Consider the following 142,905-nt stretch of genomic DNA (forward strand, 5'->3'; position numbering starts at 1 on the left):
TATCGCATTTAGGGATAGTAGCAGCGTTTAAACAGGTTTAGAATTTACAAGTGTACTAGTGTAAATGTGGAGGCGGTTGGCTATATAAGTATAGTTATAGCTTATATGTAACGGTAATTAAAGTAATCTCACCACTACGGGTAGGGAGGGCGGCCGACCCGCACTGGCTACACCCTTATGTAGTGGCGAATTCTAAAAGAGGTAAGTTGGTTCACTAGAGGTATAGGTTAGGGCAGGCCCCGCTTACTAAGACATTATACAGCTGTAGGTGTGAGAGCTATAAGCCAGCTTGGCGGCCGCTGTAAATAGATTATAATGTGATGATTATATAGCTGTTTTGCACTAGCTAGAACGGGTAATCGCTCCCAATTGGAGGTACCGACCGGGGTTGCGACCCTACGCGATAGCAGACACGAGGCTAATAATAACTTCCTAGCATTGTAATAAGGTTCTTAGGCTTAGGTAGTACCGTTATAAGTATTACGGAGTTGTTAGAGCCTCACGGTAGTGCTATAGGGAAGGAACTCTGTTTTGTTAAAGAATAAGACTCTCTGCGTATTAGGCGCGAAGGCGACAATACGTAAGGTAATTTTTAGATAGAAGGAGTTCTAAATGTTTAAAAGTAGCCACAGCACACGACTAATATAGAATTATAGTAAATATCTACGTGTGCGCATAGTTATAGTCGCTTAATATCAAAGTACCCCTTATATTTTACGGCACGGTGGGTTTTACGCGACCTAGGGATAGACGTTATCCCTTTACCTGGTAAAATGTGTCCTACGGTTATTAATAAGAGCCGACTAATAGGATCTGTAGTATCGAGGCTCCGTAATCAAATCTACGAGGTAAAAAGTCGTCAATTTTAGTATATAATTGCTATTTATACTTAATCTTTAGAGCTGAGTCGCTTAGTATAAGGAAGCCAACAGCTGTCCTTCCTACAGAATGGTATACGGCAAACAGAACAGCCGTATAGAGTTCTTAGAGCTCTACAAGGCCTTCTCTAATCCCCACCATTGCGAGATTTACGAGTTGTATTTAGTAAGAGATCTAAGAGAGGCTTCCTGCGTCCTCTATATTATATTTAAGTCTTCCTACTAGCTTTAATATAAGCAAAGTAGTACTTCTGCTTGCGCCGCGTAAACAGCTTTATTAACCCGAGGTATAAGTGGTCTATACTTTTAGGTTAGGTATTTAAATTTTCAAACTCCCGCCAAGCTAGCTTTTAATTAGTTTAAAAGTTGGCTTTTAATTGGTTAGAAAAAAACTTACGGGTAGTAGGTTGTAGCAGAATCCATATAACAAACTTTAAAACATTAAGCTTTACAGACACTCTGCATAAAAGCTCCGTACGAAGCTCTAAGAAAGCTCTACTAAAAGCTCTACTAAAAGCTCTACCTAAAGCTCTACTAAAAGCTCTGCCAAAGGCTCTGCTAAAGGCTTTACAGCACTTCTACCTACCTAGTGTACTGGCCATGCAGTAAATGGAGCACGCCGTGCGCAGGGGTCTAAGGGGGTCTCCCCTTTAAAGCTTTGCTCGAAGCTCTGCTTAAAGCTTTACTTAAAGCCCTATACGGAGCTCTAAAGCTCTACTAACACGCAGCACTAATATACTAGGAAGGCTCTGCAATCGGCCATATAACCGCCCATACGGTTAATCGCCGTATAATTGTCTCTACAAACGGCTCTACAAACGGCTCTATAAACGTCTATACGATCGCCCGTACAAACGTTTATATAATTAATTAATTAAACATCTATACGATCGATTAATTAAACACCTATACAATCAATTAGACGCCCATATAAACCTCTCTACAAGCGTCTACAAACGTCTCTACAAACGTCTCTATAAATATCTCTATAAACGTCTACAATCGCCTATACAATCGTCCGTATAAACGTCTATATAATTATCTCTACAAACGTCTATACGAACGCCTACACGAACACCTATACAAAGCCCCGCTCAAAGCTCTACAAAGCTCTATACGAACCTTTATACAAAGCTCTATAAAAGCTCTACTAAAAGCTCTACTAAAAGCTCTACTAAGGCCTCTACTAAAGCCTCTATAAGAGCTCTGCCCGCGCAGTAAATAGAGCACGTAGTGCGCAGGGGGGGTCTAAGGGGGTTTCCCCCTTAAGCTTAAAGCTCTACTTAAAGCTTAATACGGAGCTCTAAAGCTCTACTAACACGCAGCACTAATATAATAGGAAGGCTCTATAATTGTCTATACGAACGGCTCTATAAACGGCTCTATAAACGTCTGTATAATTACCCGTATAAACGCCTATACAATTAATCAATCAATTAAACACCTATATAATCGATTAATTAAACGCCCATACAAACGACCAATTAAACGTCTATGCAATTGCCTATACAATCATCTCTACAAACATCTCTATAGTTAATCGCCCGTGCGAACGCCTGTATATAGCTCTGCATAAGGCTCTATATAAAGCTCTACTAAAGCTCTATACAAAGCTCTACCGAAGCTCTACTAAAGCTCTACTAAAGCTCTATACGAAGCTCTACCAAAGCTCTATATAAAGCTCTACCGAAGCTCTATAAAAGCTCTACAAAAGCTCTATAAAAGCTCTATATAAAGCTCTATATAAAGCTCTATAAAAGCTCTACTAAACGCTCTACTAAAGCCTCTACAAGAACTCTGCCTATACGGTAAATAAAGCATATAGTGCGCAGGGGGGGTCCAAGGGGGTCTCCCCCTTAAGCTCAAAGCTTTACTTAAAACTCTACTTAAAGCTTAATACAGAGCTCTAAAGCTCTACTAATATGCAGCACTAATATACTAGGAAGGCTCTATAATTGTCTACACAAACGGCTCTATAAACGGCTCCACAAACGTCTATATAATCGCCTATACAAACGCCCATATAATTAGTCGATTAATCGATTAATTGCCTATATAAACGCCTATACAATCAATTAATCAATTAACTAAACGCCCGTATAAACGTCTCTATAAACGGCTCTATAAATAGCTCTATACACAGCTTTATGCATAACTCTACAAACGTCCATATAATTAATTAATCAATTAATTGCCCATATAAACGCCCGTATAAACGATTAATTAAATGCCTATACAATTGCCTATATAATCGTCTCTGCAAATATCTCTACAATTAATCGCCAGAACAAACGGCTGCACGTCTATATATCTATAAGTGGCTTTATATAAGGCTCTATATAAAGCTCCGCACGAGGCTCTACTAGGGCTCTATATAAGACTCTACCAAAGCTCTATACGAGGCTCTACTAGGGCTCTATATAAGGCTCTACCAGGGCTCTATATAAGGCTCTACTAGGGCTCTATACAAGGCTCTATTAGGGCTCTATACGAGGCTCTACTAAAGCTCTATATAAGGCTCTACCAAAGCTCTACACAAGGCTCTACTAAAGCTCTATATAAGGCTCTACTAAAGCTCTATATAAGGCTCTACCAAAGCTCTATATAAGGCTCTACTAAAGCTCTATATAAGGCTCTACTAAAGCTCTATATAAGGCTCTACCAAAGCTCTATATAAGGCTCTATTAAAGCTCTATATAAGGCTCTACCTAAAGCTTACCCCCTACTATAAAGCACGGCGGAGGTATAGGATTTATAAAACAAATCTATACCTACTAGTATATGTTAATTAAGCTCTATATAATAAGGCTCTAAATTAAAGCTTTAGGTTAATTAATCGGCTTATTAATTATAAACTCGGGTTAAAATTTTCGTTAAGGGGTACTAACGATCCGCATGTTAAGCTTATAACCCTTTACAGGGTATCACAAAATATCACTTATAGAGTATCGCAATGGCCTTTTCTAAGTATATACTTGCTAGCGAGTTAACTGCTTAAAGAGGGCCTACTAGAGGTCCTTCCGGAACTACTTATACATATTATAATAGGAGGAAGATTTAGGGTGCTATGGTCGTCAAAATTCGCGATATATAAGGACTTAAAGTAGGGCAACGGCCACGGCTGCGGGGATGGTTATTTTGCTTTCTAAGTCAGTAGAATTAAATACTAAGTCGGTAGAACAAAGTCTATATCATTAAAAGTACAATTAGAAGGCATGGTTAAGTAATATATATTAATTAAATGTATATAGGTAATATTTTATAGTTAACTATCTACTACGGCTAGAACATCGGCTTTAGTATAGCTTCCCCTGGCTATATAGACCTCAGAATGGTTACTAAACGTACAACCTTATAACTAACTCTCGCAGCTAATAGAAACCCTTCTTAACTCTCTCTAGCTCTAGTAGATATGCGCCTATATATTTATTAAGACACCATAGTTCCTTTCTATATAGCTTGTCGAAACTTAATATAAAAAAGTATAACTAGAAAGACAGATTATAATTAGTTAGGGTAGTTAAGAAGTGAATCCAATAATTCTCTAAGCTAGAATGTAGTTTAGCTAATTCTATTAATTCTATTTATTTTAGCAGTTATAAAAGGAATTTAACTAACTTAGCTAGATTATTACTAAGGTCTAAGGACCGCAAATATAAATAGTATAGGTTTATAAACTCTCTAAATAGAATGGTATCTCGTAACGTATACTATAAAGGGGTATCAAGTTTAAGGTATTTGGCCGTCCGGAAAAGCTTTATTAAAAAATATAATTGTAATCCGTTATACAATAACTTTGGGTTACTAAATACCGCTACTATAGGTTTTAGGCGTAATTAGACCTCAAAACTAACGTCTATACCTTTTAAAAGTGCCCTATAGAAAGCAATATACTTTTGCACCCTATCTTTAAAATCCTCGGTTTTCCGTTCCGGAGGATATACCGAGGAAATAGCAATACCTGCGACCTCTACATTGCGTTCCGCCGCTCGTATTGCCGTAAGTATCCTTCTAAAGATCTGGCTAATATAATTAAGGGTATTCCTGGCCATTATATAGTAAACCAACAGCGCGCCGTTCTCCCGTAAAAGTCGATTAAATCTATATAGCAAGTAGGTTCCTTGCTAAACGCTATCGCCAAAATTAAGTAGCCTAATAGTGATTTCTTAGCAATCCAGGTTTTTAATAGTAGTTGCCAGCATTTCTACATCTAAATTGGTTTCCTAGATTTTAGCCTAGTTCTCCTAGAATAATATAATCTAAGGAAGTATAGTTTAATTAACACGAGCTAGATCCTTAGGGACCTAGTAGACCTAAATTTATAGATCTTTTTTAGTTACCTAGTTACGGGAGAAGATATAAGTTAATCTAATAGATGTCCTATATACGCTTATTAACAGTTCTATCGCGTATTTAAGGTCTAGCTTATCTATAATAATTGACAGGCTTCCTTTATATATAAAGGTATCTATAAAGGTCTTACGGGAGACGCGCTTAAATACTTTATAGGTCCTGCGGATATTCTATAAGTAGAAGCTAGTAGTAATAAATAACTATATAAGATCTAAGAGCTCTTCTAGAATACTAAGTATACTACTTATAGCTACTAGTATAAATAAAGACTAAAGGCGGGAACGGTCTGTAGAGGGAGGCGTAGGGAAGATAACAGCGCTAATATAAATAGGCTCGCCAAACTAAACAGGATTAAATGGCTTTAGAGAAATAGCGGAGAGAGTAAAAGAGATAGAGAGAGAGAGTAAGAAAGACAGAGAGAGAATAAGGGAGACGGAGAGAGAGTAAGGAAGATAAAGAGAGAGAGTAAGGGAGACGGAGAGAGAGTTAGAGGGAGACGGAGAAATAGGCGGATGGAAGGTAGGGGGAGAGGATCTACGTCTACCTAATTAATAAAGAGGAGCGCTAAGCCTAATAAGCGCCTATATATCTACTCTAGGGCAAGCCTTAGTCCATCCTAGAGCTCTATATTAGCTCTAGTCTAAAAAGATCGCTAATAGCTTCCGCCCTAATACTAGGGTTATTCTTAGTCGGCGGAGCTTATAACGCTTATATATAGCGTAGGCTATATCTAATATATAAGGGAGATATAAAAGCTTTCTAGTAATATAGAAATATAATGCGTTTACTAGGAGCACTTAGCCTACGTATACTAGAAGCTACTATTTTTTAGGGACTCTTCCCCTACTAGGTTTTACTGTTAACTAGGGTTAGTATACTCTAAGCCTAGTTATTAAAGTATAACGCTACGCCGCTCCAAACCAATAAAGATAAAAAAGAAAGGACACTAATAACCTTAAGTACGCCTTATTATGGGTCCTTAGATACATCTAGGACGGTTTAACTAGTTCTATAGCGTCCTTAAGTTTATTCCTTAGCGCCCCTCTTCTACAGCACGCCTTTTCTTTAGCCTTTTAAATATGGCCTATTTAGTTTCTTTAGTTATAGAAGTATCTAGAGTATTGTCTTATAGATCTAACTAACTATTATATTCCCTAAGTAGAGATATAGAATTAGCATTATATTTTAAGAGATAATAGCTTTTTAACTCCTATAAAAGTCTAAAACCCTCTAGAAACTATAGTTCTAATTACTGCAAAATTTTAAAATCTAAATTAGGGGGTAACTTATTAACAACTAAGCAGAGCCTTTTAAAGTAAGTTAGTATCTATATATTATAGACATTCTTAGTAAATTTATACGCTATCTATTTTTCTTTTCTATTTAATTCCGTAAAGTCAAACATGCGGATTAGGTGGCGGTAAAAGGTAGTCTTAGGCCCATTAATTATAGGGTAGTAGCCGTATATTCTTACGGTTTAGTAATTATATAAGATTAAAAAGGCGAGAATTTCTTAGTAAAGCTTTTTTTTGCGCTTTATAAGTCGGAAGAGCTTAATAATACCTCTTACTATAAGAGTTATACTATGGGCATTTTGCCAGTCCGCAATATTAAGTGCTGTGGTACTATACTTAACTTTATACGTTAAGAACGGGAAGTACTAGTAGTATATAGCTATAAAGAAGGAGTTATCTATAAGCTCGCTAATAAAAGGCTAAAGCTTACTAAGCCGATTATTTATAAACGCTTCTTGCCTAAATTCTATAATATAATTAGGCTATAGGCGAGTTTAAGTAATAAAGATTAAATTGTTCCAGCCTTTATTAACGCTTTTAACTAAGTACTAAAGAGAGGTAGCGCCGTATATAGTAAGGGTTTCTATAAAAGGAATAACTAATTAAGTAATATCTTAGATAACTTTAGCCTTATTCCTATTTTATATTTTCCAATAGGCTAATTTAAAGAGATTATTATAAAATAATATATCCTAAGGAACCGCTTGCTCTTTCTTAAGTAATTTTTAACAAAATGCCTTGCTTAGATCTATAATACCTAGGTTGGATTTATCTATATAGCTCCCTTTAGTTATAAGTAGAGTTTTATAACGCGCGTCTTAGTAAGGGGCGCTTTTAACTTCCCTAGGCTTTTAATTACTAGGTATAGTAGAGCTAGGCATAATAAAGCCAGCTTCTAATTATTTCTGGTAAAGGGAAGATAATAACAATTTCTTTCTCGCAAGTAGATATTTTATATTATTATGCTTCTTAAAGTATTCTTTAGGCCAAGTTCCTTCCTTCCTCTAATAATTAATTAGATTAATCTACGTGTCGCTAATAATGCTTACTACTTCTTAGCTAATTATACCCTTAATAGTAGTATCTGTAAGAGATATTCGCGGTCGCTTTATAAAGGGTTTAGCCGGAATATAATTAACTAGGTCTTTGACTTCTCGCCGCCGCTTTCAGTCTTTTAATTATAGAGGTATTTGCCTATCCTTAGATAGGCTCCTTTCTTAGAGTTATAGTATCTTTTAGATACGTACGCTTTAATAGAAAGGCTACTACGCTCCTTTTTTCCTAATACCTTAAGGCTGCTTTCCTATTAATAGTTAGCGAGATATAACTAAATATAAAGGATATATACCTCGGTCTTTTAGCACTAAAACCTTCCGCTTATACTTCTAAGCTAGTAGCTATACTTAATCGCGGGCCATACTAATTAGAAGGAGGGGGTAAGATATATATTTATATTGTTGTTGCACTTAAAGTAAGTATAACATTAATAAGGAAGAATGCGACTAAAGCTCTAAACGCTTAGGTATATACACTATATAACTCTATCCGTATAGGCTAAGCTAGTTAGTAAGATCTCTAAGTTATAGCTAAGAGGATATTAGTAAAGTTTATATGTCTATTAATCTTAAAATCCTAGTTAAAGCGCAGATAGTACGCACCGGCATTACTATAGGGATATTTCTAGGTAATAGAAAAATTACTTTAGTTTTTATGGCTTGGGTTATATATATATAAGCTTCCTTAGTAATTCCTTACTACTTAGTTTCCTATAAGGTACTTAGCCACCTAACTAGTAAAGGCGGCAGGATCCTAACTGTTATTCTAGATATACTAACTACTAACCGCTATAGACTAAACAAGTTAATAATGGTACGATGCCTATGGGAATTATATTACTTAGTTATACTAAAGTAACCTAGCTCCTAGATTCCCAAATTCTTCTATATAAAATTGCACCTCTTAGTAAGCCTATAGAGAGAGTACTATTTAACTATCTAATCTACTCCTAAGTCTATTTAAACTAAAAAGTCTAAAAATAGTTCCCTTAAAGGGCGCCTACCGTCTAGTACACAAAGGTAATACTTTTATAACTAATAACGGTACGGCATAGGTTAAGTTTAAGACTGTTAAGTAGACCCTCTAGAATTTGGCATTATTATATAAGGCATGGTTTTTATAAAGGCAAACCAATCTAGTATAAAGCTGGCGTAGTAGCCCTATTTACTTACTAGCTAATTAAGGATTCATTTAAATATAGTTTAAAGCTTTAGGCTGAGAATTAATATAAAAAATCCCGGTAAGAAGAACGCCTATAACACTATAGATGATTTAGTAAAGTTATAACCTATTATATAAAGTTATTTTTCTATACTAACTCCTTTATAGAATTCTTTATAAATTCTAATAGGAATGGCTATATATATATTAATTCCCTCTAATAGTCTAGTGCCTGCGGAATTATATTACTTATATTAAAACCAGTAAGCTTCTTTATCCTATGGATTTCTAATCCTTTTATATAAAATTATAACTCTCTCTTAGTATATAGAGATTAGCACTATCTAATCTAGTCCCTATATTCTCTACCTAATAGTACTTATATAATTCTATACCACTCGCTTAACTTAAAGGAGGGCCTATTACTATTTAATCTAACCTCTTTATCCTCTATTAACCGTGTTTATATTAATCTACTTACTTAATCTAACTTCCGGAAACTAGAACTGTCCAATCTAGCCCTTATATTAAAGCTCCCGTATATTCTAGGGCACCTTTAGTCTAGTATATCTTAATTATAGAACCTAGCTAGATGTTTTACGTGCTAAGGAGGCCCTCCACTATTAGGCGGCCGGTTTTTAAAGAGATTGATTTTATATAGCTGTCTAGTTATAACCTTATACATTATAGCGCTAAAGTATATAGATTAAGTAGCCGGTGTCGTTAGCGCTAGATGCACTTTTTATAAGTTTTATAGCAGCTATCTAGCTAGCCGGATTGCTAAAGGTTAGGCGGCATACTCTTACCATAGGAGTTTTTAATCTTTAAGCCTAAAACCTGCCCTTATAGTATTAGATAAATCCATACTTCTATATAAGGGCGATATAAAATAGCTAGTATTATTTAATCTAAGCCTTTACTCCTTTTTTAAGTCTATTTCCGTATTAATCTTTTAAGAATATATAAGTTAGTAAAAGCTTACGCGACCTAATTTAAGCCCTTTTATCCGCTATACTGTTTCCGTATAACTCTGGTCTTTTTAGTTAATCTATAAATTCTACCTAATCTAGGCCCCTTATGCTCTACCAAACCGTAGGTTAGCTTAATCCTCTTAACTTTATAAAGGCTAGCACCATTTAATAACACCTAGATGCTCTTTACTTTATAGAATCCTACCCCACTTACTTAGGTTAAGGAGTGCCGCCACTATATAATCTAGTTAGATTCCTATAGTTTTATCCAGTATACTTATATAAAGTTACCTAAGTAGATAAACTTTCGGAGACTAGAGCTGTCTAATCTTACCTTAACATTTATAATTAAAGCCACGTCTATATAAGCTGGCTTCGCTCGGTTAGACCTATATAAGGACATTACTAAACTATTCCCCTTAGCTTTACGCGGGTAGTTTAGCCTAAAAGAGCTATAATTTATTAAATCCGACCCTAGCGTTATCCGCCATTAGTACTCGCATAAATTTACCCCACTTAATTAACTTCTAGATACCAAACTTGTCTAATCTAGCCTATCTGTAAACGCTTACGCCGTTAGTATAACCCCTTTATTCTACATTAGGCCGTCTCTATATAATACTATTCCCCTTACTATAGCTCCCTTGCGCTCTTTAAAGCTATACCTACCTTAAATTTACGCCGCTTTGCTAACCAGTTAAGGTTAGCACTATCTTATCTATATCGGCCATACCCACCCTACTCGCCTAGACGGTAAGGATCCACTAATATAACCCCTCTACTCTAGATTAGGCCGTGTCCGCATAATAATTTACGCAACTTAGGCTAAACCTAGCTAACACTATCTAATCTAGTTTGCTCTTTGCTAAGCTATACCCCTATAAGCCCGCGCCACGTAGTCTAACTAAGGAGTATTTAAGTTTATACTAGGTAAAGTGGGTTTATTAAATCTCCTCTTTAACCTATACCCTAGTCCGCTACTAAAGCATTTAAAGGCCCTACTTAAACTAATTGTTCTAGCTATTTATATTATAGGTTTATTTAAGAGTATATATAAATCCTTCGGCTAATTACCTTACGGTTTTACAGTTATAAGCGGTATATATAAAGGGGGAAACTATATAGTTATTAGCCAAAAGTTAATATAGAAATATTACTTAAAACACTTAGAAGAACAAAACAATATTTAATAAAAAACATTTTGTATAATATAGCTATTTTAATTAATCTTAATAATAATAATTGCGGTATAACAACCTAAGATCTAAAGCTGGACATAAGTTAAGCTAAAGTCGTTAGTTGTTAGGATAAGGGGTAAGTATAAATATGTTAGCGATGGGTTTTAAGGGGTAGCTGAGTCCGCAGTAGTCTTAGCCGAAATTTTAGTTTAAAGTAATATTAGGCATCTTTAGCCGATTCCCAAATTTAGGCCCTAAGGGCCCAGAACTAGGCACCCCTTGCGTACTTAGGGCGTGCTTAGGGCTGCTTACCCTCGGCTCAGGTTAAAGCGGCGGCTGCTTAAGTCTAAAGACGGAAATAGACCTTAGTGAGGGGAGTTTTCGTTAAAGACTATAGAGGTAGTAAGGAACTTTAATTCGGGTTAATAACATGTGTATAAGGACCAAAATGCTCGCACTCCCTTTAGTATCTAAGGAAACTCTAGACGTTGAGCAAGTTTGGTCCTGGGATGGCTAACAGTATTTGCGCCTCCATTTCGATGCCTTGAGGCGCCTAGAAGCAGCAGGCCAAAACCCTATCGCCCAGACTAGACTACTGCTTAGTTGGCAATAAATATTGGGTTGTCAGGGAGGCGAGTCAATACCCAAAGATGTAGATCGTACATGTTCATGTATGAATAACCTGCGGCTTGGGCCAAAGAGAGCAAGGTGCGTATTTAGGCGGTTGAAGGGCTCGAAAGAAGTTCAAGTTTCAGCAGCGTTAGAGGTTGTAATATTATCCAAGAAGCGAAGGAGCTATGATTAATAGACTCAAAATACCTCCGCGCTAAAAGAAGTTGGATTGAAGCTATCCCTGCCTGGATTGATGATAGTTTTGTCTTTGACCAAACGGAAGAGCAGTATCATCATTTTCAGAATTCAAGCCAACTGTCTTTGCATTGAGGAAAACACTTCTGGCCATGAAGGGCCGTAGAACTTCATAGCTATGCTAAGCTTTAACTTTCCTCAGCGCTGGGGTCGTGGAGAGCTCCCAAGGCTTCATGCGAGAGACAAATCTACGAATAACCAACTTCGCTAACTGCGACTGAGTAACCTAGTTCGCAGAAGACGGCTCCGCTAATCCTCATTGTCGCCTCTTCAGCGTTGGGGTTGCCCCAGATTAATTCTAACTATTTACTAATCTACTTGGATTAAAGGATTTCACTTCGGGATACGGAATGGGTGCGCTTCCGTATTGAAAACATAATCATCCAGGCTGATAAAGTCGGGCTCGCTGAAGACCAGATAGAAATATTTAAGCGTTTCGGCCATCCAAAAGCTCTGTAGTACACCATCAGTGCTGGTTTTCAAGTCATTGAGAACATATGCTTACCTCCATCGAATCCGCCTTGGGCGGCATCCCATCCGTCACTGAAATATCAATAAGCGCAGCGTTCGCTAAATCTGTCTGCGTATACTTCTGAATCGCCGTAAACATATCCCACGCTGCTGCCTGCCATTGCTGTTGCCCAGTAATCCTATAAAGAATGAAAACGCTTTCAATTGCCTCGGGACGGAGAATGTATCGTCGGTCGTTGATTTCCGTAAATCCTTCTGGAAGTCTCGCGGCAGCAATGTTTTTCAGGGGGTCCTCCTCGTTCTCCATCTTGGCTTTCCTCACCACCTCAGCCTTCCACTTCTTTTCATCCCACTCACATCCCGTACGGTTCGGGCAGGCGTACATGTGCGAGACTTCGGGCATGATGCCGAACGGCAGTGCTTTGTAAGACCAAACGCATGCGTCGGCAAGCTTCCGGCCAATTTCGACATGCTCCTTGATTTCAAACATACGCCCGCCGAGAGCAAACATACCTCCAGTGAAGCAAACAAGATGTTGCCACTCCGGGATCAGCATTGCCTGTGAGCCCTCCGTCCGGACGAAACCGGACATCAAAATATCGGCATTGTCAGGCGTCATTGGGCGGTACAAGGTATGTTCGATTGCGGTCTTCATAGCCACCTCGTATAGTTTCTTGTAGACAGGATTAAGACCGCCGAGTAGAGCGTATGTTTTCGGGAAGTACTCATAGAGTGAGTCTGACATAGCGCCCAAAGTAAATCCACTATCTCTGGTAAAATCCGCCTTCTTTGCGTTGACGACGATGGGCCACATACCGGGCAGGTGTGTTTTATTTTGCTGCTTTTCGAAGACCTCAGTTATACGGGTGATGGCATCGTACCATTTAGGGTCGTTAGTAATTTGTGAGAGACGGGTAAATTCCATCGTGAGAGAGCCGATTTCTGCAACGAGTACAACCTCGTCCGCAACCTGTGCGTACCCATTGCCTGCCTGGTGGAAATCCCATCGAGTGATTGGCATCCGGTTCGGGGTGTCAAAGGCGACGTAAAGCATCTCGCCGACTTGCTTGGCCTTCTTTATTAGTGCGTTCTCCCCACTCAACTCATAGGCAGATAGTAAGCCTCCAAGATGCCTAATGTTCGTCTCGAAGATATTGACGGTTTCGATGCTAGAGGCGCCAAAGTTGACCTTCTCCACAGCTGCAACAGCTTTCTTAAACTCCTCCTTCATGCCCATTATCCATAGTGTATCAAGAGCATCTATCAGAGTAGCCGCCCAACCACCAAATCCATTCTTGAATCCTCCACTGATGGGTTCTACCTCATCTTGCATCCATGCATGCTCTGTGTACGCCTTCCAGGATCTTTCGAAGGCTTTCTTAACCTCCGTTCGCCGTGTTTCCCGTAGTGATTTCTCAATATCTTTCTCTTTGGTAAAATCAAATTGGATCTTGGGTAAAGGAAGCGGCTTGCCCGTTGGCAGCGGAGTCAAAGAAGTGAGGGGATTTCGGATGGGGACTTTTGTCCAATCGTAATATTTCAGCTTTGGAACTGGAGGTTTTTCTCCTTTGTCGCCATGATTGTTGTCCTTCTCGTCTCCCTGGATGCCTTCGGGGTTGTATGGAAAGCTTAGCTGGTAGAGGAGGTACAGGAAACAAGCGGCTATGACCGTGTATACGCCGTAGCGTTTTAATAAAGCCATTACTAAACAATAAAACCCCTTAAGCGTGTGGAAGAGATCTGAAGGAGTTGCGGAAGAGCTTCAGATGGACACGGTGGAGCTGTGAACCTTGAGTATTGAGGGCCACGGTGTAGAAAGGAGGATCAGCTCGCCGAGCCGCCATTCAGCGACCGAGCAGCTCATACTATCCCATATTGAGATTTTACGAGGAATGCTTCGCGTGCCAAGCTACAATTTCGTCTTGATCCCGCGAGATTCAGAAGACATAGCTGAAAAGCTGGCACGGCTGGCCGTTTTTATTTTCCCTTTGCCTTCGACGAGCGTTAAAGTTCCCCCGCGTCAAAACACCCGCGTCATTGTAGATGTCCCAGATAAGATTATTTTTAAAGTTAAAACAACTCCACAGGCCCATCTCAGCCTATACCCATTTTCCAACCAATTCTCTATTATAAATTCCCCGCTTCTTTCTTTTGTAGCAGTATAGTGCCTAAACTTAATATACTATCTCTGTGGCTGAGACTCATCTTGTCCGTACCAAGTTACTGCTTACTCGCCTCCTGCACATCCTTCATCGCACCAATAGGGCCTGAAACTGGCCTATGTGAAGGATATAGCCTGCTTCTTGGTCGTGTTTGGTTCTATTCCCAGTGAAATTTTAACGTCAGCAGAGTTGCTTGCTCAGCCAAGTAGCAGGCTTCCTATCGCTTGCCTGAGTGTGAAACTGCTGAGACTTTAACGGATGGCACCCCATGCTTCGGGGGAAATGCTACCACTGATCCTGATGTCTTGTCAATCTTCTTAGTTCGTCTCTGCCGTTTTCTTACGTCTCTTACTCGCCTTCCTCAACAATCTGATTTTCATCTTTCCGTTCATTTCCCTTTTCCATAGAATCATTCAAGATGGCTATTTCAGTGTTGAATTATTCATTATCAAGTCGTTTACGATTTATCTACTCTTTGCTTTATCTGTCAACCTTCGTCCTCCACTCAGCGGCTGTATGTTACTATCCGGACAAGGAAACCGTAGCACCGCAAGACACGCCATGCTCGGACAGTACCAGCCAATCAACATGTTGCGGGCAAAGCTACGCGTGTCTTTCGAATCATATATGCATGGCGACAGGCGATGAACTCGAAAAAGCTAACGGTACCAAATACATCCGAGGAAGCTGTACAGACCAGAGCTAGAGAAGTTCAGAGTGCCCGTAGTTTTGTGTTGACCCGAACGTCGATGATCTCACCGGGGTAATGGTATTGGGAAATGCTTGGGCACAACGCAGGACATGTACTACTGTATCGGTACTGGCAATACCGACAACAACTGCTCTGCAAGTCAAAACCCGTTAATCTTTCAGGGTATATTAAATCTTGTACTTGATAAAAGTTATATACTGACTTATGCAGGGCAGCCTTCTGCTCTTACCACTATCGGCGTTACCGCTACTTCTTCCGCTGCGACAAAGTTCGCAACAATTACTACCACCATCCCCAGCCACAATATCGGCATCGGCATCGGCATCCCAGACAGCAGCCACAACTCAGAGCACTACCACTGATCATGCTACAGCTATTGCTGCTGGGGTTGCAGCTCCTCTTGGAGTTATCGCTCTTGGCCTCGGTGCATTTCTCTATTATCGGTACGGCCGAAAGCAAAGTAACAGCAAGTTAGCCCCGAGCGAATATCAAGCAGTTCCACCGCCGACCTACCATGACGAGACTGTCAAATATGCCCAATACACCCCAGAATCTGGACCTGCAAGGAGGCAGCCACATTATGAAGCCCCAACTTCAGAGATTCAGGAAGCTCCCGTTCACAACGCTCTAGTGGAATTACCAAATGATTCGGTGTCTTACGAACTCGGTGTTAATTCGCCAACACGAGAAGGCAGTAGACCTCCTAGGCATACACAGTAGTGCTTGGTGTGATTTAAGTAGCTCTTGGAATCAGTATAAGGGCGGGATTACCCTCTCGAACCAAGTACACAGATCCCTCAACTCTACTCCCCCCATCGCATGTCCCATTCCTTCATACTCTTTCACCTCCATCTTACCCTCTTTCACTCCAACTTCCTTCAGCTTCTCCTGGCAGGTCCAGAAATGCCGCTTCGGGATTAGCATGTCTCTAGTCCTCTCACGAGGAATATATCCACATTGTCTTCGACGCTCTCCGGCAACCCGACCGCTCTTCTCAGCTGGGGTATTCTATCTGCGAGAGGGAGGTACCCGGATAACCAACTAGTCCAGCTAACTTCCCAGCGTACCTTGAGATTAGCCCGGTGAGAAGGGTCATAGCACAGCCTTGCGAGAATCCGCCAAGGAAAATGCGAATTTCGGGGATACCTTGGGATACTAGATCGTCAATTAAAGTGATGATGTAGGCGATACTGAATTTCATGTCGTCCTCGTCCTCTGGGTTGTTAGGCTCAGGGCAAGAGGAGGGGAACGGTGAAAGTGGCGTGGGAGTATCCTAGGCTGTTTTCATAGCATTGCGGTGCTCGAGTGTATTGGGAAAGATCCATTTTATATATGGAAGTTTCTTGGCTAACTGATATTGTCTTGCGATGTCTGAACGGATGGAATGTGGGAAACTTGGAGAATAAATATAAGAGAAGAGACAAACCTTCCAAGCCAGCTGCATCGTCCCCTAGACCATGAAGGAAGATTAAGACGGCGGAGTGAACGGGATCCGAGCGTGAATGTGGCTGGTATCCCTTCCCACGCTGGCGTCCACAGCTTGGCGCCAAGCCTACAAGCATTAGTATCGCCAACCTCTCAGTCGAACGAGAGCCTGTGATTGGCCAAATCCTTATCGATATGCGTGGGCGTAAACCTGGGAAGGGATAATAATGGGTGTTTTCTTCAGTTGCAAGCAATTTCAAACCGGTGTAGGCTTTCGGTAGTGATTGATTAAGTAGGTTTAATGGCTTATGAGAGATGCATCAGATGTATTCTTGTCGAATATACACATTTGTCGCAATGCACCGCCACGGAGCAACGGAACGGTCCCGCTCTCACCCGTAACCTTCAACTAAAGCTCAAGAAAAATCCGCACTCATCTCTCACATCCCCCAAACAATGCCACAAATCGAAATCCTCCCAAACACCGGCGCTGCGCCCGCCCCCGGCTGGGCTTATGTGCCCGACACAGGCTACGACCCGTCAAAAGTCGCCATCAACCCGAAAGATCGTAAACGCGTTGCGGCACGGCCTGGTGGTGTACCCAGCGGCAACGAGCTCTCTGCGAGGCAGCAGACCGCAATCCAGAGAAGACTAGCAGAGTTAGAGAAAGACAATAACTCTAGGGAGGCTATTACAATACCAGGAAAAGGTGAGCTATTTCCTAGAACAGCTAAGAGGCCAGAGAAAGCGGGCAGCTAACGGAGCATTGCTACAGCTAAGTCAGGTGGTGCCAAAACCCCCGCGACGAAGAAAATCCTTACATCCCAAAAGAACATCGGACATTGGCTAGCAGATGAAGAAGCATTGCTCCAACAAGCTCAATCTCAAGTCTCCACCTTCCGTACCACTGTAGCCCGAACACCAGCCGCAAAAGTCGCCAAAACACCGGCTTCCAAGGCAAAGCGTTCTTTGGCCGCCACTCCATCCACACCTACGCAAGCGGCCACGCCAAATCCAGCCACTGTTGATACGCCCATCGTCGCTACACCTACAATAGCAACTATTACTCCGTCTACAACAGATGACTCTCTGTTCGACATCTCGACCACTGTTCCTCCACCACCAAGTGAAGACATCATTGCTGCTCTTCTAGCCGCTCCGCCTCTCTCTTATGCGGCTGCTCGTGTCGGCCCACCATCTGTAAATGCCCCACCACAGCGGCATTTTTGTGACACCTGCGGATATTGGGGACGGATAAGGTGCTTGAAGTGTGGAGCCAGGGTCTGTGGGCTAGAGTGTAAAGATGCGCACGAGCAGACTAGGTGTACGAGGTTTTGAGCAAAACAATATTACAAAATTAGAGGGGAAATGTTATCTCGGCGGTCTTTAGAATCGACCAATCGAATCAACCACCTGCTATCACATTGAGCGTTTCGGCGTTAGTTGTTATGGTTGCATGATACCCAGGGACTCAGGGGCGTAGGTACTTTTTATGTATACGAGATGACTTCAGAGCAGTCAGGAACCCAATTTCCTCTTCCGTATTCCCATTGGCGATAATCCTCAGGTAGGCATATGTTTAGTAGATGTTTCTTTGCTTCTCTTCTAACAGTCTTTGCTTTTAGCATATTCTCGAGCTTGGGACTGGAAAAGGCACTTGGGCAATGTATGAAGTTCTTTACTCTCTATGATACATCATTTATTTCACTCGTGAATGTAATTACACCAAGTTCGTTACTTTTCCTATCGATTCATTTCGCTCTTACCCGGTAATTATTCACAATTAGTTATGTCCGGTGAGCGCATTTTAAAATACCTTAGTGACATATCTTAGGCAAGTATTGTGTAACAATAATTATACGGACGACACTCGAATCCATTGAATTTACCAGTTATCCAACTCATTTTAAAAAATCCTTTTTACGTACTGTGATTCATTGCGACTTCCAAGTTATCATCTCAATAGGCAAGATCCTCCTCAAGTAGGCTCTCACTTAATTTCCATAGCCCCTCCGCCTCCTTCGGGTCAACTGCGTACGGCTTTATCTCGTCATCCGGAGCTAAATGACCGTCAAGGAGATAGGCGCCATTGTAATCTGAAATGGTCAGTGTGTATCTACTAGCATATCGATACTTTTGAGAGGCATACCAGCGATCCTAGGATCAAATGCACCAACAACATGCGTCGCTGTGCCTTCGTCGATTTGCTTTATTACAAGCCCTTCCCTTTCTCCCTCTTTATTACCTAATTCCTTATCCAAGTCCCCTGGTTGCAGTTCGCGTCAGCACTCTCCTCAAAACTCGCGATATCCGCGTACAAATGAAAACCTACTTACTTAAGTTCTTGAAGTCCTCCTCGGCCAATAACTGCCCCAGGTTTGTAAAGATAACACCCGGATGCACGCTATATGCCCGCAGCCTCTTCTCCCCCAGCTTTTCCGCCAAACTAACTGCAAACAGCATGTTCGCTGTCTTGCTCTGGCCATACGCGCGCCACTTTTCGTACGTCTTGCCGCCCTGGAAACCGTAATCGTCCCAACGGATCGGACTCAGACGGTGCCCATCGCTAGTCACACTAACAACACGCGGCGCGGGCGAGGTGAGCAGTTTTGGCATAATGAGGTTCGTGAAGAGAAAGTGGCCGATATGATTGGCGCCGAACTGCATTTCCAGGCCGTCGGCGGTAGTACCGTAGGGGGTGGCCATGACGCCGGCACTATTGACGAGGACGTCGATGTTTTCTGCGTATGCCAGGACTTCCTTTGCCGCCTGTCGTATTTGGGCTTGAGATGCGAGATCCAGCTTCAGTAGCCTAGTTGCGACCTGGGGTGATGCAGGGTCCGCAGTGATGGCTGCGACAACAGCTTGCAGTTTTGAGAAATCCCGGCTAGCGAGGATGATGAGCTTGGGCGAGTGCTTCGCAACGGTGCTGACGAAGAAGGCGCCTAAGCTACCAGGAGAAACGCCGGTGATTAGGACGACTTTGCCCTCAATTTCGGAAGAGAGGTCACCGCGACCTACGTGGCAGTTGTGGAGGCGGTGTATGGTGTTGCCATTATTGATTATGCTCAATTCTTATAGAGTAGCGCAATTAGTTCAGGCTTGGATATACTGATCAAGCTGCATGCAATCAAGACCAAAACCCCGAAGTCTTCTTATATTCCGGCTCCGGTTTTGATTTTGTCAGGGACGCCTGAGCCGACACCACCGGAGTGGTGCTGGAGCGCTTTTAAGAACAACTCCGCAATATTTATATCCCCCAAGAAGATATCACATTTGGGTATATGGTGGAGTAGGGCAAAAAACTCGCGTGCGGAGACAAATGTGGTAAGCCAGGACAGAAGTTAGATAAACCCGATTATCTCCGGAAGATCTACAATGACCGTTAACCCTTTTGAATCATGATCTCTCTACTCCTTTTCCCTCGAATTTGCTCCGGGATTAGTAAACCCAAAACCAGTCTCTCATTCCTGCACAGATCGAAAGTAATTTGAGGATCGGTTATCCAGAAGTGGATGAAGTAATTCGTCCATGTAACCATTTCGAATACCCCTATAGGTAGGCGTCTCAAATTGATTACAGCCTCCACGATGATGAACAACCTTGATGCAGAATACAACAACACAATCGCAAACTGAGATAGCAAAACAAATTTCCACAGAATATCCCTGGCACCCCAATTCTTACACCAAAACCGAAGCGACCACGGAGTCGGCATATCCCTCTCAAGGTAATAGAAATAGTCCTTAACGCCATAACCAGAATTGGTCCGCTAGTTGCAATGAACAATGATGCAGTATACCAAAGGTCTGATTCAATAGGGGACGGAAGGATATCGGACACGGAAGCATGAACTCCTCCATAAACTGCACCTAAGCCTACGAAAACAGCAAAAATCCCGTTTTGTTCCTCCCTGTTAGTTGCCTGGAGATTGGGCGGTGCCTTAAGTACAAGAGAAAACCCTTTGTTTCGTCCTCGAGGCGTTCTACATCATACAGAGGCCTCGAGTGTTTAGTTGCAAAAGGCAAATCTCTGAGAAGCTTAGGAAATTGTTTGAGTGCTCGAGAAGCAGTCGCTAGCGCTCTACATCCTGCTAGGCTAGTGGCATGGTACGAGGTTGCTGACCTGGTTCCGTCTTGGGGCCGAAATTAGGGCCAAAGTCCGCGGAGAGTAACTCTTGGCAGTAACTTTACTGTCCGAATCTTTTGATCGGCAGCGGCTCAGCAGGCGGTAAAGGAAACCAAGACACTACTTAGGGCCTGTTTTAGCCTTCCCGTTATCTATTTTTACTTTTTCTTAGGCTTTACGTGTCCCCTACGCATCACTTTCTACGCGTCTCCCTTTATAAGAGTGGCACGGGCAAGGAACGGGCAGAGACGCGAGCAGAGGTGCGTGCAGAGGCACAAGCAGGGGCACAAGTAGAGCCACAAGTAGAGCCACAAGCAGAGCCACAAGTAGAGCCACAAGCAGAGCCACAAGCAGAGTTACGAGTAGAGCCCGAGCAGAACCACAAGCAGAGCCATGAGCAGAGCCACGAGCAAAGGGAGGAGCAGAGGGAGAAGCAAAGGGAGAAGTAAAGGGGGCGGCCTAAATAGGAAGGTGGGGAAGTGGGAGGTGTCTAAATGAACAGTGCTCAGTTAATCTACAAGGGTAAATTAAGGTTAAGCTTTGATATTCCCTTTCTAGACACCCCTTTCTACCTCTACGCCTCGCACCTCTATACCTCTACGAAGGCCGACCGTTTTAAAAACCGTCCATCTGCTAAAACGCAGGGAATGCCAAAATCTCTACCTTTTGGAATTCGTATGCAATTTCAACCCAACACCCAAAATTCTTAATTAAAGTATTATGCGATAGAGAAGAAGCAGATTGGTTATTCTATATTGCGATAGTCAAATTCAAGGCGCAATTGCTATTTATTTGTTATCGTGGGCCTAGAATACGCAAAATACTTACTTCGATTTTCAAAACCGGCGGCCTTCGTACACTTTTCTACGTCTTTTCTTGTGGCCCTGCTCGTGGCTCTGCTTGTGGCTCGTGCGTCTACTCATTCGTGTCTCTGCCCGTGTTTCTGACCGTGTCTCCTTGCGTCTTCTTATGCGTCTCCTTGCACGTCTTATAGGGGGTTAAGTAGAGAGGTGTAGAGACATAGACGCAGACACAAAGATGTAAAAGACGCGGAGATATAAAGGCGTAGAGGCATAGAGGCGTAGAGGTGTAGAGGCGTAAAGGCGTAGAGGCGTAGAGGCGCAAAGGCGTAGAGGCGTAGAGGCGTAGAGGCGTAAAGGCGTAGAGGCGTACAGGCGTAGAGGCGTAAAGGAGGCGCAGAGGCGCCTCTGAGGGTATGCCGTGCTAAATTAAGCTACGACTCTAGTAAATAAGCTCTAAGCGACTAATTTTGCGCCGGCAGAATGAAACTTGGCAGAAGATTCGGACAGTAAAGTTACTGCCAAGAGTTACTGTCCAGATCCTGTCCGTCCGATAAGAATGTCCTGTTCATGACTTTCGTCAAACCGAGCGCACAGAATTGATGATTCATGTCCAAGTAGCGGGGGCAATACTAACCTTTGGGTTTCCAGATTCCAGATTCGAATTGACCGGTCCCTGCCGCCGCTAATTAGATTTTGTCCTGAGAACCGAACCATGTAGACCGTAGATGTATGAGACTCTTCCACGTGTTCTGGATGAGGGGAATAGAAGTTCTTGAAGCGACCAGCATTCCAGTCGTCTTCCATGTCTCGAATACACTCGGTAGTTTAGTGATCCATGTTGTTCTAACACTTTCGAATTGGTTGAGTGAGTAAGTGTTGACTTCAGCGGCTTATAAACTTCTTGATAGCAATTTTGATAATATGCTATGAGGCGGAATTCTGCACTTAGGCAGCAATGAAATGGTAGCAATGTGTCCAACTGCGGAGGAAGAAAGTCAGCAGAGGATCTCGATTGGGGAACAAAGTCAGCCCGGGAGATCCATTGGCCGAGGTATGCTGGGCTATGTACTTCGAATTTTGATGGTGTGTTTCTAGGTAGCGGAGAGAAGGTTTTTCTTGATATCGTATCATTTTCAAAGGAGAAAGAATATTTACGTCTTAAGATACATAACAGATCAATAAGCACCACCAGTCTTACCACTTAGATTGTCTCGATCAGCTAGTCGAAGAAGAAAGGCAACATGAATTAAATGGAACTGGATAACTAATTAATATTATGAGCCTAAACACTAGCTTAAACATGCAATACCAATAACCTAAAACGATACTCGTGCGTAAGCTTTAAAATGCAATGCAGAATCCCCGAAAATGCCGCCATCCGTCTATAAAATGTACATCGGTAGCTCTTCACCTGGCCTTATGGGGTTCCCGAACTAATAAACCCTAAAGTAAGGTCCCTCGCCTTCGCCATCCCAGTTGATCTCATCAACATCACCAACACCCACCAACTCTCCACCGAGTGTCATGCCCGCCGGGCATGGGAAACCCTGGCCAACGACCGGGAACCCAGCCACGTATGAAGCCACACCAGGCTTGATAGCCTGTAGACGGCCGACATGCTGGTCCCTCATGTTTCCATTTGGCCAGGTAGCGGTGCTGTGGTCGGCCGGGGCGAGGGAAGTGTAGACGTCAATTTGAGCTGTGCCATACGGATAGTCCGGGTTGCAATGTAGGCAGTTGTTGAGTGCGAAGTTAAACTCGCAGGTCTTGCCCGCAGTGTTGTTTGGGAAAGTGAAGGTAACGAGAGTCGTGATGTCGCTGTCAACGCCGTTCTTGTGGATACGACCTGTTGGGACGTTGTAGGCAATTGCACCGGTGGAAACGGTGTATTGCGAGAGTGTGTCTGGACGAATCATTGGGTCCGGAGTTGGGGTGGCAGAAGTGAGGGTGAGAAGGGCCGCAAGGGGGGCAATAGTGAACTTCATTTTGAAGATGTGTTCGAGATTGGAGGGCGATTGAGTGGTGACGTTACTAGTTCTTAGGGTAAAATTGATGTTAAGATAAACCACTTAAACAAGTATTTAAAATGGATGTGAAGAAGAGGAAGTGAATGTAGTGCTGATGATGGGCTTCTCTTACTATCTATCCCTTTTATATACCTCTTTGAATTCAGCTTCAGAGCCTCTGCATCACAAGCCCACCGCAGGCCTCAAGAACAACTGCGGTGTCTCAAAATTCACAAGTGCGCAGCATACAGCGCGATGTTACATAGCAAATCACTGCGGCCATGAGCTGAGGCATTACAGATACCAGGAAATAAGGTCAACATGACCAGGTTAAGCTAGCAGTATTCGTATACGCAGTAGGGCTGAATAAAAACTTGTCTTGGCAACTAGGGCTGAAATGCCACGATCCGGGAGCGTGCACGGAATTTCTGTTGATTGGTTCGGTGATAAATGCCAATATAACGCATTTAGATGCAGTGGAGGCCGTGCTACTCGGAGAAAGGGTTTCACGGAGGCGCAGTGTTACCCTGGATATTGCCGTCTTGGATTTCTTGGCGTGACTGGTTTGGCTATATTGATTAAGTGTTCCTGAAATATATCGCTGTAAATAAACTAATCTCAATTCGTAGAAGTATTCAGCCCTTGAAGAGTGGCTGGCTACCTCCTGCTTGGGGCTGCTAGAGAAACACTCATAAACGTGGCGCTCGTCTTTTTGTCTTGGGTTTTCAGCCTCTGCTTGGCAGTTATACCAGTCCGGTCGGTGACCGGAGTAGTTTGAATAATGTTGTCGAATTCATCATCAAGTCCATGATCTGACTCAGACTCATCCTCAGGGTCCACTGTGACTTGTGCTGGCTTGGTCTGTATTATCTTCTCAGGTGGCTTCTTGTCACTAGAGCCTAACGGCGTAGGATTAGCGAAAGGCTTAGAGAGAAGAACACGCCTTCGTAGTTCTGCCATCTCTTCTTCGTCGTCAGAAGACTCTGGTAAGGCATACGGGTCACGCTCTTCATATTCTGCGCCTTCGTCCTCGATGTCTTCTTCGTTTTCATTGCCCTGGTTTTTGCCTTTGCCACAGCTTTCTCCTCCATCTTCACCTTCACCTTCATCTTCATCTTCATCGTCATCGATTGGCCGTCTATTCATATTGCCACCCTTCCATGCATCTTCCTCGGTGCCTGCATCACGGTCCGCCCTGCTTTCAGAGTATTCCCGTTCAATTTTCTCTAGCCAAACTTCTTCAGTCTTTTTAATTTCCTCTTCCGAACTGCAGGCAGCATAGCGTTTTAGAAGGGCTCCGTTGATTTCCAGAAATGCATCCCCATACGAGAAGGATGATAGTACTTGCTCAGCCCACTCAGTATGTCCACATATATAAAAACAGGCAGCCAGCGCTTCCACACAGTTTAGTCGCCAGGGTCGTCCGTAATTTGTAGGGTTTGCGGCGATAAGGTAGGGCACTGATATAAAATTAGAAACTATCGTGAGCACCGGAAAGTAGTGGAACATACACAATCTTTCACACTTCCCACCAATCCTCTTGAATGGTACTTCATCAACTCGATTCCATGAACATTCAACCACTGCAGCACCATACTGCTCCAGTAGTTCTTTATCCGCCCCTGACAGAATATTTTTAGCTTTCGGGCTATATAGATATAAGTAATCTGCATTTGGAAGGATCAGATCCTTCTTACGAAATAACCACACCAGCAAACTTCTGTCCAACATGAAGCTCTCGCATCAAACCCAATCTCATTAGCTTCTTGCCTGAGCATCGTCTCGCATCACAGTGACCTAGATCCCAGCAGGCAGCTTTGAAAGTAGGTTTGGAGTTGGTGGCACCTTCACCAGTGTCATCGCAGGGTGGTCCTCGGAGGCGCGGTGTGTTAGAGTACTTCTTGCCACGGGAGGAGAAATTGTCTTTCTTATGTCGAACCATATCGCAGTGATGGGTTTTGTGCACGTAGATCGTATAGACAACTGATTGTAGTAAAGTCTTGAGAAGTTCATTGCCAAGCACAAACTTATCTAATCACCACATGATTATCTTTAGCCGCTTCACCAAGTTTAATTAACTTTATAACGTAACTTATTGACGGAGACTTTTCAGTTAATAAAATTGCTGCTAAATATTATGAAAAACGCTGGAGCATATGGCAATTCCAACTTGTGGCGTTGAAGGATGCGTGCTCTCGCGGAAATATTACTGGGATTTGGCCACTGTCCAACTCATCAGGCACATAGCGTAATGTCCCACGAAAGGGTCTGATTTATGAGATAACACGTAACACTATTACGAGGTGTGAGGAGTACAAAGTAAGTTCATTACCCATAATAGTATATATGGACTCACGTGTTTGAGCGATTTCAGATAACAGCCGCATATTTGCAGTGAGTTTCGTGGTCCATATACTACTTTGCGGCTGAGAGTTCTGGTGCGAAATATTCCAAGGGGATAGGTTGAATGCCGCTCCTGTCAATTAGTGCTGAGATGGCACAATTGAGACGGGATTCGCAAAGCAGTGTCCATTCAATGTCAAAAGCCTTAGGTGGGTGGAAACCAGTCCCAAAACCGGTGACGAACCTGACAGACGGAGATTCGAAGATTGAGTAAGTCAAGCAAATCACACTTTTGGGAGCTGCGCGGAGAATTACAGAAAGTAACATGACTCAGTATCATCGCTGTGCCCGCTATTGCAGCTTCTGCGGAGATAACATGGCGATTCCCAGATGACCATGGTGGCCAGCCTTGGAGGAGCTTGTATCATTCTGTTATCGGGGCACGGGTTTATCTATACTCCCATCCAGCTCACGACCTGCGGCGGCAGTATGGCGTTGAATATTATGCACAGTGTCTCCTGCAATATCTGGAAAATCTGCCTGATTTAGGCCAGCGGCCATTGCATTTTGCAGCTCATAGTACTGGTGGAATTGTTTTGAAAAAGGCTCTTACGGACGCAATGAGCGGAGCTACATTAGATGAAGTATCAGATCGTGTGGTGAGATGCTGTTTCAGCGTTGCCTTTTGGGGCGTTCCCCGTGAGTGAGAAAGGTTTAGCTGCATTTCTAATGGCCCAAAGACTGACTGAGGATAGACTATGGCAGCACTGTTCTGTCCGAACCGGCACATAAGGAAAGTGTCATGCACATTCTAGGACTATCCCGCCCAATGACTGAACTCCTTCGACTGGAATTCAGTTCTCTCAACCTCGACCAGTTGGAGCGGTTCAGTGAAGAGTTTGCAACTCTTGCAATAGGTTTAAAGAAAATCTGGACCTTTGTGGAGACTCGAGAGACCTCCTTGGCCGTTGTAGCTAGTGGACAGGAGACTAAACTGGAGATGGCTGTAAGTGGACAATATATTTCTGTGTCACCTGCTGACTACAAAGGTTGTCGATCGCCGGTCTGCCACTCTCAGTACATCTAACTTAGAGTTTGGCAGTGAAGAAGTCGCGGAGGTTTCTTCCAATCATGCCGAACTTCCACGTTTCGGAAATAGGTCTAATGCCTTAACTTTCTTAAAGTATCTAGATGATCTCAGATCTCTAATTGACGGACTATTTAGTCAAGAGCAGAAGGATATTGCATTAATAGAGCGACAGGTGCTTGCGGATGTTCACCTCTTCTACGACTCTAGCACCAAGGAGGAGAAATCAAGCATCAAGGTGTGGTCCGAAACGCCAGAGTTGCAAGAGCTTTTGGATAAGGGTCCAGCGGCTTGCTTGAAGCGAAGACTGCCGAGCGTTCGAGATCGTCGCGAGCCCAAAGAGGAGATAGGGAAGGATGGGAAGTTGGTGGAGGAGGAAATCAGCACTCTAGTCCCAACCATTGTGATCACCTCTGAAGATGAAGATCAAGAAAATGAAGCAGAGACTCAAGAGCAGAACACAAGTGAAATAAGCAGGAAACGTATGGTAGAACTCAGTGACCGTAACTCGACGTCAATCCAGGAGAATGACATGCTACCGCACGACACTTCTAACATGAGTGAGAGTTTTAGCCACTCTCATAAACCAATCGATGTACGCCCAGACCACCGAGAGGAGAAACAAGTACGATCGCTCCAAAAGAATACTGTAGCACATTCTGTACAATTTGCCTTGGATAGCGAACAGGATGTTTACGACGATTTTCAATTACGTTACGGAGAAGGCCCAACGTCAATGGCCGACTTTTTCGCCCCAGCGATACTTCGCTATACTACCAACAACAACCCGAGCTCTGAGTCCATTGCAATAGTGCAAAAAGATGGCCAACGGTCTAAACCCATTGGTTTTAACGATACTGAGAAAGAGCGATTCACTCGTGGCGAGCAAGGTACATTCAAACTTCCGGACTTATCTCGCTCCCTCTTCCGATGGATACACCTTCCAGCGAACAACATGCTGTGGATTCCTTCATTGTTTCAAGTAATCGCAAAAGAGCAAAGGCAACCATCACTTTACAAAGCTTTACTACACAAACGAGTATGGAATTCGAAAAAGAATGTCGCACGGCATGGAGCCCCCCACGGCCGATTTATGCAGCCCGGTTGTCAGGCATTCTTCGAACAGGTGATGGAGTCATCTGGGCTTGACGCCACAGCAAACATCACGAGCCCCGTTGATGATGTTCAAATTTATGTCTATGTGAGTATATATCCACTTCAACTTAGCTGGGAAATGTTGAGGCAGTTTAGTACACCAAGACTACCTGACCCCGTTTGTCAAAGCCTTTTCTAGGCATACGCCTCTCTATACGGCTCTTGGCAATCGCAATACACGAGATTCCAGGTCGTTTAATTGCTGCCGGCCAGTTTCATAGCTATGCCCTTGTGGATGACTTTAAGCTATTTAGCAAAGCTTACCAAACATCGCAGTGGAGCCTTAGGGAACCCTCTGCTTAAATAAAGTCATAAAAACTCTCTTGTATATCTAACTTGAACTCCCCAATACCTTAACTCGAACAAGTATGCTGTGGCAACAACTAAACATATGGCACCCGCACCATCCCTATTTGTTCCAACTTCACTGTGTTCTTTTTGTTTCGCTCTTAGGCCTAATATCCAACTAATCCTGTATGAGCAGTTCCCCTACCTTCACTGGGACACCTTTGGTAGTCTTATGGCCCGAAGCCGCCTCATCGCGAAACGCCTCAGCCAGAAAAGCTCGTATCCGGTTGATCCAAGCATTAAGAACGACTCCCTTGAGCACAAGCTTCTTTGGTTCTATCTCAACAATTCCGCAGACCTTCCCCTCCACCATCGGCGATCATTGGATCAATACGGTTATCCTCACCTAGTAAATACACGAGCACGCGACGAAGATCAGGTCTTATACAAGCGTAGCAAATTTACAGGCATTACCTGGATGAACGACAGAGCAACGACCAAGGCCTGGAAGAAAAGTCATCTGGCAGAGCTAATGGAACGAGAAAGATTGCGAGTACACGGCTTTAAATCGAAACAAAAACGTCCTATCGGAGCTCTTGCAGATCTTTGGAGCAACGATAATGATAGCAAGGTGCTTATAATCGATCAACTCTGGTGCTGGGTTGTTGATCACGGTATGCCGAATTCTTAGCCTACCACTTCTTCGCTATTCCCCGCGGAATCCAAGTGCAAGTTTAGTGTAAATACAGCTGATGCATTTGGGCTTGACCCTAGGTACTGTGATTACGTGTTTTCCACCACAGAATTCTGAAGTCCGTGATGGCCGACCTACTCAGGGAGACCTTCGGAATACTATATATAATGATGTTAATGGTCAGTCGAACCATTATATCACGGAATGTTCTTCCTTTAATAGCTTTCAGGCGACCCAAGATTTGCAACGCAGTGTAGAGACTCTTTGGACTTGGCCGCTCTTGCCATATTTCATGCTGTCACAGTCTTGCTAGAGAAGTGCACATATAAGGACTTGCAAGTATTCGATGTTTTCTCTGAGTACATCAGCCTGCTTGTGGGTGCACCGGAGCTCTCTGTAGTGATGCCTAAGATACTAAGTGCTGTCAGACTGAGCACCAAACGAGATCATTTAAAGTTTTCAGAGATAGTCAACTACGGCAAGACACAGGCGAAGATCAGGAATCTATTCGTGAGACTCTTCGGAATCTTCACAATAGAGACGATCTTACTGCTCTACTAGAGCTTCGCGATATAGAAGATGAACTGAGGACTCTGGACAAAGTCTTTTCGGAGCAGGTCACCGTCATTGACCAGATGCTTTCAGCTTACAAAAAGATTGACCAATACAATGAGCAAAAGTTATCCTCTCGGGTAAGTCCGGAAGAATACAGAAGGCAGAGGGACTCAGTACTTCATCTCAATAGCATCTCCTGGCTCCATAATGCTAGGGCGCGGGTTGAGAAATACCAATCCCAAACTGAGAATATGCGGAACAGCTGCATTTCAGTGCAGGAATCTGTAGGTTCATGATTTACACTCGGGCCACGTCTGCGCTTATAAATTGCAAGTATAAACTCCTCCTTGACATGAAGCAGAAGCAGGCAAACGTCGCCGAAGCTAGCTTATCCCGCTTGTCCGCAGAGGTTGCGTCGGAACAGAACCGTGCTATCATGATCTTCACCATCTTCACCATCATTTTTGTAAGTTAATCGTTTTCTTTGCATTGACCGTGTCTAATAATAATCAAAGTTGCCACTTTCATTCTTTACCTCCTTCTTCGGCATGAATGTCAGCGACTGGAGCGGGCAAGAGACATACCTAAGCCTGCACACCATTATGCTAATTGCTGGTCTCATTTCCGCTGCTGTCATTGTCATCGCTTTACTCTTAGCGTTCAGTAGGTCCCTTCGTAACAAGGTGACGATAGCACTGAGACAAGGGTTGAAGCGATGGCCGACAAAGATCTTGAGGTTCCTTTTCAAGCCTATAGCGCGATGTATCCCCCAAACCGCTGATGTAGCTTCCATTACTACCTATCGAGACTTGGAACACGGGATCGGGCCGCGCTCTAGCCGACTGTCAGAGGACTGGAGATCTCCTGTGGCTGGCGTGGAGGTCCATCAGTTTGGTTCGAATGGTAGGCCGAAGTCTAATCTGGACTAAAGAGGTGCTGCAAATAGCCTTGACTTAATTATGGTAAATTCTTCAAGAGGCCTTTGCTTCTTCAGGAAAACCATTCAGCATAGGTCCTCTGAAACTGTTTAACCGCACCCCAAAATCTCGCATACGTAGTAATAATTGAATAAATCCGAGGACGATATTTGTCTAAGCATGCTATTCAATACCATATTTTCAACTAATTAAGTTGACCTCATGACAGCGGATATTCTAAGTGAGACTGCTCGAAGGGAGTTCAGGATTTAACGGATCCTAATGTCGTAAGTGAAATATGTACGCTCCGGATTTGGCTAGCTTCGCTTTGCCCAGCCTTCATCTAGTAAGGAGCTTATTTCGGGCCGGTCAGGTTTTGCTACAAGTATCCTTTGTTTAATTCAGTCCTGCAGCGTCAGCATGTCTTCTACAACATGACCCCTTTACCAAGCCTTAATCACCTATAACAATTCCTTCGACTCTTGGAGGTAACGCCATCAATTCCTTCGCAATGGAAGCTCATGAGCGGACTGTGTCTGAAATATCGAAACGGGTCAAATCATTCCATGAGCGACAACAACCTTTCGGAGTATCCCTTAACCCGTCAGGACCGAAGTGAGGAAGGTCCGTGCACGAACATTGCGTATTGTTTGGCGCGAGGCCTTGATCTAATTGATCCAATTGGCTAGCCCTTATCGATAACCGTACGACCCATTTTGACGGGTTAAGGGATACTAAGGAGTTCTGGAACATCTATGATCGACCAAAGTATGACGCATTAAGGACAAAATATCATGCGGAAACACTTCCAAGCGTCTATCAGAAAGTCAGGTCTAAAGATGAATTCCAGAGGAATGACGCTACGAAGGGATTTTTCAGTGCCATCATTGGAAAGACTTCGCTATTATCAACCAAGTCATAAATATGTAATCGTTAGAACTTTGGGAACCTATGCTTAGGCATAACTTGAGCATCAGTAATTTGAACACGCTGTGTTCTTGCAATTATATGTCAGAATTCTTAAAAGTCATGGAAAATTATCCTTGCTCAAGGAATTAGAAATTTTGATTCGCCGATATTAACCTTCAGAGCCGCCTTGACAATGCCAACGAAAATGTTGCCTAGCGAGACGCGAGCCCTGCAGCCTTGAAACTAGAGACCCCCACTCTCACCTTCGCAACTCATAACTGTATACCACCTTTCACTTCACGCTAAAATTCTAGTAGACTGACTACTTCCGGCCTTAACCTTTATCATAATTCCAATTTTATTTCGGCGCCCAACCGCCCACCCTGGAGGCAGCATCTGCGCGAATGGCCACCAGAGACCGCTTTAGCGGTTTCGGTGAGCCACCTACAACTCCCCTGCAGCGCTACATATGTATGTCGATCCATACGTTTGCAGGCCTTGATACATCCTTGGATAATACTTATTCTGATCTAACTGTATAGTAAACGCGTGCGACCCCCAAAATTTCGAGCCAAACCTTGCGTTGAACTTGGAGATATCGGACCTAATCAACGCTAAAAAAGGAAACGCGTAAGGCCCTCCTTGCACGTATACAACAGAGCTTTTGGGTTCTAATATAACTGCCAGTCCTCGAGAAGCTGCGGTTGCGATTGTGCACTATATTAACCACCGGAACCCAAACGTATCCCTCTTAGCGCTTAATGTGAGGCTGCATAATTTCGAGACTCTCGACTGTCGCTTACACTCTACCAGCTCCTCGACATTTGTGTTAAGAACTGCGGCTATCCATTCCACCTTCAAATAAGCACCAAAGAATTTCTCAATGAGCTTGTTCGACGATTTCCGGAACGGCCGCCAGTCAACCCAACCCGAGTACAGAATAAGATCCTCGAATTAATAGAAGAATGGCGGCAAACAATATGTCAGACTTCACGGCACAAAGAGGATCTAGGGTTCATCAGGGATATGCACAGGTTACTAAGCTTTAAGGGCTATGTATTTCCGGAGATCCGAAGGGAAGACGCAGCTGTCCTTAATCCAAGTGACGTATGTGAGATTATTTTGGGTGATCTATGGCAAAGCACTAGCTGACTCTACACCAGAACCTGAGGTCTGCGGAGGAAATGGAGGAAGAAGAGAGAGCCGCACAATCAGCAAAATTACAGGAACTCATTCGGCGTGGCGGGCCCCAGGACCTTCAGGAAGCCAACAAGCTGATGAAAGTAATGGCAGGTTATGACACAAGGAATAAGACCGATTATCGGGCAAAGGCTGCTGAGGAGGTGGGCAAAATACAGCAAAAGGCTAAGATATTAGAAGAAATGCTGCAGGGATATAAACAAGGTGACAAAATAAAAGAGGGCGATGTCTTCGAGGTAAGTCAACCTCTTATGAAATCAACGGAGTGAGATAAAATCCCCGCTGACTGCATGGGCAGGAACTTGCAAATGCGCTCGCGAGCGCACAACCTAAGATACAGAAGATGTGCGAAGAAGAATCAGATGATCACGAAGCTGTCGCAAAGTTATTTGAAATCAACGACAGTATACATCGAACAATAGAGAGGTACAAATTGATTAAAAAAGGAGATATCGAAGGTGCATCTAAGATTCCGAAGGGGACATTGGGGACTAGCGGCGCAGGAGTGTCAAAAGGACCTGACAATGAACTGTCATTGATCGACTTTGGGGGACCCGAGGATTCAGAAATGCCGGGCCAAAGTAACCCACCCGAGGCACCGCAGGACGCTCCCAAAGGTAATGCTTTAGAAGATGACCTTCTAGGGCTATCTTTAGGGGGCGAAACTTACGGACAGACTGGTGGCATATCACTAGGAATGTCGAACGGCGCCAGTGAGCTTTCTAGATTAATATTTGAATTCCAACAACTAATGTATATTAATATAGATTTCCCTAGCCCTTCGTCCGGGATGTCAAGTCCTCCACCTCAAAATCCGCAATCTACTGTTCCCAAACCAAACTATGACCCCTTCGGATCCATTAGTAGCTCACAACCTCCCCTGCAGCAATCCGTGGCACCTCCATCTTCTTTCTTCCCCCAAACTCAGCCACAGCAGACTCAACCATTACGTTCGCCCATACACCCATTTGCCGTGCTCTCTTCACCTGCGCCACGACAAGCGTCACCTTTCCAATTTCAACAGTCCGTCAAACCAGCCACTCCCCCTCCATCCTCTAGCGCACTGCTTAGCCTCGGCAGCTCTTCAAATCTTGGGCAATCATCTACTCATTCACGACCAATTAGCAATACAGCCGCTTCTAATGACGACGATGAGTGGACATTTGCCTCGGCCATCCCAGACCAGTCTAAGGACATTACAGTCAGCAACACTAGCGTTAATGTCACTTTCAATGTGTCCCGCGAGTCCGACGATGCCATCCTAATCAAATCGCGCATCTCCAACAATACCTCTCAGCCAGTGACAGATCTAACTTTCCAAGTGGCTGTGTCTAAGGTGAGCTTCTTTATGAAAAGTCCTAATGTGGTAGTGCTTTTCTCGTCTAGGTATAGACTCTAACTATGTCAGGGCTATTCTCTCCGCCTCGAACCCCAATCTAGTGTTTCCCTCGCTCCGAATCAAGCAAATGGTATCACGCAAGTCATCCGGTTGCATAGTGTACAACGTGGGTACGGCAGCTCTGTCAAGATGCGCTGGAAGGCTGCGTACTTAGTTGGTGGGGCGAGGAAAGAGGAGCATGGAGAAATTCTATCACTAGGGATTGCTTAGTGCTCGGCTAGGAGTGGGTTATTTGGATATAATTTATCAAAGGAAAATGGACATTTTTCTTCTTTGATTGCAGCATTTGAAGCATGGCGGGTAGTTGAGCTTGCTACAAGCAAATTTGGAAGGAGATGGGATTTATTGTGGCCTGGTTAGATGGCTTATACTATTTCGTAAGAATGAGGAGCTGACAACCTCTTGCAGTGCTGAGGAAAATAAATGTCAAATGTCTTTACCTATAATGTCCGCACCGTATATTCGACCAAAACCGTGAACGTCCGTCCATGGACCGCCACAAATACTGCAAAGGTTTAGTCGACGGTGGTATTGCCCGACCAGGCAGAGATTCAACGAGAGCCAATGAATAAAGGACATTACGTGCCAACGCGACTGACCTTTATATTTGGTACAGTGAGGGAGCTCAAGATACATCCTATATTTTAGTAACTTTGTATTTGTTCGGCCTAGATAGGCTAGACCTGTTACAGCCAATACTACCTCTACTCTCCACCCTAAGAGACCTTTTACACAGTCTACACGGTATCCAGCTACAGCAGGGGTACACATACGGGGTAAACGCTCTCCATGCTAACATGCCTGTAGAATAACATAACCCGGGCATTTTGTAAAGGGCTCGCTTATTTTGGAAATATACGCGTGTTGTCCTATTTGTGGTACCCCTTTTTATTCTGCAACCTTTCCTCCTGATACGGCCAGAACAGTACATTTTGCTCCTGCCCAGTTGAAGCGTGGTCGGAAATGACACGATCTGGCCATAAAATGATGACTCTATGAATCTCTTGATTTCTCCGCGCGCGAGATACGGCTTGTTAATCTTCTACCGTGAAAGGAGAGCGAAAGTATATATTGCCGGTTTGAACATGTCTCTCTAGATAAGAAACCAGATTTTGAAGCATTGTCGCATTCTTGGGGCCCTTCAGTTGAACTACGCCCCATGCTGCTCAATGATCACTCTCATCTGGCCACAGATGATATCGAGAAAACTGTTTTCATAACACCCCACAACCATGGATATGGCTGGGNAAGGAGACCGAGAGAGATTTCACATGCCTTGGCGTCGCTGGAATCATTTCAGTACCCCCGGAACCGTGCAATAATAACTATGATTTTATAGTATTAAGCCTTATCCATAAACTATCTGAGAACGCACATCTTGCGAGTATCTCATCTTTTCTCCTTGGAGGTGCTGATTATGTAGAGGCAGACAGCACCAGCAAAACCATACAAGCCCTTCAATTGCTTATGGTCCGGAAATGGTGGACTCGAAGCGGACTGTGCAAGAGTGCATACTACCCTCTAAAGCCGTCACTTTGTATGGACCTGCGATTATACCTTGGACAACGTTTGCTAATGCAACGAAAAATTACGATTGTCATGCATATTTTTGCAGAGATTGTAAAGATGGAGTTGGGCTCCCCAATTCAGCCCGAAAAGCGCTCACCTGCTTTTCTCGTCTCCGACCTCCAGAGATTCTGAGTTTGGTGTCGCTCCAAAGACATTAAAAAATGGGTATTACTTTTCTCCTAAGTCAGTTCCGCGAAAGGGGAGCCACTGACTGCCGTGATAAGGTCTACTGGATTTTGGGGCTCCCAATTGAATGGCCCCACCCCGAACCTTTCTTTACCAGACTACCATTTATTCGACTGATATGTACAAGAAACTTGTGGTTCACTCTATTAAAGTACCCAGAAGTCTGGATATCCTTGCAGACGCCATCTACAGAGGACTGGGGGATTCTATGAAGTTCTCCTGGAGGCCTGACTGGAGCAGAGCTGTCCCTCCGTATATGTCGATTCAGGTTGGATTTAGCCTATTACCCTATCCTTGTTCCTATTCTGGTTGTATTACTACCCCCTGTTTCAGTTACATACCCCCCCTTCCTCGTGTATATATAGTTTCTTTTTCTTCGTAGTTTGAAGAAATAGAGTCCTCATTATCTCTCGTCAGGGTCACAGACTTCGATATTCTACATCCAGGTCTAAATTAACCGACATTCAGTATCATACCGCTGATGCTTTCCCATTAGATGTGAGAGGCTACCAAGTGGATACTGTAGCTTGGAAATCAACACTAATGCCCTTTTTGGAAGAAGATGACGCTTCGTGGGATGGTCTTTCGGGTTCGGCAGCTGTAGATGGCGGTACAGGCGGATATTCGCCCTATTGACACAATTTTCTTCAAAGGAGCATTCTAGCGAACCCTGTGTAGAGACACCATATACAATCCTTTCATGACCGTTTTACCAATGGGTGGCAAATTTGAACGTGCAGAAATTTATCATGCCCATAAAGGGTTCATTAATTGGTGCAAGGAGAAGGCACCCGAACTACTAGATTGCGAAGGCATCTCTCGAATCGAAAGCGACTTCGATTCCTACGAGAACAACCTAAAGTCAGAAGTAATGCAGTTTGACTAAGCCATACACATGGCAACGACAATGAGATGCCTCTTCGGCACGAAAGAAGGGCGCATTGGACTCGGACCGCCAACAACATTGGAGGGCGACTGCATGTTCATTTGGATGGTGGGAAGGCCCCGTTCATCCTGCGAAGGTTCAGTAAAAAGCTGATCAACCGTTCGGTGGAGGAGTATTTTGAGTTGGTTGGCAATTCTTACGTCCACAGCATTATGGATAGTGATATTTTCGAGCTGTGGAGATCGGGATATGTCTACTTAATGTAAAATTATTCCTGAGTGCAATTACAGAGTAAATTGTTGGCTGAGAGACACGGGAGAATGAAGTTAACTATCATACTTTCAATTTCTATGATCAATACATTGTAATATGCTTAGGATTCCACGAGATATAGGGCAATTTATTATAAGACTTTACTATGAATGTTTATTCACCGTGTAATAGATTAAGGTCGATGTTTAATCGAGAGAGGGATAAGCTGTTTTGGTGGAGTCCGAAACTGAACTAACAGACAAAAACGGATTAGTGCTCCGCTAACCGCACACACGATTTCGCGACTTTGAAAGTCCGCAACAGCCTCAACGACAGAAAAGCCACCCCGATTCTTAACGCAGAGATTCAGTCGCCATGGCCAGTATGTATCATCTTTTGTAATAGCATCTTCTTGATACTAATTTCATTGTGCATTACAGAATCAAAAAACTCGTCTCAGCACAATCAGGCCAAGAAGGCTCACAAGAACGGGTGCGCATCTTCACACAACCCTATCCTTACCTATCTGGCTGTACCTTCCCTGGATCACGGAGCGGAGGCCCATGCAGCGATTGTACAAAGAAATTGTAACTAACTAGATATGCGCAACTGTAGCATCAAGAAGCCAAAGACGCACCGATATCCTTCCCTCAAAGGCACAGACCCTAAGTTCCGAAGAAACCACAGGCATGCGCTGCACGGAACGATGAGAGCATTGGTTTGTTATATCTAATTATAATTAAAAGAGGAACTAGGGCAGATTAAGAACTTGGCTAACGTTTGTGGTGCTACAGAAGGAGGTCAAGGAGGGCAAGCGCGATTCGGCATGAGAGGCTTCAATGACAAGTGGGAAGGCTTGCGGTTTTCATGATGATACGTTTGGCTGGCGTCACTGGCATACACACATCTACTACAGCTTTTAGCTGAAATCAGGAAGCATATTCCCCGCAACTGGTACGGTCTCCAGCACTAAGCACGTGAGGCAAAGTTGCGGACAATCTCATGCCGCTATCCGTCCAAGTAAAACCCTTCTTTAGTTTGTACTACTCCTTAACTTAGGTAATTCTTCTGTTCTCGTTATCCTCCCTTTGTGAAGCTTCAATCAAGAGCAACAACACGGCATTTGTGTGTACAGCACCGCGCTCTCCTATGCACGGTTGCTGAAGGATAAATTCTTCGTGCCAAGATCATTTCCCTCTCATTACCAAACACCCTCCCTGATCCTTTATGAGGTGCGGGTGCATGGAGAGAGGGACACATGTTCAGATTACATCGAATATCTTCTTAATTACTCAAATTTACCTTTAATTATCGGACGTGAACGATAGCATTGACTTTGAGATACTTCGTTACATTATGCTGCAGGAGACAGCAATGTGGGTGAGGATTTAAGTAGGATTGTCATTGGGTTGTGTGGACTTCTTGCGATGACCAGCAGTATGAGGAAGAGAGAACTAATATATCGATATTACCTATGATATAACAAACTGAAGTCTCACAGGTCTCACCTGGACGAAGAATTTCTCACTGCAAAATACCCGAAATGCTGGATACTGCCTATCAAGGCCAAAATTTTTCAGGGAAATGTTATGTCTTCTTGTAGTAGCGGATATTCGAGCTTATGAATACGTAACAAGGGCTCTTCGAGCTTCCTGCCGGTGCCATCATGTTCCAAGCCGGCAAATTCTGCATTCCCCCTGGAAGAACTAGTGCTAGGAAGCACAGAAGAATAGTATCACAGCCCAAAGACGGCAGCCTTCTCGAGACGATTGCTTTGTCCCAGATCCCAAGGGATGATGTTTGCATCAGCGGCAGTACAAGTCTTTCGGGTCCCCGCCTTTTCGATTGCCAGACACGGAGGATATCACTCTACACATGTCGTATGAATATTTCATGCTTGTAGTGTGCCATGTGTCGTAGATGTGTTGGTATATAGTAGCTGAATCGATCAGAGAAAAGATTTATAGAAGAGAAACATGAAAAGTAGGGTGCTATTTTTAGTACAGGTCATGCTCTGCGACAGGATGTCTCGCTTCAACCCGCTTTAGCGTTTTCAATGACGGCGATGTTTAGTTCTTCATAATCCAACCGCTGATCGCATGACTACTGCAATTCTCCTAATGAACGTGGAGATGTTCCATACGCGTAGGGGTGCTTGCATGTGGTGATGTGGTTCTGACCCGTCACGTGCGATAAGAAGTGGCAGCCAAAGAGGAGCCAACGTAACCAACACCATCAGCGTTTCTAAAAGTCTTTCATGCACAAGCGCGGAAACGTCTCGTCGCTCGCTCTCCTCCTACCCCCTCCTACCCCCTCCTACCCCCTCATGAGCCCTTCAGCAGCCTTTGGGAGGTGATACATGAGCATCAGACTTGACGACAGACCGAGAAGATGAACCCGATGCTCCAGTAGCGCTCAGCAGGACCGGTAGAGAGACACAACCTTGTTCTAGATCAGCACACTACGCAGCCTTTGCCAGCCTGAGTCATTTAATCACACCGCATTCTCCTTGCATTCTCCCACCTTAGGTATCTTTGAATAGCTAGACACCTAGCCATATTATTTACACTCTTTGACTACTATACCACATCAGATCCTAAGACTGCCAGCGCGTACCCCCCCAACTACTGACGTCAAGCATTTCAACTTCAAAATGGCCACTCAAGCCCATTGTGCATATTGTTTTGAATGCCTGTCTGCTAGTCTGGAGAAGCGACAACCTCTTAGTCTAAGACAGGTGGAGGTGTTGTGGAAGAAATATAACGACCCTCCAGAGAATGGTGAAGATGACCCTCCAGTAGTCGAAGATGATGATGACGAAGACATGGAAGATGCAACTAAAGCGCATGAGGAAAATTCCGGTAATTCCTACCGCCCGGTCGCGATAAGCCGCTTGCTGGCTCCGAGTCCATCAACCGCAAGCTCTTCTTCCGTTCCTTCAACGAGCTCGACACCTTCCATTCCCAGTGAGACTTCGTCGGCAACCTCGAAATCATCGTCTCGATCCTCGTTCTTCTCCCTAGGTCGTCGGCTGAAGGAAGCGAATGTCCAACGCTCAACAACCGATGACCATCCTCTCTTCGTGACCTGGAATACTGTTAGTAGAAGCGGATCTAGGAGTCTTCGTGGCTGCATAGGCACATTCGAGGCGCAGGATCTTGACGATGGGCTGAGAAGCTACGCCTTGACGTCGTGAGTACCATTGCATGGATGTTTGGGTTACTCTCTCTGAAACTAACAATATATTCCTTTAGTGCCTTTGATGACACCCGCTTCTTACCTATTACGCTGCGCGAATTACCTAGCCTCGAATGCGGTGTCACTCTTCTTACCAACTTCGAGTCTGCTGCGGATCCGATGGACTGGGAGCTCGGGAAGCACGGCCTTAGGATTTCCTTCACGTATCACTCTCGCCGCTATGGGTCTACATACCTCCCGGACGTAGCTCGTGAGCAAGGATGGACGAAAGAGGAGACGGTAATAAGCCTAATGCGGAAAGCAGGTTGGAGCGGCCGCAAGGAGGATTGGAGAAAAGTGGCAGACCTCAATGTCATCAGATATCAAGGTCATCAAATCCGCGTTGAGCACAGAGAGTGGCGAGAATGGCGAGATTGGGTTGATGAACAGGGCCTTAACTAGATTTCCCGTGAGAGGTTATGGTCAACCAACTCTCGACTCCAATTTTCGTATATTTTATGATGCCAACGATAGCCCACGTCTTGATGACGCGGAAATGAATCAATGGCTGTGCAGTCTATGTATCTGGGCTGTAGCATGTCCTTAGCGTCATGAATAAAGACAATATCTCTTCTATATTCGGCCGCCTCGACAATCCTTCTAATCTTCTCAATTACCCTATGTACACTGTTCTAATCATCCACACACTAACGGTTTCAGATTCATGTTCACTGTTAGCCTCTACCGCAGTTCTCACCTCCATTCGACTCGGCGGCTGGATGTCAAAGTCAAGGTTTAACCATTCATGATATCTCGACTATGGAATATGGCACACGCTCTATGAAACCCCAAGCAAAACATACCAGTCTAAAGCCATGACTGGATACTGACAAACGATATCGTGTAAACGGCAATAGTGATCCCCGTAGGAACCACGTTTGAGCATGGAGTATGAGTAGAAGTCTATGATAATGGGTTTCGGAGTTCACTTTGGCGACCGTATTTTGGGCGTGATATTAAACTTGCGAACCTTGATCTTTGACAAAGCCTTCGGATAAACCAATTAAATAGAATATATTAAAGCAGATCGATCAATTTCGTTCTCCTAGGTGGTCACAAACCAAATGGGATTAGCGTGCCCACCATTTCTCCACCTGTTCCAGAACCTTCATGACGCCACCGAATATTATGCATCTGGTACTTCCGAGATATTGCAATCTGAGACAACGTTCTTTAACTACTTAAATAATTATAAAATAGCACAATGGCTTTTTTCGATTTTCTTTAGCCCTTGCATTCATATATCCATAGTAGCCACAGTTGCTTTGTACTCGAACATGTATCCACTAAACCACAACTCCACGGTTCTCATTATCGGCGGTGGGACCTGGGGACGGGGATCTCCAACTGCATTACAATTAGCCAGACGAGGCTACAGCAGAATAAAAGTCCTAGATGCATCCCGTTTTCCTTCGCCAATTGCGGCAGGAAATGATATCAATAAAATTGCGGAGGAGGGTACGTATCGCCACCTAAATATTGTTTGAGATCGCATCTACTATTCCTATTAGTAAATTATCAGCAAACCCACCATCCAAGGATAACTCGGATGAGAATTACATCTGGAACAGCATCCACAAATTCACCATGCACGATTGGGAGTATGACCTGCTCTACGCACCCACAGGCTTCATAATGTCAACCTGTGGGGATGAGGAGTATAAGCAAGTACTGGAATATACGACTGGCCGTGAGTCTCAATTTGTGACTATGAGGAATGCCGAAGATTTTAGAGCTACGATGCCTAAGGGCGTTTCGACAGGCGACTTTCCTCGATGGCGCGGTGTCTTGAAGGATGGAGCGGGTTGGGTCTTTTACCAGAGCGGCTTTGGAAGCAGTGCATGCGGAAGTTGAAAGATTAGGTGTTGAGTTCGTGGCTGGGTTGCCGAAGGAGAACGTCGAAGTGTTGCTCTACTCAGACGACGGATCCACTATCTTGGGTGCGAGGACTGCGGATGGAGTGGAGCACACAGCTGATCGAACAATATTAGCAGCGGGTGTGAACAGCGATTTGCTGTTTGACTTTGAGAGACAGCTTCGACCCACCGCGTAGACGTTAGCTCATATCTCACTAACGGCGGATGAAGCGAAGGTATACAAAGACCTGTCAGTGTTATCCAACGTCGAGCGCGGCTTCTTTATCGAACCAGACGCCTCGAATCACGAGATGAAGATCTGTGATGAGCATCCTGGCTACTGTAACTTCGTGCGCGTCGACGGCGAGCTGCGCTCTGTGCTGTTTGCGTGGCAGCGGATACCACTTAAAGCAGAGCAGCGCATGCAGAGGCTACTGCGTGAAAGCATGCCGGCGTTGGAAAAGGGTGAGGTCAGTCTCGCGCAAATCCGCCGGGATGCCGATACGGTAGATAAACTGTTCTTGATTGATCGGCATCCGAAGTACACAGGGCTTGTGTTGGCAGTTGGAGGGTCGGGAAACGGGTTTATGACGATGCTTGCAGTCGGAATTTTAGTTGCGGATGCGTCGGAGGGGGTTATGGAGAGGAGACTGAGGAAGATGTTGAGGTGGAGGCCCGAGACGGCTGCAGGTAGAGATTGGCGGGATACGCAGGATAGATTTGGAGCTGATAGGAAGGTGATGAATTTTCAAGATGTAAGAGAATGGACACGAATTGGAAAATAATAATAATTCAAGGCTCTGAGGAAATAATGAAATTCAGGAAGAAATGAAGCTCAATAGGGATGTCCTCGCAGATGTGTGCAAGCCCAATACATTGAAGGTTCACTACCCTCAGGGACCCTTGTGTAAAATTCTTCGGAATATTTATTACCATAAGTTCTGCCTGATGTCTCCTATTGAGTGGCAATTCTTTGCACGTACTGGTTTAGGCCTAAAAGTATATCAATTGCTCCAAAGTGGTAATTTAGTGACAGTAGGTGTCAAACGCGTCCATTTGAAATAAGGTCTGTGCGCCCAGTTGTGATGTTTCCATATCTGCTTACAATAGGATATAGAGTAGAATTTTGGCGGAATTCTTTGATAAATGTTAGATTCTGCTGCGGTTATACATTAACTGTAATAAGGGGCCTGGAGTTATTAAGAAGGCATAAAGAAAGACTAATTGGGGGCGAAACAAGTGGTCAGCAACGAATCAGACGACCCACGCCTCGGTGTTTATTTTTCGATGTAAACAGAACTAGCTCGCCAACACCACGACAATTCCACAACTCCGACCTTAAAATTTTTTTTGTAATACGGCGCCAGAATGTCTGCCGCATCTCCACGCAAGTCGACTCGTGCAGCAGCCTCGCGACGAAAAGCTCCTGTCATAGACTCATCCGATGAAGAAGAGAACCAGGTGCCCCAGAATGACGAGAGCGAGGAGGAGTTTACACCAGCACCACAGAAGAGCGCACGAAAAGCGCCCCGACGTAAGACAACAGAAGAGCGTCCGACGCCTCGAACAGCTAGTCGGACTCGGAGGACAAGAACAGGCGATTCAGTTGAACCATCGCAGCTCTTCAGCCCCGATAGCATGGCTCCCGAACCAGTATCGCCGTCAAAATCTCGCTCTCCCACGAAAAGGAAGAGCGTGCGGCCGGCTAGGAAAAGCCGTGTCTCCGTTGCTCCAGACGTCCCAGAGCTCCCTCCACCGCTACCTACGCCGAAACCCTCCGCGTCTCCCGAGCCTTCAAACGTTCCCGGTACACCGATGGCAGATATCACCGACAATGTGATCAACGAACAGACTCATGTGCCGGAGCCGCAGAACGATGTCACAAAGGTGGACGCGCGCAATACGGTGTTGGAAAAGCCTATGGACATAGTGGTTAGGGCGCGCGCAACAGCTGTGCCAACAACACAGGAACCAGCAGCGCCAAAGTCGCGTATAGTCATCACATATCTCATTCTTACAAACTTCAAGAGCTATGCTGGAAGGCAAGAAGTTGGGCCTTTTCACGCATCATTCTCCTCTGTTGTGGGACCAAACGGGTCTGGCAAATCGAATGTCATTGACTCCCTGCTCTTTGTGTTTGGGTTCCGTGCGAGCAAAATGAGGCAAGGAAAGATATCAGCACTCATCCATAACTCTGCAGCATATCCTGACCTCGATCATTGCGAGGTGCAGGTTCATTTCCAAGAAGTAATGGATCTCCCCGGTGGAGATCATCAAGTTGTGCCTGATTCCGCGTTGGTCATTTCGCGGAAAGCGTTTAAGAACAACGCCAGCAAGTACTACATCAACGGCAAGGAATCCAACTTCACTGTCGTCACGACATTGCTTCGCGATCGAGGTGTTGATCTCGACCACAAGCGATTCCTGATTCTACAAGGTGAAGTCGAGTCGATTGCACAGATGAAGCCAAAGGCCGGAAATGAGCATGAAGATGGTCTTCTTGAGTATCTTGAGGATATCATTGGTACTTCTAAATACAAGACGCCAATTGAAGAATCTGCAGCCGAGACCGAAACATTTAATGAAGTGTGTCTCGAGAAGAGCAACAGAGTGCAGCATGTGGAGAAAGAGAAGAATGGACTTGAGGACAAGAAGAATAAAGCTTTGGCATACATTCGAGACGAAAATGAATTGGCTACAAAGCAGTCAGCACTATATCAGGTCTTGATCCAAGAGTGCAACAATAATCTTCAAGTCACTGAAGAATCCGTTGCCCAGATGCAAGCCCAACTCGACGAGGAACTGCGAAAGCACGAAGGAAGCGAGGAGGGTATCAAGAAATTAGAGAAGCAATATAAGAGCGGTACAAAGCAGTACGAGCAGCTTGAGAAACAGACACAGGCTGTCCTCAAGGAAATGGCAAAGCTAGATAAGGAAACTGTCAAGTTCGAAGAGAAGAAAAAATTCTTAACTGGCAAGCAGAAGAAGCTAGAGAAGTCGATGCAGAGCAGTAAGTTTGCCATTTCAGAGTCTGATACCCTCTCGAAGCAGTATGCAGACGATGCCGAGCGTGGTCTTGGTCAAATTTCAGAATTAGAAAAGGAAATGAAGGTCGAAGAGAAGGAACTTGCAGCTGTTCGGGAAAGCCTCAAAGGAAAAACACAGGGCCTTTCCGACCAAATTGCTGCTAAGCAGAAGTCCTTGGAACCATGGAAGGCAAAGGTCAATGAGAAGCAGTCAGCTATTGCCGTTGCTCAGAGCGAACTCGATATTTTACGCGAAAAAGACAACGCTGGCGCCGTCGCAATAGCCGAGGTTGAGGCTAAGATTGCCGGATTGCAGGAGTCCAAGGTTACGAAAACAGCGGAGCTGGAAGAATGTAAATCTCAGAAGCACAAAGTGGAGAAAGAAGCACAGAAAGTCGAGGCTGAAATCGAGGAGGTGGCAAAAAAGGAGCCAGCCATTCAATCAAAGCTCTCTGGCGCGAGACAGAAAGCAGATGAAGCGCGAGCAAGCCTTTCCGCTACTCAAACTCAGGGCAATGTTTTGACTGGTCTGATGCGTCTCAAGGAATCTGGAAGAATTAACGGTTTCCATGGTCGTCTGGGCAATCTTGGGGCTATCGATCAGAAATATGATGTCGCTATTTCCACCGCCTGCCCTTCTCTCGATAATCTTGTAGTTGACTCCGTGGAGGTCGGACAACAGTGTATCGACTATCTCAGGAAAAATAATCTGGGTCGTGCAAATTTTATTCTTCTGGACAGGCTAGCACAGCGAGATCTTTCTCCTATTGAAACTCCGGAAAATGTCCCCCGATTGTTCGATTTAGTTAAACCGAAGCACGATAAGTTCAGGTCCGCCTTTTACAGTGTGCTTCAAAACACTCTGGTTGCCCATGACCTGAAACAGGCAAACCGCATTGCGTACGGCGCAAAAAGATGGCGAGTTGTGACTCTTGATGGACAACTAATTGACAAGTCCGGTACCATGAGCGGAGGTGGCACTCGAGTTGCCAAAGGAGGCATGTCATCTAAGCTCGCAGCCGATGTCTCAAAAGATCAAGTTGCTAAATTGGAAGCGGACAGAGATGCATTGGAGCAAAACTATGCAGAATTACAACAGCAGCAACGCGACTTGGAAAGCTCTCTCCGCAACCTTAAGGATCAAATACCACAACTTGAAACTAAGGCACAGAAGCTGGCTTTAGAGTTTGACAGCTATGACCGAAACATTGCCGACTCTCAGCGCCGCACCAACGAGCTGAATGCTGAGCAACAGACTTCAAAGTCAGACAAAGGTCGGATCTCATCCCTGGAGAAGAGTATTGCCAGTATGGAGAAGGAAGTCTCAAAGCTCCATGCGGAAACATCAGGTGTGGAGGAAGAGATTAAGGCACTGCAAGATAAGATCATGGAAGTTGGTGGTGTGAAGCTCCGTAGTCAGAAAGCCAAAGTCGACGGCTTGAAGGAGCAGATCGACACTCTGACTGAAGGAGTCTCTACTGCAGAGGTCGCGAAAGCTAAAGCGGAGAAACAGAAAGCTAAGCACGAGAAGGCTTGTGCAGAAGCAACGTCAGAACTAGAGAATGCTGCAGTAGAGGCGGAGAAGGTCGAGGAAGATATGAAGACCCAGTCTAGAGATGCTTCAGGATCGAAGCAACAAGCAGAAGAGGCACAAGAGGTAAGCTACAGTTTTTGTCATGATATTTAGGCATTCCCTAACATAGGAATAGGCTCTGGAGGCCAAGAAGGAGGAGCTTCAAGCCTTGAAAGCAGAACTTGATGAAAAGACTGCAGAGCTTAATGAGACTCGGGCTGTAGAAATCGAGATGCGGAACAAACTCGAGGAGAATCAGAAGATCCTAGTTGATTTCCAGAAACGTCTGCGGGTTTGGCAAGATAAGCTAAACAAGCTCTCTGTCCAGAACATAAGGTATTAATCCCGATCTTTTAGTTATATCACTTCTAACATGTAGCAGTGATCTTGGCGAAGAACAGGAAGCTGAAAGCTTACCCACTTATACGAAAGACGAACTTCTCGACATGAACAAGGACACCCTCAAACAAGAAATCGCTGCTCTTGAAGAGAAAAACGAAAACATCAACGTCGACTTGGGTGTCCTAGCTGAGTACCGGAAACGTGTCGAAGAGCACGCTTCACGCAGCCTCGATCTCGCGGAAGCCGTTGCAGCACGCGATGCAGCCAAGAAGCGTTGTGATGACCTCCGCCGACTACGCCTCGAAGGCTTCATGGAGGGTTTCAGCACCATCTCGCTGCGGCTAAAGGAAATGTATCAAATGATTACCATGGGCGGAAATGCCGAACTAGAACTCGTCGACTCATTGGATCCATTCTCGGAAGGCATCCTATTTAGTGTCATGCCACCGAAAAAGAGCTGGAAGAACATCTCGAATTTGAGTGGTGGCGAAAAGACGCTGAGCAGTTTGGCACTGGTCTTTGCGTTACATCACTATAAGCCTACACCGCTATATGTCATGGACGAAATTGATGCGGCATTGGATTTTAGGAATGTAAGTTTCCCAGTTCTATATTGGAAAAACATCCTTGGATATGACAGCTAATATACACTCTGAAGGTTTCAATCGTTGCAAGTTACATCAAAGAGAGGACGAAGAATGCCCAATTCATTGTTATCTCGCTTCGAAACAACATGGTCAGTTGAGCTAGATGGACACCTTGCACTATGATAACGCGGTGACCTAACAGTGTAATAGTTCGAACTTGCTTCTCGACTGGTGGGAGTATACAAGGTCAATCATATGGTAGGATCCACCACTTTTACTATGAAGTTGAAGTTGATATTTAGTGCTGACTTTTCTTGTCCTCTAGACCAAAAGCGTGACGCTGGAGAACAAGGATTACATTGTTGGGCGAGCGTAATTATGCATAATTCCATATGGTTTCGAGGGTCGTGAACATGGCGTTTTGGTTGCGCAGGTTAGCGTTTGACATCGTAGGACTGGGGTTGCAAGGCTGAGACGTTGGTGCTGACAGTGGATACGTTTCTTTATGGGAGGCCTTATTGATGATAAGATGGGATCTTTTTATCTTTTCTTGGTAGGCGGTTTCAGGGGGTTCAGGGATGAGTATTTGAACGTGAGAAGCTTGATATACCAGTTCATGGTTTAGATGAGCCTACACCAGACGAGTCATGATCATTAAATGCCAATGCCTTTCAGGGCCTTTACTGCTTTAGAAGATTAATTCATACTCGAAAATCTCCGTCACGCTCAACAAGGTATCCGACCTTCGGTGTCCCCCCCTGTGTGCGCGCGCAACACAGCAATTTCAGTAATCACTAGTCAAGTGCACCATCCAGCGTAGATACTATGCGCTTGCCAAAAGAGCTTCAAGTCCGCCAGAAGCAAGGTTCTTGCAGCCTTCGCTACAATTACTATATGCAGTTGGTGGCAGTCAAGCGAAATTGGATGCGCGTACCGAATTTTACGCGCATCCAATAACGGGTTAGCCACCCAGACGAGACAGCCACCCATTCGAGACAGTGCACGGACTCTCGCCAAAATCAAATATCAATTTGATATCAAAATCAACCCAAATCTACCCTATTACATAAATACACTATAATCCATTGGTAGTTCCTTCCAAACCTTCTTTGCAAAGGTAATAACTCCTTATAATGCAGCCCTCCTTTCCTTTGCTGTAGCCTCTTCCTATTCCTTTTAAAGCTTTTCCTTATTCTTTTTTTAAGCCTTAGCTATAGATAGAACTCGCGCCTTCCTATATGCAGCTTTTGTCTTACTATAACGCTACTTCTTCTGCTTTTTAAGAAGCTCTTAATTCGTTCGCTTAAGGATTATATTATTAGCTACCGTACTTAAGGTAAACTGCTGAATATTGTATATAACTTTAGAATGAAAGGGTAATGCACCTTATAAAAGCTGCCTAAATATAGCCGTAAGTTTCTCCTCTATGGAAGGAGATATAGGTATATTAAATTAATGGCCGTTCTTGTCCGTAAAGCTTATGTAAGGAGTCGTTCGCTAAGCCGTTAGCTAAATCTTTTATAAAATAACTGAAGGATTAAACGGTAGAAGGCCTATTACCCGCTATGTACTTACTATATTAGTGGGTAATATAGCTTTATATCGTGCAGCTTAGTAATACTTAAGGAACTTAGGCTTAATAATATTAATAGCTCTATAAAAGGTAAAGTCGTAGAGACGCTTTTTATAGGCTTTTACTAAAGGACTAAATATACCAATATTTAGGGGTTAAAGTAGGTGTGTTAAATAAGGTAGTAAATAAAGAGGGATAATGTTATAAACGCTTTAAGTACGATGTTACGACTACTTAGGGAAGAGTTGGAAGAAGCTAGTTAGTTAATTTAGGTACGGTCCAGGATAGAGCCAATAGAGCTATATAATAAGGAATGGTAACTAAGGTCATGTAATATAATCTATATAATCTATATAATCTATATAATCCGTAATAAAGCAAATAGAGTACACGTACATTATATATAAGAAGGATTTCATAGGAGTACGGTTGTGTATTTAAAGGACCACGGTCCCTACCTAAATAGTTCCTTCCTTATAGTAATTATCAGAATATAATTAAAGTTAATCTGTTAGGCAACCACTCTACTAGTTATTATTACGTTATTAACTTTAACTTATATTACCTACATACCTAGCCTATTAACGAGCCTATTGTAGTACCTACTACAAGGTTCCGTTATATAATTACTACCTAGTTACGGTATTAAGTATAGAAAGTTAAACAATATACCACTAAAAGCAGCCACTACGACGCTATCGACGGCGGCAACTACTTTAAGGTTAGGTAACACTAGTATAGCGGACACTAACTTATAGCAACCTATAACAGTTAGATAGTTATAAGAGATAGTTAACTAGTTAATAGAAAACAATATAATATTAGAAAATAAGATTAATAGGATAAGGATAGCAAAGATTAAGCTACTATTAATTAAAAGGTACTTAGGGGAGAAATCTAAACTTAAAGGATTCCTTACGTAAATGCACTTTAAGGTTATACAGGAAGGGGTAAAACATCGGGAAAATATTCGCAGGATGAGATTCAAGTAGACTTTGGTTTTCGCGTTTCGCGTAATTGACATGCAATTTGACCAACTTAACACGCAATTAACTAACTTAATACGCAGTTGACCTACTTAATATACAATTTAACTAACTTAACACGCAGTTAACCTACTTAATATATAATTTAACTAACTTAATATATAGTTAACCTACTTAATATATAATTTAACTAACTTAATATATAGTTAACCTACTTAATATATAATTTAATTAACTTAATACGCAGTTAACCTACTTAATATACAATTTAACTAACTTAATATGCAGTTAACCTACTTAATAACTTTAAAAGCTAACTGCATATCCTTTAACACGCAGTTAACCTACTTAATAACTTTAAAAGCTAACTGTATATTTCTTAACGTGCGATTAAGGTAAAGTTATATACTATATATTTAACTATTATATATAATCTTATATAATCTTATACAATCTCATACAATCTTATAGTCTTATTACTTAGAGGCTCTACATAAGGCTCTATACAAAGCTCTACGTACAGAGGCTCTATACGAAGCTCTGCGTATAGAGGCTCTATACAAAGCTCTACACGAAGCTCTGCGTACAGAGGCTCTGCACGAAGCTCTGCGCATAGAGGCTCTGCACAAAGCTCTGCACGAAGCTCTGCACGAGGCTCTGCGCGAGGGTCTGCGCGAGGGTCTGCGCGAAGCTCTGCGTACAGAGGCTCTGCACGAGGCTCTGCGCGAAGCTCTGCGTACAGAGGCTCTGCACGAGGCTCTGCGAGAAGCTCTGCGTACAGAGGCTCTACACGAGGCTCTGCGCGAAGCTCTACGTACAGAGGCTCTACACGAAGCTCTGCATCGGGTCCCCGCTATATTCCCGATAGCCTCTACACGTGCCTCTACCCTATATAGCCACCTTATTTTTTACCCTTCCTTTCTTCTTTATATCCTCCCTACCTAGGGAGGCACTAGAACGGCAGCTAGTAGAGGACCGTTGCTAGAACTAGACGACCATCGCTAAAACTAGATAACCGTTACTAGAATTAGATAACTATCGCTAGCTAGATAACCGTTGCCAGAACTAGACAACCGTTACTAGAGCTAGACAATTATTACTAAAACTAGACGACCGTCGCTAGCTAGATAACCGTTACTAAAACTAGACAACTATTGCTAGCTAGATAACTATTACTAGAACTAGACGACTATCGCTAGAACTAGACAACCGTTACTAGCTAGGCGACTATTACTAGAACTAGATAACTATTGCTAGAACTAAATAACCGTTACTAGCTAGACGACCATTACTAGAACTAGATAACCGTTGCTAGAGCTAGATAACCATCGCTAGAACTAGACGACTATTACTAAAACTAGATAACTATTGCTAGAACTAGACGACTGTTACTAGAACTAGATAACCGTTACTAGAGCTAGACAACCGTTGCTAGAACTAGATAACTATTGCTAGCTAAATAACCGTTATTAGAACTAGATAACCGTTACTAGAGCTAGACAATTATTGCCAGAACTAGACAATCGTTGCTAGCTAGATAACTATTACTAGAACTAAACGACTATTACTAGAACTAAACGACTGTCGCTAGAACTAGATAACCGTCACTAGCTAGATAACCGTTACTAGAACTAGACAATCGTCGCTAGAACTAGACAACCGTTGCTAAAACTAGACGACCGTTATTAGAACTAGATAACCGTTACTAGAGCTAGACAACTATTACTAGAACTAGATAACTATTACTAGAACTAGATAACCGTCGCTAAAGCTAAATAATAACAATTAGCCAGCTAACACTATAAATAATTTAATTAATTAATTAAATTAAGGTAGTATAGATAGGTAGGTATAAATAGGTAGATGCTAATAGGTAGGTAGATATAGATAGGTAAGTAAATATAGATAGGTAAGTAGATATAAATAGGCAGGTAGATATAAATAGGTAAGTAGATATAGATAGGCAAGTAGATATAAATAGGTAGGTAAATATTAACAGGTGGGTAGATATAAATAGGTAAGTAGATATAAACAAGTAGATATAAATAGGTAGATAGATATAGATAGGTAAGCAGATATAGATAGGTAGGTAAATACTAACGGGTAGATAAATATAGATAGGTAGGTAGATATAGATAGGTAGGTAAATGCAGACAAGTAGATATAGATAGGTAGGCGATATAAATAGGTAGGCGATGTAGGCAGGTAGGTAAGTTCATAGGTAGATAGATAAAAGAGAACTATCGCTATATTATATTAAATTATCTAAAATAATAATATTTATTTTACTAGCCTTATAAATAGCTTTAAAATAGCTTTTATTTATTTAAAATATATTATTAGTATAAAAGAGGTAAATATAATTATAGTTGCTAAATGCGTAGATTGCTGGTAGGTTGCGCGTAGGTTGCGCGCAGGCTGCGCGCAGGCTGTGTGTTAAAAAAATACGACATAGGCTAGTCGGTCGAGTTGCTAAATGCCCTCAACTGCGCGCCAATTGCGTCAACCACCAACCATTGAGGCCATTGAAAGGGTACTATATTTTGCCGATGAACTACCAATACTTATGGATTGAATAGCCTACATAGGACTATTCCTATTAGGAAGAGTACTTAAGTAGTTTAAGCCTTACCTTATAGAAATATAGGTAAATGAAATAACGACCACCAATTAAGACATACGGTTTATATTTTTAAGCTAGGAAGGATTCGCGGAATAACTTATATAAATATTTAGAGACCCAGAGGCAGTAACCACGGTGAAAAGAAAACTCTAAAATATTATATAACGAACCTTAGCAATTAAGTACACAATGTAGTTCTAAACGTTAGTAATATAAGTAGAGTAAAATAATAGGGCGCTTATAGCATAGTATAAGTAAGGACTTAAGGCTAAAGTCTAGAACGTAATTATCCTAATAGAAGATGCGGACACCCTAAGGGAACTAATAGATTAAGTAATTAAGATTAATAATTAGATCTACTAAAGGGAATAGACTAAAAGAAGTTAGGATAGAGTTTTATAATTATATAAGGCGTAGAGTACACATTAACTAAAGCTAAGTTAGAAACTATAGTATGGCGTAGAGCTAATGGACCTAAGTAGTACTAAAGAAGCCTATAAAAAATAGAGTAAGAAACCGTAGAAACCTAAAGGTTAAGGATTTAGTAATTATAGGACTAAAAAGTAGAGGCTAAACTAGGGATCTTAGTAGTAGAAGATGTTTAGGCGGACTTTATAACAAAGTTAATAGTTTAAAGATGGAGCTTATATAAATTACGGAAAACAAGATTACTTTATAAGGGATTATAAATATGGTTAAAGTTACTATATAATAAAGGGAACTAGACTAGTAGTAGAAGACATATATATATAAAGGGATAATAGTATACTATAAGGAACAAAAGAATGTTTAATTAAAAGTTTTACGTTTTATTATAATAACATATACCGGATTTATAAGAACGCTAAGTATAGCGCAAGCTATTAGCTATAAAAGCCACAACCTATAAAATATAGAGGAACCAGCAAACTAGTTCGCAGATCGGATATTAAGGACGATAAATTTAATATAGGTAAAACATTTTATAACAATAAGGTAATAAAGGCAGCTTACTAGAAGTATATAGACCTTAGAGATGTTATATAAGAGGTAGAGGATAATTCTACTATAAAATAAGGAATATTAGTAGGGATTAAGACCCCACTAAACACGATGTCTATCGCTTTATAAGACGTAAGAGAAGTAGGATAGTAAACTACTTTGGCACTTAATAAAGGCAAAAGGCTAAAGGCTTAAGATTCTTAAGACGAGATAAAAGACGACTAAAATTCTTAAGACGAGATAAGGTATACCTAAGGACCTATAATAGACAGAAACCAATAAAGTAGGGTAGTAGCTTAGTTTAAAGATATATAAATAAGCTTAGGACAGAGTTTCCTACGGGTATAAGACTCTTAAGATAAGATAAGTAAGATTTAAGACTCTTAAAATGAGATAAGGACACTAAGTAAGCCTAGTTAGACTAAGGTAGGAGCTAAGCTTAAGTTAGAAGCTAGCTTAGGATTAAGAATTCTATAAGACTAAGACTTTAAGACATAAATAAGGACTATTAACTAGATTAGAGAATCTATAGCATAAATAGTAACTAGACTAAGAGACAGATATATAGACCTAGAGGACTTACTAGGAGAATGTAGTGTTTAGCCTAAAGATCGAAACGTTAATACTAAAATTAAGAAGTAAGAAGACTTTAAGGATCTAAGCGTAAGACGTAAACTAAAAGAAACTATAGAAGAATTTAGGTAATAAATTGTCGTATAGTAAGAACAGAAACTAGATAAGAGATCTAGTATATTGGAACGTATAATGGATAGAGTACTAGTACGAAGAATTACTAATAGGCCTAGAATAGGTATACTAAAAGCTAAGTAGCTTACTAAACTAGAATAAGAAGAAGATCTAAGAATTCTAACTAGGTTTAAGAAACAATATACTAAAGGCTATTATAATATAGTAATAAGAAGATACTTCCTTATGGATAAGCCGTATACACTCTAGCAGCTATACTAAAAGTGGTATAGACAAAGGCATAACGACAAGTAGGAAGATTTCTATATATTGTTAGATGAGAAAGTAATCTAGGACTACCCTATTACGGAAAAGGCTATAAATTATATTAAAGGAGCCTTAATTATAACGTTAAAGGATCTAGAGGAACAATTAGAGGACTAGAAAAGCGGGAGACGCATTTTAGTACCTATAAACNAAGTTATAACGTTTAGATTAGCACGATAAAGGTTTAAACTTAAAGATAAAGACGAGCTAAGAGTTAACCTAAAACACTAAGTATACTATACGTTAGTATAGATTGCATATATAGATAATATATATAATATATATAAAATACCTAAAAATAAGAATTAAAAATACCCTATAAGAATATATTAGCTAATAGAAGAGTAAAGATACTAAGATACTAAGTATATATATAGCTAGCATCTAGTAGAAGTTTAGGAGTTAGGAGACTTAATACTTTAGCTAGAAAGATTCCTTACGGAAGAATGCCTAGATGGATAATAGTAGTAGGAATACCTAAAGAATATATGTCTACAGTATATTAAAGATAAAAAGCGAACTAAGTATTAGCTAAAAGTGGACTAAGTATAAACAGAATTAAGTAGCTAATAGTTAGGAAAAGTAGAGGCCTATAGAACTAAAGAGAACTAGTAATAGAGCCTTAGACCCTTAAAGGAATTTAAGAATAACACTTAAATTTATAAATTAAATAGTAAGATTAATAGTTTAAAGCGCTAATAGATAGTAGAGTAATGAGGAACTATATCTTACTAGCAGCAGTTAAAAGAATAGGATTACTATATAGAAAGAAGGAGCATCTTTACCTATTAGTAACAATTTTAGAAGATCTAATAGCCTATAGAGGAGGTATTATTAATCTTAAAATAGGACCTATTTAGTTAACTATTAAAGGGAGATAAATCGAGATATCTTTTGATATATTACCATTAGGGAATAATAAGGCAGTACTAAGAATGCCTTAGTTATAGGAATATAATCTAAAAATTAATTAGATTATAGGTCAAGTCGATATTAAGAATACTTAACGCCGTAAGATATAATAGTAAGCTAAGTTAGTATAGTACTAAGTAGGGGCAACCTATAAAGAAATGGAAAAAGGACTAAGTTATATACTAAAAAGATACCACAAGTATAGTAAGAAACTATAGTTACTAGAAAGTAAAAAGCTAGCAGATTATACAGCATGTGTAAGAGTATATATATTAGGTCCCGCCGCGCTTGCGACAGGTTCGCAAGCACTCTCAGTCTTTTTGGCCGTATGGCGACGTGGAGGCGGGCCACGTTACAGCATGGGATTATAAAATAGAGTTAGAACTAGAAATAAGTCTAAAGTTCTTTTTAATCTACAAGCTTACTAAAGAAGAAGGTAGAGTATTAAAAGAGTTTATCTAGGAAAACTTATAAAAGGGATATATTAGACTATTATAGTCATCAGCGGGTTATCTAGTACTATTTATATTAAAGAAGAATAGCAAACTAAGGTTATACATTAACTATAAATAGTTAAACAGCATTACTTAAAAGGATAAGTATCCTTTACCCTTAATTAGCGAAATCTAAGATAGAATAGGCAACGCGCAAATCTTTATAAAGATAGATTTAAGATAGGCGTACTATTAGATTAGGATTAAGGAAGGCGATAAATAGAAGGCAGCCTTTAGATTAAAGGAAGGACTATATAAACTATTAGTTATATAATTTGGGCTTATAAATACACTAGCAACGTCCTAGAAGCGTATTAACAATATATTAGGAGAATACTTAAATAAATTTATTATGGCATATCTTAATAATAATATTATCTACTTAATAACTAAGAAAGAGTATAGAGAATATATTAAATAGGTCTTAAAGAGACTATAAGAAGAACAGATACTAGTAGCAATTAAGAAATGCGAGTTCTTTACTAGGAAAACTAATTTTGTTAGATTTATTATTAAACTAGGCCAACTTATTATAGATTTAAGAAAGATTAAGGCTATAGTAAATTAGTAAGAACTAGAGAACGTCACGTAGTTAAGGTCGTTTTTAGGGGTTTATAATTACTATAGAAGGTTTATAGCATAATAGTTAAAGGATATTAAGCCATTTACGCGGTTAATAAAGAAAGAAGAACTATAGGTATAGGGAGAGGAATAGCAAGAATTATTTAAGAAAATTAAGGAACTATTTACCTAAAAGCTAGTTTTTAAGATCTATTAACCAAGACTAGAGACGGTTGTAGAGATAGATGCATTAGACTATATACTAGGGGTATACTTTATATAGAAATATTAAGATAGATAGCACCTAGTAGCATACTATAGTTAAAAGATAACACTACTAGAGTTAAATTATAACATTTATAATAAGGAGTTATTAGGTATAATTACAGCATTAAAAAAATAGAAAGCATTTTTATAAGGTATAGAAAAACTATTTATAGTTAAGATAGATTATAAAAACCTAACGGGGTTCCTAATAACTAAAGAACTTAATTAAAGATAAGTTAAATAGGCAAAGATGCTTACAGAATACCATTTTAAGATTTAGTATACTAAGGGTATAGACAACATATAAGCAGATGCTCTAAGTTAAAAAGCTAAACTATAAAATAATAAAAAGCCATTAGGGGCTTTACTACAAAAAGATATAGATAGATTAATTAGGTATAATTATCTAAAAATTACAGCAACTTAAAAAGATAATAAACTAAAAAAAGTCTATAAGATACTAGAAAGCTTTTAAGTATAGAGAATTCTAAAAGCATAGCTAGAAGATTTATAATTAGATATATACAAAAATTAAAAAGCGAAGTATATCCTAAAAAGTATAGTAGAGCATTTTATAGAAGATTTTTATAAGGAAATAACTTAAGAATATAATAAAGCTATAGGCTTAGTATTAAGACTTTAAGAGAAGTATATTATTAACAGAATCTAGGGCCTAGTATAAAAGATTATAAAGAAATACCTAGATTGCTAAAGAAATAAACTAATAAGGCATAAGCTATATAGAGGGCTACAACCTATTAAGATACTAAAAAGACTATAGGAGGTTATATTATAGGACTTTATTATTAAGTTGTAAAGTTAAGAAACCCTATTACCGGACAAGATTATAACGCAATCTTAATAATAGTAGACAAGCTTACGAAGTAGGGATACTTTATAGCATATATAGAAGAAATATTAGTAGAAGATATCGCTAAAATCTATATTAAGGAAGTATTTGTAAGATATAGAGTACTAAGTAAGATTATATCGGATAAAGATCTAAGATTTATAGCAGTATTTTAGAAGGTATTTTTAGCGGAATAAGGAGTTAGAGCAGTAACTTCTACTATATATTATCCGCAGACAGACGGTTAAATAGAAAAATTAAATTAAACGCTAGAGTAGTATCTAAGGCACTATATTAATTATATACAGAACAATTAGGTATCGCTATTACTAGTTATATAGTTTATATATAATATAACACCTTAAGAAGGAATAGGTATATTACTATTTAAGGCAAATTACGGATATAAGCTAAGAATATTATTATTACTATAATAAGTAAAGAAAATGAGTAGCATAGCTAAAGAAAAAATAAAGACGTTAATAAATCATTATATAGACCTTATAGAATTAGTAAAGAAAGTATAAAAGAGAATAAAAAAGTATTATAACGCTAAGAGATCTAAGGGACTAGATCTTAAGGAGGGAGATAAAGTATAGCTACTATATAAAAATTTTAAGAGTTAATAATTAAGCAAGAAATTAGACTATGTTAGACTAGGACCTTTCAAAATTATATAAAGGATTTTACTAGTTACGTTTAAGTTAAACCTACTAGCTAAGATAAAGATCTACCCTATATAGTATATTATAATACTAGAGCTAGTATATAGAAATATTAAGCTACTAGTTTATAAAGCAGATATATATAGAGGATAGAAAGAAGATAAATAGTAAGTTTTAAGGATTGTTAGTTATAAGGACATTAATAATAAAATATAGTATAAGGTTAAGTAAATAGGCTATACTAAGACTACCTAAAAGCTACTAGAGAATTTAAAGAACGCTATAGGAAAGGTATAGAAGTATTAGAAGAAATTAGGTTAGTATTAGGTGAAACCTAAGCATATAGTTATATAGCTGCGAGGTATAGGCGACCCGCAGGCAACTCGCCTGTAAGGCACGTGCGCTACACGTGCCTATAGAAACCCCTTACCTCGCACCTTAGACTCCTCCTTCTCCCTTAAGGATTCGTCTCTGTCTATATAATATACCCTATTATTCCATTATTGAGCTCCCTATCCATATCCTTACCTTACATTTAAATTCTTACTAATCCCTTTAGGAGGATAGCCGGTTTAATTTTCCTATAATCCATAATGCCTCTAAAGACAAGATCGACCCCTATACTTAACGGCAATACGCCCGCGATATAACGGCAGAACGCCTCAGGATCTAGTGCAGACGAAGCCTCTACACTAGCAACATCTAGGCTACCTTCTAAATCTTAAGATAATTAGATATCTATAAACACTAAAAACCAGTTTAATTTATATACCTAGGCTTAATAGGAGCTTAGTAAGGTTACCAGCGTCCCACCAAATACTACTAACCCGAAGGAGCTAGATAAGCTAGCTAAGAAAATAGCCAACTTATAGAGCATTATTAACTCAACGAAGCCCTCCTATTATTATTATCTCTTAAGCAAAGAATATAAGTTACGTAGTGAGTATATACGCCAAACAAATCTTAACGCCTTAGTTAAGAAGTTACCGCCTAATATTAGTGGCACTACTTAACAGAAGTTTAACCGGTAGATCGCCGCAGTTAAGAACCGATTTAAGGTTAATAACGCTAACTATAACTGCGAGCAACGTACGCGTTAGGCCATTAAAGGTCTTACAAAAGCGAAAATAATTACTTAACTAGTGCATCGCCGGCTAGGCGCTAAAGATAAAGGTCCTTTACTATAGGACAAATTTAAGACTATAGTCTAAGACTAGATTAAGGACCCTATAGTAAAACGCTTTAATAATGCTACTGCGTACTATATGACTATAATAAAGGAGAACCAGAAGTTTAATACCTTCTTAGCCTGTATATATAGCTTAGAGGACCTCTTATTATATACCCCCTTTATTAATCCTAATTAATAGGTAGACTTTTGGTTCTTATATCTCCTAACCTACCTATAAGCAGAGCTCTTCCGCCAGAACTTCGCTGCACGGGTAAGAACTACTAAGAACCTCTTTACTAAAGTCCGCCGTATAGAGTAATTGCTTAATACCATAAAGCTTACGGAAGATCGCGTAGTTAGTAGTAGATCCTTATACTTAAAGCGCGGTTATAGCGTAAGCTCTATAGGGTTAGGTTTAGAAGACAGAACCTAAGGAAGGCGAGGCTTTCCTAAGTAAACTCCTAGGGAGACTACTTAACAGCTAGATGGCCCTAAGGACCCCCTAAACGCCGGCGCTACGCCTATAACTTACTAGAGGAACGTAGGCAGTAACCGCAAAGAATACTAGCGGCAAGCCGTTACAGATAAGTCCTAGCCGTTAGGTAACAGGTGGTAGGTCTATCCGTAACTAGGGTCCTTTAACTAGGGTTCTTTAACCCGCTAGTAACCTACTAGTAGTAACCTATACTAATAACTGTGTATATATATTATATAATAGGCCTATCTATAACCGGGGTCCTTTAACTAGGGTCTATAACCTGCTAGTAACCTACTAGTAGTGACCTATACTAATAATATATACATTACTCTATAAAGACTTAGATAACGTATACCCTAAATACATACCTTATATAGGCGCATTATAACCCAACGTTAAATAGGAAGAAGACTCGGATACCGTATACCCTAAACGTATATTATGCGCAGGTATATCGCAACCCAACGTTAGAGAAAAGAAAGCTTGGATACCGCATACCCCTAAGCGCATACCTTACGCAGGCGCATCGCGACCTAACAACCCTACGAGTCACTAGTTAATTTTATCTGTAGAGCAAAAGGGACGCTTTACGCTCTATGCGTAATCAGCTAACTTAGGGGCGAGTCCCTATCAGTAATAGATACCGCCTATAACCGGGGTCCTTTAACCAGGGTCCTTTAACCCACTAGTGACCTATTAGTAGCGACCTATACTAATAACTTATATCTTAAAGGACAGATCCGTCCGTAACCGGGGTCCTTTAACTGGGGTCTATAACCTGCTGGTAACCTACTGGTAGTAACCTATACCAACGATTTATATATCAGACTTGGATACTGTATACCCCTAAACGCATATCGTGCGCAGGCGTATCGCGACCTAACGTTAGATAGGCAGAAGACTCGGATACCGTATACCCCTAAATGCATACCTTACGTAGGCGCATCGCGACCCGACGTGACTATGTATATGCTACGCATATGCTATGTAAATAACGCAAGGCTAAAGTATAAAGTTGGCGGTGGATTTAATAGGTATACTACCCTACTACTATACGTCTGGCTATATGCGAATAACCTATAACCTACCCANNAAGTATANACGGCGCTANNCCGGTATAGCGTAAGGCTAAAGCGGGGTTAGNGGCGGATTTAATAGGTATATAGCCTTACCGTCTATAAATCTGGCTGCATGCGAATAACCTATAACCTACCTATAAGGTATTAGCGACCTACTTATGCAAGTACACATCTAGAATTTAGCAGAATTTAGCAGAATTTAGTAGAACTTAGCGGAATCTCTATATGCTACGCAGGTATAGTATAAGGCTAAAGTATAGGGTTAGCGGTAGATTTAACGGGTATACTGCCTTACCACTATACGCCTGGCTATATATGAATAACCTATAACTTACTGGCGAAGTATATACCTATCTTTTTATGCGTAAAATCAGGACACTCTTTCCCTTTTTAATTTTTCCTTATTAAGGTTTTTTATGGGGTTTTATCAAGGCCTAAGTACGTAAAGGATCGGGGACGACCCTTTTTAAAGGGGGGGGCATTATTAGGTAAAACCTAAGCATATAGTTATATAGCTACGAGGTACAGGCGACCCGCAGGCGACTCGCCTGTGAGGCACGTGCGCTGCACGTGCCTATAGAAACCCCTTACCTCGCACCTCAGACTCCTCCTTCTCCCTTAAGGATTCGTCTCTGTCTATACAATATACCCTATTATTCCATCATTAAGCTCCCTATCCACATCCTCACCTCATAGTTAAGTAGTATTAATAAAGAGGAATTACTAAAAAATAAGTCACCTAAGGGGGACCTAAGAAAAGCAGTTGCTAAGCTATTTGGATTTATTTCCTTCTTAGTAAAAAAAGAGTCTGTTCTTTTATTACTAAGTTCCTATAAACTCTATTCTATAAGTTTTTACTCCTTAAAATAAACCTTCTTACGCACTTTCTTAAGATAAATTAATTAAGCGGACGCCGTAAGACGAGACTTAAGAGCCCGTTACTAAGCATTAGCAGCCTCCCATTCCGCGTTATAAGAATAGTATAACTCCGCTAAAGCAACAAACAGTTTATTATTTAGCCGTGTAGCAGTAGATTAAATATAAAACCCTAAGACAAATTAATTAGGGAACTAGACGACTATTAAGAGTAATAGGTTATATATATTTAGTATTAAAGATAGAGCGAATATTATAGGATAAATAAATATTTGCCTTAGTACACTCCGAGTAAGAGAACGGTTATTGTAAAAATAGACTTACCAACGTAATATAAACTAACCTCTCTTTTAAGCAGCGAGAATATAGAGACGGTATAATCTTACTAAGAGATAATATCGCAGTAATAGTGTAAGCACGACGAACGGTTAAAGAAGGAGAAATTGCTTTAGGTATAATAAGTAATAATATTAACCAAATTAATTAGACAGATATTACACCTCTAGTAAATAACTTAAAGATATTTAGAATCTTTAAGAATAAAGATAAAGAGGAGGGAGATAGTGTTATAAACGCTTTAAGTATAATGTTATGACTACTTAGGGAAGAGTCGAAAGAAGCTAGTTAGTTAATTTAGGCACGGTCTAGAATAGAGCCGATAGAGCTATATGACGAGGAATAGTAACTAAGGTTATGTGATATAATCTGTATAATCTATATAATCTATAATAGAGTAAATAGAGTACACGTATATTATATATAAGAAGGATTTTATAGAAGTATGGTTGTGTATTTAAAGGACCACGGTCCCTACCTAGATAGTTCCTTCCTTATAGTAATTCTTAGAATATAATTAGAGTTAATCTATTGGGCAACCACTCCACTAGTTGTTATTACGTTGTTAACTTTAACTTATATTACCTACACACCTAGCCTATTAACGAGCCTATTGTAGTACCTACTACAAGGTTCCGTTATAGATAATTTTATAAGTCTTATAATACTTAGCGAACTGTATTAATACGTGGCTTTTGTGTCCGTTAAGAATTAATAAGTAATAGATTCCTTAGAGTTATAGCTTTATATATTAATTAAAGTATTTTAACTAATTAACTATAATGTCCGAATTTATCCACCCTAAATTGCTTACTTAAATTATGGTTTTATAATTAAGTTCGGGTGATATCTAAAATCGTTATACTTGTTTCCCCTAAAATAGAAAGTAAAGAGGTAATTAATATTGGCTTTTTAATATACACTTAATAATAGATACCTAATCGCGATTATCTGGCTCTATAATAAAAGATTAAGCCTCTAATTAAGGAATAAGCACCTTAACCTTATCGCCCACCCCTATTATAATTCCTTTCTTATCTATATTATATTAATCGCTTGGGGGAATCGCGTACTTAGCAATAGTAGCTTTATAGAGGTTAAACCATTCCCTAATAATATTTAGATCCTTAGAATCCTTTCGCTTTTAATTAAGACCTTAGGTAAATTAAGCTTAAAGCTCTAGGTGTCGGGCAAGGAAGTTTTTATACTAGTATTAACTAAGCTCTAAAAGACACTTCTTTATAATAAAGATACTTTTGGCTATAGATTTAAGGTGTTAAATTTAAGGTGGCCAACCCTAAGCTCCTATTGTATTAATCTATTTAATTAAAGAGGACTCCTTAATAACTGAGAGCTTTTGAAGCTTTTGGTGATACTCCTTGCTTAATTGGCGGCCGTTACGACGGTAGTAAACAGAAGAAGGCAACAGGTTGTATATTTTGGCAAGCTTACGGCTAGATAGATTAGGATTGGCTTCTAATAATTGAAGAATAATTTGCATACGATCTTCCTTGCTAAGTGATAGCGATTTGGGGGTGGTAGAGGACATGGTGGAGGTGTAGTAAAGGAGTATATTTTGATGTTTTGATTTTGATTTTGGTAAGAGGTCCGTGCATTGTCTCAGGTGGGTGGCTGTCTCGTCTGGGTGGCTAACCCGTTATCGCTTGACTGCCACCAACTGCATATAGTAATTGTAGCGAAGCCGTATGCTTGGCTGCAGAACTTCCCCCGCAGTGTCGTGATCTTTGTCAAATATCGTGAGATTTCTACCCGTACGATATTGCAAATTTTCATCGGCAATTGCAGAGACAACGTTGTATTCGCGTTTTGAAGGCCAAAATGGAGGCGTAGTCAAGGGGGAGAAGAGGAGGCGTACGTCTTCAATTTGATTCTCCTGGCTAAGGGCTGGTTTACTAACTTTTTTCCACCTATTCGTGCCCACCTGGTCGACGCCGCCAGGTGGATCAAATTAAAGCCCAACAGGTGGATTGTAAGCGCCACTAGCAAGCGCTTGTGCAGGGGTGTAGATCGAACAGGTAAGAGCGGTTCGTTTACTAGAGGTAGTCGCCAAGGTTACTAGTAGGCGAAATAGCGGTGGAGTAGGGTTATGTAAGCCGCACACGGGACGTCTAAAGGCTCTATATAAAACAAGTAGTTAGAGCCTTATAGATATAATTAACCCGTTCTTAATATACGCACCTTTTTTATAGGCGACGACAACGAGCCTATAGAGGCCAGCCCTGTTAACACTGCTGCTAGCGTAGCTCCCCCTGCCCCTAGCTATAGCTATGGCCTAACCGCCACCTTTACTACTACCTCTACTACTACCTCTACACCCAGTATAACGTCTTCTAAAGCTGCCTCTACTACTACCTTACTAATATTAACACCTATAATAAAGCTGCTAAAGAAGTAAGTAAGGGCGAATATAGTAAAGAAGGATCTTATAGCTGCTAGTACTGGTTTTAAGCCACCTACTAAAAAGACTTAGAGAAAGAAGGTAGTAAAGGGCGAGGATCCTAGTAAGAAGCCTTAATTAGTATGGCTTAAGGCGTTAAGTAAGGTGTTTCTAGAGTATATAAAGCTATTAGTTATTTAAGGCAAAGAGACTAATAGAGCTATATTTAAAGCCACTAATTACGCTAACGCTATTACCTATATTAAAGTTAAATCGGGCCAGGACCTTACTCTTAATTAGTTAACAAATAAGTATAATTATTAGAAGGCTATATACCGCGAATAGGAGGCGTATATTAAGGCGTGTTTAGAATAGGGTAAATATAAAGTTACTAGCTTACTATAAACTAATAAAGAAGGCGTTATAAAGGGCTATTTTAATAGCTATATTAAAAGGAGACCTTTTAAAACAAAATAGCCTATTTACTATAAGTAACTAACGGAGCTACTTACTAGTAAAATAGCCCATAGTAATTATACTGGTATAATTAAGGAGGCGCTTAATAAGGATTTGGTTTTGTTAGTTACATAAGGGGATATTACGTAGCTACGGTTCGTAGATAGTATAATAATTGTTATTGTATTCTTCTTGAAGAAAGGGGTAAGGAACTTAAGGTTCCTCACCACGCTAGTGCCGCGGCGGCACATAATGGCAACTTGCCGTACGTAACGGCAACTTGCTATATGTGACGGCAATATGCCTTATATGGTAACCATTTGCCTTTATTCCTAACACTAGCAACTCTTCTTTTATAGTTGCTATCTATATATATATACCGCTTAACTAGCGGAATAAAAATTAATCCTCCTTACTTACTATTGCCATTATAATATAAGTCTCACTATTTCAAAATTTGCCTCTTAGCACGTAGTGCTTTCTTACTTATAAGTTATAGGTAGGTATCTTATTAGTAGGGCCGCTAAGGCGCTAGCGGTAAGTAAGCTAATAGCGATTTTCCATCCCAGGGATAGAAAATCCTAATTGGCTAGTTTAAGTTAGGGTCTACAGAATCTAACTAATTAAATAACTTTAACCGCTAGTCGAAGTTCCTAGACATCTTAAGACCTTACGTAACTAAGAAATTTCTAGGGACTCCCTTTTAACCTAACCTTTAACTTATATATATAGAGTATTTATATTAATAAACGTCTCTAATGCCTTGTTTGGGTTTGCCTTCGTTATTATATCTACCGGGTTATCTTAGCTATTAATCCATTAGATCTTAAAGAGTTCTTAATACTTATAGAATTGCTAAAGTGCTATAATATTAATTATAAGGCGCTTCTCCTTTGTGGTACTAAGCTTAACTAAATACTTATAGAGGGAATATAAGTCGGTGTATATAATTATAGGGATAATAGAAAGTTTAAGTCGATCTATAATTATCTTTAGGGTAGTTCCAATTGTAATTGCTATATTAACTCCGCTAACTATTCTATATATCTCTAACACTAAAATACTTTAGGTAACGCGCTTACTTTTAGTTAAGCTCTAATAAATAAAATTGCCATAGATTATAAAGTTATTCTCTCTAGTAAATTCGTTTGTAATAATAATCTTATATCCCAACTAGGAGCTAAAATCTTTATTATTTATAAATAATCTATTAACAAATATAAAGAGCTTAGCGGTAGGAAGATTAATAGGCATATAGAGTAGTCCCCAATCGAGATGGTTTATTTACTAGAAAAAACGCTTATTTAGGGTAAGAACATCATCCTTAGTTAGTTTCTAGTGTTAAGCCGCAATAAAGAGATTAAATAAAGCCTTAGGTTAATAGATAGAAGCAATATAAGCTTCGCGAGCACGTTGCTCCATATATCCTTACTTTGGAGAATTAATATTAATAACGTCGATCTTTTTATCTTAACCCTTCTAGCGTAAAGCAATAGAATCCTCGTTTAGGGAGAGGATGCATCTATTAAAGAGTAATAGTATTATTAAGTTAAGCTTTTCCTTTAGCTTTGCTATAAGATTTGCCTTTACTAGCTTATCCTCTTTAAGAGCTAAGAATTGGTCGTCTTTTAAGATAATTATATTATTAGTTTATATACCAATAATTCTAAATAGGGTTCCTGTAGTTATAATAAGGAAGCAGGGATTAAATATAGAAGTAGTTATTAAAAGCTTCTCTTTATAGTGCTTGCTGTAGGTAGCCTACTAGTGAGTTCCTGCCTCTGCGATTCTATATAATAGCTTAAGCATAACTATAATTGTATCTTTAGGATACTAGTGGCGAATTTGCTCCGGAAGGTATGCCAGTATTAAGCGCTAAAGGGGCGTCTCTAATTAAGTGTAGGCTTAAGTAATATCTCGCAAATAAACCGCCATTCCGTTCTTTATTAAGGAGGGAGCTAGCGTAACAATAACTTACTAACTAGCTCGTTAAATTATAAGAGATTATATAAGAATTACCTCCTTACTATTATTGTTATGACCTTAGATAATAAGCCTTAATTTCTCGAATAGGGCGTTAGTAGCTTTGCCCTTAATCTTGTTAACTATTCTTAACTTAAAGATGCGAACTCCATCGAACTTAGTAGGGTTATACTTCTCGAATTTAAAGACTCCTCTTACAATAAGACTATCGATCTCCTGCTTATCAGATACTTAAAAAGGAGCTCCTGGAGTTATAATATAACCTTCCTTTTAAAGCTGTTTTGCAAGTTTAAAGTTAGCCTTCTCCTTAGCTGTTATAAAGGCCATTAATAACTTAACTTTATTCTTAATGGTGGTAATAAATTGTTCTTTAAAATTAATAAAATATTGGTAATTTTGTAATCTCTTTAGGCAACCTCTGCCGCGTTATAGTTATAGCGCATCTACTATAATTATATTAGGATCGTAGTCGCCTTCTAGAGTATATTAATCGTAGTTCTCTTCTAGGGCATCTTCTAGGGCATCCTATAAAGGCTCGGAATTGTTATCTTTATAATAAGGCTTAATAATAGTTAAATGGAATTAAGTAGGTCCGTAAGGCATCTAAATAGTATAAGTTTAACTATTAATTATAATGAGTTGGTGTAGGCCTAACTATTCTCCCTTTTTACGCCATACGCGTACCTTAGACTGAAGTAGCAGGTCGAGCGTAGTCGAGGTATTTAGGCTATTTCTTATTCCTAGTGCGTTATTGACCTAGCGTATGGCGTAGAGACGTCGCACCTCCTTTATTGTCTTGCGAATAGCCTTAGCTTATTATATAATAAAGGGAGATGGTAGAGAATCGTTAGTTATTTAAGGGTAGGCGCTAAAGACTAGTAACGTAGGTATGAGTCTATTTAGGCTAGCGGAATTATTAATAGCTTTAACAGCTATTTATAAGGTAAGTTCTTTACTAGCGTCCTTTAGTTCTAAAGAGATAATCTTATATACGCGGCGTAATGGCGTGTAATATTATTCTACTTTTCTAATACTATTATGTGCCTTAATAGGGACTTCCTTAACCTTAATTGCTATTGCCTTTATTTATTATTAAAACTCTATAGATAAGAAGTTCTTTTCTATATTATGGATAATTTAATTAGGGGGTCCTAAATAGATATTAATCTAGTATAATTAAAGGGTCTCTTATACGTTTCTAGCTAATATATCTTTTAAGAAACGCGCGGCTTAAAAGGAGGTTAAGAAGTTAATAACTTAGAGTACTAGTTTGCCGCTAAGATATATAACGTTAATAATAATATAAAAGTTAAAGTTATAGTTATCTTTAAGGGTAAACTTAAATCGGCTAGGGGACTTTTAGTTTATTTAGCAGTAATAGCAATACTTTATAAGATGCTTAATTGCTTTAACCTTAACTTTATAGCCTGCTTACTAAAGAACCCTAAGCAATCGATAAATAGATAGGTGGCTAAAATAATGGTATAGTTGGCGTAATTCCAACTTAGTTAAGTGGCTCTAAGTAATACTTTTTTTTAGTTAATAAAGGAGCAACTAGGGGTGACCCTACTTATATATAACGGGCACCTAATTATCTCCCTAAATAAGTATATTTTTAAGGTTATTAAGCCTAACGCCTAACTTATTTATATCTTTAATATAAAATAGAAACGGAGTATTTATAGGAATAATGTAAAAACTAATATACCCTAAGGGGGTTTAAACCCTAATTGTGCTAAGAGAGATTATAGTACCTTTGCTAAAACGAATTGTATACTGGCCTGCTATTAAATAGTTAATTTAAACAGAGCTATTAAGCTGCTAAAGGGCTTAAACTTAAGGTTCTCCTACTATAGATACTCCTGTGGCTCTAGTATCTAGCATAATACTATAAAAGACGTTCGCCGAGTATCTGTCGTTAAAAGAAAACGCGGAGCTTTTCTTTGGCTTGTTAAAGATATCTAACTTCGTAATAGAATGGAGCGTAGATTAGTTATTAAGGATAGCAACGGTTTATATGCCATTTACCTTACCATACTTAGTAAAGTATTGGTTAGGTAAGTAGTCCTTAATTTCTATATCTATAAGGAGCTGTTTAGTCTCATTAACCTTACCCTTAAGGTCTTTTACGCCTTTATATTAAACCAGAAAGCTTTAGAAGTAGGCCGCAGTAACCTTATAATTTTTAACATTTCTTATACTTTAATGGAACTTATTATATACCTCTTTTCGCTTATTAAGGGAGTGTCTAGTTAACTAGTAATTTAGCTTCTTATAAACGTAGCATTTCTTCTAGTAATTACTTTAAAATAAACCTCCATGAGGACCTCTATAATTACCTTATAGTTAACATTAATTATACCCTCTTCCGTATTCCCTACCACGGCCACTATATATTTAATTAGTCTAGTTATAATCATGTTAGTCGGGAATACTTAGTTAGGTAGGGTTTTTAGTATAGAACTATTAAGATTCTTATGTTTATATTATAGTACCTATAGCAGAGCATAGCTTAGTATATACTTCTTTAAACGTATCTATAGGTTTATATAGCGCTAAGTTGCACTTAGGAATGCTATAGCATGCTAAGATAACCTGGTCTTTTAGGCTATTCTTATTTTAGTAAGTTTTAATAAGGCTATATTAGATTTTTTAAAGTTTATTAAAAAGTAGTTAAAGGCACTTTAAACAAGTCTTTATTGGGTTAGAAGCAATAACTCTTTAGAACATAGTCTCCCGCTATTTAGATATATAAAGTTGGTAATTTTTATTAGTCTTAAAGTGGGCTCTAGTAAGCTAAAGCATTGCATTAAAGTTATAGTTTTTACCCATAATATAATTATAATAGAATATTGCCGCCTGTCCCTTTAATATAACAGAGAAAGCGTAATGGTACTAGTGGCGTTAAATTTTAACCTTATTGCAATAGTTATAAAAGATCTATAGTTTTGCTCCAAGTATATTATATAGTTCTCCTCTAAACTTCTTCTCTTTGTCTAAATATACCTTTATTAGATTTATAACTTCTTATAGTAAAGGCTTACCGGTTAGCTAGAGTAGAGGAGGTAGAGGTGAAGTAACTCTAAGTAGGAGAGTACCTTTAGGTGAGAGAGCAGCTTTAAGTAGGGGGTTAGTATTTTAGGGGTTTTAATATAAATTAAAGTTGCCTTCTAAAGAATATGGGTTATTTTTAGGTTTCCGTAGTTAATATATAATCTCAGCTTCCGTTTATATTAGTTCTTCTATACTAGTAATAACAGCCTAAATATTACTAGTAATTGGGTTACCGTTCTTAGTAATATATACCCTATTCCTATAAAGGAAGTCTTAAAAGTCCTAAACAATATTAACGTTGCTAAGTGCCTAGGTATTAGCAGTCTATCCTATAAAATCCTCCCTAAAATACTCCTATAGTTATAAGTCAGCGTAGTATCTATTTTAGTAGAATATAATATAGTATAGGAGAAAGCCGTTAACTTATTTTGCGGTATAAATTGTTATATTAAAGGCGAATTCGTCCCAATCTTTATTAATGAGTTTTGTGTGCTTAGCTACCCCTAGTAGTAAGGAGTCTTTCTAGTTATTTAAGGTAGGCGTAGCCATGTTTTTAGAGGGAGGGAAGTATTATTAGTATAGGGATTGTCATTTAGTACGCGTTCGTGATATATATTTGTCATTTAGCACGCGTTTGTTATTTAGTACACATTTATAACGTATATTTGCGGTTATAGGGCTTAGGACTAGTTCTAGCCTTAAATCGCGAAGACTTATAAAGCGTATTATTCTGCGTAATGGACGTAAGAATTCATAATTTTAGAAAGGCTTAGGACCAGTTCTGGCCTTTAAATCCTTAGATTTGTGGAAGAGTTCTATTTAAGGTTTAGGACCAGTTCTAACCTTAAAAGACAGCTTTCTCTAGCACAAGTAGCACTGGTATAGTGGCTCGTCTTTTCTTGGTAGAATACCTAGCTATTCTGTGGTATAACAGTGAAGTTAACTACTAATTAGTGTTGGTTACACAAGGGGGTATTACGTAGCTACGGTTCGTAGATAGTATGATAATTATTGTTGTATTCTTCTTAAAGAAAGGGGTAAGGAACTTAAGGTTCTTCACCACGCTAGTGCCGCGGCGGCACGTGATGGCAACTTGCCGCACGTAACGGTAACTTGCCACACGTGACGGCAATATGCCTCATATGGTGACTATTTGCCTTTATTCCCAACAGGTTTAGAACTGGGGTAATATTAATTTAAATTCGTCTAATTATAATGATAAGGATAGTAAGGGCGAGTATAAGGATAGTAAGGATCTAAATACACCGCGCGGCACAGTTAAATGGAGCCTATTTAGTACGCTAATTAATAGCTAAAGCCCTACTCCTATACCGGGTGTATTAACGCCCTTAACGCCCTTAACGCCTTCGCAATCCTCCTTAGTATCCTTATTAATATCATTATCTTCCATAAGCTAATCTCCCTTACCTACGCCTAGCGTAACAGAAAAAAGGGCTTAAAATACTAAGAAAGTAAAGAGGCTAAAGTTAATAAAGCGGTTAACAAAGAACGCGGCTAAGGCTGCTAATTAAAGCCGTCTGTTAAAGACATTAGCGGTAATAGAAGCTTTAAGTAAGAGTATTAGCAAGGTAGCGGCGACATTTAAATTATTAAAGATAACGCTATTAGTAATGCATAGCTCACTAATTAAAAAGGCTGTGGGCAGCTTTATTTATAATTTTAAGTACCTTCCTACTATTAATTAGCAACTTATTCTAAAAGGATTTAAGGTTAAAAGTAGGACCTATATCTTTAATTTGCTTACTGATAAAGCTTAAAAAGGGTATATTAAGCAACTAGTAGTTAATATAAAACGGCAGCAGTTATATATTAAATAATTAAGGTCCTTTAGTAGAGGATTAAAGGTTGGTAGTAAGTTAAAGAATTAATATAACATTAATTTTAGCTCTAGTTCCTAAGAGGTGTAGGTAAAGTAATTAATCTATAGCTAAATAACCTATTACAACTTTTTTAATAGTGGTGTTGTATGTATTTTTAGGTACTTAAATACTATACTAACAGATAAATTACATCTGCTGCTTCGGTCTTTATAAAGATAGGTAATATTACTACTAAAATTAAATATTGTCTTCCTCCAGAACTTCTAGGACTTCTTCTTTAACTATACCTAAGCCTTATAGCTAGAACGTCCTAATACTACTCCCACATTATATCTACTATATCCTCCCGCCGCTGGCTTATTACTTACTTACTAATATTATAAGAAACCGTACAGTTGTCGGTATCTAAATTGTCCTTACTTTTATAACCATACTTATCCTTATACGGATTACAGCTATTTTAGTTTAGAAAGTTATAAACCGCCGTTAACGCCTATATAATCTTTACCTACGTCTTCTAGGTATAGCCTCTATGGCCTTTATTAAATATTAAAAAGCGCGCTTTAAGTATACTAAATATACGCTTAATAACATTCCTTAAGGACATATGGCGTAGGCTAAATAGTTTATACTTATCCTTTAGCCTCTACCTTATACTAGCCTACTCTTTTAAATAATATCTAACCTTTTAATATAGTACTAGAACCAAAGGATTATTAGCTATATATTTAGCGTCTGCTAAATAGTATTTTTCTAGTAGTATATAAAAGCCTTAATCCTTCGCAAAACTAAGTACCCGGCCATCGTATACAGAGCCTTCCCACCCGGGTAAAATATACACGAAGTTTATATCAAAATTGCACGCCACAAGCACGTTCTGCGATATCCAGCCCTTTCTATTTCGCCATGCCAATTGCTTAGCTACTGGCACTAAAATAGGCACATGCAAGCCGTCAAGCGCGCCTATACAGTCACCAAAAAAAGGCCATATTTTATTGTTAGATTTAATCCGTTCGGGTGTATAACTAGGCAGTAGTTTAATGATATCTTTATACAGCTTATATAGAGTATTAAGAACTTTATAAAAAACGCTTATATAGGTAAGTTCTGGTCCTTTATAACTTTAAATATTAACTACCTATAGGCTAATTGTACGAGTTAAATGTTAAAACTCCTACCTAACCATTCTTATACTTAGCCCCCCCCTATATAGCGCTATAAATATTATTAGCTTCTACTCCGCTGATATACATTCCTATAGGCGTAATTTATATTTATTAACTAGCCGATTAAGCAGTAATTTAAACGTCCTTTGGTCCATATAGGTAAGTGTTTTAATCGCCTTAGGAGGACCGTATAATAGCTCTACTATTGTTGCCTTACCGCGCAAAGGATCGAATATCTGCTAGCGCTTGCTATTCGATATAGGAAGGTTTTTCGTACCTTTAATAAGTACGTAAAACAGCGCCAGTAGCGCATAGAGGCCTGCGTACACTGCTTTAGATATATAAGGCTTTATACTTAAGGGTAGTAAAAATCACGTAATCCTTTAAAAAAAACATTACAATTAAGGTCGGATTAATCGAACAGGTTGCCTAGGTCGCCTAGGTGGACATATAGGACCCCCCCTTTTAAACAGAGGGTGCAGGTAGGATTCCACCTATTTAACGGCCCAGGTGGGTAAATTCGCGCAGTCTATACTACTTTTGGCTATGTAATCGCGGGAAGCGCAAGGACGTTGAACAGGCCAGGTGGAATATTAATTTCAGCTGCCAAGACGACTTAACAGGTAGAAATCGAACAGGTGAGGTAAACAAAGCAGCTCCTACCTGTTGGATATTTGATCGACCTGGAAATATTGACCTGTTCGTTCCAGGTGGGTTTTTTAGGCAACGAACAGGTGGGCGCGATCAGGTGAAAAAAAGTTAGTAAACCAGCCCTAACCAAGGCGAATCTTCAGACCAAAAAGGTCCTTGCGTGTAGCCACAGCCGTTCGCTACAATTACTATGTGTAGTTGGTGGCGATTTGGCGAAATTAGATGGCGCGCAGCGAATTTGAATGCCGCCACAAAGTTTACCTCAGCAAGCTCAGACCATAGAATCAATTAGCGGACATACGTATATCCGTAAGCGGATATCGCTAACCTTTTTTGTCAAAAAGTTGATTGTATGGTCTGAGAGACTTTCGCAAGGTTTCTTAGGCGATTCGACTTGTTTTGTATGTAGAGCAGTCACCTTCTTTAACGAAATTGATCTACACCTCTACAACAGCTACTATCTCAGAAATACCGTCAAATTGATCCGCAGAAGCAGCTCTATAATCGATCAATATATCTACCCCATCAGCTCCCGCGATGTCAAGCAGAAAGCGCCGCCGAACGGGCGATTCGCCTACCCAGGCTCTGCACGAGGCTCTGCACGAAGCTCTGCACGAAGCTCTGCACGAAGCTTTGCACGAAGCTCTGCACGAAGCTTTGCACGAAGCTTTGCACGAAGCTCTGCACGAAGCTTTGCACGAAGCTCTGCACGAAGCTCTGCACGAAGCTCTGCACGAAGCTTTGCACGAAGCTCTGCGCGAAACTCCGCACAAAGCTCTGCATACGGAGGCTCTGCACGAAGCTCTGCACGAAGCTCTGCACGAAGCTCTGCACGAAGCTCTGCACGAAGCTCTGCGTACGGAGGCTCTGCACGATGGTTCTGCGTACGACGGTTCTGCATACGACGGTTCTGCGTACGACGGCTCTACTACGGAGGTTCTATATAAAAGCTTTGTGCAGAGCTTTGTGCAGAGCTTTGCGTAGAGCTTCGTGCAGAGCCTCCGTACGCAGAGCTTTGTGCGGAGCTTCGTGCAAAGCTTCGTGCAGAGTTTCGTGCAGAGCTTCGTGCAGAGCCTCGTGCAGAGCCTCCGTACGCAGAGCTTTGTGCGGAGCTTTGTGCAGAGCTTTTATATACGGAGCCTCTATACAGCCTATCCAAACAGTAACTACCTAAGGTACTCCACACATCCGTAATAAACCAAATAGCCTTATTAATCTTATATAGCTTCTACCTCTCTATATAATAAGTTTTAGTAGTAGTATATAGTAGATTTACCTAGATATCTATAACTTAGTGGTTAGTATAATAAGGTTTTAATAGGTATATTACACACTATAACGCGGACGCTATATATCCGCTAGGCTATAATAGGTTCTTTAGGGTGGCTATTATAAATCTATACGGGTTTTATATATATTAGCTAGCGTTTAGTAAAGTTATATAGAGTTTTACAATCCCTAATAACGCGTTTTTTTTTTTAACGAAAATGATTATAAGACCTGAAAATACCTAAGTAATAAAAATGATATATTCTAAAAGCCTAGGTTCTGTTGTATAATCGATTAACTTTAGGAAATAATATAAAATACTGGTGTTGAGTTATTTTAATATCCGTAACCTCCGCAACGCGGATTTCGCCGGAATACTAAGAAACTTTGGATATGTGGCTCAGACGTGATTCTGGTGGTTTCGCACAAATGTAGTTAGTCAGCTTGCGGACCGATTGAAAATCCGCACCAACAGAATCACGTCTGAGCCTGCTGAGGTAACCACAAAGTAGTGCTCACTTTCCAGTCGGCATATCGGTTCCTCCGGCGCCCCGATGCACAGAGCATCGGGCCGAGAAGCTCATGTGATAAAGTGGATATGCTGACGTTAGGCCGTTTCCCTTGAAAGTTGACTCTTTCATATCTCTTATCACCTACTATATCGTTGAATAGTGTTTAGCAACATAATTTCACTTTCTTTGTTCCCGAAGTCCCTCCTCACTGTAATCTCCTCACTGTATCTCCTCACTGTATCCCTTTTCGTATACTCAAAAACAAAGTCAACTATGCATACCTACGTTGCTCTATTTATCTACTTCCTGACTTGCTTTGTGGTTTATCAAATTGCTTCGGCTATTGTTAGCAACCGCCGACATGCAGCTCGAGCACGAGAGCTCGACTGCAAGATGCCTCCCCGCGTCCCATGCTCTGATCCGCTTGGTATTAACAATATACGGAGACTGCTCAAGTCAGACCGCGAAAAGCGGATGCCAGAATACTTAGTCGAAAGGACAGAGGAGGTATCCCACTTGGAAGGCAGGAATGTATCCACTATGGTCCAAACCTTGTTGGGCAAAGACGGCTTCTTCACGATCGAGCCTAAGAATATCCAGGCCATTCTTGCAACCCAGTTTAAGGACTTCGGCCTTGGCGATGCTAGGAATAATAACTTCAAGCCGCTTTTAGGCCGTGGTATTGTGAGTCACACACCCCTTTCCCAGGAGGATCGCAAGCTAATGAAAGCACCATTTAGTTCGCCACGGACGGGAAGCAGTGGGAGCACTCCCGTGCAATGCTCCGCCCACAGTTCATAAGAGAACAAGTCAGCGATCTCGACCTCGAGGAGCGCCATGTGCAGAACATGATGCGGGCTCTTCCAGCCAAGGCGGACGGATGGACAGAGTCGACCAACATTCAGACCCTCTTCTTCCGCCTGACTCTAGACTCAGCTACTGAATTCCTCTTCGGCGAGAGTGTCGATTCCCAGCTCGCTGAGCTACCTAGCTACACCTCGCACAACACCTCGCCCGCCCATAACGAGAAACTCTTTGCCTACAACTTCGACCGCAGCCAAGCCTACCTCGCAAAAGCCGCCCGTTTCGGGGACCGGTACTGGATGGCGCACAACGCCGAGTTCAAGTATTTCTGCAAGCAAGTGCATGGCTTTGTCGACCACTTCGTGCAGCTAGCGCTGAACAAAAACATCCAAAAAAAGCCACTCGAGAGCGGCGAGTCCGGCAAAGGGAAATACGTCTTCCTCGAAGCCATTGCAGCCGAGACCAAAGACCCCGTCGAGCTCCGCTCCCAACTCCTGAACATCCTGCTCGCCGGCCGCGACTCCACAGCGTCGCTGCTCGGCTGGCTCTTCCTGATGCTTCTGCAACACCCAGCCACCTTCAGAAGGCTGCGCGAGGCCGTGCTGCACGACTTCGGCAGCTACACCGAGCCGCGCAACCTGGCCTTCTCCGGGCTCAAGAACTGCGCCTACCTGCAATGGGTGCTGAACGAGACGCTGCGACTGTTCCCAGTTGTGCCGCTGAACAGCCGCCGTGCGTTCCGCGACACCACGATCCCGGTCGGCGGCGGGCCAGACGGCCGCTCGCCCATCTACATCCGCAAGGGTCAGCAGGTCGACTACAGCGTGCACGTGATGCACCGCCGGCGCGACCTGTGGGGCGAGGACGCCGACGACTTCAAGCCTGAGCGCTGGAACGGCCGCAAGCCCGGTTGGGAGTACCTGCCCTTCAACGGCGGGCCGCGCATCTGTATCGGGCAGCAGTTCGCGCTGACGGAGGCTGGGTATGTGGTGGTGCGGCTGCTGCAGCGGTTTGAGGCCATGGATGGCGAGGTGCCGACGAGGTATATGCATGGGGTTACGCTCACGAGCTGTCCGGCTGATGGAGTGACGGTTAGGCTGAAGGAGGCAGCTGCGTGAGAAGAGTGGGTTATCTAAGCAGTTTTCTCTCATGTAAGTTTGGATTGGTTGGTTTAGGAAGTTGGGAACATTGGGCTTGGGTGTGATAAAATCCGCTTTCGCGTCAGGATCTATTCAATTGTAACGAATCAGCGCCATTAGTTACCCTACCTTAATCTCCGTCGCCCATACAATGCTGCATGCAGTACAGGAAACCATTTACGTGGGCCGCTCATTACAACCTACTCTACTTGCCTGTCAGGTTGGGTTTGTCAAGAGGATGGCGCATCAACAAGATTGAATTTGCGGATAAATATAAAGGCAGGCTTTTGCAGATAGAAACGCTAGTTGAATGAAACCCCCCACAGAAACTTTAACGGTAATATTTTGAGAATTTGCATCAGATATGGTGTCAGACACCAACGACAACAGGAGCAAGGGAAATTTTAAATTTCAAAAGAAAGCAAAAGCTATTTTCTCAGGCAAGCTGGCCAATCAAATACAACCTTACGCTGAGATTGTCTGTTAAGAAATATAACCCATTCATCCATCGTTTTGTGGTGAGCTGAGGCACTCCATCGGAGGTAAATCCATTCACCTCGACTCCCAGAGAGACAAACTTGTCCATGTTTCTTTCTGTCAGTTTGCCATCTACAAGATCTTGGGCGCAACTCCAAGCTGTGAAAGCATAAGATTCGTTCAGCTTCTGTTTGCGGTATTGTTTATGGATAAAGATTCCGCGGTATGAATTGCTGCCCGAGAGGCGCCCTAAGTAGATTGGTCTGCCCTTTCTCATGGCTTGAACAATTTTTTCAGCCATAACATCTTTGTACTGCTTCGAAGGGTACACGCTCCTACTGCTTCGGTCATCCTCGTCTAAGTAATCTCTCAGATCTTTAGAAAGATCCCCGTATCCCATCTGTCCAATTTCTCTGGCAAGTTGCGAAAGCCGCGATCTTTGGTACCCACTTAAGCCCTCAGTGTGGACTGTCCAATCTTGTTCAAACTGTGTAGTAAAATGGCTGGTATGGATTTTTTTGCACACTTTCCAAAGGTACCCAAAAGTGATGATACCTTCCCGAGAAAGCATAACGTCGGTAAACCGGCAATGCTTGATAAAAGTAAGTTCCTTTTCCTCAACAGGGGGCTTAAAACCCAATGATTGGTCTTTTAAAAATTTGAATATGTTGCTAGAGAGAATAGCCTTGTACATTTTCCCATTTTGGATAATCTCTCCGTTAAGGAAATAGAGTGCTAGGATAGAAAGACTCAAGCTGCATCCTGCAGCATTTAGATCCTGCGTATCAAGCCGGATAGAGTAATCGCAGCAGTTCGCGGCGATGGCCAGCAGATCGGAAGGTTCTGTAATGCCTCGGTTTCCAATATCTGAGAAGATGGTTGGTGACATGCCCTCAAACATTTTGTTATATTTGCGCAGGATTTGGTATTTCTTAGCCCTTGCTAGCACCATGTTGCAAGTGATGCTATCTTTTTCCTCTATATTGTTGAGTTTTCGACGGTAAGCTAGGCAAAATAGCGTGGCTGCCTCGCGGAAGTTCGCTGAGTTGACTTCCAGCTCTCCTGGTGTGTGTCCAAACTCGGACGGAATATGCGGCCTAGGGATCGATGTACGAATAAGTAGAGTCATCTTCGTCGAGGCCCGATAATCTTCCTGGAATATCCAGGCTCTATCCCACCACAGATCAGATGTGATGAGGTGTAGGAGTTCCAAGACTTTCGAAGCTGTCACCCGGCTTACCCCTTGCTCCAGCATAGGGTGCTGATGATCGCATGGTACCGTGATAAATTCCCCTACGAGTATTCCTAAAAGAAGGTACAATTGCTCTTCTGAATCGAGCCGCAAGAAGAGCAAGCCGAGTGGATATTGACTGTGGCTGTACACAAGGTCCATGGACTGGATTGCCATCTCTTTCTCGGTATTTTGGAGAGAATCCGTCTGATCAATGCAGTCACGGTCGATCCAAAAAGAATATACTTCATGTCGTGCGGCAAAATTTATGACTCTGTCCAACACAACGTCCTGAACATTGCTTGGTGTATCTTCTCCCCCTCCTGCTGACAGGATTGTATATCCGCCTTGCGCAGAACTTTCGTCTTCAGGTAGCCTCCAAGGGCAGGAAACAGCAATGTAACTCTCCCTCGGCTGACGTATGATTATTCGGTCTCGTCGCAAAGTTTTTGCCGACCTAATGTCCTGACGGTCCTCCACTGTACGACGGCTTTTTCGACTCGGGTGTACCCAGCATAAACATCTGAGGTTCGTAGCCCATTGGATTGACTTCTTTCCCAGAGTGACATGCTTCTGGATGTCAAGCAATCTGGATATTAGATCTGCGTTGGATTTATGGCGGATCTCCGAGAGCGAGGAAGTAATATCGTTCTGCATTTTTCCAGGGTGTCTCATCAAATCTTTGGCTTTTCCGTGTGGGTTAGAAATGATGGGGTCTTTTGGTAAGACTGCGCTGTTTGAGAGATGAACCTTGAGTAAGCATGTGTAACAAGGCCACTGGCCATAAGGAAAGAAACACTTGTCACCGTTAATCCAGAAGAGAGGTACCTACTTTTACCAAATAGTGGCTTCGGACTTCGCGCCTATTCAACTACTGGATAGGGCGCCTAATAGAAAACCCATGAAGAGTTATGGACGAATATCAATCTCTCATCGGCTTCATCTATCATATCAAATTCTTGCTTTCCCGCAGCTGCCCAATCATCTTCTGTGACTTGCTGTAACTTAGTATTTGGTATCTTCATGCACTTATTCCCTATCCTAGCAATTTAGGGCTGAGCCAAAAACCATTTTCAGCCTTCATCTGCTACATTTCAGTAATCGTTGTAAGGCTCGACTAACTAGATCCTGTCGACCGGAATTTGAGGCTGTGTACTGTCATAATTGGCGCTGCCGATAGGATCGGTCTTTTTGGTGCTAATGGGCAGTCAACAGATCCTAATTCTATTTCGGGTAATCTGTGTCCAGGTGCGCTGCCTATTTAAGTTTAGCGGGGCCCCGACACCCGTTTTCGGGCATCGCTCTCTCGCTTAGCCGACCGCCGCTTTTAACGTCTATAAAATGCTCTATCGCCTTTACTGCCCTCTCTACTAGCTCTTTCTCCCTTAAATTCCACTTCTGCCCTAGCCTTACCCCTGCTATAAGGCCCCACTCTTATAGCCTACGCCCGCCCCTTAATACTAAACTTCTAATTACGACTAATACCGAGATGCACGCTCTTTTAGCTAATAACTCCTAAATATTTAACTGTTGTTTCCACTTTTATGGCCTATATACTACCGTTATAATCCTAGTATAAACTACCTTAAATAGATACGCTAGATTTAGGGAGGCTAATATTATATCCCCTCTCTAAGCCTCTTTTTCTCTCTGCGCTCCTTTTATTTATTTTCCTCTTTAATATTCTTTTTATAGGCTATCTAGGTCTTTAGTTCTAACTTTTATATAGTCCCACTTTACCTATATTTTATTATCTTAGCTCTATTAACTAATAGCCTACCCTAGAGTTAAGACGCCTATTTAAATACTTAGACGTTATACTAGAAATTACTTTAGCGCTAACACTTTACCACGCCATTACTATAGTTAATTAAAGAATGTGTTTTATTCTTACCGCTTTAATAATATAACTTAGGAGACTATAATTAAAATAAGGAGCTATAGAGCCTAAACTATAACTAGTTACTAAAATAACTGCTATAGCAGTAAGAGTGTAAGTAGGGTAGAGGGGCGCAGCGAAAGGACAGTAGGGGGCTTAGATTAAAGGTGAAATTAACTAAAGGACTACTAAGTTAATCTTCTAACTAATAAAGGAAATGCCTTATTATATAAAGCTATTATAGCGCTAGGATAGGTTAGTAGAGCTCTATAGATGTTTTATATAAGTGCTTACTAAATTACTTTAGACTAGTTAATTCTATCCCTATTATAGAGTTCTTACCTTATAAGAAAGAGTAGGTAGTATATTTTAGTAAATAAATAGAATAAATTAAGGCTAATAGGCTAGGATTTAGGGTTTTTTATTAGCCCTCTATCCCCTAGATATTAGTTTTAGCCCTCTTTAGAAAGGCCTAAAATTAAAATTTATAGGTAATAACTGGGGATACACGGTCTAGATTTAACGGTAATACTATAATATATTATTAATTTAGGATAACTACATTATACTACTATACTAGGGGCACTTAAAGTATCTACTATTAGGACTAGTAAAAGAGGGAAAGGTTATATAGCCGAAAGGGGCGGAATAAGCTAATCCGGTACCACTGATAGATATTAGTATTACTACTACTTATAAAAGTTGCAGATATAGCACTGTTAACGTAGATCCTAGTGCTATAAGGCGTAGATAGTAATATTTATTTATATATCTGCTAACTAAAAGAAGTAATATTATACAAGAATATTTAAAGAATTTGGTAGGGGAAGTAATATAAAAGCCTTAAATAACTCTCTAAGTGGTTCTAGGTGAAAGTTAACCCACTAAGTTAATTTTAGTACTATAGGCACCACTAATTTTTAGGGGATAGGCGTAATATTTATATACTATAACGCCTTAGCCTAAAGCTATATAAACTAAGCCACTGCCGTTGCTATTAGGTTTAGCGGTAAGTATAAAGAGGATAATAAATTAAACTAGCTAAGGACTAGGCTATGCCGAGAGCATATATATAAGAATACGCTCTCTTGCTAATTTTTAGATTATCTTACTCCTTAAAAAGATTTTTTTATTACTTCTATATCTTTCTATCCTAATTCTTAAATTATAATAGACTTTTAATCTTTTTATAAACCTAGAGTACTAACTACCTAGATCCCTAGGCCTAAGCTATACCCCTAATTATTCTATATATAATTGCCTCCTATTATAACTAGTAGATAAGGTAGGTAATTTACTAAGAGAAATAAGAGTTCTATATTAATTATTAATCTTATAGCTTTTATCCCGGAAAAACTATTATAGAGTGCTAGATAGCTAGAGATAACCTAACTAGGGCCTAAAGTAAGTGTATATATAGTTAAATTATAGTAATAGTATCTAATATAATATAGGAAACTTGCCTATTATTAAAAACAATATTACTAGAAAAACTTCTGGCGGCCCCTATAATAACGGTAATAATAACTACCTTTTAAAAGTAGAAGACCTTATTTCTAGAAAACATTAAAGAAAGAAAATAGGAAATTTTAGCCTTAGTCCTTAATATATAATTATTAGGCAGTTATATAATAATAGGAGTTAGAAAAGTGGCCTTCCCTATAATAGATATAGATCTAGAGCTAGAATTAGAGTACTGGTTAACGGTAAAGGTAAATATATTATATTTAAGATTCCTCTATAACCGGCCTAAGAAAATTGCTTACACTATACTATAGATAAACTAGCTATACTAAATACTAGAAAACTATATAGCGGCCTATCCTACTATAACGCTTAAAGCCCTAAGCCTACTACTATTAGCGACTAAACTAGCTTTACTTCTATTTTTAGTATCCTAAGTAATATTATAGTTGGTTATCTAGGTACTAACCTAGAAAGCACTAATAGTATTAATAGCGGCTAGAGCCTTAATGACTAAAACTATAATATTAGTAAAAGTGTTAATAAGGCAGATAAGTAGCTAGAGAAGCTAGCTAGAACCATTTTAGTCTTAGAATACCCTTTAACCCCCTTTAAGAGTTCTAATTAAGGCAATCTTTAGAGAACTATAAATAATATAAGCGTTTAGGGTAAGGAGTTAGCCCCTAATTGCTCTAAAATATATAGGAGCGGCTCTAGCTCTAATATTGCTAGCGACTATATAAGTAATTAGAACGCTAATACTCTCTAGGGGTAAGGAATTAGGCTATAGAATAGACTGGACTGTGTTTAAATAACTAGGATTAGACGTTCTAACTCCTATAATAAACTTACTAAAAAAAACTATAGGACAAACCTATAGAGGGGGTTAGTAATTTTTATATACTAAGTCTAGCTAAGGTAAATACTAATAACGTTTATGGCAAATACCTTTATAATAAGGGGGTTAACTCCAGATAAGATAGTAACTAGTATTTAGAGTAAATACTTCCCTAAAGCAATTTAGCTATAAAGTATTATATTAGTAGTAATCCTATAGAGAGTAATATAAGTATAAAAAGAGCGTATTCTTAAAGAGCTTATTAAGGTATACTTAAAATAATATTAAAAGAACCCTAGCCCACCTAATACGTTTTTTTAGAAAATGCTACTTATAAGTATAGCTTAGCTAAGAACGTAAGCAGATTAGACCCTATATACTAATTATTACTAGAGTAATAAAGCTAATACGCTCTACTTTAAGCTAAGGCTCTACTATTTAGTGTTAATACTCTACCTTAGAATACTCTTACTTAGAAACAGCCTACCTTACTTATTAATTCCTCTGCGCTCCCTTAAGATAGTTAATCCGCTAAGTAATATAAACGCTTAAGGGGAAAAATAGGAAAGGCTAGAATGGTAAAGGAAATGCTTTTTTATGTATATCCACCTAATAAAAAGAATATAGGTTATATGGTTAAGTGTGTTAAAGCTATTTACCTTATAAATAATAGGTTTATGCTATCTACTATAAAATAGATGTTATTAGAGGTACCAATAAATAGTCTAGTAGGAGAAGAGTATTATAGCCAGTTTAAGGGCTTATTTAAGATAGAGTTTAGAGAAAAGGAGTGGGACCTATAACGGGAGAAGCGGCTTTAGAAGATAATAAGATATCTATATTATAAAGAGGATAACGATTATATAGTTAAGTATATTAAGGCTCTTTGCGTTATAGAGAATGGATCTATATAATATATAGTTAAATAGGCGTTATTAGTAGTAGCGGAGGATAATCTTAAAGAAGATCTGCTTAAATAGGCTAAGAAACTATTTAAGGAGAAGTATAGAGAGGAGAAGTGGAAGTAGCAGCTTTAAAAGAAGTAGGAAGCTACTAATTAAAAGCCCTAAAGTAAAGGTTAAAAGATTTAGAGAAGGTAATAGGATATTTTTACTGGCTATAATAGTTTTAGTATCCCTCGACTGGCATTAGCGTTAAAGAAAAAATAATATTTTTAGTATTTATTATCTAGCAACCTAACTAATTGCTTTTAGCTTAGGTGCAAAATATACTTTTAGTAATTAGATAAACTAGTAAGGTAGGTAAGATCTAGGAATTGCTTTTACTAAAAAGGGGTCTCCCTTAAGAAGGTGACCCCCTTATTAAAATCACCCCTTATAAACCTACTTTATTAAGCGCTATAAATCTTACTATAAAAAGGCTAAAGCTAGTTCTTTATTATAACCACTTATTATTTAAATATGTTTTTATTTTAGGATAATAATATACTTCTTTAGCCTAATATATCTATTAATATTAATAAAGTAAACTGTTTTATTAATGGCAACCATAATACGCATATTGCGATATATTAGCAATATATAAGCTAGTTAATAAATTTATATATTTACCAAGCTTTCCTCTAAGAAATACCGTATAATAATTATAAGAAATTATTTAAGAGTATAGACAAATAAGTACTTTTAAGATCACTTCCCTATATAGACTATAACTAAGCTTAGAAGGTCCTTACAGAATACTATAGGGAAATTAACTCTATAATTAAAATTCTTAATTATATAAATAACCAACAGCGAGCACCATTAATATTCGCGATTATAAAAATAGCTTATATAAAAAGATTTTATAATATAGACGAGGAAAGTGAGAATAAAGCTATTTACAGTCTTAATAGTAAAGCTGTCTATAACGGGAGAAAGTAGATAGGTGCTATAGCACTTAGTAGTTATAGTGCCTATCTATTAAACTGGATAAAATTTAAAGATTTATATACTTTTTATAAGAAGAAATATAGCTTTAGAGACGAAATATAGAGAGCGAATTATTGGAACTATACCTATTATAGAGACTGTTTGCTTAATTACTATAAAATAAACTATATTTAATACCAAGCTCTACTATATATTATTTGCCTTTAAGATTAGTATTATTTATAGGAACTTAAACTAACTAAAATAAAGGTTAACGGACTTATAGTCTACCTACAAGACCAAATTATATACGCAATAGTAAAATTTATAGAAGAAGGAGACCCTTACTAGTATAAAGCGGAAGTCCTTTATAATTATTGTGGCGCTATATATAATATAGCGGTATTTAATTTCCTTAGTATACTAGCTTTTAGGTAAATGCCTTACCTATAAATAAAATACATAGAAGGTAGAGGTAGAGGCAATAATAGTAGGTAGTGCGGTACTAACTAGTATAGTAGATTTTTATTACTTAAAGAGATATTTATATACTCGCTATAGGTTTATATAGTAGCGCTTAAATGGCTTATTCTATAAAATTAAATAATAGTGCTGCCGCGTAGAATAGATTTTGTTGGTCATATAAGGTGACTCACCAATAACGACTACTTGAGTAGGGTTACAGTGATGTTAGTTAATAAAGCTTCTTAATTGGAATGAGGAAGGGCGAGGAACGTAAAGCTCCTCGCCACGCTAGTGCCGCGGCGACACGTAATGGCAACTTGCCATTACGTGACGGTAGTTTGCCGTACGTGACGGTAACTTGCCTTATTCCCAACACTAGCAACTCTTCTTTTATAGTTATTATCTATAAATAAATACTGCTTAACTATTATAACAAATATAAATCCTCTTTACTTACTATTGCTATTATAATATAAGTCTCGCTGTTCTAAAATTTGCCTCTTAGTATATAGCTCTCTTGCTTAGAAGTTATAGGTAGGCATCTTATTTAGAGGGTCGCTAAGGCGTTAGTAGTAAGTAAGCTAATAGCGATTTTCTATCCCAGGAATGGAAAATCCTAATTAGCTAGGTTAAGTTAGGGTCTATAGAATCCCCCCTCTTAAAAAGTCTTGGCAAGAGAATCTAACCAATTAAATAACTTTAACCGCTAGTTAAAGTTCCTAAATATCTTAAGACCTTACGTAACTAAGAAATTTCTAGGGACTCCCTTTTAACCTAACCTTTAACTCGTACACGTAGAGTATTTATATTAATAAACGTCTCTAGTACCTTATTTAGGTTCGCCTTCATTATTATATTTACTGGGTTATCTTAGCTATTAATCTATTAAATCTTAAAGAGTTTTTAACGCTTATAGGATTACTAAAGTACCATAATATTAATTATAAGGCGCTTCTCCTTTATAGTACTAAGCTTAACTAAATACTTATAGAGGGAATATAAGTNNGTGNANATAATTATAGGNATAATANNAAGTTNNAGTTAATCTATAATTATCTTTAGGGTAGTTCTAATTATAATTGCTATATTAACTTCGCTAACTATTCTATATATCTCTAACGCTAAAACACTTTAGGTAACGCGCTTGCTCTTAGTTAAGCTTTAATAGATAAGATTGCCATAGATTATAAAGTTATTCTCTCTAGTAAATTCGTTTATAATAATAATCTTATATCCTAACTAGGAGCTAAAATCTTTATTATTTATAAATAATTTATTAATAAATATAAAGAGCTTAGCAGTAGAAAGATTAATAGGTATATAAAGTAGTCCCTAATTAAGATGGTTTATTTACTAAAAAAGACGCTTATTTAGGGCAAGGATATTATCCTTAATTAGTTTCTAGTGTTAGGTGGCAACAGAGAGATTAAATAAAGCCTTAGGTTAATAGATAGAAGTAATATAAGCTCTATAAGCGCGTTGCTCTATATATCCTTACTTTAAAGAATTAGCGTTAATAACGTTAATCTTTTTACCTTAACCCTTCTGGCGCAGAGCAATAGAATCCTTATTTAGGGAGAGGATGCATCTATTAAAGAGTAATGGTATTATTAAACTAAGCTTTTCCTTTAGCTTTGCTATAAGATTTGCCTTTACTAGCTCGTCTTCTTTAAGAGCTAAGAATTAGTTATCTTCTAAGATAATTATATTATTAGTTTACATGCCGATAATTCTAAATAGAGTTCCTATAGTTATAATAAGGAAGTAGGGATCGAATATAGAAGTAGTTATTAAAAGCTTCTCTTTATAGTGCTTGCTATAGGTAGCCTACTAGTAAGTTCCTGCCTCTGCGATCCTATATAATGGCTTAAGTATAACTATAATCGTATCTTTAGGATACTAGTAGCGAATTTACTCTAAAAGGTATACTAATATTAAGCGCTAAAGGTGCATCTCTAACTAGGTATAGGCTTAAGTAATATCTTATAAATAAACCACCATTTTATTCTTTATTAAGGAGGGAGCTAGCGCAACAATAACTTGCTAACTAGCTTGTTAAATTATAAAAGACTATATAAGAATTACCTCCTTACCATTATTGTTATAGCCTTAGATAATAAGCCTTAATTTCTTAAATAGGGCGTTAGTAGCTTTGCCCTTAATCTCGTTAACCATTCTTAACTTAAAGATGCAAACTCTATTAAACTTAGTAGGGTTATACTTCTTAAATTTAAAGACTCCTCTTGCAATAAGACTATCGATCTCCTACTTATTAGATACTTAGAAAGGAGCTCCTAGAGTTATAATATAACCTTCCTTTTAAAGCTATTTTGCGAGTTTAAAGTTAGCCTTTTCCTTAGCTGTCATAAAGGCCATTAATAACTTAACTCTATTCTTAATAGCGGCAATAAATTGTTCTTTAAAATTAATAAGATATTAGCAATTTTATAATCCCTTTAGGCAACCTCTGCCGCGTCGTAGTTATAGCGCATCTACTACAATTATATTAGGATTGTAGTCGCCTTCTAGAGTATATTAATCGTGGTTCTCTTCTAGGGTATCTTTTAGGGCATCCTATAAAGGCTTAGAATTATTATCTTTATAGTAAGGCTTAATAATAGTTAAACGGAATTAAGTAGGTCCGTAAGGCATCTAAATAGTATAAGTTTAACTATTAATTGCAATAAGTTAGTGTAGGCCTAACCATCCTCCCTTTTTACGCTATACGCGTACCTTAGACTAGAGTAGCAGATTAAGCGTAGTTAAGATATTTAGGCCATTTCTTATTCCTAGTATATCGTTAACCTAGCGTATAGCGTAGAGATATTATACCTCCTTTATTGCCTTATAAATAGCCTTAGCTTATTATATAATAGAGGGAGATAGTAGAGAATTATTAGTTATTTAAGGGTAGGCGCTAAAGACTAGTAATATAGGTATAAGTCCATCTAGGCCAGCGGAATTATTAACAGCTTTAACAGCTATTTATAAGGTAAGTTCTTTACTAGCATCCTCTAGTTCTAAAGAGATAATCTTATATACGCGGCGTAATAGCGCGTAATATCGCTCTACTTTTCTAATGCTATTATATGCCTTAATAGGGACTTCCTTAACCCTAATTGCCATTACCTTTATCTATTATTAAAACTCTATAGATAAGAAGTTCTTTTCTATATTATAGACGATTTAATTAGGGGGTCCTTGTAACGGAACCTTGTAGCAGGAACTACGATAGGCTTATTAATGGGCTAGGTGTATAGGAAATGCAAGTACAAAAGTTAACAACGTAATAACAACTGGTGGAGTGGTTGCCCAACAGATTAACTCTAATTATATTCTAAGAATTACTATAAGGAAGGAACTATCTAGGTAGGGACTAAGGGTCCTTAAATACACAACCGTACTCCTATAAAATCCTTCTTATACGTAATATACGTCTTATACATAAGGTATATAAGTTCCTCTTATTCCTCTTATTTAATACGTAGCATATTATATAACCTTAGTTACTATTCCTTATTATATAGTTCTATCGGCTCTATCCTAAACTATACCTAAATTAACTAACTAGCTTCTTCCGTCTCTTCTCTAAGTAGTTATAATATTATACTTAAAGCGTCCGTAATACCATCTCCCTCCTCTTTATCTTTGTCCTTAAAGATTTAAAATATCTCTAAGTTATTTATTAGAGGTATAATATCCATCTAATTAATTTAGTTAATATTATTGCTTATTATACCTAAAGCAATTTCTTCTTTACACGCCTAACGTCGTGCTCGCACTATTACTATAATATTATCTCTTAGTAAGATTATGCCGTCTCTATATTCTTATTATTCGAAAAAGGGGTTAGTTTATATTATATTAGCGAACCCATCTTTGCAATAACCGTCCTCTTACTTAAAGTATACTAAAGTAAATATTCGTTTATCTTATAATATTCGCTTTATTTCTAATGCTAAATATACGCAACCTATTACTCTTAATAGTCGTCTAGTTCCCTAATTAATTTATCTTAAAATCTTATATTTAATCTACTGCTATATAGTTAGATAGTAAACTATTATAAGCCCTTACTAAGTTAGAACGTTCCCGTAACGCGGAACAGAAGGCTTTAAATAATAATAATTCATTGCTTAACGTCCGATTCGGATCCCTATTGGGCCCACACGGACTACTCCTTATTTACATGTGGGGAGAAAACTCTATTTAAGAAAAATGAGAAAACCCTGTGATCCATCTCCCCGCCTTTTAAGACTCGCCTACTTAGTGCCTACGAGTCGCCTATGGTGCTCTACTACCTTACTATTTAACCTCCTTAGGAACTACTACTGCCGTAACAAGCCTATGGACGCGCTAGTATTATAAACTATTACTCTACTACTGTAGAGTTACTAGGGGGCACCTGCTGCTTGCCCCCTTGCCTTTTATTACCATTTCCCTTGCAACCCGGAACTGATTTAGCACATTTTAACTAATAAGCCACTAGGTGACCGCCTTGAGGCCTTTTTATATTAAGAGCAGTGTATTATAGTTCTTTGTGCTAGCTACTAAGAGTATTATTTCTTGATTGGTGCGTAGGGGGCATAGCAGTATTATGTGTTTTAGTGTCTGTCTTAGCTAGCTATATTCGCATCTCAGGCTACCTACTGGGATACCTACCTAGTAAAGCCAATCTTTTAGTCCTATTATTCCTATTCTTAAAAGTGTTGCTATTATATTTTCTGCCTTTATTAGGCCTTCTTAGAGCCCTTAGGTATTTACCCCCCATAGCGTTAACTATGCTATAGCTTAGGTTTGTCTTACCTAAGTTAGCCTCTGTACCTTTAACTCCTATTTACCTCTCTAGCGTTAGTCCAACTAGTATTATATTGCGGTAGATGGTTTCCTAGCATTCTTGCGTGTTCTACTTTAGCTCCTTTCTCTATCTTACTGTCTTTACTAACCTCTTACGCGTCTCCCTTCCTCCTCTATATAGGCCTGGGCCCTAAAGCGGCACTATTTTTCTTCTGCTTTCTTTACCTGTTTCTCTAATATCTCTTCCCTACTTTAGGGTTATTGGTTTATTCTCCTATGGGGCACCCTAGGGTCCCTCTATAGTTTACTTAGGCGTGTCTTAATATACTTTATAATATTAGAGTTACGTTTATTTTACGTCCTTTATATTGCAGCGGCTTTAATATATAACTGTAGGGGGGGAATATTGGATTCCTTCTTAAGCAGTGCTGTGGCCGTTCGCTTATACCCGCCTGTGATACTCTAGAGGTAAGCTGTCTGGACCTTTTAAAGTGGTTTAAGGAGTAATTTAGGGGGGCCCTTCTTAGTTTCTTTAATGGCCCAAATACTGGATCTATATGTTATGGTTAGCCGGACGACTGCTATATATAGTAGGCGTGACCTTTAGAAGCATAGACCCTATATAGAATTAACAATCCTGAATAAAGCGATAAACTGTGCTTAGCCTTTACGGGCTGCTTATGCCATATATGCGCTTTACCAGAGCTTACTGTCTACCTATACTCCTAATACCCTTAGGCCCTAAACTAGTTAACCCCCAAAGCCTTAGATATAAATTATATGCTAAAGATCTATAGATTGGTTGCGTTTTCTTATAAAATAGATTAGCTAGTATTTCTCTGGTGAGAATTGGACTCTATAACGTTTTGCCTATTCTATATAAGTGTTATAGGCTTTCTCTAGTGTTCTGCAATTCTCTGCGGCTGTTAGCCCGTATATAATTAGGTTTGTATTATTAATAAAGCCTATCCTCTAGGTCGCCCCTTTCTTAAAGGAGTTAAGTAGGTTGCTTATAAAGAAAAGGAAGAGTATAGGCGAGAGGGGTAATCCTTGTAGTATTCCTGTTACAACTGTAATAGGGGGGCTCTAGTATCCGCTAAAGACCAATAATGTTTCTTTCTGGCCTGTAAACCCTTAGACAAATTGTATAATCCATTCTAGGAAGCCCTTTACCCTAAGGATATACAGGAGACGCTTGTGGGGTATATTATCGTAGGTACTACTAATATCTAGGCTAAGTATTAATACTATAAAGTCCTTTCGCATCGCCCATGCAGATTTAATGGTGGTAGCGAGTAGCGTAAGTGCTAATAGTGTTAAGCGGTTCTTTTTTGCCCCTATTTGGCTTTGTGGTAGTAGGGCGTATTCCTCTACCATGTCTGCTATGCGTTTCGCTATTACCCTTTCTAAGATCTTGCTAAGGGTGTTTTCTAAGGCAATAGGGCGGTAGCTTTCTAGGATTAAGTAATCTGCTTTGCCTTTTTTTTATAGGATAACCGTCGTTATAGATCTTCCGAGTCGCGGGTAGTAGCCTATAGTAAAGTATACTCTAGCTATATCTATAAGCTAAGGTGCTATAAGTGGCCTATAGGTTTTTAGGGCCTTATTTGGAATCCTATCTGGTCCTAGTGCTATATTATTTAAAAGGCGGCTAATGGTTCTAGCCATTTCCTCTATTATTATGTCGCTATTAACCCGTAGGCGAGTCACCGGTGTTTTACCTGTGATATTACTAAGGTCTACTAGAGCTAGTTAGGGGAAGAACCTTTCTATAAGGATCTTTGCCTTCTTATTATTGTTATTTATGGCCTATGATTCTCCTACTCTTCGTAGGGGTAGTAGGTATGGGTCTTCTGCTAGGCGCCCTGCCTTTTTCTTTACCTATTTTGCTATAGCCCAAAGGCCCTTATTATAGGGGAGGCTTAGGTTAGAAGTATGCTCGTTTATAAACTGTCTTTAGTTATTCCTTACTTCTTTTTTTAGGGTATTCTTTAGCTGGTTTCTTGTGTCTTTGTATTATCTCTCGTCTTTAGGGTTATAGCTGCTTATATATTTCCTTCTTGCTTATTGTTAGCTGGTAACTAGAACTGCGCATTATATAGACTATACATGTCGTATATAGGGGCCCGGTTTTAAGATCGAGCAGTGCTCTTTTAGCCTATTTTTAATCGCTGCCTAGATCCTTTCTAGTCTTTGGTCGATTTCCTTAGGGGTGGCTAATAAGCCTTGCTTGTTTGGTATTAGGTGGATTTCTTCTAGGTTTTAGAGTTATTGTTTAACTGCATTAAGGAAACTGTCTATCTTAAGCTTCCTTATTACGTATCTTTTTCTATTTAGTTACGCTTTGGTATCTAGGTCTAGCTATATCTAAATAGGGATATAGTCTAGGGTAAGTGCCTATTCTTCTTTAGGGTTATACCTTTCGAGTCTTTAGTATAGGCCTTCGTCTATAAATATGAGGTCAATTGTGCTTCTGGCGGTACCTTATTGCCATGTAATTGCTTTTAGGGGGGTGGCTAGCTTAAGGCCCTAGATATCTATAGCTCTTAGTAGGTACTCTGATTGTTAATCTGCAGTAATATAGATACCCCCCTATCGCGGGTGGTAGAGGTTTATGTCTTCTAGTAGGATAGACTCTATACCTTTGGTTTCTAGTAAGCTTATTGCCGATATAATATTCTCTGTTTATGGGACCCCTTCGACCCTAGGGTTATACACATTAATAATTTATACCGGTCCCCTATATGTTTGGATTATTATAACTGCAATATCTAGGTTAACTGCCTGCTATAACTATAAGAATAGGCTAATAGCCTTACTGATTATAAAGCACACGTATATGGCTGCTTTTGGTTTATATAGGAGCTGGAATCCTTAGGGGCAGTATATTAATTATATAAAGGTATTATAATACGGTTTTTGTATAGCAAGGATATAGTGTTTCTCTAGGTTTAAACTGTCTAGTAGGGGCCTTATAAGGCGGTGGTTTGTGTTGCCGCAGTTATACTATATAATGGATAGGTAGCGGACCCCTAGTAAGGGTTCTTTAACTCTCCTTTATTCCTCACTTTTTCTGTTTTTACTTTCTCTAGGATATTCAGAGCTTCTGTCTCTTATGTCTACACCCTAGTTACTACTTATTTTATATAGAGCTTTCTATTTTCATATCTTGTGTTCCTGTTAGCGCTTCTATATCTAAATTTGTTATTATTACTAGTTCTTCCCCTATTCTTACTGGTTGGCTATATACCCTTTATAGGTTAGCTATAAATGTTATATTTGCCGCATTAAGTCTAATTCTTAATTATCCTGGTCTTAAGCCTGCTATCGCTGTCTATAGGGGTCTTCCTACGGGGCGTCCTCTCCCTTGTGTCCCCTATAACCCTTATATCCCTAATCGGTCTGGTAATATCGCACAGCGTCGCTTCTAGCCTGTTAAGGCTTAGGATGGCTAGCCTAGCCCTCTAGTATTAAAGGTAGGAAACGCTGGGAAGGCGCCTGCGTTCCCCTAGCTTATTACCTATTATTTCTATTTATATAACCTAGCGTGCAGTTATTCCCGTAGCTGTTAAGCCCTTACCTTCCGTCTCCTGTATTTAATGCAGTCTTCTCTCTCCTACGCCTTATGTGTGCTTCGGTGGCAGTTCGCGCATTTTATTTAGTTTTAATTTAAGTAATGTCTCGTATTATTGGGGCCTGCATAGTGGCTATAGTACACCTATACTGCGTATATAGATTAGGTGTGTCCCTATTATATATAGTGATAGTATTGTTCTAGGCGTAGTCTATGGTTATAGAGCCTTGTGTTGTATATAAGGCCATTTATAATTATTCCTTTTTGGATAAGGAGTTTTTGCATTTTTAGTGTATATGTGCTGACGATAAGAGAGCCATGCGTTCGTCCGGCGTCTCCCTAGTGAGTTTTTGGCGACCCTTATGTTCTTTTATTGTTCTTATTATATGCTTAGTTTGTATTTTCCTGTTAAAGCTATTAGATTTAGGTGATTTTGAGTCTTAGTATAAGGCGTTCCATTTATTTTACTATCTCCTATATAATTGCTATGTTGTCCGCCTGGCGTCCCTTTTCTACCTTAAGGCTTATAGGAACCGCTGGGACTTTAACTAGGTAATCCTTATAGAGTACTTTTATGCTAATATATTCTTTTAGCCTATCCCTTACCCTTACGGCTCGTTCCTTTGCCTATTAGTCCTTTAGGGTAACTCTAATGTCTCCGCTCTTAAGGTATTAGACTATAATAGCGTTATAAACCTTTTTGCGTATCTCTATAAGAACTTCTGTTTCTAATTGTCCCCTAAGCCCCTCTACTTGTTTTATGTTTAGTCGTATTATAATTATATACCCAGTTATTAACTTAAGGGGGGTGGGTTCCCTATGCTATAAAAGCGCAGCTATAGTGGCCTAGGTGCGGTTCGCTGGTAAAGAGGGGTTATACTTATTTTTAATTTTGCTTAGCCGTTAGAGGATTTAATTAAGGGTTTGCTAAAGGGGCGCCTAAGGTTTACTGGACTGGCGGAGCCATTCTGCTAGCTATATTAGTTTGTTATAGCTAACGGTTACTCCCCCGTAATTTTAGATACTAGACGCATCCAATAGGCTTTGTATTTTATTAGATGCCTTCTTAATAGAGGTATTTCCGCTTTATGGTGTGGTATTTACCTATCTTTATTGTGGAGGGCCATTGCTAGGCGTAGTTCTAGCGGTCGCGCGTAAGTGCGAGCCACTGTCATTTAACGTGTGCCTCCCCTGCGATGCATGCATCTTAGGGGGATTCTCTGGGTGTTTTTTAGGGTTCTTTTGGTTGGTTTTGGTCTTTTTAGGCCGGGTGCAGCAAGAGCTCCTTTAACTAAGTTAATTATAAAGGCTTTAAATACTTAAATTATAGCGTCTGCTCATCTGCTTTGTCTTAAAAAGGTTTATAAAAAAGTTTATTCTAAGGAGTAGAAACTAGTAAAATAAGGTTTATAGGAACTAGGTAATAAAAAAACGAATTCTTTTTTAATAGAGAAGGAAATAGATCTAAGTAGTTTGGTAACTGCTCTTCTTAAGTCCCCCTTAGGTAACTCGTTCTTTAGCGATCCCTTTTTATTAATACTACCTAACCTAATCTCTTCTAATACTCCTATACCTTTCCTATAGCGTTCTTTAAATTCTTTAGTAGCTCCTAGGTAGTCTTAGTATAGCCTATCTACTTAACCTTATACTATATTTTGTTGTCAATGTCCTTATAACTAATGATCTTTAAAACTTGCTATTTATCTTCTTTTTACCCTCTATATATATCTGTTTTATAAACTAGTGGCTTAATATTCCTATATACTGGCTTTAGCATTATAATATACTATATAGGGTAGATCTTTATTTTAGCTAGTAGGTTTAACTTAAATATAACTGGTAAAATCCTTTATATAATTTTAAAAGGTCCTAGTCTAATATAGTCTAATTTCTTACTTAATTGTTAACTCTTAAAATTTTTGTATAGTAGCCACACTTTATCTCCCTCCTTAAGATCTAGTCCCTTAGATCTCTTAGCATTATAGTACTTTTTTATTCTCTTTTATACTTTCTTTACTAATTCCATAAGGTCTATATAAAGATTTATTAACGTCTTTATTCTTTCTTTAGCTATACTACTCGTTTTCTTTACTTACCGTAGTAATAATAATATTTTCGGCTTATATTTATAATTTGCCTTAAATAGTAATGTGCCTATTCCCTCTTAAGGTATTATATTATATGCAAACTATATAACTAATAGTAGCAATACCTAATTATTCTATATATGATTAATATAATACCTTAGATACTGCTCTAGTGTCTAATTTAATCTTTCCGTTTAACTATCTGTCTGCGGATAATATATAGTAAAAGTTACTACTTAAACTCCTTACTTCGCTAAAAACACTTCCTAGAATGCTGCTATAAATCTTAGATCTTTATCCAATATAATCTTATTTAGTACCCCATACCTTATAAACACTTCTTTAATATAGATTCTAGTAATATCTTCTGCTAAGATTTCTTCTATATATGCTATAAAGTATCCCCACTTTATAAGCTTATCCACTATTACTAAAATCGCGTTATAATCTTATCCAGTAATAGGATCTTTTAATTTTAGCAACTTAATAATAAAGTCCTATAATATAACCTCCTATAGTCTTCCTAGTATTTTAATAGGTTGTAGCCCTCTATATAGCTTATACCTTATTAGTTTATTCCTTTAATAATCTAGATATTCCTTTATAACTTTTCTAGCTATTCTCTAAATTCCGTTAATAATATACTCCTCCTAAAGTCTTAACACTAAGCCTATAGCCCTATTATGTCCTTAAGTTAGTCCTTTATAGAAGTCCTTTATAAACTATTCTACTATACTTTTTAGAATATATTTCGCTTCTTGATTTTTATATATATCTATCTATAGATCTTCTAGCTATGCTTTTAGAATTCTTTATACCTAAAAGCTTTTTAGTGTTTTATAAACTTTCTCTAGTTTCTTATCTTCTTAAGTTGCTATGATTTTCGGATAATTATACCTAATTAATCCGTCTATATCTTTTTGTAATAAAGCCCCTAATAGCTTTTCCTTATTTTATAGTTTAGCTTTACAGCTTAGAGTATCTACCCGCGTATTATCTGTACCTTTAGTATACTAAATCTTAAAATAGTATTCCGTAAGCATCTCTACCTATCTAACCTATCTTTAGTTAAGTTCCTTTGTTATTAGAAATCCTATTAGGTTTTTATAATCCGTCTTAACTATAAATAGTTTCTCTATACCTTATAAGAATGCTTTTTATTCCTTTAATGCTGTAACTATACCTAATAACTCTTTATTATAGATGTTATAGTTTAACTTTAGTAGTGTTATTTTCTAACTATAGTATATCACTAGGTGCTATCTATCTTAATACCTTTATATAAAGCACGCCCCTAGTATATAGTTTAATATATTTATCTCTATAACCGTCTCTAGTCCTAGTTAATAGATCTTAAGAACTAGCTCCTAGGTAAATAACTCTTTAACTTTCTTAAAGAGTTCCCTTTACTCCTCTCCCTATATCTATAGTTCTTCTTTCTTTATTAACCGCGTAAATGGCTTAATATTCTTTAACTACTGCGCTATAAACCTTCTATAGTAATTATAAAACCTTAAAAATAATCTTAACTATATAATATTCCCTAGTTCTTACCAATTTACTATAGCCTTAATCTTCTTTAGATTTATACTAAGTTAGCCTAGTTTAATAATAAATCTAATAAAATTGGTCTTTTTAGTAAAGAACTCGCATTTCTTAATTGCTACTAGCATTTGTTCTTCTTATAGTCTCTTTAAAACCTATTTAACGTGTTCCCTATATTCTTCCTTAGTTATTAAGTAGATAATAATATTGTTAAGATATACCATAACAAATTTATCTAAGTATTCCCCTAATATATTGTTAATACGCTTCTAGAACATTATTAGTGCGTTTATAAGCCTAAATTGCATAACTAATAGTTTATATAGTTCTTCCTTTAACCTAAAGGCTGCCTTTTATTTATTGCCTTCCTTAATCCTAATTTAATAGTACGCCTATCTTAGATCTATCTTTATAAAGATTTACGCGTTACTTATTCTATTTTAAATTTTGCTAATTAAGGGTAAAGGATACCTATCCTTTCTAGTAATATTGTTTAACTGTCTATAGTCAATACATAGCCTTAGTTTACTATTTTTCTTTAGTATAAATAGTATTGGATAACCCACTAACGACTGCGATGGTCTAATATATCCCTTTTATAGATTTTCTTAAATAAACTCTTTTAACGCTCTACCTTCTTCTTTAATAAGCTTATAGATTAAAAAGAACTTTAAACTTATTCCTAGTTCTAACTTTATTTTATAGTCCTATACTATATATTTTAATAACTTTTTACTTTCTAATAACTATAGTTTTTTACCATACTTATAGTATCTTTTTGGTATATAACTTAGTCCTTTCTCTATTTCTTTATAGGTTGCTCCTACTTAGTACTATACTAACTTAGCTTATTATTATATCTTACAGCATTAAGTATCTCTAATATTAACCTAACCTGTAATTTAATTAATCCTTAAATTATATTCCTATAACTAAGGCATACCTAATACTGCCTCGTCCTGTCCTAATAGTAGGATATTAAAAGATATCTTAATTTATTTTCCTTTAATNGTTATNTAAATANGTCCTNTTTTAAGATTAATAATNCCTCCTCTATAGGTTATTAGATCTCCTAAAATTATAACTAATAGGTAAGATTACTCCTTTTATCTATAAGGTAGTCCTATTCTCTTAACTACTGCTAGTAAGATATAGTTTCACGTTACTCCACTATCTATTAGCGCTTTAAACTACTAATTTTACTAATTAATTTATAAATTTAGGTATCGTCCTTAAATCCCTTTAAGGGTCTAAGGCTTTACTACTAGCTCCCTTTAGTCCTATAGGCCTCTACTTTTCCTAACTATTAGCTGCTTAATCCTAGTATACTTAGCTTACTCTTTGGCCAATGCCTAGTTCGCTTCTTTTCTTTAATATACTATAAATACGTGTTTTCTGGGCATTTCTACTACTATTATCCGTCTAAGTATTCTTCTATAAGGAATCTTCCTAGTTAAAGTACTAAACTTCCTTCCTCTTAGACCTCTACTAGATGCCATCTATGCATATATTTAGCATTCTTATACTATTACTTATCCGTTATCTAGTATATCCTTATAGGGTATTTCCAATTCTTTTCCTTTAGATTCTTATATATTTCATATATATTATCTATATATATAATCTATAATAACGTGTGGTATACTAGGTGCTTTAGGTTAACTCTTAGCTCGTCTTCGTCCCTAAGTTTAAACCTTTATTATACTAATCTAAACGTTATAACTTTATTTATAGGTACTAAAATGCGTCTCTTGCTTCTCTAGTCCTCTAAATATTCCTCTAGATCCTTTAACATTATAATTAAGGCTCCTTTAATATACATTATGGCCTTTTCTATAATTAGGTGGTTTTAGATAACTTTTTTATCTAACTACATATAGAAATCTTCCTACTTATTATTATGCCTTTGCCTATACTACTTTTAGTACAGCTACTAGAGTATATATGGTCTATCTATAAGAAAGTATCTTCTTATTACTATATTATAATAGCCCTTTATATATCGTTCTTTGAACCTAATTAGAATCCCTAGATCCTCTTCTTCTTCCAGTTTAATAAGCTACTTAGCTCTTAGGGTGCCTGCTTTTAGCCTATTAGTAATTCTTTATATTAGTGCTTTGTCCTTTATATATCCTAATATACTAGATCTTTTATCTAGTTTCTGTTCTTGCTATATAATAATTCTTTACCTAAATTCTTCTATAGTTTCTTTTAGTTTACGCCTTACGCCCTAATCCTTAAAGTCGTCTTACTTCTTAATCCTAGTATTAACTTTTTAATCTTTAGTCTAAACACTTTGTTTAACTAGTAAATCCTCTAGGTCTATATATTTGTCTCCTAGTCTAATTACTATTTATGCTATAGATTCTTTAATCTATAAAGAAGCTCCTTGCCTTTTATCTATAGGTGTCCTAATTTATACCCTAAATTCTTAACCCCTTAGGTTCTTTAATCCTGAGCTTGCTTCTAACTTAAGCTTAGCTCCAGCCTTAGTCTAACTAGGCTTACTTAGTGTTCTTATCTTATCTTAAGAGTCTTAAATCTCACTTATCTTATTTTAAGAATCTTATGCCTATAGGAACTTCTATCCCGAGCTTATTTATATATTTTTAAACTAAGCTACTGCTCTACTCTATTAGTTATTGTCTATTATAGGTCCTTAAGCTTACCTTATCTTATTTTAAGAATCTTAGTTATCTCTTATCTCGCTATAAGAATCTTAAGCCTTTAGCCTTTTGCCTTTATTAAGTGCCGAAGTAGTTCACTGTCCTACTTCTCTTACGTCTTATAAAGCAATAGACATTATATTTAGTAGGGTTTTAATTCCTACTAATATTCCCTATTCTATNGTGGAATTATCCTCTACCTTTAGTATAACATCTCTAAGGTCTACTCGCTCCTAATAAGCGGCCCTTATTACCTTATCGTTACGGAATATTTCGCCTAAGTTAAATTTATTATCCTTAATATCCAATCTATAAACTAGTTTATTAGTTTCTCTATATTCTATAGGTGCTAGCTCTTATAGCTAATAGCTTACGCTATACTTAGCGTCCTTATAAATTTGGTATGCGTTATTATAACAAAACGCAAAACTTTTAATTAAATATTCTTTTGTTCCTCGTAGCATATTATTATCCCTCTATACGTATATGTCGTTTGCTAGTCTTATACCCTTTACTATATAGTAACTCTGCCTACTTTTATAGTCTCTAACATAATGACCCTGTTTCCCGCAATTTATATAAGCTCCTTCTTTAAACCATTTTTCTTGCTATAGAGTCCGCCTAAATGTCTTCTGCTATTAAAATTCCTAATTTGGCCTCTACTTTTTAGACCTTTAATCACTTAATCCTTATCCTCTAGGTTTCTATAGTTTGCTCCATCTCTTATAGGCTTCTTTAGTACCACTTAGGTCTATTAGCTCTACGCTATACCATAGTTTCTAATTTAGCTTTTATTATTGCGTACTCTGCGCCTTATATAACTATAGAACTCTATCCTAGCCTCTCTTAGCCTGTTCCCTTTAGTAGATCTAATTATTAATCTTAATTACCTAATCTATTAGTTCCCTTAGGGTATCCGTATCTTCCATTAGGATAATTACGTCCTAGACTTTAGCCTTAAGTCCCTATTTATACTGTGCTATAAGCGCCCTATTATTCCACTCTACTTATATTGCTAGTATCTAGAACTATATTATATACTTAATTACTAAAGTTTATTATATAAGGTTCTGGAGTTTTCTTTTTACTATAGTTGTTTCTTCTAGGTCTCTAAATATCTATAGAAGTCGTTCTATAAATTCTTCCTAACTTAAGAATATAAATCGCACGTCTTAGTTAGTAGTCGTTATTCTATTTACCTATATCTCCATAAGGTAAGATTTAAACCACTTAAGTGCTTTTCCTAATAAGAATAGTCCTGCGTAGGCTATCCAATCTATAGATATAGGTAACTTTACTTCTTCCTATAAGACCTTAAAGTATATCTACATAAGAAATCCTTTAAGCTTTAACCTTTCTCCTATAAATCTCTTAATTAATAGTAGCTTAATCTTTACTACTCCTATTCTATTAAGTCTTTCTTCTAACACTACATTATTAGCTATTAGCTGGTCAACTATTTCCTATAGCTGTCCGACCGTCATAGGTTGCTATAAGTTAGTATCTGCCATACTGGTATTACCTCCTGTCCTTAAAGTAGTTNCTGCCGTTAATAGCGTTATGGTGGCTGCTTTTAGTGGCATATTATTTGACTTCTTATATTAATACTATAACTAGGTAGTAATTATATAACGGAACCTTNTAGCANGAACTANAATAGGCTNNTTANTAGGCTAGNTGTATAGGAAATGTAAGTATAAAAGTTAACAACGTAATAATAACTAGTGGAGTGGTTGCCTAATAGATTAACTCTAATTATATTCTGAGAATTACTATAAAGAAGGAACTATCTAGGTAGGGACTAAGGGTCCTTAAATATATAACTGTACTTCTATAAAATCCTTCTTATACATAATATACGTCTTATATATAAGGTACGTAAGTTCCTCTCGTTCCTTTTGTTTAATACGTAGCACATTATATAACCTTGGTTACTATTCCTCGTCACATAGTTCTATCGGCTCTATCTTAGACCGTGCCTAAATCAACCAACTAGCTTCTTTCGTCTCTTCTCTAAGTAGTCGTAACATTGTACTTAAAGCGTCCGTAACAGTCCTAGGTAGATATTAATCCAGTATAATTAAAGGGTATCCTATGCGTTCTTAGCTAATATATCCTTTAAAAATCGTGCGGCTTAAAAAAAGGTTAAAAAGTTAATAACTTAGAGTACTAGCTTGCCGCTAAGATATATAATATTAACGATAATATAAAAGTTAAAGTTATAGTTATCTTTAAGGGTAAACTTAAATCGGCCAGGGGACTTCTAGTTTATTTAGTAGTAATAGTAGTACTTTATAAGATGCTTAATTGCCTTAACCTTAACTTTATAGCCTACTTACTAAAGAACCCTAAGCAATTAATAAATAAATAAGTAGCTAAAACAATGGTGTAGTTAACGTAACTCTAACTTAGTTAGGTGGCTTTAAGCAACACTCTTTTCTAATTAATAAAGGAGTAACTAAGGGTAACCCTATTTGCGCACAACGGGCACCTAATTATCTCCCTAAATAAGTATATCCTTAAGGTTATTAAGCTTAACGCCTAATTTATCTATATCTCTAATATAAAATAGAAATAGGGTGTTCGTAGAAATAACGTAAAAGGTAATATACCCTAAGGGGGTTTAGACCCTAATTGTGCTAAAAAGAGATTATAATACCCTTACTAAAACAAATCGTGTGTTAGCCTGCCGTTAAATAGTTAATCTAAACAGAGCTATTAAGCTACTAAAGGGCTCAAACTTAAGGTTCTCCTGCTATAGATACTCCTACGGCTCTAGTATCTGGCATAATACTATAGAAGATATTCGCCAAGTATCTATTATTAAAGGAGAACGCGGAACTCTCCCTTAGCTTATTAAAGATATCTAACTTTATAGTAAAATAGAGCGTAGATTAGTTATTAAGAATAGTAACGGTTTATATACTATCTACCTCACTATACTTAGTAAAGTATTAGTTAGGTAAGTACTCCTTAATTTCCATATCTACAAGGAGCTGTTTGGCCTTATTAACCTTACCCTTAAGATCTTCTACGCCTTTATATTAAACTAGGAAGCTTTAGAAGTAGGCTATAGTAACCTTATAATTTCTAATATTTCTTATACTCTAGCGAAACTTATTATATGCCTTCTTTTACTTATTAAGAGAATGCCTAGTTAATTAGTAATTCGGTTTCTTATAAACGTAGTACTTCTTTTAGTAATTACTTTAAAGTAAACCTCTATAAGGACCTCCACCTTTACCTTATAGTTGTTAATTATACCCTCTACCGTATTACCTACCCCGGCTACTATATATTCGATTAGTCTAGTTATAATTATATTAGTTAGGCGGGTTAATTAAAGTAGGTTAAAATTAGGCGTTAAATTACTATACTTTTTAAGAGCATAGAGCGGTGCTAATAGAAGATCTTAATTAAGCATACACTCCTTTATAAGTATTTACAGGATTAAAGAGAGTAAGGTTATATTCTTTAACACCTTAGTATACGCTAATAACTTAATTATATAGGCTAAAGTCCTCTTAATATAATTCGGATAATCTATACTAAATTATNTAAAGTTAATTAAAGAGCTTTTAAAGATAATTAAGCCGAGGGACACCTGGGTTTATAGCAATAATCCTTAAAAAGGTAGTCTCTCTCTATTCTAATATATACTGCTACTTATTCTCTTCTATTTTAAAGTGGTATCTTAACTTATATATTATACGGTTAAAATTATATTCTTTTTCTACCAAATAATTATAATAGAAGGTACTAGCTTGGCCCTTAAGTATAACGGAATAGACGTTATAATATTAATTAAACTCTATTCCTACCTTCTAGCAATAGTTATAGAAGATATATAGTTTTAAATTAAGAATATCATATAATTCCCTACTAAACTTCTTCTCCTAATCTAAATAGAGCTTCGTAAGCTATATAAGCAATTTTAAACTACCTTTAATTTAAGATTAAAATAGAGGAGGTAGGGGTTGCATTACAGGCTATAGTAGGGACGTAGGTCTAGTCGGTGGAGTTTAAAGGTTATTAAATTACGAAGCAATAGGATCCTATACCTACTCTTATTAGGGTATAGTATCCAACGTTAAGGTTACGGGTTAAATTGGATATAGAGGAGTTAAAGGCGGAGGTAGGTTCGTCTCTAGAGGTATATTACTTAGGTTTCATCATAAGTTAAGCTTCCTTATAGTGCGTAGTTAGTGCTTAATCTCTTATAAAGTCTATTTATGCTCTTCTTTTACGTTAATAACCTACTCCTAAATATTATCTCTAATAGTACCCCCATCCTTAGGGACAAATACTCTATTCTCCTAAAGGAAGTTATAGAAGTCCCGTACAATATCCTTGTTTATAGGGGCCTATGTTTCCTTTATCTATCTAATAAAGTCCTCCTTTATATATTCCTATAGCGCGATATTATTATATTTACTGTCCTTATAATATACCATATAGTATAATAAAAATCCATTTAAGTCTTGTTTATTAGCGTTTACAAGATTAATTATAGCTTTATTCTATATCTTTAGGTTAATATCTTCCTTATACTTCTTTAGGTAGGTTAACGCTATAGTAAGTATAGAATTAACGGGGTATCGTACGTTAAAGGTAGGTAGGATTTTCGGTTTTATAGGATCTTATAGGTTTGCTATTAAGAGGTAGGCAATTTAAGATATTGTTTAACGCGTTTTAGACGTTAACTTAGGACCTTAGGTTTAGTAATACTTCTAACCTAAAGTACTTAACCAAATCTTTGTAAACGCGGTTATTCTGCGTAATAAACGCAACTTAGTATCTCCTAGTACTTAGTAATACTTCTATTACTAGTTTTTTGCAAGTTTAAGGTAGCATAGTATTACTAGAATCCATTCCATATAAGTATATATAGCACCCCTATATAAGACTGTCTCTTCTATTTAAAAACCTAGCTGCTCTATAGTTAACTATGTATTTAACTACTAATTAGTATTAGTTATATAGGGTAACTCACTAATAACGACTACTTGAGTAGGGTTATAGTGATGTTGGTTAATAAAGCTTCTTAATTGGAATAAGGAAGGGCGAGGAACGTAAGGCTCCTTGCCACGCTAGTGCCGCGGCGACACGTGATGGCAACTTGCTATTACGTGACGGCAGTTTGCCGTACGTGACGGCAACTTGCCTTATTCCCGACAGATTTTAAAAGTTAAAAAGGTCTATAATATACTATTTTAAAATTGTAGTACTTTTTATACGGTTATTATGTTAAAATACTATTTTTTGCTAGTAATATTCGCTATAGTTATTTCTAAGCAGACTATTAGCTTTAATTATTTCTAGAGACAATTTTAATCCGTTTATAATAATATAATGCTTTTATACTATACTAAATATAAATATCTAACTAAAATGTATTATATTAGTGCGGAAGAACTAACGTATTAGTCTTTAGCTTTATAAGTAGTGCTTAGCTATTATTACTTATTAGATTATAAGTGGTCTCTACCTAAATCTATATAATATAGGTAAAAGCAATACCGCTTTCTAAGCGCTATACTATGGTTTCTAAGGTATATAGCATAAGTAAGGAGTTAGGAGATAAAGCTGCGGCGTATTTAGCTAGCTCTAACGTAACTAAGAAGAAGTTTAGGAATATAGTTCCTCCTCTATTTGGAACTAGATAAGGGGCTCTATATACTAGTATTTAGGGGTAGCCCTAATAGTTAATTATTGTTTAAAGCTAATAATCTAACTAAGCTAAGTTTTACGCTTAGAATTAAATAGGGGACTTACTTAATATTATAAAAAGGACCTTAAACACTAGATACTAGTAGAGGTATTAGCCACTTAAATACCTAAAGGTTATAGGCGGTAAAGAGATTATCCTATAACTGTTAATATAACTTAATATTACAGCGAAGCAGCTTACATAGTTTAATATTTTTAGATTAAAGTTATACTTTTAGTGTTAGTTCTAGGCGTAAGGGTATAAAGGGCGCCATCGCGTAGTGTTTTTTACTCTACAGCACTTATAATTCTTAATTCTTTTATTTTAGCCCTAAGCTCTTACTAGCCATACTTTCTCTAGTTAAGGACTACTCGCAGCCGTCCGGTTCTAAATAGGTAGGAATTTTTTACTTAATAATAGGCTTATCTAACCCTACGAATATAATTACTAGTATTAAGCACGTTTCTCTAATATCTCTTAGTAAGATAGCCAAATAATTGTAGATCTTTCGATTATATTAATAGCTAAGTAGGTAATAATAAAGCCCACTTTATAGATATTTCTAATAATAGCTTAAATTATAAAAGTAAAGACGAATACTCTATTAGATTCCTGAGAAGACCAAACTAAAATTTAAAAGGCGTAACTGAAAACGGTGCACTTAAATACTAGGTAGAGTAGAAGTCTAGGCTAATAAGTATTAGAGCTGTAAAGAGCAATAAGAATTTAAGGTATTACTCGGTTTACATTATAGATAGAGTGGCAGTTTTATGCTAGAAGCCTATTAAGGAGCCTATAACTAACCTAATATCCTATAAACTTTAATCTTATTATAAAAGGAACCTTAATAAGTTTATTAAGCATATTATAAGGTTTTAAGAGCTTAGAAAGGCGCTTAAGAAGAAAAATAGAAAAACACTTGTAGCTTTAGTAGATAAGAGTAAAATATAGAAGGGGCTTAAATCGACCCTATAAAATGCCATTAATAAAAGTAGCAAAAAGGAGATTAACGGCGAATCATTAAAAAAGAAAAAGAAGTAGAGATTACCCCCAAATACATAGCATGTGGTAAGCTTAGGCCTAAATGATTTAAAAATAAAACCTTCTCCTATAGTACTTTAAGCTATAAAAACTTTACTTTTAGCAGACTTCGCGATTAGCTTTCCTCTATAGTGTTATAATCTTTATTAAATATTATAAGGTTTCCGCCCATATAATATTGCTAAATTTCGTCGGTAATTATAGAGATAGTATTATATTCCTGTCTTAGCGGCAATAATAGGGGCGTAGTTAAAGGGGAAGCGTATATCTTTAATTTAATTCTTCTAGCTAACCTAGGCGATTCTTTAGGGCAACCTAGGCAATTCTCCAAGGCAACTATAGCGATTCTCTAGGGCAACTAAAAAGGCCCTTATGTATAGGCACACGTATCCGCTATAATAGCTCCAATTTATATAAATAAGGGTTTATTTACGCAATTTAAAGTTAAATTAGTAGAGGTTGCGGCGTTATAGTAAAATAATATTAGCTCTACTAGTTATAAAGAAGGCTCGCTTTATAAATCCGTATATCCTAACTTTATGCTTTTAAAATTAATAAGAGATTATTAAGTGTTAGATAGGGCGATTAAGAATAAAAAATTTATTAATTAAAGCCAGCTCTAGCAGCTATCTATATATATAAGGTTTAGTTTATATAAGCCTAATAAGGATCCGAATTAGACGTTAAGCAATAAATAATTATATATAAGGTAGGTATAGGCAACAGAAATAGGCAGTAAGATATAATTAAGGTAGTAAGATATAGGGTAGTAGTATTAAATTAATGTTATAGAGCTAAAACTCTATATATTGCTTATTTTCTATATAGGTAGTTAAAGAGATTTTAAGGAACTTTAACCGCCAGTTAAAGTTATCTAATTAGGTACTTATAGGGATTTGGCAACTCCTATCCTATAAACTTGTAGGTGCCTATTAGGATTTTCCGCTTATAAAAAGTCTTTAGCGCATTTTAAGTCCTTAAATTTAGAATTTAGTATATCTAGAGGTATTAGAAATAAAAAAGTTGTAGTATAAAGCCAAACTTACAAGCCCGCCTATATTAAAGCATATCTTACCTTTTAGCGTAGCTCCTTAAATATATATTATAATTTGCTTATAGAGCTAATATAAATAGTTCCGAAGCGGAAGCGCTATTACTATTTATAGGAGAGGTCTTTTTCTACTATATAGGTAGTGCAAATAGATAGCCTCCGTATATTCCTAAAGAACTATTAGAAGCTATTAAAAGGGTTTATAATAGTTCTATCTACCCAGTCTTTATACCTAACTAGGTAAGTAAATCATTAAATATTTTTAAGGGCGAAGGGCTAGCTACCTAAAAGATCTTATTCTAAAGTGGTTAATGCTTTATTAACTTTAGATGCGCTATATAGCATATCTAAATCTCGCTTTAGATCTCTCTAATATGTATTATTTATCTTTAGCATTAATATTAACAGTTTTACAATAAGCTAGTATATATTCCTACTTTATTTAAGCAGCGATTAAAGTAGTATAAGCTCTATAGATAAATTATATTAACATTTAGTAAAAATAGTAGGTGCGGTAATAATAGTAGATTAAATAAGACTGGATATATTTAATAAAGGTAGGCTACACTAAAGGCATAGATAGAGCCACCTTTATTTATAAGTTTAATTTGTAAGGACTATATCTATAATATTAATGTCACTTTTAGGGTATATCTATTGTGTATTAGGGTTATAATGATCTATAGCGTAGCTAGCTGTTATTTTAAAGGCCTAATAGTACTATCTATTACTTAATAGTGCCTGACCTTTAATATACGGGTTATTAAAAGGGGGTATAGAGTATACGCGCGGATCTAATAACTTATATTTTATTAATGCCCGCTATATATTACTAAGCTAGGGAGAGTTATAAATATACCGGCAATAATATAATGGGTATTTAAAATATATATAAAAGGCTACGCTAAATTACTCGCCGTTAGCTAAGAATTAGAATCCTAACTTATTAAACTTTATAGAGGGGAAGGGATAGAGATATTTGATAAGACATTTACTTATAAGTTAAGAGACAACTAAGATAAAGTGTATATAAATACAATCTAGGTTAATAGATAGTAGTATAATAGTAGTAAGGAAATCCAATTTAGGTCGACACTCTATAGTTAAAATCCTTAACTATTTAGACGTCTAACAGCAAATACCGCTATTACATTATCCTCCTAGATGCCGCTATATTACTAAACTATCTCTTTCTTATATAATAAGCGTGTCTCCTATTATATTTTACTTTAAAAGCCTAGTAATTAGAACAGGCTCTCTAACTACGTAAGTCTCTATTAGGCGCTTTTAGGAATTTAAGGGCTTTATTTATATAAGTTTGTAGGTGCTTAGTAAAAGTGTCCACTTATGGGAGGTTTTTATTATATTTTTAGCAGTTATATTTTAAAATTAATATATCTAGATATATTAGAAATAAAAAAGAGTTATAATATAAAGCCGAACTTATAAGATCGTCTATATTAAAGTATATTTAACCTACTAGCCTAGCTCTTATAATAGATATTATAATTTATTTATAGAGCTGGCGTAAACAGGTCCGAAGTGGGAGTATTATCGCTATCTATAGGAGAGGTCTTTTCCTACTATATAAGAGGTATAAATAAATAGCCTTTATACATTTCTAAAGAACTATTAGGAGTTGCTAGGAGGATTTACCATAGTTTTATCTACCTAGTTGTTATACCCAACTAGGTAAGTAAATTACTAAATATTTCTAAGGATAAAGGACTAGCTATTTAAAGGGTCTTATTCTAAAGTAGTTAATACTCTACTAACTCTAGATACGCTATATAGGACTCCTAAATCTCGCTTTAGGTCTCTCCAATATATTTATTGCTTATCTTTAGTATTAGTGTTAATAGATAACCTAAATTAAGAGATTATTGTAGTGTCTCCTCTAAATTAGTAAAAGTTCTATATATTAGAGGCTGCCACACGCTATTATTATCTATTATCTCTATAAGTGCTAAAGCAAAAAAGTCCCACCCTAAATTTATATTATTATTACTAGAATATTTAATTAAGTAATTCTTAGGGATATTATCCACACTTTTTATTCTAGCTAAGTGCATAGAAGTAGACGATTAAGAAAAGGTAGGCAGTATTAGGGCTATTAGTGCGCGTAGGTAAAATTATTTAGAGTCTAAGATAGATAATTTACTATCCTATTAATTATTTAGGGAACTCCTATAATAGGCTACGTATTATAAGTACCTGTAATTATATTACCCTATAAGCCGAAGTTCGTACTACTAGGCGACGCTGTTATCTATATATAGGTATTAGTGGATAGCACTAGATATGCCAAAAAGGGGATAGACGTACTAAGCTAGTAATAATATTAGGAGGTTTAATATATACTTAGTCGCCATTATACTTCTCTCTACATTCTTATACGTCTTACTTTTTTATATCTTAATATATAGGTAATTAAAGTAAATAAGCTTAAATAATCTCTAACTATATATTTAGACAGCTTAGCATATCTAATAATAAAGGGGTAGCTAACTAAAGGACTATATCCTGCGATTTTTTAGACCCCTTTAGCTCTAGAATTAACCGCTTATAGTTTAGAAATATCCCTTATATACTAAGGCTGTTAATTATTAATAAAGTCTATAAATCGCGGCCTAATAGTACTTGCTTTTCATTATATAAAGTTTTAAGAGTAGGTAACTATACAGGTTTACTAAGGGTAGTATAGTTATACGGATCTACTAACTTATATATTATTAATACTGGCCACCTTAGTAAGCGCATAATAGTTATAGATATACCGGCTATAATAGAATTATTACTTAAGGTATATTTATAGGGCCGTACCAAATCATTTATCGCCAACTAAGAATTAAGATCCCGCTTTATTGGATTCTATAAAGGCGCTATAGGATAAAACTAGTTCAAACCCTTAAATTCAATTTACTTAGTGTTAAATTCTACTATTTCTAAAACTGGTACTATTATACACCGCCCTTTAAAACCCAAACTATTCGGTTTATCTTAAAAATAGTTTTGCACGATATAAATAGCATAGGCTGCCGTATTCCAATATATAACACTAATATATCTGCCTAAACTTTCCGTAGCTATAAGCCCTTTTACTAGTCGTTTACTGTAACCGACTACCGGTACTATGCCAGAACACCTGCGTATTACCTGCGTATCGACTGCGTATCGCCTGCGTATCACATACGTATCACGCTGTTTTAGTTACGTAGTAGTCTCCCCTTTTATCTTATTACCAACACCTTCCTCATGTATTTATATTACTTGATTTCCATAGATATACAATCAAGTCGTTCTTGCAATTCTTCCCACACTGCAAAGCTTACATTTACTAATTAGGGGTGGGTAGGAATCTATATATAGGCCGCTGTATATAGGATAAATTACAATTTCGTATTCTATACAACTGCTAGCGCACCTAAATAACTATATATATTTTAGATACCCGCATTTAAAGGCTCTTATATGCCGGTCTATATACTATCTTAGCACTAAATTAGATAAACTACCAATAAGGGGTAGCTTTATACTTACTCGAACTTTCTCTTATTTAGAGTAGGTCTATCCTTATATTTAGGTCAATATAGGCAGTAAAAGAGACGGTCTGCTCCAGGGGGGATCTAATAGTAGCGGTGTTAACATCTTAGTGGCCTATCAGCCGGATTAATTTAACTTTTTACCTTAGTCTTAGTTCCCATATTAGCTTATTTAGACTAGGGATTTATAGGATATTTAGTAATTATTATAGAGGATTATAAATGCCTTCTAATATATAATTGCGCTTAGTTAGTAGGAGAAGGAATGCCGGCCAAAGCTGTAAGGGGGGAAGTAGGGGGTAGGGTAAATGGGAAATCGGGCCTATATCCTAAATTATGTATAATTAAAAATTTATATATATTAGCAAACTAAGGAGGGTTATAGATATACCTATAAATAAACCTAGTTAAAAATTAGAACTTAACTCCACCAAATCTAGGTTCGTCTAAAGGGGCGCCGCGATATTATTTAGGGCTAAATCTAGGTTTTAAGTGTATTGCCTTATATAGTTTTTCAATTTATACCTCTTAGTAAATCCGTTACCTTCTTAGGATTTCTTACAATTTAAATATAGGTAGAGGTAAGAGTTACGGCCGCCATGCATTCCGTAGGCGTTTTTTTATAGCAATAGAGGTTACTAGAAGTCGATACAGTCTCTTAGCAATCCTTAAATCCGCATTAAACCCCTAGTATTTAGTTTAGGGTCAAATACGGACTCTAAAAGTGTTTTCTTCTTATATAGTCTTTTAATTTATTTCACTTAGTAAATCTATTACCTTTTTAAGATTTCTTGCAATTTAAATATAGACAGAGGGAAGAGTTACGGCCGCCGTACATTTCGTAGGCGTTTCTTTTATAGCGATAAAGGTTACTAAAAGTCGACTTAATCGTCTTTTAGCAATTTTTAAATTTATATAGAACCTTCCGTATTAGAATTAGTCCTATAAGTAGCTAGCACTAAAGATATCAACTTATCCAAAAATTGGGAGATATAGATAAATAATTTGCTATATAATAAGATATATTTTAATCTAAAGGGGAGGGGGAATTAAGGTCAATATAAGGAAGAACCCAACTAGCTCTCTATAAGGCACTATTAGCGTTAAGTAATTACGCTAAAGGCTTATTAAGTATAGGGGGTTATAAAAGAGGCTTCCATTGTCTATTATTAAGGATTTCCCGCAGATTTATTAGATAAGGTCCCGACGGAGAAAGACTAACAAAGAGGGAGGAAATGGGCTTGCACCTACTATTTCTTAGGCTATAACCTATAATATTAGATAAAGAGTAGATATAGAAAAAGGAATATTATATTTAAGTTAGCTTTCGTCATCTATATTATAGTTAGCTACCTAATTAGACGTGTTTACCTAAATTAAGGTAGCTGGCTATAAATATACATGGTTTACAGCCCCTTATCTTAAAGTCTATAGTAGGGTAATTCCCGTAGGGTATGTATTATATAATAACTACCTTTAAATTCTCTACTAGATTAATTTTAAGACCATATAAAGAATTTATATTACGCTTAGGAACTATATACTTTAAGAATTTACTTAATTTTTATAAATTTAGCGCGCTAATAAACTTATATGCATAGAACTAAGAAAATTCTACAATAACTATAAAGAAGTAAACTTAAGTTTCTAACCTTTAATTAGGATGCAGATTATTAACCATCTTTTATTATTTACCCGCTAATAAGTTATATGCCTATAAGTAATATTATAACTTACCTCTACTTCTAAGTCTTTAGTTTTTCTAACTAGTCCCTCTAAAAGATATATCTATCTATCTTAACCTTAAAAATATAAAGATAAGATATTGACTTAGTATACATAAATAATAACTAGATAATTAAATACTTACGTAAGTAATATTATTAAATACCGTACTAAGATATAGCCTAACTAGGTATTATTAAGTAACCTCTATTATAACGTTATTCGCAAAGTCTCTAAACTACTCCTTATTACAGAGTAAGTATAAGCGATAATAATATATAGCAAGGTAGATATTATTAAGCTATATACATAAACTATATAAGGAAGTTAAGACGTTGCGTAGGGAAAGAAGGTAGGAAAATGGGAAAAAGGGTATATATTATTAACTTAGTTACTTAGTTAATATATATATAGGGCAGAATAGGGTTTAGGTTATAGTCCTAGTAGAACTTAGCAGAATTTAGTATAACTTAGTGAAATATAGCAGAATGCCATAGATTACCGTTAGATTACCGTTAAATTGTTATTTTACGGTTAGTCTCTAATTACCAAGTTAATAGAAATAGGTAGACGTGTGTAAGGTATTATAGGGGTATCCCGTAACAGTACCCCCCCCCTTTAAACTTAAGCTTCTATAAGATGGGGCTGTAGTAGTTTTAGGTAGAGTTTATAAAAGTCTTCTGCGGCTTATATAAGTCCTATAGAGTTAACGGGTTCCTATAAGGGCTTAATATAGCCTCTCCACTTTATAAGATATATATATTAGCGTTTCCGTTTATTATACTTAATATTATTAATTCTTTTAATAAAGTACTTACCCTTACCGTCTATCTTAACTAGTGGGGGAGGGTCCTATATTTATTTAGGCAGGGCATCTAATATAGGGGCAGTAGGGTGGAGGACTAACGTATAAAATACTGGGTGGATTTTAACCGTATTAAGGAGCTTCAGTTAGTAGGTATAAGGAAAGATAACCTTTTTAACCTTATAAGGGCCAGCGTTCTTCTAATTAAGTTTCTTAGTAGGTTATTTTGTATTTAGATTTCTTATATCTAGCTAGATAAAATTACTAATTTAGTAGGCTGGTACTAGGGTTTGTTTCTTATTTGCTGCGGCTTTATAGATAGATTAAGCCTATATTATCTTATTAATAAGGAACTATTATAGTTCCTCCATTTTCTTTATAAATTTATTTACTTCTATAACTTATAAGGCGTAATAGGCAGGGTAAGGGATATTACTAAAGAGTTTAAAACCTATTTGTAGGTACTAGCTATAATTAGCTAAGAATAGAGAGACTTTTATAGTTTCTAAGACGGAATTATTTATAGTAAACTTAGTGAATATAAGCTAGTTAATTTAGTTATCCTATAAATATAACGTATATATCTAAATGTACTATTCCATTATAGCATTTATATGTTTTATTTAACTATCCGTTTCTAGGTAATATGTAATAAATAATAGTGCTTTAATGCAGAGTTAAGTAGTTAGTTTTTTTTAGAATGCTAAGATAAACTAGCTACCTTTATTAGAGATAATTGTTTTAGGGAGTCTATAGAGTTTCTATATATAATCTAGGAATAGTTAGGTAATAGTATGCGTTAATATATTAGGGCAGGCGATTAAGTGTCTTATCTTAGATAGTTAGTCTATAACTACTATAATATTTATATAGCCTCTACTTTTAGGGAGGTTAATAATTAAGTCGATTAAGATATCCTTCTATCTTTAGTTTGGAATAGGTAGTAGCTTTAAAAGGCCGTTATACCTCTTATACGAGGCTTTAGCTCGTTAGTAGGTGTAGTAGCTAAAGATGTACCTTCGTGTTATATTATATATATTCGGCCAGTAATACTCCTATTAGAGTAGTTTTAGGGTCTTTTCTTAACCTAGGTAGCCGGCAATAGGTAGATTATATACGTGTTTAAGGAGCTTAAGCTTAAGCTTATTGTAATTAGGGATAACTAGTTAGTTCTAATAATATAAGCGGTTTCTGCGGGCTTTATATTTACTTAAAGATATCTTTTTAAAGCGTCTAATGCTATCTTATATTAGCTTAAGCGTCTCTTAGATAAACTTGTTATTTAGGTATTTGTTAACATCAGGATTTTTTTTTTTGGGCACGTTGTTGCAAGCGAAAATCGGGGTCTGCAAAACCTGCGTAAGTCGCAATTTGCGGCGATTCGCAGCAATTTGCTACAAACACGCAGCTACGTATAAGTAGCCTATGCAAATTGCTACAAATACGCAGCTACTTATAAGTAGCCTGTGCAAATTGCTACAAATACGCAGCTACTTATAAGTAGCCTGTGCGAATTGCTGTAAATTACCGCAAATTGCTATAAATACGCAGAAGCTCCGCACGAAGCTCTGCACGAAGCTCTGCACGAAGCTTTACATGAAGCTTTACACGAAGCTTTGCACGAAGCTCTACACAAAGCTCTGCACGAAGCTCTACACGAAGCTCTACACGAAGTTCTACACGAAGCTCTGCACGAAGTTCTACACGAAGTTCTACACGAAGCTCTGCACGAAGTTCTACACGAAGTTCTACACGAAGCTCTGCACGAAGTTCTACACGAAGCTCTGCACGAAGCTCTGCGTACAGAGGCTCTGCACGAAGCTCTGCACGAGGCTCTGCACGAAGCTCTACACGAAGCTCTACACGAAGTTCTGCACGAAGCTCTGCACGAAGTTCTGCACGAAGCTCTGCACGAAGTTCTATACGAAGCTCTGCACGAAGCTCTGCGTACAGAGGCTCTGCACGAAGCTCTACACGAAGCTCTACACGAAGCCCTACACGAAGCTCTACACAAAGCTCTGCACGAAGCTCTACACAAAGCTCTACTAAGACTCTGCACGAAGCTCTGCACGAAGCTCTACACGAAGCTCTACACGAAACTCTGCGCAAAGCTCTACGTACAGAGGCTCTGCACGAGGCTCTACGCGAAGCTCTACGTACGGAGGCTCTACACAAGGCTCTACGCGAAGCTCTGCGTACGGAGGCTCTACACGAAGCTCCGCATAACACATTACTATCGGGTCCCCGCTATATTCCCGATAGCCTCTACACATAGGTAGCCACCTTATTTTTTACCCTTCCTTCCTTATATCCTCCCTACCTAGAGAGGCACCAGAACGGCAGCCAGCAGACGACCATCGCTAGAACCAGATAACCGTCACCAGAACCAGACGACCGTCCCCAGAGCCAGACGACCGTCCCTAGAGCTAGACGACCGTCGTCAGAGCTAGACGACCGTCGTTATCCAGACGACCGTCACCAGAGCTAGACGATCGTCGCCAGAGCCAGACGACTGTCGTCAGAGCCAGACGACTGTTGTCAGAGCTAGACGACTGTCGTCAGAGCTAGACGACTGTCGTCAGAGCTAGACGACCGTTGCTAGAGCTAGACGACCGTCGCCAGAGCCAGACGACCGTCGCCAGAGCTAGACGACCGCCAACCGTTCGAACGACCCAGCCAGCAAACACTAAACGATTCGATCGGTCGAATCAAACCAGAGCCTTATTATTAGTCTATTACCGAATCGAATTAAACTAAGCCCTCCTATGGAGGCACCCCGGACGACCACCGTTTAGAGGTAGTATAGATAGATAGGTATCGGAGGTCCGGGTTAGGCTTGGCATAACCTCGGGTTACGCACGACCCCCCAAGGTCCGCGACATATCGTCCAAATATCACCCCCCCCTTTTGGTAGTGGCCCCTACTTTTTGGACGCGTTTTTGAGGCCTAGGTTAGTACTGGGTTAGTATGGAGGTCCTCGTCGCGCGCCATCGACCTCACCGTCGCCTCGACAAACCCATTTTCCAACCCTCTGCTGTTCTCGTGCCCGCGCTGGCTCCTGGCTCGCGCGGGGCTTCTGATTTTATATAGAAAGGCCTACTGTAATTCTAATTCTATAATATAGAGCCCTCTTCTTCTCCTTCTCCATTGATATTTACGCGTTTGGTAGCTTTATTTACCCGTGCCGCGCTTACGCGTCTGCCCCCTTACCTCTTGCGGATATGGAGTCTCTTAAGAATCTTCTTACCCTACAGTCTACTACGGAAGCCCCCCCAGCTTCCTCCCCCTATAGCCTCCTCCAGAACGAATTCAAGGCCCAGACAGCACGGCTGTAGGATATTTATAAGGCCTAGCGCTTAAAGAATACTATGAGGGCGTACAAGCCAAAGCAGAAAGAGTGGGAAGACTAGTGCGTAAGACTGGAAGGTAATACGGACGGCGCCTGGGTAACGGAAGATAAGCTTTGCTTATTTTTAGAGCAGTAAGTCGTTAATTAAGAATCGCGGGCCGCTGGCTATTAAAGACGGAAGCTAAAACGGAAAGAGATGTGGAAAAATAGCGAGCGGGCAAAGAAGAGGTAGAAGACTACTGTAGGAGGGCCGCTAGGGGGAAAGGCAGCTGTAGGGGCAGCCGTAGCCGTAGGGGAGGAAGCTATAAAGGAGGAAGAGATATGGGACGAGGAGGCCCTAGACGCCCTATTTAACGAGATGGTCCGATACTCAGTTATAAATAGCTACGTCTCCGCTATTACTGAGCTCTACGTATAGTAGTTAGAAGGTAAAACCTTGTAGCCGCTGTGGGGGGCGAAGCTCTTAGCGGTACTAGACAGTGTCCGCCGTAACGAGGACCGGATTTAACGCGTTAACTTTATTAATTAAGGCCTATTTATAATTACTAGTGGCTATGACGTCAAAGGGCTTAAAAAGGTAATTACTTAGTGCTAGGAGACGGGCTCTAAGAAGCCAGGCTTAATTAAGTCTTACCTTTAAACTACAGCCGAGTATTTATTAGGTTCGTATATACCCTATTTAGTCCGTATAGCTGCCGTTTTCTAACCCGTTCCTTAGGCCATACTACCGTTACCTAGGGTAAAAGTAGACAGAACGTTTAGCTTACTAACCTTATCCTTATTAAACTAGAGAACGAAGGGCCTAAACTAAACGAGTTAGCGCCGTGTATAATTATGTCGATAATATAGGGGAAGCAAAATTAGCACGGTAAGGTTGAGTATATAGGCTATATGCGCAATACTAACCCTATCCTCTGCCCTCTCTCTATAATAGCCTTTTACTTCTTTAACCGTTGGGGTAAGAACAGCGCTAAAAGCTTCCCATCCTTTCGGTAGCTAGAGGACTACTATAACCTATACGTCTTCCCTAGTAGTATTAAAGTACTATAATAGCCGTTAAGCTATTATACGCAGTTTAAATGGAATAAAAAGATATTCTAGGGGGTAGGGATTTATTTAAAAGAGAAGACCTATAGCGCCCGTAAGCAGAGCGTCCGGCATGCCGAGCTTAGCGGCGTTAAGGAGACCTAAATTAGATGGGCCGGACGCTGGAATACGGACGCGATAATGGGAGCCTACCTTAGCTACCTACCCCATGCGTTTATACGGTCAATCGCTGGCTTCCTAAAGGAAGGAAAGGGCTACTTTCTTCCCCACGCACGGGAGGTGCCAGAGGAGGTACTCTGTTTAAAGATATGGCCTAAAACTAATGTCTAGCTAAAACGCATAGAGACCTACTACCTAGAGAGGGCAGATAATAAGGTTATACGGCTTAACCTTACGGGCTTAGGATTTCTACGCCTCCTCCGCGCGCTTAGGGTAATCCTATTACAGGACTTAGTGATTCTACGTAAGCAGTTCCCGCTCCACCCTCTATGGAAGGACTCCCTCTTTAGCTGCGAGGAGTACTAAAGGTTTGCCGCGCGGGTAGAAAGCTTGCTAGCCAGCGTAGTTACGCCAGACGAGATAATAATGTAGAAATACTGGCCCGCTTATAAGGCTGTAGCTAAGCTAAGATATAAGGCCGCGATCTTAGAGATAAAGGGGGTTTAATTACGCGTACAGACAATCTTAGAACGCCTTAGCGAGATAAAAAGGTCATTAGCATTATTCGCACCTATATAGATCTAGTAAGGGAAGACGGGTATCTGGATAGGGCCTACGGAGTCTATACGGCCGTCTTTGGACGGCCCTATACCTATACCTATACCTACACCCGTACTTATGCCTGTACCCGCGTCCGTTCCTAAACGCGTTAACAGCCAGATTCTGTCTTTAGATAAACCCTCTCCTATATATCCGACCCCTATAGAGATACTAAGGGGTCCTTAACTGTCTACCGCCGTAGAGCCTGTTTAGCCGTCTACTATAACATCTACTATAACGTCTACTGTACCCCTGTAGCAGCTGCTGTAAGCTTTTACTATACCCCCGCCGCAGCTACCGTAAGCTTCTATTATACCCCCGCTACAGCTGCCGCAAGCTAACGCTTAACCTCTTCCATTTATTCTTAACCTATAGGCGCTACTAAGGAAATATAAGATGCTCTAGGGCGGTAATTTAGTATTTCAGCTCTGGGCTGAGTGGACTTTAGGGCTAGTAGGTAGGCCGTTAATCGAAGCTCTTAATCGCTGCTAGGGGGCGCGCTGGCGGGTCAACGGCGAGGCTATATTCTATAGCCGTTGCCGTAGGATAATTAAGGATATAAGACGGCGCGTAGAAGATGGTACGGCGAGAGACAAGAGATAGGCTATTAACTAGCTAGAACAGCTACAAGGTCGGCATTCTTTGGATTGGCTTTATAAGAATATCTAAATAGTTATTTTACTGTAGTACCTAAGACGCCTTAATATATAACTGCACTACAGTAACTAACCGAGACGCCTCTATATATGAATGCACTACGGTGACCGAGACGTCTTGATATAAGACTATACTAGTGACCGAGACGTCTTAATATAGGACTGCACTGTAGTAACTAAGACGCCTTAATGTATGACTGCAGTGACTGAGACGCCTTAATGTACGACTGCACTGCAGCGACCGAGACGCCTTGATGTAGGACTGTGGTAACCAAGACGCCTCGATATAGGACTGCAGTGACTATAGTGCAGTCCTATATTGAGACGTCTCGGTCACTACAGTGTAGGTGTTTTAAATTTAGAGCAACATTACGCGACCGCCCAGAAGTACCAATCAAACTCAAATTGTGTACCTTTTCGCCCAAAATCGCGTGCGAGGGTACTTGGGGGCGGTCGCTGCGCGACCGAGTGCGGGGTCGGGCGCGTTATTAGCAGGGGTGGCCCTAACCTCGTATTAACCCGGGTCGTAACCGCGCCAAATAACCCCCCTAGATATGTGATAGATATTGTTAATATAAGTAATATAGAAGATATTTAGGTAAGAATGTAGGGTATTATTTATATAATATTAAAACGAGCTTAGAGTATTTGCGAGGCCAAATAGCGTTCCTAAGTATTTAAATAATTTATACTAAGTACGAAATGCAGTAAGCTATTTATCTCCTTTTATTATATAAAGGCGGTTAAATACAGAGATAATATTAAGCTTTGTATAGTAGCGAGCCTTACTTAATTAGTTTAGTATCTCCTATATTAATAGGATTGGATATTAGTTTTTAACGGTAATAGCGTTAAGAGCTTAGTAGTCTATATAGAAGCGTAAACCGCCACCGGGTTTTTTAATAAAGATTACTAATATGGCTATAGGCGACGAGCTTACTCTAATAAATTCTTTACTTAGGTTCTTGTCTAAATACTTTTATAGTACTTAGAGTTTATTTTAAGACATTTTATATAAGGGTCTAAATCTAGGCTGCTTTCCTTCTTTAAGTATAATCTTATAGTTGTATAGTCGGTGCTTTAGTAGCTTATCGGCTTCTTTTTATAAGAATGCATTTAGACGGTAATAATACTCTACTAGTACCTTTATAGCAGGGTTAGTATACTTCTTTAGTACTAAGGCCTTCTTAATATCAGCTATAGTAACAGCGAAGATTATATATTTAGGTTTTTTTAGCAAGTTATACTAATAGAGTAGCTCTAATTATACGGATATCTAAGGCGCTAAGCTTGCTTGAATCGTCTATAGTTTCTTATTTAGGTTTAGGTTTAGTATTAGGTATAGAGTTAGTATTAAATTTAGGTTTAGGTTCTTTAAGTATTCTTTTTATTATAGGGTACCAGTCCTTCTAGTAGCTTTGTGTACTAAGCTTAAGCTTTTACTTAATTTAGGGCAGTGTAGTACTTGGTAATAACTTATAGAATTTAGTAGAATTTTTAGATCCTTGGTGGATATTAGTAGAATTCTTATATTAGTGAAATTCAGTAAAATTCTCGTATTAGTAGAATCTGGTGGATTCCTTAGGCACGGAGTAGATATTAGTAGAAATCTTAGGCTGGTAGATCTTAGTAGATTTCCTAGATTTTAGTTTAGGGTTAGAGCAGTAAGTTATAAAACACTTCTACTTATAATAAGAGGCGGTAAATAGAAGCTTAAGGTTGTCCTAATTAATAGTCACCTTATATAGCTTTATTTAGGGTTATTTAAGGATTATTAGGTAACTTAGGGTAGTAAAAAAAAGCCTAATTAGTTCTTTGTGGTTTAGGTATTAAAGTCTTAGGTATACTATATAGGTAATTTAGCCTAAGACTATGCGTTTGCCATTAAATCCAAACACGTTAATATGCCGGTTAAGGGAAATTAGGGTAAAACCATTACCTTATGCGAAGATCTTATTAATAAATCCTATGCTACTTGCTCCTATATTAATTAGGACTTAAGCATTAGCCTATTAATTATTCTACTAATAATAATAGTTAACGGTTATACTATAATCCTAAGAGTTAGAGTTTATAACATCTAAAGTATTTAATAAGACCCTAAGGCAAAGCTATCCTAGAGAGCAACTTAACTCTAAGATATGCCTTTTAGTGGCAAGCGGGAAGGGGTTCCTATAGGATATTAGTTATAACTTCGCCCTTATAAGTAGTGCTTATTAAATATAGGGCTGGAACTAGGTAAAGATTAGGAACAGTAACCGGTAAATTAATGCAGTAAATGGCTACTAGTATTAGCCGTTTGTAAGTTGTTTTAGGATATAAGTAAGGGGATAAAACAGTATTTTAAGATATAGTTCTTACTTTTATACTTAAAACAGAGGCCTAGCTTAATATATCTTTTTTATTTAGGGGACCCTAGTAGGGTATACTCTAGGGTTCTAGTATTAATATCTATAGCATTAGGGTGCTTAGGCTAAGATAATAACTTAGTAAATATTTATAGGGCTATTATATTGTATTAAGGGGCGTATTTCGGTGTTAGGCGTAGTATATTGTTATACCGTTTATTAATAACGTTTGCGTAGGTATTAAGGGCTCCTAGTAAGTCTACGCCTATTAGGGAGGTTTTTAGTTTAGGGCTTAGAGATTTAATAAGGCTATTAATTAGTGCGGAGTCGTTCTAGCCTGTTTCCCTTATATAACAGTTAAATTTAGAAAAGTATACTAGGAAACTTTTCGTTCCTTAAGCTATATAGTTTATTTTTCTCTAAGTAGTAGCTTAGCGGTTTAGGTTACCGTATAAGGCTTTAAGAAGCATAACTAGGCTTTATACTAAGTTTGGCTAAAAAGGTTTAGTAAGGTTAGCTACCTCTTCTTTTAGTTAACTTAGGGCGTAACAGAGTTAATTAGCTTTGGTTAGGTAACGGTTAGCGTTACTAGTTAGCTTATTTTTAAGCTAGCTTAGAAATAATTAGAGTTCTTATTATTTACTAATAAATATTAGGGGATCTAGTAGTTATTTGAATTATTTTAGTATAGTAGTTAGTTTAGGGTAAATAACTACTATAGGTTTAGGACTCTCGTTCCACGTATTTATCTCTAAAGATAGCATTTGGTCTTAGGGCCCTAGCGTAGGTATCTTAAGGGTATAGACTTCTTCTTAGAGGTCCTTAATTAATTATTAGTGTCGAGCTTCTTATTTAGCTTATTATTAATTTAAAGTGGCTTAGTTCTATATAAGGGCGTCTATAAAAGACTTCTATATCTCTACTAATTGTTTTTAGAATGTAAATATAATACTAGTAGCTGTTATAGGAGCTTCGGGTTTATTCTGTATATTAATAATAGTATAGGTAGTTAATATAATATAGTGTTATAGAGTAAGTATAAGTAATAATAATATATAGTAAGGTAGATATTATTAAGCTATATATATAAACTATATAAGGAAGTTAAGACATTATATAGGGAAAGAAGGTAGGAAAACGGGAAGAAAGGGTATATATTATTAACTTAGTTACTTAGTTAATACGTATATAGGGTAGAATAGGGTTTAGGTTATAGTCCTGGCAGAACTTAGCAGAATGCCATAGATTGCCGTTAGATTGCCGTTAAATTGCTATTTCGCGGTTAGTCTTTAATTACTAAGTCGGTGGAAACAGGTGGACGTGTGCAAGGTGTTACGGGGGTGTCCCATAACAAGTTACTATAAACTCTGCCCTATATTAATAAGTTAGAAGCTCCTTCTAGTTTTTAGAAGAAGGTGGAAGCTTATCGCGGTATATTTTCCCTTAATATTTAAGGCCTATATAAAAGGCTGCTTAAAGCAGTTAGGTGTCTACCTCTTTAAGTTAAGTTAAATAAGTTCTAAATTACTAAGTTGGCTTCTTTAATCTTCTTCCTTTAATTATATTATCCTTAAAGACTTTAGCTCTATCTCCCTTTTTTAACTCCTCTAGGTTAATTAAACCGTACTTAAAACCGGGGCGTTAATGGGTTAATTAAGCGGTGGATTTAGAGGTGCTTAAGAAGCTTAAGGAGCTTAAGGGTTCTATATTGGTAGGAATTAATTAAGGCTCTAGCGTTAATTCTAGTATAGGAAGGCTAGGTAGCCCGCGAAGCCCTACTGCACGCGTCCACGTCGCCGCGGGTAGAAACATCATCAGGAAATCGTTCCTTTTGATGGCAAAGTGCAGAGGCGATGGTAGAGAGCCGTCGCAGCGCATGCAGTGCGCTGTCGTCGCGGTTCTGTGGTGTTGAGCTCGCGACGCGTACGATCGTACAAAGTATCGCCCTCAACAACACCAGGAGCCTTACTGCCTCCGCTTGAGGCTCCTGCTCTACCACCTAGGGAGGCCCATCAAGGGAAACTGGGATACGAAAACCACCTGATGTATAACTACCTGGCTCGTAGCTAGGCCCGAAACTGGCCTTATCATCTAGCCAGCCGACGTAGACGCGCCCTAGTCGTACAACAGGACACCCTTGGGCTTGCACCAGCTCTGAGATCGTAAGGCGAGGGCGTAGGGAAACCCTTTTTTATAAGAACTTGTTAAGGTTAACGCGTCGCAGATACCTCGTACGAAACTTGTTAAGGCCCCAAGGCCACCGCGAAGAACTTGTCAAGGCCCTGCCTAGAGAACTCGTTAAGGCCCCTCTACGAGGGCCTATCTGGTATCCAGTACTCCTAGGTGACTCAGAAGAGGGTCTTAATAGGCGTAGTGCACGCAACCTGCGCATATACATATGGGGGAGGCTCTAAGGAAACACAGGCCAGTTGTACGAGGACTCGACAGTTAGAGACATAGGCTAGCTTATATAAAGGGGAGACATAAGCTTGGTTAGTAGAATAGAGTAGGGTAGGTCGCCTGGCACGGGACCTAGTCTATAACCTATTCTGTAAGACACGGTTGGCCTATTATAAGGAGACTCTTACAGGCAACGCGAAATGACTACCTAGTGTAGTCGCGGGGCGTAGTGTGTAGTAGCCACTGCTGGCTCTAGGGACCTTACCCCTTAGCTAGGCTCTGACCCCTAGTGCACCTAGTAGGCAGGCAGGATTACGTCCTGGCCGGAGAGACTACTACGCGGCTTAAGAGAACGGATGCGCGTGTCGGTGTACCAATAGACGGGACTGCTCGCTAGGGCAGTACTTAGGTGAGGTACGCTTAAGGAGTAAACAGGAGTTACTTAGGCGGGAGAGGCTTTAGCTAGGCCTTGACTGTAGAAGGTGTACCTAGCTATATCGCAGGATGCAGCCACGACGCCCTCGTAGGATTACGCCAGTAGGCGCGTAAGATGGGAGTTGCGACCCCTGCAAATGGCAGCTTATGCCCGCGCTGGCGGAAATAATAAAGAGAAGCGTAAAACTAGAGGCTATGGAAGGCTCCTAAGCCGTACGCAAGCGTACCAACTCTAGGAGGAAACTCTTATACAGACTGCTGGGGGGCGGACTGGTACTTAGGTGATAAAAACCCGTTATAAGATATCCGAAAGAACTGGTGAGATTCCCCGCGTTATAGGTGGTGGCAGCCAACTGCTTATAGACTAGGACTAAAGCACTAGAAAACTGGGGTAGAGGCCTTAAATAAGTAGGTATATTAAACTCTACTATATTACTAGCTAATATATAACTACCTACTAAGACTAGTAGAAAATCTATAAGAATCCCTAGAGTGGGACCTAGTAGATATATACTATATAGATGGCTCTAAAGATAGTAAATTAAATATAGCAGCCGTATATAAAATAGGAGAGAGAAATAGGATTAAATATGCAATAAACTAGAATCTAGGGCCCTATATAGAAATTATAAACGCAAAACTTTATACAGTTTATAGGGCCCTAGAATACCTAAAACAATAAAGACTAAAAGAGAAATAGGTTTATATCTTTATAGATAGCTAAGCAGCTATTAAGAGATTATAGCTTAATTCTCTTATAGGGGGATAAGAACTAGTCTTTAAAATTACGCAAAGCTGTTCCTACTTAGCTAGTAAGGGGATCTCTATTAACTTTTACTGGGTTCTTAGCTATCTAGGAATTTATAGAAACGAAATAGCAGATAAGCTAGCTAAAAAGGGCCTTTCTAGAAGAAAACTATAGTCTTCTTATACTTCTCTAGCCTACCTAGGGAGACGAGTAAGAGAAAAGATACTAGAATAGTGGAAAGATAATTAGCAATAGAATAAAAGCAAAGGAAAACACTATACTAGAATCTGTAAAGGAAACTACCCTTTTTCTTTTAAAGCCCCTAAGGATAAATATCCTAAAAGGCTACAATTAGCTTTCTTTTAACTAAAACTAGGAAAAGGCTTCTTTAAATCCTTCTCTAAAACAATAGGGAAGGATAAAGAAGGTAGGTGCTTTAGGGACTATACCGCGGTATAAACCCCTACGCATCTCCTACTAGAATGCAGACTATATTGGGAAGATAGAAAGGAAATGCAAAGACAAATAGGCTCTTCTCTCTCCCTAAAGAAGCTTTTTTGCATAAAGAAAGGAAGAGGGGCGCTTTTTCTATTCCTAAGTAGGACAAAAATAGCTACTGGAAAGTGGCTAAGAGCAGTAGGATCTTTAGAAGAAGGTAACTCCTACTAGAGTTCTAGTAGATAGACTATAGAAAGTAAAAGGATAGAAATAAACTACAAATAGGACAGGGACAGGCGTTAGGTTTACTTATTTCAATTTTTTCTACTATTTTTCTACCGTTTTCTCACTACCTAATAGTTGTTAGCAACCTAGTACTTACTAGGAAGCTGTAAATCCCTGGCCTAGGATTTATAAACTAATAGGATATAGCTACTAGTACATATTAAGCTACCTAGAAAGGATATATATATATAGAACTATAGCGCTATAGCCTAGAGGCTGTATGCGTAGTATTGTGCGTAGTATAATACAATGGATATATATATAAAATAAAAAAAAGAAGGCTAGGTAGAGGATCTGTCTTAAAGGTATCTACTATAATTATATTATTGCCTTAAGTATCTAGCTCCTAATAGTTTTAATTTCCACCAAAATCTACTAGTTAATTTCTATTAGTTCCTGCTTAATTTCTATCTATAGTCTTATTATTCTTATTTATATCCTCTAATAGGTCTTCTTAGAGCGTCCTGTTAGGGTTAATCATATTAATTACTTTAAGTATTTAATTGGCTTTCTTTTAAAGCAAATTTGCAAGATCTGGCTAGCTATTATTGTAAATAAGTTACTTATTAAACGTAACATCTCTTATTTAAATCACCTTCTTTTTGCTTGGTATATATATTTAAAAGATATTTGTTAAATTATACCCTATTAGATACCCAATATAGGCTCTAGGAGTAAGCTTTTGGGTATAAGAAATGTTATACTTAAGTAGGTAGGCTCTACAGCTATAGGCACGTAAGTAGGTAATATTTAGCTTAGCTGGTAAGAGGCCCATTACTAATTAAAGCTTTTTAAAAGGTGTCCTCTAGTTAAGCTATCTACTTAGTGCCCTGTTTACTAAGCATACTATTACTTTAAAGACTTTAGGCCAGAGCTCTTCTGGTAATTAAGCCTTAATTTATATACAGCGGGACTTTATTATAATTACCCTCCTAGAACATTCTATAGAACTATTCTATGCTAGAGTATATAGAGTAAAGTACTCTACCATAATACCTTAATCGGTAGTTTAATCGTTAAATTCATCTCTAAGTAATGTCTTATTGTTAATCTAAATTATAATAACTGTAAAGCTATAGCGTCGCTTAATTGCATTACAATATTTAATGATTGCTTAAGTGGCTAACGACTTCTTTACAAGTGTCTTAAGCTTGTTTATTTAGGTTAAATTATTAAGGAAATAGATAGTATATTAGTGTCTATTATAAGCTTTAATTTCCTAAATTAAATCCATATATATATAGTAGAAGGGCCTTATCACCTTATCTATAGGTATCCCTCTTAATATTACCTTATAAGCTTTGCTAACTATATAAGTTTTACATTTAATTATTATAGGGCCTTTTACAATCGCCTTAGTCACTTCCTTAGGCAATTTCTTAATTATAGCACTTTCTATATATCCAAGTTAACTATACTAAAGCCATCTATCTACCTTTTAATTTGGTAGAGGTTCTATTAATTAAGCTATAAAGAACGTATCCTCCAGCGTATTTAGCTTTAATTTATTATATTTAAGAGTTACCTAACCGTAGTAATATCTGCAATATATAAACTTCTTACTACTATAACAGTAGAGGTAGTTCCCCTTATTATGCTAAAAGACATCCTTCTTATTAAGTCTTTAATTAGAGACTAGATTTATATAAAATCTTAATATATATATAGCCTTATTTAGATAGATCTTCGTCTTTCCTAATAGGGTAATAACTATAACTTTAGCTGTTCCGAAGCCTTTAATATTTTTTTATACTAAATCTAGTATATAACTAATTACTAGCTAGTTAAATATTTCCTATAAATCTTACTTAGTTATTAATAATGTATAGGGTTATTATAGGGTTAAGAATTACACTATTATAGAGAGTGTAATTAGATATAATATAAGATCTAGCTTAATAAACCACAAAGCTTCCTGTTACGGGACGGGGGTAGTAGCTACAGAGCGTATATATTCAAGGAGTCTACAAGACGTTACGCGATTAATCGTAAGGGTCGAGGGCGTAAGGAGGTGATATACTTACGCGTAGCTGATATAAGCTGTACGTAAGGTGTACGCGAGAGCACGGGGTTCTCCTATAGAGGCCCCTATAGTAGGGTTCCGTAACACTACCCCCCCTCCTATAAAGGCGGAGCTCTAGCGACACTATGGTTACTATATATATAAAAAAGGGACACTTAAGGTATATAAAAAGAAAAAGGGGGGTATCGCTAAAGGCTTAAAATAACGTTATGTAATAAGGCTTGGCATCCAAAAATCCGACCAATTAGATAACTTTAACCGCTAGTTAAAGTTCCTAGATATCTTAACAATATTCCAGTTACGTAATTGCACTTTACTGTAATCTAACGGCAATTTAACAGCAATTTACCCTTACGTAGTAATGTATAGCGGTTTAACTCTATAAGGGCTCCTATAGAGGATTAGGTATAAAATCTCTGCTTAGGCCTAGTTTCTATGGGTTCGCATAGTAAAAGTCGCTAATTAAATCCTTTGCATTTTCGAAGTCTTTCTATAATTGCCATTCTGGCTAATCTATATTAAATCCTATGTATATAGCTCTATAGTAGAGCCGTTGTCCTCTACCTTTGCTAAAGTATTTAGAGTTAATAATTCTTTTAACGGTCTACTCTTCGTAGTTCTTATCTTCGTTCTCGTCTTAAATTAATACTAGTAGGGGTTTAGGCTGTATCTGACCTAGTAAGGGGTTAGGCTAATAAAGGTGTAGTAGCTATAGGTAAAATACAGGCTATATCCCGCGGGTGGCTAAGGTAAGTAAAAGTTCTAGCTTATATGCAGCTCCCCTATTAATAACTTATAAGATGGGACTACGAGACTAGTAGAAAGCTTTAACGATTAGTGTAAAGCTTTTATAACTACTCTATTTCCTAAACCCCCCCCTTCTACTAGCCCTATGGAGTGGAAGGACTATACTATAGACAGTAAATGGGAATGGCTAAAATTGGAGAAAATAGAAGTTAAATAGGCAATCTTCTTTAGCTCTAATAAAAAGGCCCTAGGGCCAGACGAAATATCCTTCGCAATTCTACAAAAGGCCCACCCTATTATAGAAGATCTTCTATATAGAATCTACCGGATTTTATTTACCCTAGGCTATCAACCAAAAGCCTAGAAAGAAGCTTGAGGAGTTATCCTCCCTAAAGNAAATAAGGGGGACTACTCNTTACNAAAGTCCTATAGACCTATCTCCTTATTAAACTGCCTAGGAAAAACCCTAGAGAAGATCTTCGCTACTAGATTAGGATATCTAGCTAGTACTACTAGCTTACTTTAAGATTCGCAACTAGGAGGAAGAAGACAGCGGTCCGTAATAGACGCAGTCCTACTACTTCTAAATAATATCCAATCTAAAAATAGTAGAAAAAAAGCTAGATAAAGGATAGCTACTACGTTATTCCTAGACGTAAAAGGGGCCTTTGACTATGTCTCTAAAAACCAGCTTCTATCTATCTATAAGGAACTAGGACTACCTATAGCATTTATATAATGGGTAGCTACCTTCCTTAGCAATAGAAAGCTACAACTTTCCTTTAATAGGCAAATACAAGAAAAAGTAGAACTAGAAATAGGGATACCACAGGGATCGCCTATATCCCCTATTTTATTTCTACTATATATACGTAATATCTGCAGCATACAGACAGAAGGAGCCTATTCTCTTAGCTANATGGACGANTTTGCAATTNNNGTNACTTTAAATTCAGCTAAATCTAATTNCAAAAAGCTAGAGAGAATAGNGCTAGAGCTAATNTCTAAAGCNAAAGAAGCTGCTATTAGTTTTGACGTTAGCAAAATAGAGCTTATACACTTCTATAGTAAACGTACCACTATAGAAGAAGGGTTAAAGCTAGGAGACGTAGAAATATCCCCTAAACCCCTAGTTAGGTGGTTAGGGGTATTCCTAGACTCTAAGCTTACTTTTAAACAATATATAGAAATACAAATCTCTAAAGTAAAGGCAGCCTTCTATTTAATTAGAAGACTAGGCAATATATAAAGAGGTCTATCTCTATAAGCCCTACGACAGCTCTATATAGCTTACGTTACTACTATAGCAGACTACGGAGTATAATACTGGTGGAAAAGTAAATCTAGAGACTACCTACTAGATAGGTACCAATCTCTATAAAATGAGGCTCTAAAACTAGTTCTAGGAGCGTTTAGAGGATCTCCTAGCCAAGCTATAGAGATTGAAGCCTCTATTCCTCCTCCTAGGATTAGATTTAAAAAGCTTTGCAATAACTACGCAATAAGAATCCTAAAATTTAAGGAAAACCACGCAATTAAGAAGGCCTATATAGAAGAGATCAATAAAGATAGGGACGAATTAGCAGCTAGTTCTAGCTCTAGTTCCAGCCCTAAAAACTCTACTATAAAGCACCTCTTACAGCTAAAGACATAGCTACTATCTCTAGCCTCTAGAGTTTAGCAGCTAATTCAAAACTAGAAAATAGAGAGAATCTCTCTAGATTAGTAAAAACCGTGGTCTCCTCCTATTCCCGCATCCTTTTCTATCTTAAAAGGTAGTAAGAAAGAAGCTGCACAAGAACATCTAAGACTAGTAGAAAATCTATAAGAATCCCTAGAGTGGGACCTAGTAGATTTATACTATATAGATGGCTCTAAAGATAATAAATTAAATATAGCTACTATATGTAAAATAGGGGAGAGAAATAGGATTAAATATGCAACAAACTGGAATCTAGGACCCTATATAGAAATTATAAACGCAGAGCTTTATACAGTCTATAGGGCCCTAGAGCACCTAAAATAATAAAGACTAGAGGAGAAACAAGTCTATATCTTTATAGATAGCCAAGTAGCTATTAAAAGGTTACAGCTTAAATCTCTTATAGGGGGGCAAGAACTAGTCTTTAAAATTACGTAAAGCTATTCCTATTTAGCTAGTAAGGGGATCTCTATTAACTTCTACTGGGTTCCTAGCCATCTAGGAATCTATAGGAATAAAATACTAAATAAGCTAGCTAAAAAGGGCCTTTCTAGAAGAAAACTATAATCTTTTTATACCTCCCTAGCCTATATAGGGAGAGNAGCAAGAGAAAAGATACTAGAATANTNGAAAAACAACTAGCAGCAGAATAAGAATAAGGGAAAACACTATACTAGGATCTGTAAAGGAAGCTATTCCTTTTCTCTTAAAGCCCCTAAGGATAAATATCCTAAAAGGCTATAATCAGCTTTCTTCCAGCTAAAGCTAAAAAAAGGCTATTTTAAATCCTTCTCTAAAGTAATAGGGGGGGAGGATAAAGACGGTAGATGCTTTAGGGAATATAGAGCACTACAAACCCCTAGGCACCTACTACTAGACTGCAACCTATATAGAGAAGAAAGAAGAGAAATACAAAAGAAACTAAGCTCTTCTCTCTCTCTAAAGAAGCTATTTTATACACCAAAAGGAAGAGAGGCGCTTTTCCTATTTCTAAGTAGGATAGGGATAGCTACTAGAAAGTAGCTAATAACAGCAGGATCTATAGAAGGAGGTAACTCCTACTAGGCTTCTAGTAAAGAGATATTAGTAAGCAAAAGGACAGAATTAAATTATAAAAGGATAGGGATAGGCGTTAGGATTTCTTATTTCTTATAGTCTTCTACCGTTTTCTTATTACCTAGTAGTTGCTTATAACTTAGTGTTTTACTAAGGAACTATAAACCCCTAGTTTAGGGGCTTATAAACTACTAGGATATAGTTACTAGTACATATTAAGCTGCCCTAAGGGATTTATATATATAGGACTATAGCGCCATAGCCTAGAGGCTGCATGCGTAGTATTGTACGTAGTATAATATAACGGATATAAAATAAAAAAAAAACTTATTTAATTAGATAGGGGCTAAGGTTCTTATAATTAAGTGACTTTATAGGCCTCTGCGTAGAGATATTACGTATATTTAGCTATACCTAATCGCTAACATGTATCTCCGGTAGTGGCGTTCTATAATAGTTAGCGAAGTAGGCCTACTTTACTTAAGTCTAGGCTATTTCTCCCTTGTAGTAGTTAAGTAGATTTTTTATATAGTCTATATACTAGTTAGCAAGTAGCATCTTAAGGCGTTTTCTATATAGTAGTTTTTTATTAATAGGTTCTAGTGGCTCTATGCCAGATTAGGGGTAATAACCCTATTTATAAAGAATGGGGTAAGTCCTATAGTGGTTAAGACGTAATTATTCGCTGCGAATTTACCTAGTAGGAGGTAATCTACGTAGTTATTTTAACTATAGGCAACTACCTGTTATAGGTACGCTTTTATACTAGCATTAGCGTTTTCTAGTTACCTAGCAGTTTTATAATAGAAGGATATAGATATCTTAACGGAGATACTAAGGCGTTAACAGATTCGTCTCTATATATTAGAGTTAAATTATATACCTTAGTTAGACGTAATTAAGTTAGGTAACCTATATAGTCAGTAAACTTTATAAAGGAAGGCGTTAGTAACATCGCTAACGGCTACGCCTTTAGTTAGGACGTAGTGGCGCTCTTTTATAAGTCGGTATATTATTATAAGGATGTTCTTATAGGTACAGCCGTATTGTTTATAGGGTAGTAGGTTAATAATGAAATTTATATTAATATTTGCCCATTATTATATAGGTACTAGTAGAGGGTACAGTAATCCCTAGTACTTTATATTAAAGGCCTTAGCGCGCTTATAACTATAATAGGCGCCTATAAAGCGTTTAACTAAGTTTATTATTTTTAGCTAGAAGTAGTATTAGCTAAGAAGCTTATAGGTTTCTCTTCTGCCTAGGTAGCTGCTTAATTAAAGGTTATAGGCTATTTGGATTAGTTGCTGTTTATATCAACTTAATAATACAGGTAAGTTATATCCAGGGGCACAAAATACGTATAGTATCGTATACTCTTTTAGATGATAGTAACTGTCTCTTATATTGAAGCAGACTACGTAGTCTATATACTGATGCGACCTCCCCCTGATTAGTTAGTGCTTTAGGAGTGCACTAGACGCGTAAGCGGGTAGTTAGTGCACCGAACGCGTAAACACGTACTTAGTGTACCGAACGCGTAAGCACGCGGTTGGTACAACAGGTGCTGTAATTATACACTAGCGGTACTTAAAAAATGGAACCACTTATATATAGCCTCCGTAATTGCTTTAGTAGAACCGTAAAACATAAAAGAAATATATAAGAAATCTATAGGAGATCCCTCCCGAGGTGTCTTCTGGGCTGCCTTCTAAACGGTACTCTAAGCGGGCCGTAAGTCCTGCTTACGGTCCGTAAAGTAAACCGTACGACCTTCCGACGGGCCGTAAATGAACCGTAGTGCTCCGTTAGTCTCGTTCCACCCATTCTATAACCTTTAGATTGAGCTTATTTATGTTAATTAGGGTTTTAAGGGCTTAACACGGTTTTGCCTTAGTCATAGCGTCTACTAGGTTGCTTCCGCCGCTAATCCATTTAACCTCTGTAATTTCACGTCGTTCGTAGGCCTGACGTAAGCACATTAGGTCGACTATAAGCCTCTTCTCTTATATTGTACCTAGTTTAACTAGGCAGTCGTAGAGGGACTTTAAATTGGTGCATAAAACTAGGGGTAACTGCTCTAGTTATAGAATCTTCTAGACCGTTAATTTAATTGCGGCTGCTATATTAAATCCATAAGCTAGTGCATATAGTTTAGAAGCTAGTACACTATGGGTTACTTGTTTGCACTTAATTAAAGACTAGTACAGTATATTTATATCCTAATTACGGTCCGTAAGTACAATTACAAAGCCGATTTGTAATAATAGGTCCCTATTATTAGCAAAGGAGGCGTCTATAAATACTATTACGCTAATAGAATTTAGGTTTAGCGGTATAAAAGTAAGTCCTCTTATCGCGTTATTAATTTGCCATTGAATGCGCTTATTAAGCTGCTTAATATTTTCTTCTTACGGATTTACTGCCTAGGCCGTAAAGGACAAGTTATAGGCAGATTTAGGTTAGCAGACTATAGCAATATAGGCGCCTCTTACACGCTATACAGCGTATTAGTCCTTTATATTTACGGTCTTATAGGTCTCTCCGCGGGAACTAGTAAGGTCTATAGGCTTTGCCGTAACGGACTTTAGGTTTTAAGCTTAGCGTTCCTAAGTTAGCTAGATTAAGTTACCCTTTTGTATAATTAAGCCTCCGTTAAACTTAATTAGAGTCTACTTAGTTAACTACTCTTACGGCTTTACTAGGAACTTAGCTTCTTATAGTTTAGTCTCTTTAGCGTCTATAAAAGTCTAGTCCGCTAAAAAGAGGGTATTATCTATTTAGAGTCTAATAATATTAAGGCCGTTTAATAGGGTGTATAGGAGGTAGGGGTTATAGGTCGACTACTCCATCTTAAGTTTATAGACGTGGTGCTAGTAATACGTCTTAAACTAGTAGTTTCTAGCTTCTAGCACTTTATAAAGTAGTTTTACAACCTATAAAATTGTTCTTAGTTATAAGTTAAGTTTAAAGGGTGGTTATATAAAAATGTCCCTACTTAGGTAGGTATTAGACTGCACGTAGGCTTATAAGATGTCCTATAAGTAAAGGGCTACGGGTCTAGTTTGCTATAGTCTAGGCGTAAGTATAAGTATAATCCGTTAGCTAACCCATTAAATTATAGGCAATTATATAAGGACTAAGTCTTTTCCCTAGTCGTTATAAGCTTATATAACGAGCCTTAACTTTTTAAAGGCTTTATTAGTACTAGGGTGCTTAATTTTATTAACGAAGCGCAAGTTAAATATACGGACGCCTTGCGGAACGTCTCTCTCCGTTATAACCGCAAAGACGCCCTTTTTAAGTAGTCCGTTAATCTCTTTACGTTATAAGTCCGTAAAAGGGGTTTCCTATACTAGAACTAATATATCTATAGGCGGAGATTGCTTTACGGATGTGCCTATAAAGGTTAGGTAATTCTCTATTACGGGATTCTTACGGGGGCGTCCTCGGCCACGCTTTACGGCAGATTTAGTAGGTTTAATAGGTTTCTAGGAGACCTCTTGGGTAGGCAAGGGTGCTTCTAGTTTATTTAATTCAGTGGGTACTTCTAGTTTATCTAATTCGGTAGGTGCTTCTGGTTCGTCTGGCTTGACGTCATAGGTATTTTTAGGCCGAAAATAGGGTTTTACGGACGTGCTTCTAAAGTTAGTCGGTCCGCTAGGAAGTTATACGCAATACGTCTCGTCTTCTACAGCCAGTAAACAGTAAGGTCCAGTCTAATTGCCACTCTTACGCTATATAAGGACTTCAGAATTAAGCGGGAGGTCGTAAACTAAGGTTGTATTGGGTCCGTTGCGGTAGTATAGGGCGTTATTAACCGTTTGTTTAGCCCGTAATTTAACTATTTCGGCTATTACCTTCCGTATTACAGCTGCTTAATCCGTAATAGATGGGGTAGAAGGGTCCAGTTTGCTTATCCTTGGGTAGGCTCCGTAAACTAAGAGGGTAGGTACCAGTCCGTTAGGGCCAGTGGTGTTATTAACGGCTTTTACGGCCATCTATAAAGCCAGTTCCTTTTAGATATTTCTACACTCGTCCGTAATAATCTAGTAAGCTCTCTATAGAGCTAGGTAAGCTTACTTAATAAGCCTAACGGACTAGTGCGCCTTAACTAGAACGGCTTTTGTTAAAATAGTTATGGCTATAGCGTACTATTGGAATTCTTTACTAATAAAGTTCCTACTAGCGTTGTAGGTAATATACTTAGGGGGTCTAAGGTATATATTAATCTAGTAGGTTCGTAAAATATCCTAAGTATATTTTACGGATATATTTTACAACCAATAGGCGGCTTAATAGTGGGTTGCCTCGTCGATTATATATAATACTAGGCTGCCGTTAATATACATAATATCTACGTACACTAAGTGGTTGAAATTAAGGTCTTTATAAAGAGTAAACTTAAATCGGCCTAGGGAACGTCTGTATTTCTGGCAAAAGGAGCAGTATTTAGTTAGGTGGTCAATTGCCTTCCTATTAACGTCGTTATGTCTAGAGCGTTTAAGGACTCTATATAGCTTTTCGGCTGCCAGGTAGCCGAAACGGCGGTATAGGCGGTAGATTTTAGTACTAGTAAGGTAGCACGGGTTATAGTTAAAAGATTCCTAAATATAGGTCCGTAGAGTCTCTCCCTATATAAGGAACGGGTGTCTAAATCGTCGTATAATTGGCAGGGTAATATACTTGCTTCCTAGGGCAGTTGTGGGGCCAATTAAGGTGTCCGTAATGTTATTATAGTAGACCTATAACCTATCTATGTCCGCAAGGCAGAGTAGGAAAGGGGTATCCGCTTTTACTATGTGGAAGTTAACTAGGCTAATTAGAGTCTTAACTTTAACTAATCTAATTAATGCGGTTAAGCTAATGCCGAATTAGACGTTTACGGCCCTAGTTTACATAGTATTAATGTCCGTATTATTATTTGTAGTGGTCTTATATATAAGGTATTATCCGTAACCTATGGTAGACTTCTTAAAGGCACCTATATCGATTATAACACCGTAGAATTCCTTAGGGGTATAGCGTTCTGTGGTAATATATGCAAATAGGTCCTGCTTATAATCTATAATATCTATAACGGGGGTGCTTACAGAATAGTTTTTGGGCGCAACTAAATATATAAAGGAACGGTCGGCTAATACGGTTGTAATATTAAAGGCTTAACTGTCTGTAAAAGGTCTGAAAGTGGTTAGGAATGTCTCTAAGGTCTCTTGTTCCTAAGCGTCTAAGTTAAAGTTAATTATAAGAGCTTCTATTAACTTATTAGGGGGCTCTTCTACTTCCTCTCCTTTGTATTCCAAAATAAACTAGTTAATATAGCTATTAAGTCTTTTTCTAGACTTGTTATGTTCTTTCTAGATATACCTTATAGACCAATATCCTTCCTTACCGCATACGAAGCACTTCTGGCTGGTTTGTTTATAGGGGTATATTTTTATACGGGGGTTACTATAGGGGTTATAGGTAGGACTTAGTCGGTATAGGTGCTACTAGCGGTAGCAGCGGTCCGTAAAGTAGACGTCTAAGTCTGGTTATAGATATTAAATATCCGTAATAAAGGCTTAAGTGCTGCCTAGTAGGTTTAAGACTTTATATATTATAATAGAGGAGCGTAGATTATTAATAAGGCCAGCTAAGGTATCTGTAGGCTTATAGTAGGTGTACTTGTAGGGCTCTACTTCCTAGTAGGCCGTAATAAGTTTATTATGCAGAAAGTCGTTTGTTTAAAGTTTAGTGTTAAGGCCGTGCTATAGGTGCCGGAGGTCTTTAATAAGAATTTGTAGGCACTCTATAGTCGATTTTTTAGTGTTCTTATTAATTACGGTCCGTAGCTTGGTCGCATTTTATTAGGTAAGGATATTACGCTTATATTCCGGTCCTTTAAAGTAGTTATAGGTAGCTTTATATAGCTTATTAAAGGGAACACTAAGGGGGTTACTCTTAAGGTTGGTATAGTAGTGGTCGAGTGCTAGGCCGCGTAGTATAGTAGAGTAGGCTTGGCTAAACTCCTATTTAGGGATATTGGCCTTCTAACAGAGGTCCGTAAAGATGGTTAGTTTAAAGTCAAAATTGTTATTTTCACCGCTGTACTTAGATTTGTCGGTATAGAGCTTAGCTAGGTTAGCTAGCTCCTTACCATAGGTCTTTACTTAGGTGGGTTGCGAATCTATAACTTACGGATTTGTGGCTTGCGGATATATAGCTTGCGGATATATAGCTTGCGGATCTGTAACTTAAATAATAAGGGTAATTTGGTCCGTATTTTAGTTTATAGGGGTATTACGGTCCGTAATTTGGGTTATGGGGGTATTATGGTCCGTAACTTAAGTATTAGGTGTACTTTAGCCAGTAAGATTAATTCTAATGCCACTTAGGTTTATGGAACGAATTTAGTTAAATAGGTCAGCTATAAGGCTAGAGATTTTGTTAAGTTTAAAGGAGGTAAAGAGGTCGCTGGTTTTAATATAATCTAAGATCTACTCTTTAGTCCATTCCGTTTGGTCCTCCTTACATAGTATGTCGTATAGAGACCGTACAATAGTGACTCGTTTATCCCTTTCAACCCATACGCCTTGGTGACGTAAAAGGGTTCGTAGGTTATAGATGGCAGTAGGGTTGTAAGCCTTAAAAATAGCTTCCGTAAAGTCCGTAAAGTCTTCCTTATATTACTCCCACAGGTCGTTATTTATAAGCTTAAAATATCCATATTTAAGGATTTTATATTTAATGTAGTTGTTAACGTCAGTTATGGACGTAAGGTTAACTCCTTAGCTCTATTTCTCTTAACCTTTATCAATCTACTTACTTATGTCTGCCATGCTATATAGTATAATACATAGCGGGTGGAAAAGGTCTTATAGTGGTTTATAGGAAGGTAGGGGGTTCCGTAAAGGTCTGTATTCGCGTTTATAAACTTCTAGTAAACCGTATTAAGACTTAAATAAGTATACAGAGTTGGTGATAGTCCGTAATCCCCAACTTCTAACCTTCTAGTAGGTCGTACTAGGAGTCTAAACGGGTGGTCGCTATTGAGTGTCGCTTGGGGGGAGGTGTCGAGTGATTACTGATCTATGCGCGCTCACTGATCAGTGTTTATATTAACTTAATAATACAGGTAAGTCATATTTAGGGGCACGAAATACGTATAGTATCGTATGCTCTTTTGGATGATGGTGACTGTCTCTTATATTGAAGCAGACTACGTGGTCTATATACTAATACAACCTCCCCCTAATTAGTTAGGGCTTTAGGAGTGCACTAGACGCGTAAGCGGGTAGTTGGTGCACCGAACGCGTAAACACGTACTTGGTGTACCGAACGCGTAAGCACGCGGTTGGTACAACAGGTGCTGTAATTATACAGTTGCCGTTATAGATTTTCTAAGTTAGGGATAAATAGACGGCCTCTATAATAGAGCCTATTCTCTTTTACTTTTAAGGCTACTATATTAATCTAGCCTAAGCTTTAGAGGTTAGTAGGTAGTATACGGGCGCTAGCGGTCTTTGCGGCGATAAGTTAATATAGTAATAGGTTAATAGAGGTGTTATATACCGTAGTAATAAGCTTATTAATTTTAGAAGGTAACTCTAGTTCTGTAGTATAAAGCTAAGGTATAGTTAGCTCTATTATAGGTAGTATACCTAGGGCCAAATTTTATACTTTTAGGATTGTTTATTATTAGAACTAATTATAGAGGTTATTTTTAGACTAAGGAAGGTCTTATAAGCGGCGTATTAGGCTATTAGGTTTAGTACTTTATACTCCTAGTCTATATACAATTTTAAAGTTAAAATTAGAAAGGAACTCGTTCTAACGTACCTAGCGTTAGTTTAGCTACTTCGTAGTTATAAAGTACTTAAGGTTGCGATAGTCTGTAAGGACTTTAGTTAGCTAGTTAGGCTTTGCTAAGGAGAGTTCTAGTTAAATTTTTTAGATCTTATAGTTATACTTTTATAGTATAAGCTTAAACGAGTAAAATGCGACTAGGTAAAGGAGACCGTTATTACCTATTTAGGAAAGGACGCCTACGTTAACGTGGTCTAAGGAGTTAGTTTTAAGATAGAGTTGTTATCCTGGTGTAAAGTAAGCTAGGATAGGTACTTTGGTAAAGGCATTTTTAAGGTCTTAGAACGCCTTCTCGCATTTAGGCGTCTAGGTAAAGCGTAGGTACGTTTTTCTTCCTTTTATAAAAAAGCCCTTTATTTATATTATTACTATAAGTAGTACTACTACGCCTAAGAAGTTATATATAAATTTCTAATAGAAGTTAGCAAAATTAAGGAAGGCTTATACGTCCTTAATGTAGTTAGGGGCTTACTATTTAGTAATTATGCGTACTTTCTTAGAGTCTATATAAACACCCTTAGTAGTAAAAATTAGTTTAAGGTATTTTACTTCTATAACTAAAAATTCGCATTTATTTAAATTAATATAAAGTTCTGCGTCCCTAAGGCGTTATAGGACCTTTTAAACGTATTCGGTATGCTTAGAAGGGTTATTATTATAAATAAGTATATTGTCCAGGTATGCAGAGCAGAAGTCATTAAGGTAGTCCCGTAAGGCGTTATTAATATAGCTTTAAAAGGTGCCTAGGCCGTTATATACGCTAAAGGGTATAATAGTATATTTAAATTAGCTAAAGGGTAATACGAATACGGTTTTCTATTTGTTACCTTCCTATATTTAAAAATAGTTAAAGGCAGCGATAATATTAAGCTTAGTATAGATTTTGGCTTAACTAAGCCGCTTAAGGGTCTTACGTATAAGCGGTACTAGGTATTAGTTTTTAATTGTAATAGCATTAAGTCCTTTATAGTTAACGTAGAATTAAATACCTCCTTTTAGTTTCTTAGTAAGAAGAATAGGGGCGGCTGTTAGTAATATGCTAGGACGAATAAATCCTTTATTAAGGTGCTTATTAATATACTTTTTTATAACTAGAAGTTCGTCTTTTAATATTAGGTAGGGTCTTTTATAAGGTAGCATTTTTTCTTATTTAATATTAATAGCATAGTTATTAGGTTAATATAGGGGGAGTATATCTGCGCCCTTTTATAAGTATATATCGGTAAAGTTATAGTACCTCTTAGGGAGGAGCTTGCGGAGTTCTTTATTAGTAAGTCCTTTTTTAAGCTTTATAAACTTCTTAAAGTCTAAAGGTAAAAGTCCGTAGAGTTTCATAGGGGCGTTATTTTCTAAAAGGTTAACTATATTTATCCTATTACTATAAAGGACGTAGTTTTATTTTTTATTAAGCTTATATAATTATAATTAGGAAGCTACAGTAACGGTCTAGCCTTTCCTACGTACTATATAGTAGAAGGCTAGGGTATTTACGTAGTAGTAGTTAGTTATAGATGGGGTAATAAGGGGTTCTATAGGTTAATATCCTAGAAAGTAAATAGAGGCGGCTAGGCTATGCCCTAGGTAAGTCTCTCTATAGTATTTAGAGTTAAAAATTACTTCTCTCTTCTTCTAGTTAATAGTAGGGTTGTGTTATTTAAGCTAGTTTATTCTAAGGATAATAGGGTAGTTAGTAAGTAATATAATATATACCCAAGGTTCTTTTTAGTGCCCATTTATATCTAGGTAGAGTTATGCTATATAGGTAATCTTCTATATAGTATAACTACTATTAGCAAGTTATAGGGTATAGGCTTTAGTAAGGGGTAAGGTAGGTAGGTTATAAGTATACATAAATTAGGTATCTATAAATTTATTAATAGCTCCGTAATTAATTATAGAACGGCTTTTATATTATTTTTTAGTAGTAGTTCCTATTATAGGTAAAACTATCTATTTCCGTTCATTTATCTTTACTAAGTTATCTATTAAGTAAGCTAATATATAGATCCCTCCGTTATTAGGGCGTCCTAACCCATAACTTAGAGCCAGTACTTAGCGTTTTCCGCTTCCATATCTAGCTCTACCGCTATTACTACGTTTTTATCTTATATAGTAGTAGTATATAGCAATATATTTGATGTTTGGGGTATTAGGCTAGGTATTAGGCGGCGGCTACTAAACCTAGCTATTAGATAGTTTGGGTTATCGCAATAGTAGCCTTCTTAACAGTATCTATAGCAGCGTTCTAGTTTTTAGAGTAGCTCGCGCTCTTTATCTAGGAGTTTTTATAAGAAGGTTAGTATAGAGAAATTAATATTGGCTCCAGTAGCACTTAGGGTAGTAGGTATTAGTGGCTTAGTGTATATAGGTTTAGTAGGCCCAGAAGGCTTCTATAAAGAGGTCTTTAGGTAAGAGTTAGTAGTAGTAATCTAATTTAGTTATTATTTAATCTTCTATAAAGCTGCTACTATATTATAAATATTGTTATAGTTATAGCTGGCGGCTGCGTAACTAAGGCAATAAGTAGCCTTCACCACACATGCAACCTTACCAAAAGGAAGCGCCGCACTTCAAAACTTACGCATACCCATCTTACCACCAAAAACAATCGATTTTCCAACTTTCAAGAC

The 142,905-nt window shown here is 38.5% G+C and overlaps 18 protein-coding genes across 18 annotated transcripts; 10 read left to right on the forward strand and 8 right to left on the reverse strand.

The window, feature by feature from the left end:
• Positions 1 to 11,647: 11,647 nt before the first annotated feature.
• K441DRAFT_642416 (glycoside hydrolase family 47 protein) lies at positions 11,648 to 14,061 on the reverse strand. The gene is made up of 2 exons (XM_067646688.1): positions 12,265 to 14,061; positions 11,648 to 12,212 (listed from the first exon to the last, which is right to left on the reverse strand). Exons 1-2 carry the CDS (start codon positions 13,930 to 13,932, stop codon positions 12,093 to 12,095), a joined length of 1,788 nt encoding a protein of 595 aa, XP_067500460.1. The 5' UTR covers positions 13,933 to 14,061; the 3' UTR covers positions 11,648 to 12,092.
• Positions 14,062 to 14,783: 722 nt separating this feature from the next.
• Positions 14,784 to 15,839, forward strand: K441DRAFT_230634 (uncharacterized protein). Its single transcript, XM_067640640.1, has 2 exons — positions 14,784 to 15,266; positions 15,320 to 15,839. Exons 1-2 carry the CDS (start codon positions 15,172 to 15,174, stop codon positions 15,822 to 15,824), a joined length of 600 nt encoding a protein of 199 aa, XP_067500461.1. The 5' UTR covers positions 14,784 to 15,171; the 3' UTR covers positions 15,825 to 15,839.
• K441DRAFT_529846 (uncharacterized protein) lies at positions 14,904 to 15,098 on the forward strand (the record flags this gene model as incomplete). Its single annotated transcript, XM_067642171.1, has 1 exon — positions 14,904 to 15,098. A coding segment is annotated over one exon (195 nt), but the record flags the coding sequence as incomplete, so codon positions are not given.
• A 1,146-nt stretch (positions 15,840 to 16,985) lies between the features above and the next one.
• On the forward strand, positions 16,986 to 17,867 carry K441DRAFT_577202 (uncharacterized protein; the record flags this gene model as incomplete). Its single annotated transcript, XM_067644230.1, has 2 exons — positions 16,986 to 17,238; positions 17,305 to 17,867. 2 exons carry the CDS (start codon positions 16,986 to 16,988, stop codon positions 17,865 to 17,867), a joined length of 816 nt encoding a protein of 271 aa, XP_067500463.1.
• Positions 17,868 to 18,488: 621 nt separating this feature from the next.
• K441DRAFT_707496 (WW domain-containing oxidoreductase) lies at positions 18,489 to 20,070 on the reverse strand (the record flags this gene model as incomplete). Its single annotated transcript, XM_067653727.1, has 4 exons — positions 18,489 to 18,625; positions 18,679 to 18,795; positions 18,866 to 19,546; positions 19,920 to 20,070. 4 exons carry the CDS (start codon positions 20,068 to 20,070, stop codon positions 18,489 to 18,491), a joined length of 1,086 nt encoding a protein of 361 aa, XP_067500464.1.
• A 2,862-nt stretch (positions 20,071 to 22,932) lies between these two features.
• Positions 22,933 to 23,163, reverse strand: K441DRAFT_477566 (uncharacterized protein; the record flags this gene model as incomplete). Its single annotated transcript, XM_067641888.1, has 1 exon — positions 22,933 to 23,163. A coding segment is annotated over one exon (231 nt), but the record flags the coding sequence as incomplete, so codon positions are not given.
• A 960-nt stretch (positions 23,164 to 24,123) lies between these two features.
• Positions 24,124 to 25,408, reverse strand: K441DRAFT_577181 (DUF367-domain-containing protein; the record flags this gene model as incomplete). Its single annotated transcript, XM_067644228.1, has 3 exons — positions 24,124 to 24,926; positions 24,978 to 25,114; positions 25,164 to 25,408. 3 exons carry the CDS (start codon positions 25,406 to 25,408, stop codon positions 24,124 to 24,126), a joined length of 1,185 nt encoding a protein of 394 aa, XP_067500466.1.
• A 1,390-nt stretch (positions 25,409 to 26,798) lies between these two features.
• K441DRAFT_665476 (uncharacterized protein) lies at positions 26,799 to 30,689 on the forward strand. Its single transcript, XM_067649505.1, has 8 exons — positions 26,799 to 26,815; positions 26,859 to 28,097; positions 28,536 to 29,013; positions 29,114 to 29,212; positions 29,263 to 29,408; positions 29,462 to 29,872; positions 29,923 to 30,054; positions 30,104 to 30,689. Exons 1-8 carry the CDS (start codon positions 26,810 to 26,812, stop codon positions 30,515 to 30,517), a joined length of 2,925 nt encoding a protein of 974 aa, XP_067500467.1. The 5' UTR covers positions 26,799 to 26,809; the 3' UTR covers positions 30,518 to 30,689.
• A 1,129-nt stretch (positions 30,690 to 31,818) lies between these two features.
• K441DRAFT_689194 (ADP-ribosylation factor-binding protein-like protein GGA1) lies at positions 31,819 to 34,223 on the forward strand (the record flags this gene model as incomplete). The annotated part of the gene is made up of 8 exons (XM_067652273.1): positions 31,819 to 31,885; positions 31,957 to 32,044; positions 32,102 to 32,177; positions 32,228 to 32,521; positions 32,578 to 32,850; positions 32,913 to 33,327; positions 33,382 to 33,950; positions 34,023 to 34,223. 8 exons carry the CDS (start codon positions 31,819 to 31,821, stop codon positions 34,221 to 34,223), a joined length of 1,983 nt encoding a protein of 660 aa, XP_067500468.1.
• Positions 34,224 to 37,281: 3,058 nt separating this feature from the next.
• Positions 37,282 to 37,736, forward strand: K441DRAFT_689195 (uncharacterized protein; the record flags this gene model as incomplete). The annotated part of the gene is made up of 4 exons (XM_067652274.1): positions 37,282 to 37,288; positions 37,347 to 37,398; positions 37,522 to 37,624; positions 37,701 to 37,736. The coding sequence occupies 4 exons, from the start codon at positions 37,282 to 37,284 to the stop codon at positions 37,734 to 37,736; spliced, it is 198 nt and encodes a 65-aa protein (XP_067500469.1).
• Positions 37,737 to 39,192: 1,456 nt separating this feature from the next.
• Positions 39,193 to 40,787, forward strand: K441DRAFT_665484 (uncharacterized protein). Its single transcript, XM_067649506.1, has 2 exons — positions 39,193 to 40,098; positions 40,161 to 40,787. The coding sequence occupies exons 1-2, from the start codon at positions 39,560 to 39,562 to the stop codon at positions 40,543 to 40,545; spliced, it is 924 nt and encodes a 307-aa protein (XP_067500470.1). The 5' UTR covers positions 39,193 to 39,559; the 3' UTR covers positions 40,546 to 40,787.
• A 607-nt stretch (positions 40,788 to 41,394) lies between these two features.
• Positions 41,395 to 42,826, forward strand: K441DRAFT_707502 (fructosyl amine:oxygen oxidoreductase). Its single transcript, XM_067653728.1, has 4 exons — positions 41,395 to 41,601; positions 41,666 to 41,947; positions 41,979 to 42,140; positions 42,204 to 42,826. The coding sequence occupies exons 1-4, from the start codon at positions 41,421 to 41,423 to the stop codon at positions 42,782 to 42,784; spliced, it is 1,206 nt and encodes a 401-aa protein (XP_067500471.1). The 5' UTR covers positions 41,395 to 41,420; the 3' UTR covers positions 42,785 to 42,826.
• Positions 42,827 to 43,318: 492 nt separating this feature from the next.
• K441DRAFT_642441 (putative nuclear condensin complex subunit Smc4) lies at positions 43,319 to 48,247 on the forward strand. The gene is made up of 6 exons (XM_067646689.1): positions 43,319 to 46,682; positions 46,735 to 46,934; positions 46,981 to 47,533; positions 47,599 to 47,676; positions 47,738 to 47,785; positions 47,853 to 48,247. Exons 1-6 carry the CDS (start codon positions 43,368 to 43,370, stop codon positions 47,901 to 47,903), a joined length of 4,245 nt encoding a protein of 1,414 aa, XP_067500472.1. The 5' UTR covers positions 43,319 to 43,367; the 3' UTR covers positions 47,904 to 48,247.
• Positions 48,248 to 63,711: 15,464 nt separating this feature from the next.
• K441DRAFT_731259 (uncharacterized protein) lies at positions 63,712 to 63,942 on the reverse strand (the record flags this gene model as incomplete). Its single annotated transcript, XM_067654229.1, has 1 exon — positions 63,712 to 63,942. The coding sequence occupies one exon, from the start codon at positions 63,940 to 63,942 to the stop codon at positions 63,712 to 63,714; it is 231 nt and encodes a 76-aa protein (XP_067500473.1).
• A 12,054-nt stretch (positions 63,943 to 75,996) lies between these two features.
• On the forward strand, positions 75,997 to 77,645 carry K441DRAFT_680017 (cytochrome P450; the record flags this gene model as incomplete). The annotated part of the gene is made up of 2 exons (XM_067651328.1): positions 75,997 to 76,407; positions 76,464 to 77,645. 2 exons carry the CDS (start codon positions 75,997 to 75,999, stop codon positions 77,643 to 77,645), a joined length of 1,593 nt encoding a protein of 530 aa, XP_067500474.1.
• A 457-nt stretch (positions 77,646 to 78,102) lies between these two features.
• On the reverse strand, positions 78,103 to 80,031 carry K441DRAFT_680018 (uncharacterized protein; the record flags this gene model as incomplete). Its single annotated transcript, XM_067651329.1, has 1 exon — positions 78,103 to 80,031. The coding sequence occupies one exon, from the start codon at positions 80,029 to 80,031 to the stop codon at positions 78,103 to 78,105; it is 1,929 nt and encodes a 642-aa protein (XP_067500475.1).
• Positions 80,032 to 124,356: 44,325 nt separating this feature from the next.
• K441DRAFT_665488 (uncharacterized protein) lies at positions 124,357 to 124,903 on the reverse strand (the record flags this gene model as incomplete). Its single annotated transcript, XM_067649507.1, is given in 5 exon segments — positions 124,357 to 124,520; positions 124,534 to 124,589; positions 124,601 to 124,771; positions 124,823 to 124,841; positions 124,873 to 124,903. Coding segments are annotated over 2 exon segments (166 nt in total), but the record flags the coding sequence as incomplete, so codon positions are not given.
• Positions 124,904 to 127,518: 2,615 nt separating this feature from the next.
• Positions 127,519 to 127,674, reverse strand: K441DRAFT_577369 (uncharacterized protein; the record flags this gene model as incomplete). Its single annotated transcript, XM_067644237.1, has 1 exon — positions 127,519 to 127,674. One exon carries the CDS (start codon positions 127,672 to 127,674, stop codon positions 127,519 to 127,521), a length of 156 nt encoding a protein of 51 aa, XP_067500477.1.
• Between the last annotated feature and the right edge of the window lie 15,231 nt (positions 127,675 to 142,905).

Source organism: Cenococcum geophilum (assembly GCF_001692895.1).
Source record: "Cenococcum geophilum 1.58 unplaced genomic scaffold K441scaffold_43, whole genome shotgun sequence".
Taxonomy (NCBI): Eukaryota; Fungi; Ascomycota; class Dothideomycetes; order Gloniales; family Gloniaceae; genus Cenococcum; species Cenococcum geophilum.

Coding starts and splice junctions, on each gene's coding strand:
- K441DRAFT_642441 (XM_067646689.1), top strand. CDS start 43,368: ATGTCTGCCGCATCTCCACGCAAGTCGACTCGTGCAGCAGCCTCGCGA. Junction 47,534..47,598: donor CGGCATTGGATTTTAGGAAT/GTAAGTTTCCCA, acceptor TACACTCTGAAG/GTTTCAATCGTTGCAAGTTA. Junction 47,677..47,737: donor TCTCGCTTCGAAACAACATG/GTCAGTTGAGCT, acceptor ACAGTGTAATAG/TTCGAACTTGCTTCTCGACT.
- K441DRAFT_230634 (XM_067640640.1), top strand. CDS start 15,172: ATGCTTGGGCACAACGCAGGACATGTACTACTGTATCGGTACTGGCAA. Junction 15,267..15,319: donor AAACCCGTTAATCTTTCAGG/GTATATTAAATC, acceptor TATGCAGGGCAG/CCTTCTGCTCTTACCACTAT.
- K441DRAFT_642416 (XM_067646688.1), bottom strand. CDS start 13,932: ATGGCTTTATTAAAACGCTACGGCGTATACACGGTCATAGCCGCTTGT. Junction 12,213..12,264: donor CCAAGGCGGATTCGATGGAG/GTAAGCATATGT, acceptor GGTGTACTACAG/AGCTTTTGGATGGCCGAAAC.
- K441DRAFT_665484 (XM_067649506.1), top strand. CDS start 39,560: ATGGCCACTCAAGCCCATTGTGCATATTGTTTTGAATGCCTGTCTGCT. Junction 40,099..40,160: donor AGAAGCTACGCCTTGACGTC/GTGAGTACCATT, acceptor ATATTCCTTTAG/TGCCTTTGATGACACCCGCT.
- K441DRAFT_665476 (XM_067649505.1), top strand. Junction 29,014..29,113: donor GTGCTGGGTTGTTGATCACG/GTATGCCGAATT, acceptor GCTTGACCCTAG/GTACTGTGATTACGTGTTTT. Junction 30,055..30,103: donor CCATCTTCACCATCATTTTT/GTAAGTTAATCG, acceptor TAATAATCAAAG/TTGCCACTTTCATTCTTTAC.
- K441DRAFT_707502 (XM_067653728.1), top strand. CDS start 41,421: ATGTATCCACTAAACCACAACTCCACGGTTCTCATTATCGGCGGTGGG. Junction 41,602..41,665: donor CAATAAAATTGCGGAGGAGG/GTACGTATCGCC, acceptor GTAAATTATCAG/CAAACCCACCATCCAAGGAT. Junction 41,948..41,978: donor TGTCTTGAAGGATGGAGCGG/GTTGGGTCTTTT, acceptor CGGCTTTGGAAG/CAGTGCATGCGGAAGTTGAA.